At 33.5% G+C, this 143302-nt stretch overlaps 12 protein-coding genes, 3 long non-coding RNA genes, 2 other non-coding genes and 1 pseudogene across 29 annotated transcripts; 9 read left to right on the forward strand and 9 right to left on the reverse strand.

Annotated features, from left to right (window-relative positions):
* Positions 1-853: 853 nt before the first annotated feature.
* On the reverse strand, positions 854-11998 carry LOC146957626 (outer mitochondrial transmembrane helix translocase-like). Of its 5 annotated transcripts, none has more exons than XM_085737703.1 (28): positions 11763-11998; positions 11467-11662; positions 11237-11364; positions 9777-9893; positions 9373-9522; positions 9048-9183; positions 8522-8900; positions 7892-8013; positions 7717-7808; positions 7305-7524; positions 7108-7180; positions 6507-6655; positions 6302-6372; positions 6052-6216; positions 5875-5946; positions 5525-5626; positions 5343-5432; positions 4650-4725; positions 4466-4562; positions 4272-4341; positions 3973-4152; positions 3735-3857; positions 3567-3650; positions 2855-3039; positions 2616-2754; positions 2460-2519; positions 1898-2002; positions 854-1236 (listed from the first exon to the last, which is right to left on the reverse strand). In XM_085737703.1, exons 1-28 carry the CDS (start codon positions 11841-11843, stop codon positions 1123-1125), a joined length of 3576 nt encoding a protein of 1191 aa, XP_085593829.1. In that variant the 5' UTR covers positions 11844-11998; the 3' UTR covers positions 854-1122. The 5 variants fall into 5 exon arrangements, with proteins under 5 accessions (XP_085593829.1, XP_085593822.1, XP_085593815.1 ...); XM_085737696.1 differs by having other exon boundaries at positions 9373-9525; XM_085737689.1 differs by having other exon boundaries at positions 8522-9183.
* Positions 11999-15008: 3010 nt separating this feature from the next.
* On the forward strand, positions 15009-17299 carry LOC146957627 (heat shock factor-binding protein-like). Its single transcript, XM_085737753.1, has 5 exons — positions 15009-15146; positions 15312-15365; positions 15990-16013; positions 16114-16156; positions 16939-17299. Exons 1-5 carry the CDS (start codon positions 15144-15146, stop codon positions 17082-17084), a joined length of 270 nt encoding a protein of 89 aa, XP_085593879.1. The 5' UTR covers positions 15009-15143; the 3' UTR covers positions 17085-17299.
* Positions 17300-31671: 14372 nt separating this feature from the next.
* On the forward strand, positions 31672-34880 carry GH3.9 (putative indole-3-acetic acid-amido synthetase GH3.9). 2 transcript variants are annotated; one of them, XM_085737481.1, is made up of 5 exons: positions 31672-31785; positions 31912-32011; positions 32097-32198; positions 33037-33860; positions 34161-34880. In XM_085737481.1, the coding sequence occupies exons 1-5, from the start codon at positions 31713-31715 to the stop codon at positions 34727-34729; spliced, it is 1668 nt and encodes a 555-aa protein (XP_085593607.1). In that variant the 5' UTR covers positions 31672-31712; the 3' UTR covers positions 34730-34880. The 2 variants fall into 2 exon arrangements, with proteins under 2 accessions (XP_085593607.1, XP_085593600.1); XM_085737474.1 differs by having other exon boundaries at positions 31672-32011.
* A 3706-nt stretch (positions 34881-38586) lies between these two features.
* Positions 38587-40866, forward strand: LOC146957629 (4-hydroxy-tetrahydrodipicolinate synthase, chloroplastic). Its single transcript, XM_085737762.1, has 3 exons — positions 38587-38763; positions 39211-39291; positions 39790-40866. Exons 1-3 carry the CDS (start codon positions 38672-38674, stop codon positions 40715-40717), a joined length of 1101 nt encoding a protein of 366 aa, XP_085593888.1. The 5' UTR covers positions 38587-38671; the 3' UTR covers positions 40718-40866.
* A 4388-nt stretch (positions 40867-45254) lies between these two features.
* Positions 45255-45325, forward strand: TRNAG-CCC (transfer RNA glycine (anticodon CCC)). Its single transcript has one exon. It is a non-coding gene; the product is annotated as a tRNA-Gly (tRNA).
* Positions 45326-45561: 236 nt separating this feature from the next.
* LOC146957631 (glutathione S-transferase-like) lies at positions 45562-47015 on the reverse strand. Its single transcript, XM_085737771.1, has 3 exons — positions 46793-47015; positions 46600-46648; positions 45562-46351 (listed from the first exon to the last, which is right to left on the reverse strand). The coding sequence occupies exons 1-3, from the start codon at positions 46940-46942 to the stop codon at positions 45906-45908; spliced, it is 645 nt and encodes a 214-aa protein (XP_085593897.1). The 5' UTR covers positions 46943-47015; the 3' UTR covers positions 45562-45905.
* Positions 47016-50306: 3291 nt separating this feature from the next.
* Positions 50307-56607, reverse strand: LOC146957632 (glutathione S-transferase PARB-like). Its single transcript, XM_085737781.1, has 4 exons — positions 56390-56607; positions 56226-56274; positions 55816-56046; positions 50307-50637 (listed from the first exon to the last, which is right to left on the reverse strand). Exons 1-4 carry the CDS (start codon positions 56537-56539, stop codon positions 50423-50425), a joined length of 645 nt encoding a protein of 214 aa, XP_085593907.1. The 5' UTR covers positions 56540-56607; the 3' UTR covers positions 50307-50422.
* On the reverse strand, positions 50829-55362 carry LOC146957633 (uncharacterized). 4 transcript variants are annotated; one of them, XR_015023563.1, is made up of 8 exons: positions 55058-55179; positions 54367-54451; positions 54217-54260; positions 53901-53932; positions 53213-53317; positions 51560-51647; positions 51147-51223; positions 50829-51055 (listed from the first exon to the last, which is right to left on the reverse strand). It is a non-coding gene; the product is annotated as an uncharacterized LOC146957633 (long non-coding RNA). The 4 variants fall into 4 exon arrangements; XR_015023559.1 differs by lacking the exons at positions 54367-54451; positions 55058-55179 and having other exon boundaries at positions 54217-54351; XR_015023562.1 differs by lacking the exons at positions 51147-51223; positions 54367-54451; positions 55058-55179 and having other exon boundaries at positions 54217-54351.
* Positions 56608-68013: 11406 nt separating the features above from the next.
* ATGSTF13 (Glutathione S-transferase family protein) lies at positions 68014-69486 on the forward strand. The gene is made up of 3 exons (XM_085726516.1): positions 68014-68445; positions 68521-68569; positions 68905-69486. The coding sequence occupies exons 1-3, from the start codon at positions 68299-68301 to the stop codon at positions 69360-69362; spliced, it is 654 nt and encodes a 217-aa protein (XP_085582642.1). The 5' UTR covers positions 68014-68298; the 3' UTR covers positions 69363-69486.
* A 118-nt stretch (positions 69487-69604) lies between these two features.
* Positions 69605-72211, reverse strand: LOC146957635 (autophagy-related protein 18a-like). Its single transcript, XM_085726608.1, has 4 exons — positions 71558-72211; positions 70486-70702; positions 69996-70122; positions 69605-69824 (listed from the first exon to the last, which is right to left on the reverse strand). Exons 1-4 carry the CDS (start codon positions 72185-72187, stop codon positions 69737-69739), a joined length of 1062 nt encoding a protein of 353 aa, XP_085582734.1. The 5' UTR covers positions 72188-72211; the 3' UTR covers positions 69605-69736.
* Positions 72212-83569: 11358 nt separating this feature from the next.
* LOC146957636 (nuclear transcription factor Y subunit B-4 pseudogene) lies at positions 83570-84478 on the reverse strand (annotated as a pseudogene). Its single transcript, XR_015023568.1, has one exon. The product of XR_015023568.1 is annotated as a nuclear transcription factor Y subunit B-4 pseudogene (transcript).
* A 10021-nt stretch (positions 84479-94499) lies between these two features.
* Positions 94500-101601, reverse strand: LOC146957637 (Cation efflux family protein). The gene is made up of 12 exons (XM_085737807.1): positions 101084-101601; positions 100921-100990; positions 100026-100123; positions 99751-99899; positions 99179-99294; positions 97258-97354; positions 96768-96852; positions 96482-96544; positions 96239-96344; positions 95588-95733; positions 95064-95152; positions 94500-94979 (listed from the first exon to the last, which is right to left on the reverse strand). Exons 1-12 carry the CDS (start codon positions 101432-101434, stop codon positions 94859-94861), a joined length of 1491 nt encoding a protein of 496 aa, XP_085593933.1. The 5' UTR covers positions 101435-101601; the 3' UTR covers positions 94500-94858.
* Positions 101602-104011: 2410 nt separating this feature from the next.
* LOC146957638 (uncharacterized) lies at positions 104012-106717 on the forward strand. Its single transcript, XR_015023578.1, has 2 exons — positions 104012-106215; positions 106298-106717. It is a non-coding gene; the product is annotated as an uncharacterized LOC146957638 (long non-coding RNA).
* A 3834-nt stretch (positions 106718-110551) lies between these two features.
* On the reverse strand, positions 110552-115505 carry LOC146957639 (uncharacterized). The gene is made up of 2 exons (XM_085737824.1): positions 115047-115505; positions 110552-112930 (listed from the first exon to the last, which is right to left on the reverse strand). The coding sequence occupies exon 2, from the start codon at positions 112926-112928 to the stop codon at positions 111516-111518; it is 1413 nt and encodes a 470-aa protein (XP_085593950.1). The 5' UTR covers positions 112929-112930; positions 115047-115505; the 3' UTR covers positions 110552-111515.
* On the forward strand, positions 115291-115921 carry LOC146957640 (uncharacterized). Its single transcript, XR_015023581.1, has 2 exons — positions 115291-115419; positions 115502-115921. It is a non-coding gene; the product is annotated as an uncharacterized LOC146957640 (long non-coding RNA).
* A 1638-nt stretch (positions 115922-117559) lies between these two features.
* LOC146957641 (Zinc finger C-x8-C-x5-C-x3-H type family protein) lies at positions 117560-122463 on the forward strand. Its single transcript, XM_085737843.1, has 7 exons — positions 117560-117877; positions 117986-118137; positions 118552-118614; positions 118723-118842; positions 118937-119230; positions 119343-119654; positions 121740-122463. The coding sequence occupies exons 1-7, from the start codon at positions 117781-117783 to the stop codon at positions 122121-122123; spliced, it is 1422 nt and encodes a 473-aa protein (XP_085593969.1). The 5' UTR covers positions 117560-117780; the 3' UTR covers positions 122124-122463.
* Positions 122464-129470: 7007 nt separating this feature from the next.
* On the forward strand, positions 129471-133966 carry LOC146957642 (BTB/POZ domain-containing protein At1g03010-like). Of its 4 annotated transcripts, none has more exons than XM_085737848.1 (4): positions 129471-129790; positions 131518-131584; positions 131832-133001; positions 133242-133966. In XM_085737848.1, exons 1-4 carry the CDS (start codon positions 129699-129701, stop codon positions 133776-133778), a joined length of 1866 nt encoding a protein of 621 aa, XP_085593974.1. In that variant the 5' UTR covers positions 129471-129698; the 3' UTR covers positions 133779-133966. The 4 variants fall into 4 exon arrangements, with proteins under 4 accessions (XP_085593974.1, XP_085593993.1, XP_085593978.1 ...); XM_085737867.1 differs by lacking the exon at positions 129471-129790 and adding an exon at positions 130885-131188; XM_085737852.1 differs by lacking the exon at positions 129471-129790 and adding an exon at positions 131072-131397.
* A 94-nt stretch (positions 133967-134060) lies between these two features.
* Positions 134061-134133, reverse strand: TRNAR-ACG (transfer RNA arginine (anticodon ACG)). The gene has a single exon. It is a non-coding gene; the product is annotated as a tRNA-Arg (tRNA).
* Between the last annotated feature and the right edge of the window lie 9169 nt (positions 134134-143302).

Here is a 143302-nt window from a genome sequence, read left to right on the forward strand (position 1 = left end):
AAACATAGGGTAAATGTCACCCGTGAATCTACCTTTTTTTTAAATTGCAACCAACCCCGTGAATTTAACTCAATTAGGAGAAACATTGTATAACATACAAGGAGGGTTTTAACACTGACACTAACTAGGCCTTTTACACCTATTTTCTTACAATCAATATATGTTAATATCGGTTGATATTAACTTCGATGCATTTTCATAATCTAAAACACTCACAAAAATATGAATGTTGCTACATTTTATCATATTTCAAGTTTAGCTGCTCGAATATATCATATTTGAGATGTTAACACTTAAACAAGAGGTTAGTTCGCATTTATTCATTTTGTGCTTTTTTGCGCTTCTTCCAAGTTCTAAGGTACTAATAGTTTTTAGATTTTAGAAACTGAAACTTATCAGGGACTATTTTGACAAGGCATTTTAACGTTAGAGACTATTTTGACTAATAAATTGTATAATCAAGAACTGTTTTAGAATTTCACTGCATTGAAGAACTATTGTGGCTACTCATTACACGGGACTAAAAAATGACTATTTTGCCCATACGAAAACGTGTGCAGGCAAAAGGATTATTCCAAATTTCAGACAAATTAAACTCACTGCATATACAATTGAGCCGTTACATGAAAATTGGATTAACTAATCCTAACATCAACAAATTGACTTCACCTATAATAACATTTACCTTCCATTATGGAATTTCCATGCTGGAACGCATCAACAATGATTCAAGTGTTTCCCATATGGCAATAGACATAACGTGCATATATATTATTATGCACACAAAAATTAATGCATGTAGAGGTTGTTACCACAAATCACAAATACAAAGCCATACAATCAATTTATGGAATTAACAGAAACAAAAATGATTTTATTTTTATTGTAAAAAGAACTAGGTATGTACAATCAGAAAATAGTCATTTCTTCTAAGTATGAAAAAAAATATGTAAAGAGAGAATCCAAAGAAGGTGAGGGTTGGAGAAAGAAAAATGGGAAAATTTATGCTATGATACAATAGAGAAAGAACCACTTATGGAATTTCCATGTGGCTGACCTAGTTACACATTTTGAGGTGACAGAAGAATAATAGCCTAAGCAAGAAATGCTCTACAGAAAGCTTTACATGAAGTAGCTTAAAGATTTCATTTTTCTCGATCCGCCTTCTCCATAGAGATCATTCCATTGTTGTAGCTCATTCATATTTGTCGACTCCGACGACACACTTGCACACACCTGCATAACAAAACATTATATGATTATCTTTACATTTCAACGACACATAAAAAGACACTCATGCAACAACTTTAGTCCCTACGATACAAATGCAGCTTATCGTTCCTTGACTTTAGTCTCTTAAATAATGGCCTCAAAACATATAAACTAATCAGGCACATCATTTTGTATATCTTCCCTAGCACCATACTACTCACATCTTACAATTCAATAGTCATTTGATATTACACTTTGATTGGCTAACATCCTGCAAATGTTCCACACATATGAGCCGATCCTGTGACTCATGAAGCAACTCCCCAACATATCTTACCTACGTTACACGCATACGGTTATGTTTAAAGTTCAATTAGCCGATCATGCGACTTATGAAGCAACTCCCCAACACTACTACTTCATAACCTAAAGATCTCACCATACAGCCAAACCACACAAACTTCAATTTCTTGTAAGCTAACAACCTCATAAGCGACCTTAGCATGTTTTTAAACAAATTGGAGGAAAATGTATGTGACACTTTCATGTATACATTCTCAATAGGTTTTTTTAAGCTTTTGTCGACAGAATACAAAGAACAAAGCATTATTTTGGCCAACCCCCCACCCAAACTTTAAGTGAGCACATTCAAAAGAAAAAACGTGGAAAAATCAAATTATCATACCTGCTCATGTGCATATCTAAAATCCTCCATCTTTAAGGGACGAATGTCCGCACTGCTACACAATTCAGGTTCAGGTTTGTTCTCAGCCAATGCTAAGCTTTTCTCCTGAAAGACATTTCATTTCAATGTAAGGAAGCTTTAAACCAAGCCTTGAACAGTTATGCAGGCACATCGCAATAAATAAGATCCTACTTAGCACTGAACAGAAAGAATTTTGTACAAGACTTTCCACCGATACACCAATAAATATATATAAAAAAATTGTCTTCAAAACTTGGTATCCAGCCCAAGGACCGACTAATCCGAGGAGTCCAATCCCTTTTGTGGGGGGGGGGGGGGGGGGGGGGGGGGGGGGGGGGGGGGGGGGGGTTTAAAGCCAGAGCAAAGCTCCGCATGGACTAGCCCACCGAAATCGGCACTGAGGAGAATCGAACCTGAGACCTTGAGAGGAGCACACTCCAAGGTCCCAAGCCAACGCCACTAGGCAAACCCAAGTGGGTTAAATAAATACATAAATATTAATATATGTGTGTGTGTGTGTGTGTAATCAATAGACGCTAACCTTCTTTTCCTTCTCCAAGATCTCCCTTATTGGGCAGTGAGCTGCTGTGACACACAAATTCTGCAATCACGGTAAAAATATTTTACATTGAATCAGATTCACTCTTCTCTACCAACTAACCAAGTTAAAATCTTCAAAGATATATAGAACAACTACCTTTAGGTCACTTCCTGAGTATCCATCTGTCATATTTGCTATTGCTTCCAAGTCAACATCGGCTGCCAAATCTTCTTTCGCTAGAATGACTCTCAAAATTTTTCCTCTATTCGAAGCATCTGGCAAATCAACCATCAATCTGCAATATTTTTTTTTTGCGAAAGACTGAATTAGACTACACCTCATTTGTAAAACATGAAATGAAATAAAAGTTTCCATCAAATATAGAGTATGTTTACCTCCTTGGAAGCCTCCTAATAACAGCCTCATCAAGATCAAAGGGCCGGTTTGTAGCAGCAAGAACAAGTATACGCTCCTTTTCTTTGGTACGCAGACCATCCCAATTGACCATAAACTCATTCTTCATTTTACGCATGGCCTCATGCTCACCAGGGTTTTCACGTCTCCCTAACATACTATCAACCTGCCAAAGATTACCCAAACTGACACTCTTAATTTCCTCTCTAAATGAAATGGCTTGAAAATTTGGACCCAGTGGTGAAACAATCTATTTTGTTTTAACAATAAAGAGTTTTGGTACGACAAAAAAAGTGAAGTGCAAAATTTCATGCTAATGGTACAGCCTTTCCAAAACCACCAGGCATGACAACGTACACTTGTTATTTAACCCAGGCAACAAGCAAAGTTGAATTTATAATCGGTCTATGTACCAAGATATATATTGTAGGACAAACTACCGTTTTTAAAGGCACGATGAAGAAAGCAGACAGGCAACATGTCATGCTAACATGCCACATGCCAGCATGCCATGGTGATAATCGCTAGTTACATAGCAATAAAGCCACCTTTTAAATGATGGAAAGTAGACTGACAGGCAAAAATGAACATCCATATTCAAATAAAATGGTCAAAATGTAAAGGAATTAAAAGGGAAACATTTAAAGCAAAGGAAAAGAAACTACAAAGAAATAAATGATACGTTATGCTAACCTCATCCACAAATATAACACTTGGAGCAATTTTGCTGGCTAGGGAGAAGACTGCTTTGACATATTTTTCTCCTTCACCAAACCACTGCAACAAAAGTATATATTATCATGTGGCTAAAATATACTAGGAAACCGGCAACAGAAAAAATTCAATGTGCAACATCAATACCTTGGAAGTAATGCTGGACATTGAAATGTTGATGAAATTTGCTCCAGCTTCAGTTGCTACAGCCTTTGCAAGCATTGTTTTTCCCGTGCCAGGGGGACCGAAAAGCAATATTCCCTTGCAAGGCTACATCCAAATAAAATACACAATAAGGTGTTAGGTGTACACACATTACATGATTGCATCATTTACTAAATATTGTGTTTCACAAGTCATTGAAAGTAACAAGAATTATTTCTACCTTAGTTAGTTGTCCTTTACAAAACAGTTCAGGCCTTTTAAGAGGAAGCATGACCAATTCCTTCAAGGTATCCTTCACATTTTCTAAAGCTCCAATATCTTCAAATGTGACCCCAATTTCAGTTGGTGGAATAACATCACCAAGCAACTTTTTCTCAAATTCATTCTCAGTAACCACATCCTGGAGAAACGATTAAAAAAATACAGGTATTTATTCCATGGTTCATATCATGACATTGTAAAGAAACCAGAACCGCAGAATGCACTCCACAAAATAAGGTGGGAAAAGGTATTAATTACCTTCAGTGACTTCTTTACGTTCTTGTTCTCATTTTGGATGCTTTGAAAAATGTCAAACCCATACTTAATGCTGCATAGTGAAACGTAAAACAATGTTAAAAATAAAAATGGGAAGTTAGAAAAGTTGGTTTTATTTTTTTGCTCAATCTATTAGGGTTGACATTATGAAAATATCCAAAAATGATGAGAAAAACCTTTCTGCAGATATCGCGGGCTTTCCTTCTTCGGTAGAAGCTTCGTGTGATTGCATAAAATGATAACTTACAGCCCAGCCAATGATCTTCTCCACATCTAGTAAAAGGAGTTGACAAGATATTATCAGTACTATTGCACCAAATATCAATCATACAAATAGATATAATTGCTAAACAAACTTACTTTCAGTAGTTAGGGTTTGATCTTTGATGCAAATTGTCTCAAGGTCAGAGCAATCCCATCCTGTTCTTTTGAGGACCTGAACCATTAGAAATATATCATAAGAAAATTGACAAAAAGCAAGATAAAAAAAATCAATGTAGAATAGACAAGAACTAGAGAGTTGAGACACGCCAAGCGGGGCTCTGCATATTGTTCCAAAAATGAATATCAATGCATACCAAGCAAACAACTGATATGGATGGCTAGGATAGAACTAGAAGAAAGTTCCAATGAACATGTAAAAAGACATTAGGTGTGTTTGATTCGCAAAACAGTAAGTATTAGACAGAACTGTACAAGACAAGACAGGACTGTACTGGAGAGAGAGATGATAAATTTCTGTTTTTGTCCGACCCTTACTCTTATTTTGTCACATTTTTTAAATCAAACAGGGTACAAAAAAAAGTTGTCCAGTCCCCTGTTTTTTAGCAGAACAAACGCACCCCATGGGAAAATTTTCACAAAGCAAATGCATGAGATGCCACATAATTCAAAGACACACACTAACTTATATCAGCCAAGAACAAGCACAAATATTGAAAACACACATAAAATAAGTTCTGCAACAAAGAGCATAGAATAATAGAAGTGAAAGAGTTTTCAAAAAGAAAATAAAAAAATAAATAGAAGTGAAAAGGAACAAAAGAGACTCACCGAACGAAGCAAGACAATATTGGAATGTGCTTTCATAGTTTCAATGTCACGATCTAACTGCTGCTTCCAGTCAGGAAGTAAAGCTTCATCCTAACAAGTTTGAAAGTACAACGCATATATTATGAATTATAATTAGAAACAGTAAATTGCAAAATAAAGTAATCTAACATTATAATTTATACCTGAGGCCCTTGTATTGTCACTTTGTTTGGGAAAAGGCGGTTGAGCTGCTTCATTAATTTGGAGCTTTCTTTGGTTTTATCATGTAGTTTACTAAAGTTATCCTATACAAAAAGACCAAATTGAAGTAGATTGATAGTTAATTCCTGAAGGAACTAGAAACAATCAAAGTACAATGTATATATAATAATGATATTCAGCATTTAAAAATATTCAGAAGTCTCTTAAAAACATAAAAAAGTGAAAGACAACAGAGACAGTCCCTGAAACTTCATTGCTAGAATTCTAGAAATGCATCATGCTACAAATCAAAGCTTCAAGAGAAGTGCAAATGTGGTTAAGATTATAATACCGGAAAAGCAAGATCAAGTAGAGCGGTCTGATTGCTCCCAAACTTTGTAAACAGAAGTCCCCCAGGATGAGTCTGGAAGCATAACGAGACAGTTATCAGATACAGAATACAATCTTATAATCACGAGATCAGAACTGCCAAATGCTAGCATTTTTTTAATGCAAAATAAAATGGTACCTTCTCCTTACGACTGTCCAGCTGAGTATTTGAGCCAATTACCACAATATTCTGTGGCAGGGTTTCAAATTTACTTTTCAAAACATCTGTGTTCCCAGCCATTGCCTTCTCTATATCTTTAATGAACAAAACAAGTGCGCCACTTTTACATTGATTAGAGGCAACCTACGTACACAATGGTAGAAAAGAGTATTAAACATATTGCGTCAGGGATAGAGACAAATTTGGACATGTTTAGAACTGGGACAACCTCAAAGATTTCATTAATTGCAACTTTGTCGTCATCCCCTCCTGCACTCTCTATCCGTTGTAAATGGTTTGCTGCAGTATAAGCCATCAATCAATTAAACATGCCAAAGTTATAGCACACAATATGCTAATATTAAATCAATACCACAAATTATAGCACACAATCATGCTGAGGAAACAGAAATTCAATAAAAATGAGAGAATACCGGAACAAAAGAAACCATGATCATCTTCGATATGGCCTCCAAGATCATTGCCATCTGGAATTGATTTATCAAACCTGACCCCAATTTTTGAAGACTCGTTGTCTTCAAAAGCAAGTACAACTTTGCCCCGGAAGCCATAGCTTGGTCCCCTGCCAGATATTGATAAAAAAATATCTTATATTACCACAGAAGAACAAAAGGTTACACTAAAGGATGTGATATAAAATCTTATGTTCCGGTTTTTATTTAAAAAACTACCACCTTGTTTTTTTGTATCAGGTTTATAAAACTAAACAAGAATGTTGCCTTGGGGGGAACACTGAAAATAGTGTGGTAGTTTTTTATTAGAAGCAAAAAGAGAACTGCTTAAACAGACCAAACACACCCAACCTCTAAAAGATGATAATGATTCAGACACTAAAATTTATTATTCGTCGTAAAAGATTCACAATACTTTTTCAAGACATAATAGAAGAATTTTCATGCATAAGCTTCTCAGCAGGACTAGAAAAACCCTACAAGATCATATCAGTCTTTACTCTCTACTAATAATAAACCTTAAAAATATTGTACACTATAACTCTTCAATACCACAAATTACCTTGAACTTGAAGCATAATTTTGCAGTGACGAAACAGTAGGTGGAAAGTTACCGACAAATTTTACCCGGTCACCTGCAAATTACATGAACATCAGATAATTAAATCATTCAAAATGTCAACTGACATCAATATTAGAACAAACAATGGGAAGTAAACTCGCATATAGATGCTGATATATTAGGACACAACAACATACCTTTTTTAAGGGCAGTGCCTTTTGATGATGCAGTAGAAACCTCTTGTTTCAGCATAGCTTGCGAACTTAATGTAGATCCACCAATAATTTCAGCATCAACACTAGAAGTGGGCTTCTTATGATGTAAAGTAGAAGCCTGCCCACTTCTCTTGGACAAAACAGTTGGCCTTTCGGGCTTTGAACTTTCTTTGGCAGAATCAACTTCCTTTGATGGCGTTCCCTGAAAACAAATTACACATCAACAACAATTATGGGTGTGTAGTAATAAATGATTTCGCAAGAAACCATCTCCACAGAAGTAAGCACGTCACCAGAAAAAGAAAATGAAGCGAAAAAGAGTCATAAATTCTTAAACTAGAAAGATACAATCTTACAAAACTTTTAACAAATGAAGTTTATCTTAGAAACATACCCCGGGAAGCGAAAGTGAATCCACAATCAGTAACCTGGCACCAAAATGCTTTGCAAGTGCCTTGGACAAAGTCTCCTGATATATTTCCGAACCTACGCAAGAACCATATGGAGCTCTATCACTTCTACAGTATAGAAAGGTCCAATAGAAGCATAAATGAGAAAGATCGAATTACCTGAAGGACCAGATAACAATATCCGTGGGCACAATGATGAGAAATCTGAAGCATATTTTCCGATACCATTGCACTTCAAATGAATATATGTAGAAGCAACCAACACATTCTTTGTTGTATCACTGTAATAATGCCACACATCACAACCAAGTACCATAAGTTATATGTTATCTATTCCAAAGCAGTAGCTACGAACCATTAAACCCAACAATGGAGCAACAAGGAATATCAAGGTAGCTCTAACTTTGACCGCGCTAGTGGCACTATAAGTTAAGGTGGCATATACTCTCTCCGGTTCAACTTGTAAAGAAAAAAAAAAAAAGACAAAATGACAGACCATGGAAGCAGATTCCAAGGAACTAGTGGTCACTTTTTTTTTCAAAAATACGCTTAATCCTCGTCAAATGAAACCGACTTGCACAGGGAAGATAGATTTCTAGTAAAATAAATATCACAATAAAATAGGTGTATAAAAGAAATTTCAATTTGTTAGCATACTTGAAAAGGTGTTTTATGTGTTATATTTAGGATTGAAAAGATTAACCTAATTGTCTCTTATAAATAGGACCGGAGGTAGTATAAGAAAACCAAATAAAAGATTAGTCAACAACAAGAAGCAACTTTTCGCACCTCAGGTAATATGGGAAAGTTTCAAAAGAGACATCAATATCATCAGCTTTGAGAATTCTCTGTTCTAAACTGTCCCTAAATGCTTGTCGCCTGTTGGATGCCAAAATTGTTGGTGTATCAAGTTCTCTTAATTCCCTTTGATCTTCTAGTATCTTGTGAATGCTGCCACTTAAATCAAATTCAGTTCCTGAGCCGGTAAGCATGCACAGCAACGGCCTCAATTCGTAATTGGCAGAGGTCATCTTCCCAACATCTGTGTCCGGGTTGGCATCAACATCCATGGTGTCGAGGCTAGGGTTTTCGTTAACAGTGGTAGAGGATGAAGGAACATCTTTACCAGAAGAAAAAACTCCAGCTGATTCATCATTATTGGTGGTATCTTTCATTTCATTGTCCGGAACATTATCCCCATGGCCAGAAGGTAGTGATGAAATATCAGCACTTTGTTTCTTGCATGTTTTAGCTGGAGGTGAAATGAGAGATAAATCTTTGCGAATATTAGATAGAGAGGCCAATATTGATGCACCTGTAACAGCCGAAGGGTCTCCAGATCTAGCTTCAACTTGCATACCATTCAATGCAGCACTCTGGGCTTCTAAAATACTCACAGAAGGAGGTGTACCAGCAGTAGAAACATTGTTACTTTTGAGCAGCTGAAAGATCTGAGTTTCATGCTAAGGAACCCATAAAATATCAATAAAAGAAAATTAAGAACGAAAAGATGCAGCAATTCCTAATGTAAATACATAGAAAACATGACTATCAGTATTCCTTTTAAAACAAATGGCAGATGCATTCAGAGAAAGGAGGAACTAAAAGAGAGAAACGATAAATTCTTATGTGAAGGATACATAAGCATGCTTTCCTGAAGCACCAAATATCACCTCATCGCCTCCATTTAAAATCATCTTGGTAGTCCTTCGGAAAGTCTTGCCGTTGACTTGCACAACACCTTTACCCCCTGTGATTTCCAGAAGGGCAACTGATGAACCTCCCTGTTGCTGCTGCACAGAGCTCAAATGACAGCTTTGGTCAGTTAACTAGGAAAAGAAGAAGTGTAACAGTAATTTTCTACAATTTATCATCTACCATAACAGAACAAAGATTCCTTCTTTTTGATCATGTTTTTCATCAAGCATCCAAAATACATTTATTTGTTGTCTAAGAATGAGTTTTGTCATGATTCATTATGAAGCAGATGGTTTCTTATTGTAATATTGTGTTAAAGTTTCAAAGATAAAAGAGGAAATTTTACCTCTATGTGGCTCAACTTGCACAAAACATTGCCAATGGTAGGATCTTTAAGCACCAAATTACTCTGACGACCTTGTCCAACAGTGAATATTGGATCACTTATGGACAAGTGAGGATTCTGGACAAGCAAGAATAACAAAAAGATTAATTCCAAACCTACAACATTACAATCAGAAATGCAAGAGTTAATGAGAAGACAGAAGCATTAATCAGCTCACTGTTCTCCTTATCTTAAGCTATCATGACAAATAAGAAATTCTTACATGGATGTTTGGATATGTGAATATACTACTGCAATCTACTATCAAAAATTTTTTACAAAAAAGATCAAAGATAATAAGCAACAACAAATGCTCGGAGGCCAGCACATATTTGATGATGCGCCCTATAATATGGTAGTAATTTTTATTTCCGTGATATAGTAATTCCTATTGTTGGAAATGCACGATAAGAAATTCAATTTTGCCCAAGTTACAAAATTTAACCTAAAATAATAGGAGAATATCAAGACTTACTGCTACATTACATATTTCTGTATGTCAGTTCACGCAATATGCTTCTCTCCTACATGGGTTATTATTTTTTAAAAGCAATGAAATATTAATCTAATCCAAACAAATATGACTAACCCAACTAATTAGATCCCATTTTTCTACCCAAAAAAGTAGGAGACCTGAACAATCTCCAAACCTAGGGGGTCTTACATCAACCTCCCCTGAGGCGAATGTCGCACCCAACAAAGCCCTTTATTTAGGATATTAGCCATTTTGTTTAACCTGACAGTCTTCTTTGTTTCGGAAATTAAACCTAACTCTCTTACTTCAAAACAAGGGAGACAAGTGTGATTTTTAAAAGAGGGGTGTCAGTCAATGTAATGTAGTGTGCTAAAGTTCATGCAATTATCTTACACTCTAACAATGCAACAAGAGGATGCATTAAAGAAATTTAAGCCGGCTTGAAGAATTTCAGAGTCCAGGCATAACATATTGAATTTCATTCATATACACTGTCAATGTAAAGGTTTTTACACTGTCATATCATAAAAATCGTTTAACTTTAATCATAATGTAAAAGGTTTTTACACCATCAATTCAATCATAAACATCCTATCATAAAAAATTGTTTGGCTTTAAACATAACTACTTTTAAATTCACATATATGAATGGTTGTGATTCGTTGATAGTGTAAAATGTTTTCACACCGTCAATTCAATCATAATAACCATCTTATCATAAAAAGTCGTTTGACTTTAATCATAACTACTTTTAAAGTCGCACATAGGAATATTTGTGATTTGTTGACAATGTAAAAAGTTTAATTAAACTCTAACTTATCATATATATCCATCGAAATCAAAATCTAATGATCAAACTAGGGGACCATGAGTTCTCTATCACCAAATGTGAAACATATTATTTACTCAAAAACAAACACTACTCAAACACTTGTTAGAACTAAACCTGAGAGCTTTGAGATATAAGCTTTCCCCAAGCAGCAGCAGGCTTAGCTATCAGTTTGGCCACAGAACGTGGTTTTCGCCGAGAAGAAACCACCGGGGCAGCCACTTTTGGTTTCTCAGCAGATTCACCTAATCCAATCAACAAAATTGATAAATCTCAGAAATTAAAAAACACATGCATGCATAAAACAGAGACAAGTACATTAAAAAAAAAAATCATCTTTTAAAAACCTGGACACTGAGGATTAGGTTGGATTGGGTCAGAATGAGATTTATCATTATTAGCACCATCAAGAACGTTCAAAGAAGCAGTTTCTGGTAGATCAGATGGTTGTTGAATATCATCAGGTTTACCAGATTCGTTTCTCTTTGCAGATTCTTTGACCGGAATTGAAGGCAAAGTGGTTGATGAAGCATCTTGAGAAACCTATAATCATAATCAGATAAAATTGATGATCAAGAAGAATTGATAAAGAATTGAAAGGGGTGAATTGAATTTCGAGAGTGAGAGAGAAAGAAACCTTTACCTTGGATCGTTTGGTATTGGAAGGAGGAGAAGAAGATAAAGGGCGTTTGGAGGAAGAAGAACCACGTCTGGTTTCAACCATGGTTGATTGAGAGGTTCTTCTTGGTTGGGTCGGTATTCGGCGAGATTGATGAGAAAGAGAGAAAGAAAACACAACAAAGTTATGTTATATTGTTATGTTATGATGATGACTAGGTAAGGTAGAGAATGATTGAGTTCACGTAAATTAATGTTATCAAGGTTTGTGTTTGTGTGTCTTTGCTCTTTTTATAAGGGGACAATAACCAACCAACGTGACTCAAAATGCAAAATATGTTCATCATATTTTTAATCCTAATCTTCCTCTAAAAAAAAAAACTAATCTTTTATTTTTAATACTAATCTTTATATTAATCGACTATTATATTTATATATGTTACGCATTTATAAGCAAATTCCATTTTCACATTCATTAAATAACTGTTGTATTTGGACTATATTATAGTTCAGGTACATAAACTATTCAATAAATCTGAAAAAAATAAAATTTACTTATAAACGTGGATTTTGTCAAAAAAGATAATTAGACATTGTGAATGTAAATATTTTTATATTATCGATCAATTATAATCGTCAATTCGTTAAAAATATACTTAGTTTTTTCACCAATAACTAGTCGGTCTTAATTTTCTCTCTTTAGATTATCTTTTCGATTTTCTTTATTGATGGTTTGTTTTGGGTCAATTTTTTTTGTCTTAAATCACCCTTTTTCAATTTTTTAACTCAATCTAAATAAGTGATTTTCACGTAGATTTAGGTTTTTTCTTTTCTTTGTGATTTCGTCATCTGAGTGTGACACTGTTTTGTTCGTCGTCTTGTGCAACATTGTTTGATTTCTCGCCTTGTTGCGATGTTTATTTCGTTCCTATTGAAACATCGGTTATTCAATCAATAATTTGAGTGTCAATGTTGCAGATTCAGAGATATGAGTATTCCAGTCACTTTAATTTTATCGTCTTCTTTTGGGAGAAAATTCTTATGTTGTTAATTAATTTGCCTAAATCATATGTCAATAAATATAGTTTGACTAACTTTTTTTTTTTTACAGAATTTGACTAACTTTTTTTTTAAAGAATAATTTGACTAATTTATTTTAGATAAAGAATTTGACCAACTTATAATTATAAAAACATATGAAATTTTAGATAAAGAATTTGACCAACTTATAATTATAAAAACATATGAAGTATGTCGAAATTAAATATATATTTTTTACTAAAAATTTAATTTAATTTTTAGATATATACAAAGTAACATTTATATATATATATATATATAATTATTTTTAACAAGATATATATATATATATATATATATATATATATATATATGTATATGTATATATAGAAAATCTATTTTTTTAAGAAAGAAATATTTTATAAATATTATTTACAATTATATAATAAAAATCCCTTAAAAAAATTATATGATAATGATATGGTTAATTGATATAGAAATTCATAGTTTTCACCATTGAAAACATTGATTAGAGGGATTTTGAATAGTACAATAAACTAAAACATTCTTTTAAAAAAAACATAAATAATTTAAATATGTAAATGATAAATTTAATTTCTTTTGAATCTAAATATTAATTATAATATATTACATCAATTTAAAAAGAGTCAAAATTTCTAATAATTACATATTGTTACCTCCAATATTATTTTCTAATAATTACATATTGTTACCTCCAATATTATTTATATTCATGGTTAGAATATGAAATTCTATAATTTTAAAAACAGCAATACGATTACAAAAAAAAAAAAACTAATTTACTTATCAAGTCTAAATATAAAAAACATAAGTAATTTAAATATATAAATAATAGATTTAATTTCTTTTGAATCTAAATATCAATTATAATATATCACGTCAATTTAAAAAGAGTCAATTTTTTTTTGGTGAACAAGAGTCAAAATTTCTAATAATTACGTATTGTTACTTCCAACATTATTTATATTCATGGTTAGAATATGAAATTCTATAATTTTAAAAACAGCAATACAATTACAAAAAAAAACTTTTTTGTTTATCAAGGTCTAATTTTTTTTTTTTTACGGTGGTCGGGGTTTGAACCCCAGACCTTAAGGCTCTGTTTGGTAAACCCAAAAAAAGAGCTTTTAGCTCTTAGCTTTTAGCTTATAAGCTCATTTGACAAAAAAAGCTCTGTTTGGTAACACTTTAGCTCTGTTTGGTACAACGAGCTTATAGCTTATTTCAGGAGCTTATAAGCTATTTTTCAGAAGCTACTTCAAGTAGCTTTTGAGCTTATAGCTTTTAGCTTCTCATTTTTTCTTCCATATTTACCCTTATTATTCAAAGCAAAAGCTATCAGCTAATTTTACCAAACACTTCAACTAGCTTATCAGCTATCAGCTAATTTTACCAAACAGAGCCATATGTATTATACATTGTCAATATCAACTGAATTAAGGTCACGAGAACTATCAATGTCTAAATATAAAATAATAAGAAGACTAACTTAGTCGAGAAATATATATTAGTAGTAGCATATTTATTTAATAGTGAAAATATAGTTATAAATCTATACATATAATGAATGCATATACGCTTTTTTCTAAGGAAGAATATATATATATATCCCTTAAGCTATTTGTTATAAAATAAAAGTGGGTCTAAGTTAATGCAAGTTAACAAATATGTTTTAATATTTTAAAAAAAATGTTTTGATGAAAATTACTAAAGTAACTCTCAATCTATTTTTTTTTTTGTGGTGGCCGGGGTTTGAACCCCTGACCTTGCATATATTATGCATTAACCTACCAACTAAGCTAAGCTCACGAGGACCTCTAGCTATTTGCAATAAAATAAAAGTCGGTCTAAGTTAGCAAATTTGTGCAAGTTAACAAATATGTTTTAATAAAAAATTACTAAATTAACCCTCAAACTATTTGTAATAAAATAAAAGTGAATATAAGTTAGTAAATTGGTGCAAGTTAACAAATATGTTTTAATGAAAATTACTAAAGTACTTTCAAACTATTAGTTTTAAATAATAAAGATGAAATATATTTTTGTCCAAATGAAAATGTGCACTTTTGCTACCTTCATTTTAAAATGACAAAATCTATTTGAGCAGAAGTGGCGGTGAACGGTAGCCATGCAGATGCTGATCCAAAATTCAAACCAAAAAACGCAATGGCAATATTGTAATTACAATCACATCTCTGATTAAATTAAAAATAAAATAATTTAAAGTTTTTTTTTATAAAGTTTAAAATTTAAACGGTTCTCCTCATTTTCATTTCATTTCTTTTCGAAACGTTGGTGTAAATCTTCATCATATCATCATAATCTTCATCATCATCAAAATCTCATGGTTAGGGTTTTTTCTGCAAATTTATTTACATCTCATCGTTAATTCTTTTTCATTTCACGATTTCATTCAGAAATCTGCGTATTTATGAAATTAGGGTTTTCAAAATTTGGGATCTCGTTCTATTTCCGTTGCATTATCTCATTCTGTTTTCGTCTGTGATTGCAGGATAGCCACGATTCAAACGATCCAAAGCAAAGCCCTGCTGATATGACCGCATTTGTAAGTTTTTCTTCGATTCTGCTATTTACTATTTCAGATCTTCGATGTCTATGGTTATTATAATGTTATGAATCTTGCTATTTTACCCTTCAAAATCTATAATCAGAATAAGTCAAGCATAAAAATGATGTAATTTAAGCGTGTTTGGTTCTGCGTTGAGAAAAAATGATTTTGAATGAATTGATTCTGGCTAGTAATGAATTAAAGGTAAACTGATTTACTTATGTTTGGCACAATAGTGGAAAAGTGAGGCTAAAAATCAATTCTAGAATCTAATAGCTACAAACTCTAGCTCTAGTTAGAATCAATTTTGAAGGCAAAATCAATTTACTAAAGAGTAACCAAACATGTTAAAATCAATTTTACACCTCCATAATCAATTTTGGCTCCTCCAAAAGTGCAACTTTACGTACCCTAAGAAAATTTAAGTGTTCAAATCTAATCGTGTGTCGGTATGTCTTGTCGGTGTTCGATACCAATTACCAGACACTAATTGAAGTGTCTATGCTACATAGACCTGAGTGCAGTATGCAAATTTCCATGTACTTAGTTTCAAGATGATTTTATTAATGTAAATGTCAATCAGTATCTGACTTTTGTCCATGACTCTGTTACGCTTTTCAGGTGCAAAACCTTCTTCAGCAGATGGTGAGTTGTATTGTCTAGAATCTTCGAGTTGCTTAACTAATTTTCAGAATCTGTTTCCCTGCTGCTAACTAGATTTTTTTTTTTTGTTTGTTTTGGCCAGCAAAGTAGGTTCCAGACCATGTCTGACTCCATTGTTACAAAGAATATCCTTTTGGCATTCTTTAATTTAATTAAGCTATTCATAGAAACCAGTTTGCTAAGCAAAATAGCTTTAGAGCAGTGATTAATGCCTTTGAACATTTTTTTTCTTACTCATGCAATAAGATTTGGTTTCAAGAGGGTTGTTTGGTCAGATGATAGTAGGTCTTAACTGGCTTGCATTATGCTAACTTATTCTGGGTTTATACTTAACAATTTTTCTTATGATTACTTATGTTATTTTAGTTAAGAATTTAAATGGAACCTTTGAAGTTGGGTTATTTGATGCCTAAATCATAGTCTATTATGTCTTGGCATCACTTTGCATTGTTTTAATTCTGTCTGTGCTGTTAACTTGTTGGTGATACAAATTTGTTTCTGTTTGTAATTCTAAGCCAAAGTCTACATTACCCACTAAAATTGTGTATGAACCCAAACCAATAATATGATGCATGCATATGAAGATAGTGATTTAATATGCACGTTCAAATGTCTGCATCAGTCACCTGATAGACTATGTTGTTGGGATAGTTATTGACTTAACAACGGGTCAAACGGTAATTTTAATTACTGCTGTGAACTTTTGTATCTTGTCATTTTTTTCTGTAAACCCAATGCAATCACCAATGAAGTTATGCATGATTTATTTATTTATTTCTCCATTTAGGGAAATTTGTATTAGCTAAGTCATGATGGTCAGTGTTACTGATTTTATTATAACATGGGTATTATAGACTTGTCCAACACTCAAACTTTGAAAGTAATGTTTTTCTTGACTCCAATGCACTTGATGATATGGGAAGTCGTATAAATGAGTTGGAGCAGAGCATCAATGACCTGAGAGCTGAGATGGGAGTGGAGAGCTCTCCATCACCAGCGGCCCCAGAGAAGCCAAAGGAAGAAGAGTTGAAAAAAGAAGATGGTTCAGATTAAAGCAACATTTTAATTTCAGTTTCCATTGTTTTTGTCTTGCATTGCGCAATGAATGCTATGGTGCATCAACTATCTTTGTCTATGTAGTGGTTCAGAAAACTGATGTGTTGTGTGGCTGAGTACAGCTGATCATTTGTAGCTAAATCACCTTACTGTTTTTATGATTTAGCCATACTACTACAATTTTATATTACATTCACTTTGTTACTCTCGTATCCTCTATTCCCTAGTATGCTATGTGTCGACGAATGAAAGAGCCTGTGACCCCAACTCCTGGGGCTGCTGTACGAATACCCATTTTTGGTACTCTATTCAATGTTTTATTCTAAGTTTCCAACATCTTTGATAAATGGTTCCATAAATTCAATTAGTTTTCTTTCTTCTTTTCTTTCGAACTTTTTAAAGTGTCGCATATTTCATGAACATGTTAGATTGTGAAGAATGTTGATACCCTATTTTCTTGTATTTAGTTATTATTCCATACATTTTTTTTTAAGGTTATTATTCCATATTTAATGGTCATTCCTATACATACGTTTTGTTTTCTTGCGTGCTTGATGATCCAAAAGTTGTGAACATCCCTGAAACATTTTTCTCTGGAAGACCTTCAATACAAAATCACGGAGAGATTTTTCTTGATGAGTGATGACCTCTTTTGTTTTGAACTCTCAAGTTGTGTTTTTGGTTGGAAATTTTTGATGGGAAGATTTTAATACCATAAAATATTTTCTGATGTTTGATTATGTTTGGCAGATCCAAAGTCCAAACTGACTTCAGTGTCTATAATGGATCCCTTAAGAAATTTTATCAGCCTTGTGCATTGTCAATTGAGTGGGTTTATTACCCAGTACTTTTTCCTCCCAATTGTGAAATATGCAGATAACATTCATATTATTTTTATTTTTTATCTAATCGTGTAAGTAAATCAAGTTGAGCAAACTTAGGCTGTGTGTTTATTTATCTGCTCCCAAAACATTCTTTTCACAAAGCATTTCTAATAAGCCACCAGTTGTTAGCCGGCATATTCTAAAAAAAAAGCTGGTACATTGAATTATGAAATAAATATATGAACAAAAATCATCTATAACTATAATGCAAAGGGTTTAAAACTTATTGAGCATTAGTGAAAAAGTAAAACTTTATACCATATGGTTGTTTTATGGGAAATGTTAACTTGTGCCCTCAAGACACAAGTTAATGATTCAAAATAGAAATATTCTATTGTAATTAATGTATTTGACTTTAACTTTTTTACTTTTCAATAATTGAATGCACAAAATTTAAGAAAATGTTTCCATTTTTGGGTTGCTTAACATGTGCCCTAAGGGCACAAGTTAACATGACCCTTGAACGTAAACGGATGAGCTAAGAGCTCTATAATGCTGGCAAAACAAAAGATGAAATGATAATCAGAGCCTAAGATCATGGCCAGAGCTAAGCTCCAAAATGGTTTTTGTATAGCCAAACTCAGACATCTTGAAAGATAAGGGTATAAAGAGAACCATGTGATAGATGGACGATGTGTATAAAAAATAAATATAATGGTTGAATTAAATATGGACCAAAAGCAAAGTAATTTTGTTCTGGTGCACGGTGGTTGAAATCTGCTTGTGGCATTAGCTATTACATATCATGGTGAGAAGCTGACTGTTGATCGAATCATCTTCTAAAATGGTTTGTTTTATTAAGAGGCTGACAGTGTGGTGTCAATATTTATGGTTCAGTTTGGTAGACTTTTAAACTCCTTCAGGATCACATTGATCTTAATTTTATTATTATAGCTTTCAATGATGAAGCTCTCAGTAAATCAGTAAGAATATCTTTGTTAATTCATACATTTGGTGGCCTTTCTCTACAGAATTATCTAGTTAAGCTTGTTTGTTAACACCTAAGAACATGATCAGGTCATGCTGTGATTAAAGACTTCTAATACCTTAGCATAGAATTGGAGCATGATGCAGCAGGTCCAATCGACCAATCCAAAATAACATTCACAAATTAAGGAAAAATACATTATTGAAATGTAATGTCTGAAACAAATATAACATCCAAGACTGGTCCCAAGGTCGCAAAAGCTAGAGCATTAAACCTCTGTGATTACATTCAATTCTTCCGGTAGATGTTTTCACTAAATTTTAAGCAATACAGAGGCCTATGAAGCAAATCTCAAATACATTTGATCTTAAGTACACTTTTGATCATTGGTGGAACAAAACTTGCATTTGATTTAGCATGTTTTGGATTAATGCTTTCATATTCGGTATGCAAGCAATCAAGATACACACACTTTTGGTCATTGGTGGGACAAAATCTGCATTTGTATTTGGTTTAGCATGTTTTGGATTAATGCTTTCATATTCTGTATGCAAGCAATCAAGATACATCAAATGACTTGGCGATATGTATATGAGCGGGGGAAATACTTACCTTAAAAGTCGGTTTTGTGGAGCTGTGTTTCAACTATAAATTCTAAGATTGAACCATAGTATCCTCAAAGATCTATCTATTAGACCATATGCTATCAGGTTTTCGCAATCAAACCGTCCATCATTTATATCCATGCATATATGTTTATAAGTGAGGGCAATCCTCACCTTCTAAATTGATTTTAAGAATTGTGTTAGACCTAGCCACACATTATAAGAAGATTTAGTGTTTTACTCCCTTTGACACAAAGACGAAGCCAAAAAAATAAATACATGTCTATTAACCCAAATATATATTACTAGGAGCATCCATCACTAGTAACATTATTCTAAAAGACTGTTTAGTCTTTAGCAGGCCTCGACATTTAGTCGTGTGATTCAGATAAATTTTCATTATTTTTTCTATGAATTTTGAGTGAGTTTAACACACATCATAAAAATAATTTGGTTCCCTTCCTTAAAAAATAATAGGTTAAATTACACCATGGGTCCTTTAAGTTTGTGGTTTGTAATAGATTAGTACTTTAAGTTATGTTGGTCACACATAAGTCTTTAAGTTTGAGGTTTGTAACAGATTGGTCCTTTAAGTTATTTTGGTCACACATAAGTCCTTTAAGTTTGTAAACGTTTTTAATTTAGTCCTTCTGACACATCATCATTTTGGTTAACAGAAGGACTAAATTGAAAACGTTTACAAACTTAAAAGACTTATGTGTGACCAAAATAACTTAAAGGACCAATTGTTACAAACCTCAAACTTAAAGGACTTATGTGTGATTAAAATAACTTAAAGGACCAATCTGCTACAAACCTCAAACTTAAAGGACCCCGGGTGTAATTTAGCCAAAATAATAATATTTAGTTCCCTAGAAAGGCCCTATGCGGTTGCACTACACATACACCCTCAAATCTCAATGTCATCCGTGACATCCATACTTTTAACGATTCATATTATAACGATACTTTGACATTGTTATTTATTTAGATCGACTATTTAACGTTATTACCAAGCATGTATTTTTGTTGCAACAACATAAGACATTTAAACGACTAGTAAATATAATTCAAATGGTAAAGTAGTGCAAAGATATTTGATATGTTGGAACGCGAGTTTGAACCGACAATTCTTTGCATTTAGTGTGTGTGAATTTCGCCATTATATCTCATGAAAAACAATATAAACATAAACATATCAAATTACACACATACTCTTAATTCAATACAAATTTAATTATAAGGCTAAAATCATAATATACAATTTAATCATTTTAATATTTAAAAGTTGTGCAAAATATAATAAAAATAGCATCTAGATGAACAACTCCCTATTATTTTCATACTATATCCAAATTCAATGTGTACATCTCATCCAGTTTATCCGGTTTGTGTCTAACAACGGAAGGATAGTTAACTATTGCTAAACACATTTTTTAAATCAGATGAATCAACTTAAAAAGTGTCTCAATCGATCTTATAAGTGACAAACGACAATTAACTATCGTTTGGTGGATGCCTGAAAACAATCACTAAGTGCCTAAAGAGTAATCATCGAAACATTTTAGTTCCAAAAACTGAAATTCGACTTTAACATATAAAGCAATTTGTAAAAAAAAAAAAAAAAAAAAAAAAAACTTTAACAAGTAAAGCAAGAAAAGCTAGATCTAATCGCAGCTTCAAGAGAGTGAGACTTTGTCGATAACAGTCCAAAGCTAAAAGAGACATTCTCTATGACAGTCCAAAGCAAAAATTCCAAATTTTGTGAGATCCTTTTCCCATCTTCCACCACATAATGTAGGATCACCACTTTTTACCACCCTTATTCTGATTTTCGTATGCAATAATGCATGTGTCACAGACAATAGGCAAACTTGATCCACGTCTAAAGCGAATTAAACTTTTGTTTCAGGTTCACTAGCAAAGACTTATTTGCTATTGATATACAACTTTGTCAAATGTGCACATGTAAAATAGTCACTAGAAACAAGTGTGTTTTTAACTATTAGGCCAAAATTAGTCTCATCATATCTCATTTAATTCAACGATGAAAGCTAGCATGTGTATAATGCGAGATTTATCTCACTTATCCAGTATGTAATAAACCTTAATATATATTCGCAAAATGTTTGGTGTGTATAAACCTATAGAGAGCGATGGGGGGTGGGGTGGGGTTGAGTAGGTCAGCTAGTTTGGGGTAAGAGATTAAATGAGTTGAGAGGTTAAAGATCTTATGTTCAAGTCCTAACAAAGATAAATACTAACATAATAATTAATATACTAATATTTTTCATTAAAAAAAAGATAGAGAGAGTGATATGATGAGTATTAACAATAATAAAGATGTCAAATGAATATTGGGGAAAATGAGGTGTCCAAATATCATCGCTAATAAAATAAATATTTTTTTTAACACACACACACACGGAGGGGGGAAACACGACCCCTTCGAAGATGGAGACCCAAATTTCAATCCCAACATGTGCTGAGTGGGGAAACACGACCCCTTCGAAGATGGAGACCCAAATTTCAATCCCAACATGGAATGGGGGCGATGTTGATGTGTCAAGTGTGAGATGAAAGTTTCAAATAGGAAGGAAGAATAAATGTTGACCAAATAAGTTGGAAAACTCATATACTTAATGTCTTAAAGTTTTAGGTAGATGTATTTGTGGTGTAAAAACTCATCTATATGGTAGTCCAATTTGATGATTTACCTAGGGTTTTAGCCTCCTCAGAAGTTCTAATAGTGGCATTAGAGCCTGATTCAATTTGGTGAAGGAGTGTGAATGGTTACTGGTGTTTGATCAAGGATGTAGAGTGTCTCACACTCGTGAGAGAAAATGTTGACGTGTTAATGGCGAGTTATAAGTTCCTCAATGAATGAAAAATTGGATGTTAAAAACTATATATGTGAGAAGATTCATATTATAAATGTCTTAATAGTTTTGGGTGAAGACGTGCCGTCTAAAATCACTTGTGTGGTTGCTCTTAGTCCGTTGTTATGATACATCCTAGTGTTTACGACTCCATCATAAGTTCAAACAGTGGTATCAAAGCCTGTTTGACTTGGCAAGAGCAAAAGTGGTTTCTGGTGTTGGATAAAGAATACGAAGAATCTCACACTTGAGGGAGAGAATGTTGATGTTTACAGTGTGTGTGATCGAGTTAGAAGTCCCACACTAGATAAAAAGTAGATGTCAAGAAAATAAGTGAGAATACCTATATTAGTTCAAACTCACTTCCGTGGTAGCTCTTAGTCCAAATTAATGATGCTCCCGAGATTTTGCCTCCCTTTAAAGTCCAGACACACGGGTACAAGTTTTTTTTACAAGGAATTTGGGGCAGGTGTGGGGGAGGAAAAATCTGCATGTTGCCATACCTATGCTAGACTGAGCTATTTCTTATGTATTTTTTTTTTTTTTGGTTTAACCAGGTTAGCCAAGTATAATATAGATTGGAACAAATCACTAAATTTGTGGCCTAATAAAGTGTGAATCGACTCAACCCGACTTGCTTTTTAGTTGGGTTAAAATAAGATGGATTAATTTCTCAATTCAATATTTTGTGCTTAATGATAAAGTAATGTGTGAATGCCTCGATCAATATGGTTGACATGTATTTGATCGATACAGAAATATAAGAATAATCTGATTATTAATCAACTAGATTGTAACATAGGCTCAATCATTTAAATGTTGTTTGGTTCAGCTTCTGTCCAGCCAAAAGCAATTCTCTACAGTGCCAAAAGCAATTCTAGCCAAAAACAACGTGTTTGGTTTGGCTTTTCAGAATTGCTTTTATCCTCCAAAAGCAATTCTCCATGAAGCTACAAATCCTAGCTTCTAGCTTTTCTAGAATCAATTATAAACAGTAAATATTATATTTTATTATTACAACCTATTATTTTCCTTTATTGCCCTTTATCAATTCTCCTTCTTTATCAATTCTCCTTTAGCTATGTCTATTTTAGTAACTATACATTCAAAAGCAATTCTACATAATTGTATCCAAACATAAATCAGTTTGTTTAATCAATTCTACATAATTGTATCCAAACATAAATCAATTCTCTCAGAATCAATTCTGTCAGAATCAATTCTATCAGAATCAATTCTGTCAGAATCAATTATATTCAAAGTTGAACCAAACACACACTAAGTTTCTGCTTTAGTCTTGGATTTGATAAAAAAAATTATTGCTTTTCGTTTGATTTTTACCATTTGAATATTTAACCTCTAAGATGTTTTAGTGTTGATGTTCCTTGATTTTGATTCTTTGTGATTTGTATTGTAATTTACCTCTTCTTAGCACATCTTGTGTTTTGAATCGATTTTGTTATTATATTCATCTTTTGTTTATATTTTTTTTTTTTTTAAAAAATTGACTGCTCTATTATTTTTTTTACTCATTGACCAAAATAAAATAAAGGGTAAATACAGACTTTGGTTCCTTAACTTATTTTTGCGTTTCATTTTGGTCCCTTAATTTTAAATTGTTTCAATTTGGTCCCATAAATATTCCACCGTTTACCAAAATGGTCTCTTCCGTTAGTTTTTTAAAAAAAAAAACGTTAACTTTGGGCCAGGTCAGCAACATCAACCGAGAAGCAAGAACAATTATCTATCATTCATCACCTAATTGCAACACTTATCCCTAATATATTCCATCAATTTTATTTCTTGTTGCCATCATCATCATCATCATTCATCACCCAATCTCATTCTCTTCTATTCTCTCCCACACAAATAAACACAGATTCCCACCATTTTCTTTTCCCAGAACCATTTTAATACATTAATTTATTTTTAAACACATATGAAAGGGGCTGTCTTTTTGGATCTGCTATATTGGTTTCTGTGGCTCAGCTACCTCTGTTTCTTTGTGCAGGTGTTTTGGTTGGTTAGCCTATAGGATTGGTCTCTGTCCTTTCTGTTTTTTGGATCTTTAACCCTTTTTGTGGTTATTTTTTGCTGCAATATCTCTGTTAGCAGCTGCTCTTTTTTATCAGTTTGCTTGTTTGTATGTTTCTTTGAAGCCACTTTGCACTACTGGTGCGTAGAAAATCCAAACAAATAAATAAAGAGAAAATCCCTCTTTTCACATTCTTCGTTCCTTTCTTCTCAATTTCCATTTGTGCAACCGAAGCTCATTCGCAAAATCAAAGTGATTGGGATTCTGGTGCGAAGACAGTGAGGAGATTGGTGCGAAACGGTGCTGGTGGTGCGCTACCTCTATATGCCGGCGGCGGTGGGATCATTTATGGAAAATGGATTCCCAGGACAATCTTTTCCTTTCCTGATACAAATCTGAATTAAAATTTGGTTAAAAAAAAATTAAAGAGCAGGACACGTGGCGTAGTCGGATGCATGTGATTGATCGGACGGACGGGATTGAGCCCACGTGGAAGCTTACTTGGCCAAAGTTAACGTTTTTTGAAAAAAAACTAACGGAAGGGACCACTTTGGTAAACAGAGAGATATTTATGGGACCAAATTGAGACAGTTAAAAGTTAAGGGACCAAAATGAAACGCAAAAATAAGTTAAGGGACCAAAGTCTGTATTTACCCTTTATATAAAATTCAATTATGCATTTTCACGTGACATCATATTCAAATGATGAGAAGCACTAAATCCATATGTATGCCAGGTAAAGTCTAGTTTCACACACCATGGCAATTCTTATTTTACCAACTTTATATGAGACACATTCATGATGAAGCAAAGAGTGTAAGCATATATATATGTCTATCATCACATTCTAATATAATAAGTAATGGTTCTTCAAAAAAAAAAATATAATAAGTAATGGTATACGTCATATGTACCCAAAATTCACAACAAAATGTGGATAGCTCCTTTTCTCTTTAAAGACCACCACAAATACAATTTCCATTTCGTACATGTTTTCATTTCCTTGCATGATTCTGTCTTAACGTTACATCCACTAAGATAGTTGCGGACAAGAATGCTAATCCATTCATCAATGTACGGTCAGTTTTTGTAATTTTGTATTCAAAGTTGAAACATTGCCAAAGAGAATATTTCTATATGAAGCTTTTGGAGGACTAGTGATGATGCTAAGCATTGTGCTCAATGAGTCATGGAAAACTGACTCCTTTAAACCATATACCACTTTCTCCTACACCATCAATTATATTTCATTGAAATAGAAAAGAAACTCTAGTACCTTATAGTATGATTGTTTGTATTAGATGAGGTGCTCCAATATTGTATATTTTTCGTCCCACTTATCTTGACTTTTTTATATTTTTCATCTCACTTTCTCTAACTGGCATCTTAATATATATATATATTATATATATATATATATATATATATATATATATATATATATATTATATCTGTGATGTAAAAATAATATTTTTCTTCATTGTTTGGCCATAATTTTCATGTGGACAATGATCAAAGCACCTTTTTTCTCTTACTCAATGATCACAAGCACCTATTCACTCATGCACATATATTGTGTCCAAACTATAAAGCATAAAAAACACTAACGAGTAAAGAAAGACTCCGATATGACGTGCAATGAGCGGTACGTTCCTTTTTGCTGATGTCTTGAACGTGACAGATGTGGATAAGGATACAAGGCTTGCATGAGCATCACAATGGGGGATGCTTGATCTCACAACTCACAAGCATCTATACCTAATAGGGATTTTCATTGGAGACAAAATATAACTGATGTTGAATAACAAGAGGTGCTACATAAAACATCCCCTCTCTCTCTCTGGAATTCATTAATTTTTAATATTAAAATAATTATTTGTGGAACCGATTTAGTAATTTTTTTAAAGTGTTAAGTTGAAAAGATTGAATACTTATAATAAATTATTTTAAAAAAAATTATAAATGAGTCATACATATATCATATATACAGTTAAGTATTCGACAACAAAGAGCTCCAGTACTTAACTGGATATACATATATATATCTCAGTGGCTTAGCAAATCCCTTAAAATAAGAGCTGAAGTTTATTGTTTATTTTTATTGAATTGTGTTGATATAGAGTTTCAGAATGCTCAAAAACAAATTATAGAGTTTGAAAAGTGAGAAAGTCTCGGTGATCATAACTGTTTGAGCTTAATATTCGGATACACTTGCATATTTAAGAAAAAAGGTAAACTGATCGTATCTGATCAGAATATGACTACCGATGTAGTTTGATACGGTGGTTGTATGGTGGTTGAAGCCTCACTTGTTGACTGGAACGACGAGGGGTGTGTACATGCAACTCCCACTCCATATAAAAAGTAAAATAAATTAATTTTAATTAAATATCATCATAAGAAGTAAACATTGATGAGAAGTACATAACTTAGAAAAATGCATAACAATGAGAAATCTATAATGACAAGAAGGAAATAATGATATGAAATACATAACAATGATAAGAGCATCTACAATGGTAGCCTATTAATATAGACTCATTTGATGAATCCACATGTACACCTCATTTATTTATAATTTTTTTAAGGACTCAATGACTCTATCCCCGTGAGCTTAGCTCAGTTGGTAGGGATATTGCATATTATATGCAGGGGCCGGGGTTCGAACCCCAGACACTCCACTTCTCCACAATTTAATTGTGTGAGCTCTAGCCACTAGGCTACTTGACAAAAAAAAAACTCCACAATTTAATTGTGTGAGCTCTAGCCACTAGGCTACTTGACAAAAAAAAAAAGGACTTAATGATTCTAATGACAATACACTAATATGGACTCAAATGAATTAATTGTGTGAGCTCTAGCCACTAGGCTACTTGACAAAAAAAAAACTCCACAATTTAATTGTGTGAGCTCTTAATTGTGTGAGCTCTAGCCACTAGGCTACTTGACAAAAAAAAAGGACTTAATGATTCTAATGACAATACACTAATATGGACTCAAATGAAAAATGCTTAAATAGGTCTCGCTAACTTTACATCATTATATAAAAGTAATTTATTTATTAAATTATAAATTACCTTATAAAATATTACTTCTTTTAAAAGTGGGACCAAATTATACATATTTTATTATTTCTTTTAAACGTGAGACTCGTTAGTTGCGTATGAGAGAGTTTTTATATAGTTGCATGTTACTTAATAGATACTCTTTTTTTCTTCCTCCAACAGAGAGTCCTTAACAGAGAGTAGTCCTTGTTAAGTAAGGAACTCCATTAAAGATGCTCTAAATATATAAATTAATTCGTGTTGTTCTCTTGCTTGAAATTTTGCTAAGCATAATGAATTATGCTCCACCAAGTTTGCTTGAAGTTGACAATTTTGTTTTTAATGAATATATACTCTCCTATACATGCATGCTTCTAACAAATATGGAATCTCTCTCCCTCCCTCCCTCGCCCCTTCCTTTCTTCTCTTAAAATCGGAGGCATAAGAGATGCGACAAAATCAGGACTGTTTCTATGAAATTAGATGTTCAACTCTCATAGCAAAAAAATGTTTTTAATGTTCGTTTTATTTTATTTTTTGAGAGAATAATTATAATGTTTGTTGTTATAGAGTTTTGTTATTTTATACGATAAATATGAGTAAAATATCACAAAAAGTGCTTTAAAAAAAAAAAGGTTAAATTATATTTTTATTTGAAAATATTAGTCCAATATGTTAACGAGAGTTGGAGCGAATTGGAGGGAGAAGAGAGACCCTATAACGTTGAAAAAAAATTAGTTAAAGATGAAAAACATAAACCCAAGGTCATGGGAGTTGAATAAATAATTAAATAAATACTTAAATACTTTTATATAATTATAATAAAATTTTATTGTCACTATTAAATAAACAATTTCATTTTTTTTAAAAATTACGAGTACTAAATAATTCTATTATATATGCTAGATAAGCTAAAAAATGGAATTTTATTTATTATATGTAAATGACAAAACTGCCCTTTTAAGAAAATTATATTTAATTTGTTAAAAGTATTAAATTAATATTCATATTTTAGTAATTTTTATAATTATTTTTTAAATATTATCATTTTATTAAGTTATCAGTTTCTTTCGATTATTTAAATTACAACACACTCCAAAGTTCCAAGTCAACATCGTCAGGCCAACCCAAGTAGGTTAAATCATATATATTTTTAAAAACTATTTTTTTAATTTAATATGATTTTTTTATTATATTGGTTCTAACATATCTCTTATTCATAATAAGTTTTTTAACCAAAGAGACATGATTTGATAAGTTTTACAATTAACTTGTATCATCATCAAACATTAGATATGGATACATGATATGATACATTTATCATAATGCGTCTCTTATACATTAACACCAAATGAGCCCTAAAGGTCACAAGAATTTGGATTAAGAGGTGGTCTGCAAGTCTCTTGGTAATCAAATTTCATTTTATTTCGCCAATAGTGAAATAAAAAAGATCTAATTCATATATTTAAGAACTATTGCAAGATATTAGGGTTTTTTTTTTTTTTTTTTTTAGCTTGCAAGCTATCAAGAATAACCTTTTTAATGGAGGCTATGAATGATCGTTTGATGCTATTACAACTTATTTGTTTGATGATATGATTTTTGGACTGGCAGCTACCAGCTAACAACAGGTTTTTTTTTTTTGGACAAAAGCTAGCATCAAGTTATATACAAGCCAAGTTATTGAAAGAAATTCTTAAAAAAGTAATCGAAATAAAAAAAGAAAATTTTAGTGGTTCAATTTGAAAGGCTGAGAACACAAACATATCATTTGAAAGCGTTTTATGTTCTTTTCCCATTTATTCCCATGCTTTAAGAGAGTGCAGACAAGAATATATAGCCGTGGAGAACTAGAACCACAAACATGTAATTGGTATATACATATATTTCACCATCTTTCATGATATTGAAGAATAGACATAATAACTTCCATCTTCTAACCAACCATCTATCCATTACCAAAATCAAATGGGTATAATATACATTTTAGTCTTTCCTTTCCAGGTCTCTAGGTGGTTGGGTTGGGATTTTGTTATCCATATGGGGCTAGCGCAGCAGTTTCTTTCCTTTACAGGTTTAGGTAGGGGGAAGCGTGTTAGAATGAGTTTACTTCTTGTTCGGCATGCTGTTATTTGGACCGTCTGGACGTCCCAGAATGATCTTATTTTTTCTGGTGGCATCCTTAGTGAGGGGCCTGTGGTGGACAGAGCGAAACTCTTAGCTTGAAAGTGGTTCCTGGCTAAGTACCCTGCCAGTCCCTGCTCCTTCTATGAGTGGGAGGTGCATCCCATCCTTTGTTGGCAGCGGTAGGGTGTTTGCGGTGTCTGTGGTCCTGCGGTTGTGTGTGTGTGTGTGTGTGTGGGGTGGGGTGGGGGGGGGGGGGGGGGGGGGGGGGGTTAGGTGTGGGTGCATTGCCTCTACCTTCCCGTCGTGGCTCCCTAGGTTTTTTTCCTTGTGTTTTTTTTCCTTGCAGGGTGCGGCGTCTGTGGTGGTTCTTTTTCGGGGGTGCCTCTTCGGTGTCTCTTCGTTTTCCTTGCTGTTTTGTTTTGTTTTGGTGGTGCTTCTGGGGTTTCTCTCCCTCCCTGCATGTGGGGTTAGACGTTTACCCTAGTGGTGTGTGTTGGGCGTCTTTTGGACGACCTTTTGATGTATTTGTACAGTTGCTGGTATCTTTTATTATATATATATATATATATATATATATATATATATATATATATATATATACACATATATATTTTGCCATTAAAAAAAAAGTCTTTATTTAAATCATATTTGAGCGACTAAAATAAAATATTTTACGTATTACTAGTCTTTATGTTAATCATATTTGAGCGACTAAAATCAAATATTTTACATATTATTAAGATCTATTATTGTTAATTCACAAAAAAAAAATTGAACAAATAACAATGAGAATCAAAACTAAACAGTCCAAACAAAGAAAAATTCAACCTAGAAAGAACCTAGAACCAATGCGTATGAATAATAGAAACAATCAATCCAAAGATAATGATAAAGAGAGTAGAGGATTACCATGTGATTGTCTAAACAGTTTGGCCCAAAAATGACATACATATATTGGAGAGAGCAACTATGCGATTCACTATCAATGAGTCTTTTACAAAAGATAAAAAAAAAAGTTACAAGAAATTAGCTTCAAGAACTCGACAAGACCATACCATAATTTTTACCATTTCCCTTTCACTCAAGAGAGTTACAAAAGTGACTGTGAAATCATCCTCAATTTCTCAACAAGAGCAATCCCTAGTTTCTCTAATTTTCTATCTCAACCCCTCAATGGTTTTCACTCAAGAATTCACTATAGAAATTTGAATCATTCCAGGACTAAATTTTAGAGACAAATTTGCAAACATCCATCAAAACTAATGAGTTGATTGATCTTTAATTTCAGAGACAACTTTGCTATTTTCATAAATTTGAAGGACTAAATTGCTCGAATCTTGCAATTTCGAGGGTCAAAATGATTATTTACAACTTGATCAATTCTACGGTGTTCAAGTGAGACAAGTCTTGTATCACACACAAGCTAGTTTTTTTTTCTTTCTTTGGATCAATAAATTCCACCATTAAATTAAATGAAATATGACATGACTTATTGATCTAATAAAGACATTTATGCATGATGCAAGACTATATTTTACTTGTGAATGTCAGACAAAGCCCTACAATTTACTCAAATTTCGCTATGAGGACTAAAACAAAAGATGATAGTTGAAAAGTTGATGTATTACTTTTCAATTACTATTTTTGCTTATATTTAATTCCGGATGAAGTGTCTTTGATTAGACCAAAACTATATTTAAACTTAGATAATGTTATGTTTTTGTAACAAAAAAAAAGATGATGTTATGTTTTTATTTAAAATCAATAAAAACAATTTACAAGTGAGTGCCATACTGTCATGTGCCCAAATGACTTTAGAAGATGTTATATAGACACCCTTTATTCTCATACACCCTTGTACACCCCATGCATTAATTAGGAAGAGAGAAGAGGAGAAGAAAGAGAAAGTGTGTTTGTGCGGGGTCCACGTAGCCATGTGTCAAATTTTTGTGTGGATGTTAAGGGGTGTATTGACACCTTAGGGTGTCTATGTATCATTACTCAATGACTTTATGTTACAATTCTCCATAATAGCACACATATACCTATCTATATATACACTGCATACACCAGTCTAAAGCTATACAATTCAAGCTTTGGTAGTTCTCTTCTTTTTGGTGGACATGGACGGAAAGAAATTGGAGTACAAAGGTGAAGAAGCACTTAAGGAGATAGAGAGGCTAACAATAAATGCTGGTGAGGTTCAAGATAACCTTTTGAAACAGATCTTAACACAAAATAAGGAAACTGAGTATTTAAATCAGTATATGAAGAGTGAAACATTTAAAACAGATTTAAAAGAGTTTAAGCGTTGTGTTCCAGTTATTAGTTACGAAGGAATCTTTCCATATATTCAGAGAATTGCAAATGGTGAAGACTCTTCTCTCATCACTGGTCAACCAATAACAGAAATGTTATGCAGGTAATTGTTTTGGCACTAGTATATATTAGTGTTAGTATTTAATATGTTTCTTTAACAATCTTAATCATATGGTATGTGCATGCAGTTCAGGAACATCAGCTGGAGAGCCTAAATTGATGCCATCAATTGCTGAAGATCTTGATCGACGTACCTTTGTGTACAATCTTATCATGCCAATCATGAATCAGTTAATATACTTACAACTACACAACTTTCTTATTCTTTTTTTTTTCCATGATTATATGCATGTATTATGTATAGACAACACTATTTTTCATATCCTTTTCCATGCATTTAAATACCATTCAAATTTTCATCATCTACTTAAGATTTCAACATGGTTAAAATCGATTAGTTAAACTCAAATAGTTAATGGGCTTCACCGCTTCAGTTAAGGTTAAATCCACAAATAATATCTAAATAACTTGAACAATCTGACTTTATTGACTCTTGGACCAAACTCCAAATTACTCATAGTACATGTTACTAGGATTTGATGTCGAGAAAAAAAAAATATTCAACACATAAAAATCTTGAAATAAATTAAGAAAAAAAATCTTAAACTGTTTGGTTTAATATAATTAGTCTCCACTCATGATTTTCATCCATCCTAATTAAGTAAATGAGCAAAGAAAAGGATAAGATGAAAAGATACGATTGAAAAAGAGTTGATTAGTGGATGAAGGGCCCCATCACCATGCATTAGTTACGTTTTGTTTGTTATGTATTTGCACTATACAAAAGGATCATAATGCATGCTCACTATAGTAGCTAGCAAGTGCGACTTGACAAGTGCTACATGCATATTGATCACGCATATTCTTACAAACAATTACCAAATCCCTCCACTAAAACTAACCACAATGAATTTCCTCAACTATTTCACTCCAATAGTAATAACAGTAAGATTTAATTTTAACAATGTTTTATTTTTACACCGTGAATCAATCATATTCATCGCATCATTAAAAACGTTTGACTTTAATCATGATTGTTTCTATAACATTTTTTTCATTTTATTTTAGGTATGTTCCGGACCTTGACGAAGGCAAGGCCATGTATCTTTACTTTGTGAAAGCAGAAAAATCCACACCATGTGGATTACCAGCAAGAAGTGTATTAACAAGTTACTACAAAAGCAAACACTTCAAATGCAGAACACACGACCCTTGGAATGATTTCACAAGCCCTGACCAAACCATTCTCTGCAATGACATCAACCAAAGCATGCATTGCCAGCTCCTAGCAGGCCTAATTCACCATCGTCAAATTCTAAGGCTAGGCGCCGTCTTTGCTTCAGCATTTCTAAGAGCAATTTCATTCCTTGAACGTAATTGGAGAAAACTATGTGACGACATAAGAAATGGACATTTAAATTCCTTTATAACAGACCCGTCATGTCGTTCATCGATGTCTACACTACTTTCATCTCCTGATCCATGTCTTGCTGATGAAATCAGTAAAATTTGTAGCCAAAAGTGTTGGAAGGGAATTCTGTGTAAGCTTTGGCCAAAAGCAAAGTATATTGAAGCAGTTGTTACAGGTTCTATGGCTCAATATGTTCCTGCTTTGGAACATTATTGTGAGGGGAAATTGCATTTGGTTTGTACTATGTATGCTTCTTCTGAGTGTTATTTTGGGGTGAATTTGAAACCTTTGAGTGACCCTGGTGATGTTGCATTTACACTGTTGCCTAATATGGGTTACTTTGAATTCATTCCTCTTGGACATAATGGGACACTGTTGATGGATTTTGATGAAAATGAACAAGTCCCTAATGATAAGCTTGTGGATTTAGTGAATGTCAAGATTGGTTGCTTTTATGAGCTTGTCATCACTACCTTTGCTGGTAAGTAAGCTCCTAATTAATTGAGGCATATTTGTGTGTCCGGTCAAGACTGGACGGTCCAAATTGCAATACAAATTTCGATTATTTTTTAAATCTAAAATACCGAGCTTAAAATCTGGACCATCTAATCTTCAGGTATGGTGGAGTGAGTGCAGAGACGACTTGTGACCGCACACAGCCCATATTCTTATATAAATTGAGCTGCATTGGGTTTTGAAATCCAAGTAAAATAACCAATTTGTTTAAATCATTATATTCATTTACTAATATACGTATAATATCATCTCAATTAATTTACAGGGCTGTATAGATACAGAGTTGGTGATGTACTTCAAGTGGTTGCTTTCCACAACAAAGCCCCACAATTTCGATTCATATGTAGAAGAAACGTAGTAATAAGCATTGACAGTGAAAAGACAAATGAAGAGGATTTACATAGAAGTGTGACAATGGCCAAAAAGTTATTAGAGCCCTATGATGCACTCCTAGTGGAATACACTAGCTATGCTGATATTTCTTCAGTACCAGGACACTACGTATTGTACTGGGAAATTCTTCATTATGGTACAAAAGTGGACCAACTTGACCCAAATGTGCTACAAGAATGTTGCATTGCAGTTGAAGAGGAATTGGACTACGTATACAGAAGATGTCGTACCAATGATAAATCTGTTGGACCGTTAGAGATACGTGTGGTGGAGCCAGGAACTTTTGAGGCATTGATGGATTTGTTTATTACTAAAGGGGCTTCAATTAATCAGTACAAAACTCCAAGATGTATTAAGTCTAAGAAAGCACTTAAGTTGCTTAAGTCTAAAGTTTCGGCTTCTTTTTTTAGTCCTAGAGATCCTAAATGGGGTCCTAATTAAAGGACTCTTAAATAATTCACTACTTTTTAATTTGTCATCATGATGACTTTGATGTTTTGTTCAATCATAAAGTTGGTTGTTGTAAAATAATTTGCCTTTCATCAACCAATTTGTACTCATCCTGATTTTAAGATAAAATTTGTTTCATGCAGCATGACCCATTTTTTTTTTTTTGTAAGCTAAAGTAGCAACTTTAATAGCTTGATTGAGTATTGATGCAAATGAAAGGGTAACTACTCAAATCAAGTGTAGAGAGTAAAATGATGAGTGGAAGGATTATTTAGAAGAATGGAATTAGTCGATAACAACAGAAACAATCTCATATAACACATGTGAGTATAAAAAAGGCCCGACCTCGTGAATTTTAGAGCATGATCAACATTATCTTAACTATTTCATGGTGAATTTAGTATGCCACATTAGATAATGATCAACATTATCTTAACTATTTCATGGTGAATTTAGTATGCCAAATTAGATTTAAGAACTCCACTAAGAATTTATTCCAATGATACTATTAAATAGATTTAAATCTCATCCCAAAAGATATAGCTCAAAGAAAAATTCAGAATTTTTTGACAAAACATGAATTTAATATGAATTTTCATATTTTTTACGGTTAAAAATTCATATTTAATTTGTGTTTTGTTAAAAATATCTAATTTTTTTTAGAAATTTTTTTTAGAATACTTTACACATTTCTGCACAATTTCATTAAAAAATACAAAAATTAAATTAAAAATAGGGACCGAAAGTAGCGATTGAAAATTTTATAGGGACTAAAAGTCGATGGAAAATTTTAGAGGGACTAAAACGAAAAGTTGACATATTTATAGGGGCTAAAAGCATATTTAACCCTAATTTTTTTTATGTATATTTCTACATACTAAGAAAAATGTCTAAGTTTCTTTTTATATATATTTCTACATACTAACAAAATTAATTGAATTAATATTTAAATTTGAATAAAATTAAGTGAAATAAAAAAATATAAATTGAAGGGGTCAAGTATAGGTTGCTTATTGGGATCACCATTGGAGTAAAAATGGTTAAAATTGCTTAGAGATTGCTTAGATGCAATGTGGCAGTTTGGACCCACAAAAAATATCATAAGCAATCAAGATAAAGCTCTCCCATTGGAGATGCTCTTATACACTCAACGATCCAAAAACCTGAACAACGTAGGACAAATAACAAACTACAAACAACTTTGAAACCAATTTCAACGGATATAGCCTCCATGAATTCAGAATAAGTCCAGCAAGTAGTATTTCCATCTCTTATTGTTGTTCATTTAGAAGTTTTTAGTGATAAAAACTAGATTCTTGTATAAGAACAATTTTTACTAGTGACATCCACAAACTTTTTTTTTAACAAATATCCACAGCAACTTGGTACAGCTGTAGACTTGACGAAGAAATGATTATTTTCTCTTTGAACCCGATTAAGAACCACCACCCTAGATTCCTAGCAATTTTTTGCCATAACGGGACACTTTACAAATCCATAATTTATTTTTTGAAATATCCCAATACCAAATGTTAATTAAACCATTTTACAAACTTTGTATTTGAACTTTGTTTCATGCGGTTACAAGGCTGAACACCTTTGAAGTACGGATATTGACACGGACATCAGATACGATACAAACACTAATATGCCGACACTGTATAGGTGTCGAACATGACACATGTCTAACACAGGGACCCGTCTAATTCGAGAAGTATCTGTGCTTCATAACTAAACTCTTACCATTTAGCTAACATCTAAATTGAAATTTCATTGGTGTTTGAAACTTCGTAAATTTAACTTTGATACAACAATTATAAAATTTATTCATTTTGAAAATTTATCGAATTTATCATCAAAACATAAAAATTTACATCGAAGAATTTGAATTATTTTAAAATACTACGTTAAGTTAAAAATATTTTTGAGGTTGGATAACTCAACTGGTTTGAACTAAGAGAGTAGATGGGCTGAAAAGTTAAAGATTAAGGGTTCAAATCTTAAAAAAAAAAAAAAAAAGGATCATAACAACTACTCCCTCCGTCCCGGTTTAATTGACCTACTTTGGTTTTTCACACAGATTAAGAAAAGTGTATAAATAAAGGGGAAAGTGGAATATATTGTATTGGGAATGATAAAAGTAGTATTATTTAGTGTTATATTGTATTGGGAATGATGAAAGTTGTATTGAAAATTGAAATGAGTCAGTTATTTTGAGACACTTTTTTTTAGAAAATAGGTCAATTATTCCGGGACGGAGGGAGTAACATGCTAAGATATGTCAACGTTGTAAAAAAAAATCTTCATTCAAACACATGACAAAGGAATCGCTATTTTTTTCGTTGCATAATTCCATGTGATTATATGCGGGCGGGGCAAAATCTATGTTGAAACTTATTGTATTCATCATCTTTTTCATTGTTCAAACTTGATTATGATCATCCTACACAAGTTCTAACATCAGTAACATGTAATGTAATCAGAGAAGAATTCATAAATTTATCAGTCAAGGAATGTCGGGAAACTAATTTTTATTTTTAGAATAAACCGTTTATAAATGCACCCCTGCGTGTGATGGAGCTGGTCGAATTATCTGCTTATATCAACTATCATACAAGTACCAGAAGTACCACTATGCTGTACGCTAATGAGAGCATTAACTCATGCTAGGAGTAGGAGATAGCATGTTCTCAAAATAACATCACTAAACATTGTCCAATATAATCCAAGAGAGAGTGGCGGTCATAACTTTTTCACTAAACATTGATGGATGGATATTGTTTTGTCCTATTAAGTCAGCCACTCACACTCTTTTTGGTCTTTTTTTCATTACTCAACTATCTTTGCATAATGCTAATGCAATGCGTCATACCCACTTTAATTTCCGTACTAAATGAATTACCAAAATAACATGAAACACACTTAGATAAAGAATGCCACACACTGTGGTCGGTAAGGCAATCTAGTCTAGTCACTATAGTGAGGAACATTGCATCTAACATCCCAAAAATGATGCCAAGGGTTTGATTTGATTTAATATAGGCCCAACTCATTTGTTTGATACTTAAGTGGGGATACAACTACCAACAATGACTTGATTGGTAAGGGATTTGAATCAGCTGTTGAGAGATTTGACTTGAATTTCTTTTGTAAAAACTTTGGTTTAAAGGAGATAATCCACCTTATGCGTCTTATTTTTTTGTGTCATGGATTTAAACCTAGTATTTAAAGGTTGAAAAAACGAATTATTAACTACGAAACATCTAAGAAAACCGACCACAAATATAATTTGTTATTAGGTATAAATTATAAGTTACAACCACATGTTTGGAGTAGTATCTAATGTTGTCTAAATTTAGTTAAATTCATATTAATTTTATAGGAAATAAAATCAACACATTTTACCATTAAAATCAACATTATTAATCATGCTAATCAATTTTCTTAATAATCATGTAAAACTCAAATGAGACACTTAATTCGATACGAAGAAAAGTATTTGTTTCAAGGGCAAACATCTATTTTGGTCCTTGGATGTGCACCTCACTGGTAGAGTGGTCTCTGACTCACGGAGAAAAACGCAAAAAAAAACTCTTAACTCTAAAATTTGTTAGCCACTTTGGTCTAAAATAAAGTAGAATTGCTCTTCTCCCAACTAGAATTGCTCATTCCCATAAAAAAGGTGAACCGCGAATGCGAATTAACTCACGTCGTACGGAAAAGAGCAAAAACAAAAGAGAGAATAGCAATCCTCAAAATAAAAAGCCCATGATTTCAGGCCGAGCCCACTATCTTGTTGCCCGGGCCCAATTCATTTCATTTCTATCAGTTAGGTTTCTCAGTAAACCGCGAAGGTTTTTTTTCAGTTAGGCTCTCACATCGCCGCCAACCACCGTCTTCTCCACAGCAGCTCGATTTCAAGTTCACTGAGGTATGGCTACATTGAAGAGCTATACTGGTGTCTGCTTCAGAGGATCCGGTTTTCCGGTTCATCCTTCCGATCTTACTACTAACAAAAACACCAGGTTCAAATTTTCCGTTTTCTTTATTTTGAAATCTGAATGACTGAAATGTATTTATGCATGTTTATTGAATTTATTTTTGAACATTTTTTTTTGTTCTGTTTGATTTGTCTATATGCATGTGGATTGCAGCTGAATTTGATTTTGGAATGAATGAAAAAAATGTGTCATTTGTGAAAATAATGAATTCGATGAAATAAACGGAGTTTCAAATGCATATTTGATATGTATGATTTTAATGATGATGAAGGGTATGCTTTGAGTCTACTATGTCTTTGCATTGAGAGTATAATTTAGCTAAGGTTGATACATATGACCATTCCTGTATCTTAGATTTTGTTAGCATGTATGAGGCCCGTGATTGATATTGATTGTGCTGTTGATAACATTTCAATCTTGTATTATCAATCCAATTTTTTTTATTTAATGTTTGTCTGTATGATTATTCAGGAACTCTTACTGGAGGCCTACACAAGCAGCTGTGAAATCCAATTTCCACCTCCCAATGCGGAGTTTTGAGATGAAAAATAGGTTGGTTGAATAATGAATTTACTGTGCCACATTCATTAGTTTTGATACTACAGCATAAAAAGCCAAGCATTATTCCACTAAGTGGGGTTGGCATTAGTTTTCATACTAAATTATATATTTTCCATTTGTTTTCATCTTTTTATTTTCTGGAAGAGACACAAATATGGTTTTACAATATGATATTGTGATTTATGATGAAACGGGAGATTTAAACAATAGCTTCTTGCTTATTTCCACTAATTTGGATTTGTTTTTCCTCTATCATTCAATTTGAGATTTTGTTTTGACATACAAGGTTGACTAGTTCTTTGATCTGCAAAGTTATTTTACATTGATTTATATTTTTTTTATAAACTGCAACTGTACCGCTGCATGTTCTAAGGAGTATATTTAAAAGGTGGTCTCGCTTGCTTCTGGCTGCCTATTTGTGTTGTTGCTTTTGTTTTAATCATGGAATCACAAATTTTGGACTAATGAAGCTATATATTGTATTTACAGGACTTGTACAGAGGACATTAAGTGTCTGAGATTGATAACTGCCATTAAAACTCCATACCTACCTGATGGTCGATTTGATCTTGAAGCATACGATGCCTTGGTAAATATGCAGATCGAGAGTGGAGTTGAAGGTGTTATTGTTGGTGGCACAACTGGTGAAGGTCAATTAATGAGCTGGGAAGAGCACATAATGCTTATTGCGCACACAGTTAATTGTTTTGGTGGGAAAATCAAGGTTATTGGAAATACTGGAAGTAACTCGACAAGGGAAGCAATTCATGCCACTGAGCAAGGTTTTGCGGTTGGAATGCATGGTGCCCTTCATATAAACCCTTACTATGGCAAAACCTCATTGGATGGTATGGTTGCTCACTTTCAAAGTGTGCTTTCCATGGGACCCACGATCATATATAATGTGCCTTCACGAACTGGTCAAGACATTCCACCGCATGTAATTCAAAACTTAGCTCAAAATACTTGCTTGGCTGGTGTCAAGGAATGTGTGGGAAATGACAGGATCAAAGAGTATACTGATAATAGAATCGTTGTGTGGAGCGGGAACGATGATCAATGCCATGATGCTAGATGGGGTTATGGAGCTACTGGAGTGATATCTGTTGCAAGCAATCTGATTCCTGGTTTAATGCGAGAACTCATGTTTGAGGGCAAAAATCCTACATTGAATTCTAAGCTCTTGCCTTTGATTGACTGGCTTTTCCACATGCCAAATCCCATTGGTTTGAACACGGCTCTTGCTCAACTTGGAGTTGTCAGGCCAGTTTTCAGGTTGCCATTTGTACCTCTCCCATTAGAGAAAAGAATAGAATTTGCCAATTTGGTGAAGGAAATAGGTCGTCAACATTTTGTTGGAACTGAAGACGTTCAGGTTCTTGATGACAACGACTTTTTCTTGGTTAGTCGATATTAATTTAGGTTGTTAGTTATTTATTGAGTTAGGTCACCTTGTAGACTTATTGTATCCTTTCTCCGGTTTTTTTGTGAAACTTCAAAGACAAAATTATGTATGTTGTTGTGCTGGATTAAGTTAACTTGACTACTAAGATCTTGTTTCTTGTACTGGTTACTTTGTTTGGAATTAAAACTACCTGCATATTGTATTAACCGCCAAACACCCATGTTCAAAAACGATCCCATTCATGCAATTTTAGAAGTGAATTTTTTGCTTAAAATGCTGAGAGGTAGACATCAAACCAATGGAACATTATTACAATGAAGATCAAGTCATTGATTATTTTCCCTTACATGTGTGACAATTTGCTTTCCTTCCCCTAAGTTTTCTATTTTAATGTTGTCACTTTTTTCTTTCTTTTCTTCTTTCTATCCCATAAGAATTATGCATATTGGAGATTTGTGTCTTGTCCTGTAATGTTGTATTAGAGAACTGGTTCATCGGGGGGGGGGGGGGGGGGTGGACAAGACAACTTCATTCAAATTTGATTCCTATTTAACCAATAAATTTCATCAGTTTGGTTTCTAATTTTCTTTTTCAGAAATTATGGCTGCAAAATTTGACCTCATTGATAGCATAACAATCAATAATAAGTACAGAGTATGGAGATTCAAGATTAGGATCATTAGAATGTGGAGAATGCCAAACTTTAAAGATAGAGACCAGGTTGATTTAATCGATATGGTTTTCATGGATGAAAAAGTATGCATCGGTTAAATCATATCGATTAAATAAGATATAAGCTGTGTATATGTTAAATAAGATTTGATTATGTTAAATAAGCTGGTGGTATTATTCATCCATGAAAAATAAGCTGTGTAAAAGTTTCATATCGATTAAAGCTGTGTATATGTTAAATAAGATTTGATTCCTAAGGTAATCAACATGAAATATTTTAAAATATGTTTTGAGAATGCCAACTAATTAGATTCCCTACAGTGAAACCAACTTGACAAATATGAAATGCATATAATAGATGTCTCGTTCTGATCGATGGAATCTAAATAAAAGTGCCTATATTCCTTTAGATAAGATGCAAAATGTTATGAAACAAATTATCTGTTGCACTGAAAGAAAAAATAAAATTGAAAGAGCTTATTATTCCACGCACAAAAAGAAACTAGGCCTCTGGTGGAAAAGCAAAAAGTTAATTGAGTGAATATATGCTTTCAAGGCAAAACCACAAGCTGCATAAATAATACTATAAGGCAAATGTTAACTTGTGCCTTCAAGGGCATATGTTAAGAAACTTTTATAGAAGCATACATATCAAAAATCGTGAAGTCAACTTCTTAAAAGTTAAATTATCATGCTTTCCAATGCAAAGTTGCTCATTTTGGATTCCTTAACATGTGCCCTTAGGGCACAAGTTAACATGACCCAATATTATAGTAGAATGGAGCCTAATTCAGTCTCAGATGACAAGCTTCAGAAAGAGGAGAGCAAAGAATAAACTAATTACATTATAACATTACACTATATATACCGTGATATTATTCATAGGTCCAGCCACATTCAGATGAGGATTTTATTTTATAGTTGCTGGTACATATGTGGTTTTTCATAAGAAATTTAATCAGGCTGAGACGAGGAACACATCAAGCTACAATAGACCCTTAATATTTTTACATCACCACACCCTTAATATTTTTACATCACCACAACATGTATTAACAGAATACTAATTACTAACTAACTATTTACACAAGAGACTATAAGAAACTCATTCAATTTTCACCCAATTTTTATATATAATTAATAGGAGTTTTATTATATTTTAACACAGATTAAAGGCAAAAGTCCAATGAATGACTTGTTAGATAGTCATGTGTGATTCCAAGACCCCAAGAACATCAAAGTTCTAATTGGATCTTCGGCACGGTGGCTCCATTTCCGTCTCTCAAATGGTTGATACACCTGAACTCTACCTTGCTTAGAAGCCTCGTAATTGATTGTCATCGCGCCTTCCTCATCAACCAGATGAAGCTTCTCTCCGACAGGTTTTCTGAACTCATTTGCCGGAGAACTTTCACCTGAGACATGGATGTGGGGTTTCATCCTATATATACTCTTAATTTGTGTGTGACACAAATCCACATTTAATGTGTGAGGCTAAGATATTAGAACTTTAGGAAAGGAAGTGAGGCTTTATATAGAAAATGTTTGGAAAAAGAGGATGCTGTGTATATGTTAAATAAGATTTGATTCCTAAGGTAATCAACATGAAATATTTTAAAATATGTTTTGAGAATGCCAACTAATTAGATTCCCTACAGTGAAACCAACTTGACAAATATGAAATGCATATAATAGATGTCTCGTTCTGATCGATGGAATCTAAATAAAAGTGCCTATATTCCTTTAGATAAGATGCAAAATGTTATGAAACAAATTATCTGTTGCACTGAAAGAAAAAATAAAATTGAAAGAGCTTATTATTCCACGCACAAAAAGAAACTAGGCCTCTGGTGGAAAAGCAAAAAGTTAATTGAGTGAATATATGCTTTCAAGGCAAAACCACAAGCTGCATAAATAATACTATAAGGCAAATGTTAACTTGTGCCTTCAAGGGCATATGTTAAGAAACTTTTATAGAAGCATACATATCAAAAATCGTGAAGTCAACTTCTTAAAAGTTAAATTATCATGCTTTCCAATGCAAAGTTGCTCATTTTGGATTCCTTAACATGTGCCCTTAGGGCACAAGTTAACATGACCCAATATTATAGTAGAATGGAGCCTAATTCAGTCTCAGATGACAAGCTTCAGAAAGAGGAGAGCAAAGAATAAACTAATTACATTATAACATTACACTATATATACCGTGATATTATTCATAGGTCCAGCCACATTCAGATGAGGATTTTATTTTATAGTTGCTGGTACATATGTGGTTTTTCATAAGAAATTTAATCAGGCTGAGACGAGGAACACATCAAGCTACAATAGACCCTTAATATTTTTACATCACCACACCCTTAATATTTTTACATCACCACAACATGTATTAACAGAATACTAATTACTAACTAACTATTTACACAAGAGACTATAAGAAACTCATTCAATTTTCACCCAATTTTTATATATAATTAATAGGAGTTTTATTATATTTTAACACAGATTAAAGGCAAAAGTCCAATGAATGACTTGTTAGATAGTCATGTGTGATTCCAAGACCCCAAGAACATCAAAGTTCTAATTGGATCTTCGGCACGGTGGCTCCATTTCCGTCTCTCAAATGGTTGATACACCTGAACTCTACCTTGCTTAGAAGCCTCGTAATTGATTGTCATCGCGCCTTCCTCATCAACCAGATGAAGCTTCTCTCCGACAGGTTTTCTGAACTCATTTGCCGGAGAACTTTCACCTGAGACATGGATGTGGGGTTTCATCCTATATATACTCTTAATTTGTGTGTGACACAAATCCACATTTAATGTGTGAGGCTAAGATATTAGAACTTTAGGAAAGGAAGTGAGGCTTTATATAGAAAATGTTTGGAAAAAGAGGATGCTGTGTATATGTTAAATAAGATTTGATTCCTAAGGTAATCAACATGAAATATTTTAAAATATGTTTTGAGAATGCCAACTAATTAGATTCCCTACAGTGAAACCAACTTGACAAATATGAAATGCATATAATAGATGTCTCGTTCTGATCGATGGAATCTAAATAAAAGTGCCTATATTCCTTTAGATAAGATGCAAAATGTTATGAAACAAATTATCTGTTGCACTGAAAGAAAAAATAAAATTGAAAGAGCTTATTATTCCACGCACAAAAAGAAACTAGGCCTCTGGTGGAAAAGCAAAAAGTTAATTGAGTGAATATATGCTTTGATGGAAAGATATAGCATGGGATACTTCTGCCAACTTTCTTTTCCTTTATTTTCTTCTTGGGATTAATCTAAAAGATTAATGGATATGCTCTCTAGTGTAAATCTCTAAGTTTAAGGAAAGAGGAAGTGAAAGGAATGGAAGGACTTGGGTGGGGAGTGAAGACTTTAGGAAGCTTATTTTATTTTCCATTAGGGCTGAAAATGAGTCGAGTCGAATCGAACTTGTCTGAGCTCGACTCGACTCGTTAAGAATTGGCTCGGTTCGAACCTCGGTTATTTTCAAAGTAAAATTAGTTGTACATTAAAAAAGGAATGGAATAAAGTTAACAAACTAGCTCATCCGCCATTAAAAAAAAAAAAAAAAAGACTAGCTCGTCCTTGATAGTAGAAAATTTTAAAAGTGATAGTAGTATGTATTAAGGAAAGGATGGAGTATAAACTGTGATGGAAAAAGTAATATTTTACCAAAATGGAAAAGTACCATAAATTGTGCTTACAATATAATATTTTGTTTTGATTTGGCGAGGAGCTTGATTTTGAAATTTTCTTTTTTTTTATCTAAAAATATGGAGTAAGATTATTAAATGTGAGTAATTTCTCATTTATTGATATGGAATATATTTAAGACAGTTCGGATACGACATCACAAACGCGCATCTGGTGTAGTGGTATCATAGTACCCTCCCACGGTACTGACCAGGGTTCGATTCCCTGGATGCGCATTTTAGTTTTTCTATTTTCTAAATTCTAAACTTCTAAACTTCTAAACCAGTTTTTCTAAACTTCTAAATTCTAAACCAGTTTCATGCCCCTGGATGTGCATTTTAGTTTTTCTAAACCAGTTTCATGCTTCTTCTTGTTTTTCTTCTTGTTTTTTTTTTTTTTAACTGATTTTCCAACGGTGAAGGTTTGTAATTTGTAAAATTGTATTAGTTATAAGGAATGCAATTGATAGAGCTTTTGCGTACACAAACAAACATGAACAATAGTTATTATTCCTATTTTACAGTACACTTGAAAAATGACAATAGGAAATAAACAAAAAAGAAAACTTCTTGAACTATGAAAGAACACCCAACAAATCAATATTACATTTTTGAAAGGAACCGGACTCAAATCCCTTAACCAATGTCTTTGATTCGAGTTATTTTTATGGAAATGTGTGCTTGGTTGAATGAAGATTCTTCACTGAAGGTGATAGACTCTCACTTCGATTATTTATGGACAAAGTCGATAAATACTTCGTACCAAAAACAGTATTGAAAAACAACGCTGAACAACAACATATATCCAAAAACTGTCTTAATTAGGTATCATGGCAAGGACTTTAGACCAAGCTGGTTTTGCAGTGATATCAGCCACCCAAGCACTAACATGAGATCGTGATTCAAACAATTTCTTGGTCTGTGACTTCATCAAGTAATGAAAAGTAGGTAAATGATGCAAATCCACCAAGGTGAAAGAGTCACCTCCCAAGTATTTGGACTCAGACAATCTTTTCTCATACACATCAAGAATGCTATCCAATTTGGCTTCATTCTCTTCAACAATTTTTGGATCCAAAGGAATTCCAAATAAACTCTTTATCCCCAATTCCCGAACAAGTTTTGATGCTACTTGATCGAAGTGTTGGCTCTCCACTTCAGACCATACCCCCATTATTGCTATCTTCTTGGAGTCATTGCTTGTTAACTTGGTCCCCTTATCAGCATACTCATTGTTAATATATTGTGTTATCGCCCTTGATTCTGCATTTCAATTTTTAATTAGTTTATATCTACATCATATTCTACCAAGCGCTCGCACAAATATTAGAGAAACACGATACATACATTGACATATCGATACATACATTGATAATTTAACATTGGTAAAAAATGTTTTTTTTTTTTGTTTCTTTTCATTTTTTGCGAGGAGTGAAATTAGGAAATACACATAATTAATGTTTAATCTAAAGTGTCATGTGCTACGTAAATCACATTCATATAAATTTTACCAAAGAGCTTTAAATCTCCATCTTCAAAAGCTGGAACTTGACCAAATGGCTGCAACATAAAGAATTAATCAATTAGTTTGATCAATGTGGTTGGAACAAGAAGGAAAATTTCAATTCATAATTGAAGTGAACTAGCAGAACGATATATATATATATATATATATATATATATATATATTTTTATATTGCTTACATTGAGTGATATGAAGGGTTCCTTTTTGTGTTCTCCATTCTTCAAGTTAATGTTAACAAACTCAAACTCAATCTGTTTTTCATACAGAGTTGCAGTAACCCGCATGGTGGCCGTTGAGTAGGGGCTTCCGTGCACTTTTATTGATGCCATGATTTAGCAGATCAATCACAAAGATGTATGTATTACTATGATATATTTCTCTTAATTAAGTATGGTAAGTTGTAGAGTTAAATGATAATAGCTTGATGGTTATATAGTTAGATAGATTGGAAAGTGCGTAAGAGCTGACGTGAAAGAAGATTAGCATTAAACAATTGGAAGCTGGTACCCCAATTCCATAAATGCTGACCAAACAAATTAAAATACTACATTAGTACATTCACTTAGAACCAGGAAATCTTAAAAATCCTACTGACGCATAGAAATACATCAGCAAAAATAAAGTTCTCCCACAGTTGGAGAACAAGCACATGTTTGTGGTGGGGTGTAGATCAATTTTGTGTCGAAAACTATTTAATTCCAAAATAAAATAAAATAATGATTTTTTTTAGTCACACCCTTAAAACATCCGGTTACACCTGAATTTCGATAATATTTTATCACAGTACCAAAATAGTCCTTGATTCCATGATAATTTTATAATCCCTGTATTTTTATCTCTCAATCTTACTTAATTTTCACCTCTTTCTCACACAAACATCAATTATTGAAATGAAGACGGATGTTTCTTCAAAAAAAATTATTGAAGACGGACGAAGGAACATTATGTAAGGTTACTAATTCGAGTATAAATTTTTTCATCGATATTCAATTGAATAAGTAATTAAAAGAAGGCTTAAATATGGTATTGGTCCCTGCAAAATAGGCAAGTTTTGGTTTTAGTCCCTGCAATTTTTTTTTATAGTTTTTGGTCCCTGCAAAAATAGGCCAGTTTTGGTTTTAGTCCCTGCAAATTTTTTTTATAGTTTTTGGTCCCTGCAAAAATTTTTATTTTTGAAAATAGTCCCTGACCCCATTTATGTGATGATTTGTCACTTTTATAAATTAAAAAATAATTATTGTATCTGTTTTATTATTATTTTTTAATTAAAAAATAATTATTGTTATATAAATTATAAAAAATAATATTCTTTTTATTAAGTAAGCACATATGCCACATATGCACAAAAGTGACAAATCATCACATAATTGGGGTCAGGTACTATTTTCAAAAACAAAAATTTTTGCAGGGACCAAAAGCTATTAAAATTTTTTTTGCAGAGACTAAAACCAAAACTGGCCTATTTTTGCAGTGACCAAAAACTATAAAAAAAATTTGCAGGGAGTAAAACCAAAACTGACCTATTTTTGCAGGGACCAAAAACCATAAAAAATTTTGCAGGGACTAAAACCAAAACTGACCTATTTTGCAGGGACCAATACCATATTTTAGCCTTAAAAGAATAAAAGTGAATTTTTGAGTGATTTTCTGTGTTTTTCTTGTCATCAATATTCAATTGAATAATTAATTAAAAGACACTACAGTGAATTTTACATGGATTTATTTGTTAAATCAAAGCTTCTCCATTCACGTACGGCATCTTATGAGTGTTGAAATATGTGTTTCGATTCACGTATGACATACCAATTGCCATTTTACGTTGTTAATTTGCCATTGAACATGTTTCGTAAAATCAAAATATGAAAAATCCATGAATATGTATTTGAGCTTAACTATAAATCCAATCAGATGCGTGCCATTTGATCATGTTATAAATTAATCAACTTGTCATGGTAGACTTTAATTGATATAGGATTTTATTTTAGGTCAAATACTACGTTTGGTCTTTTAGTTTGACAGAATTCTCAAGTCAGTGATTTAAGTTTCAAAAGTTTCAAATAGATCCTTTTTGACAAAATTCCCAAGTTATCCTTTATATTTCAAAAGTTTCAAATAGGTTTAAACTATTTCACCGTTACCCCTGCCGTTAAGATGTTGACTTGGATCAAAATGGTGTCTTTTAAAAGCTCTAGGGTGTCAAAACATTACATTTAATGGTTCATTATAGCACTATAAATGATTATTTGTGACCATTAAATGTAGCGTTTTGACATCCTAGAGCTTTTAAAAGGCATCGTTTTAATTCAAGTCAACAATTTAACGGCTACATCAGCATCAGTTAAACGGAGACTGACAACAGGGGTAACGGTGAATTAGTTTATCAACTAAAAGGACCTATTTGAAACTTTTGAAACTTAAAGGACTAACTTAAGAATTCTGTCAAACTAAAAGGACCTAATTGAAGCTTTCGAAACTTAAAGGACTAACTTAGAAATTCTATCAAACTAAAAGGACCAAAATTGGTATTTCGCCTTTATTTTAATACTGTCAAGAAGAGAGATAGATTCTAAACCCAAACTTTGCATCACATTTGATACAAACTCTCTTTGTAACTGGGTAAAGATCCTCTCCATTTAGCTTGAAAAGTGGACACCTTAAAGGATTAGCTTGAAAAGCGATTTGAGAAGATAGAGAAAAAATGTCGGTAAGAGTTTTGTAGAAGATTCAATGGGTTTGTTGAAACCAGAGTTGATGAGTAGCAAATGACTTGCCTAAGGTAGATATTTGCGGTCGAAATCTTGACAGAGTTTGTGGGATAAGAGATATCACATTCATTGTAAATTGGGTTATTATAGTGTTTTAAGTCCTTATCAAGGGGAATGTAAGATCACTATGTTAGGGGTGGATTTATTTTTTTTAAGGAATGTTAGGGGTGGAATTGATGGGCTATCCTTGGATAGTGAACCAATATAAACATAATGTGTCATTTCTCTTCCCTTATCCTCTTTAATTTACTTGAACTAATTAAGTCTTTCAACTGGAGTTAAATGATTTGATACATGATTTATTTGTTTAAAAATATACTCAAACCATTCAAAAATAAATAAATAGTTTTTTGTGGTATCCAACGACCAAAGCTACCGCATTCTTATAAGAGCCACTTCTCCTGCCCAAGTTTTGTTGGGATTCAAATGGTAGTTTCACATCGATTATGAATGAACTAAAGAATATATATGTATATGAGAGGTAATTAACCCATATACTCATTCTCTTATAGTTTTGGATGGAGAGTCGTGTTGAAGTCTCTCGATGGTCCTGATCATTTGTAGCTCCCAAAACTCATCTATATACTTGAAAATTTTGATTCGACTTGATGGGGAGCAGAGTGTGGATCTTGGTGTAATGGATCATTGTATCGAAAGTCTTCCTTATAGTGAAGTTAAAAGGTAGTATTTGAGGGTAAGACCATTAGGATCTAAGTGTGAGTGATAGTCTCGTATCAATTAAGTATAAGATAAAAGAAATTATTGATATTCAAGTGTGAGTGAGTGGGCATTTTCCAACATTTTTACTTTCATTTTACTTCTACACACTGTTGTAGGTTGTAATAATTTCAGAAATAAAATCCTATAATAAATTGGGTTTGCCATATATTAAAACAAACAAAAACAATAGTTATTATTTCCACCATGAGAAAAAAGTTATTATTTCCATTGCAACATACATGAAAAATGAAAAATTAGGAGATAGCACACAAAAAAAAAGTTACTTAAACCATAAAACAACACCCAAATATCCCAAAAATGATCTTAATTAGGTATCATGGCAAGTACTTTAGACCAAGCTGGTCTTGCAGTGATATCATCAACCCAAGCATTAACATAAGGTCTTGATTCAAACAATTTCTTGCTCTGTGACTTCATCAAGTAGTGAAGAGAAGGTAAATGATGCAAATCCACCAAGGTGAAACACTCACCTCCCATGTATTTAGATTCAGACAATCTTTTCTCATACATATCAAGAACTAGGATTTCCACCCGTGCAACGCACGGGGAAATAGCTCTATAGCGACATTACAAAAATAAGGTGTTTTCATCATATAATGCACTATTATGCTAAATAAGGTGTTTTCATCATCAAAATTTGTATTTCATCATCTGACATATGTTTAGAAAATAAGACTAAAATTACGACCAAAATAAACACATATTGGACTTCTTAGACAAATAACATGTTGTCATAACCAAAATAAATATTCCAACATTTGACAAATAGTTCGATTTAATTTAAAGAGATTACATAACCCTGAACAATAATGTTCAAATAACTAAATAAATCAAAAGTAACACCAAACTCTTTTCAACTGTTGGAAACACCAATTAACTCGCAAAAAACTTTTATCCCACAACGGTGCATCGATGGTATACCACTCCAAAAGTAAACTACAACAACAAACAAAGGTTTTTTCATTTTATTAATGTGTGTTGTATAATAAAAAATAAACATGAAACTTAATTCTAAAAATATTCATACCTGATATGCTAATTCCTACAAATTATCAAAAACCTCCGGAAAAACAACATTGATTGTAGAGGTACATGGATTGCCATCTTCATCCAAAATAGATTGAAGGTTTTAGCAAATCAGTTATGAATTAGCAATGCGTAGTATAACAAAACAAAAGTTTACTCTGAAATTATCACAAAATTAAAAATATATAATGCAATTCTTAGACAAATCAAATGCTATTGTCATCATAAAAATAAAGATGTCAACCAACGACATATAGTTCATTTAATTTAAAGCAATTACATAACTTTGGCCAATATATTAAATACAAATGTTAATAAAAATATGATTATACCTTCATTATAAATAGAAACATAAATTAAATATTTGTAGCCCCATGTTTGAGGAATATAAAGCTTTGACGTTAAATCAAATACCTATAGCCTCCCGTGTTCGAATCATAGTGTTTGAATCAAATACCTATTTCTTTTTGTGGCTATGGATATATTTTCAAGCCTTTATATCCTGTCATTGAAATGGTAAAATCATAACTAATAGTGGTAATATTTATTCAGTCATATGTTGCATATGAAATTGATCCCAAAGAAATAGTACTTAAATATACTAATATGCTTTATTATAAAAAATACTTTGAACCCTAAAAGTAACTTCATAGTGCTTATAAGAAGCTGATTTTTCCCTTGGCGCACTTCACAAAAGAAGCTAATCGGGTGAGAAAACTCATCCTTTGCCAAAGAGAGAAATATAAGGACCAAAAAGAAAATGACAAAATCTAGTCTCAAAGATAATTGACTTCATTGACCAAAAAGAAAATGACAAAATCTAGTCTCAAAGATAATTGACTTCATTGACCAAAAAGAAATTGACAAATCTAGTCTTATAATCTAATATATAATTGATAAAATATTGGCATACTTCTCAAAGCCTTGTAAGGATTAAGGTGAGAGTATTTCAGATTCAACCAATTCCACTAATTCAACTAATGAACAACATATTGAAACACATTCAAAGTATAATCCATCATAAATAACTTAAAACTAATCATCAAAACAATCATAGCCCAGAACTGCACCCACGTATTATCCATGGAAAAAGAAGCAATAAATTTAGTAATTCACTATAATTTATCATTCTTATCTTCCAACAAAGAACAAATCCAACAAAAAGTATAATAACTACCAATTTTAGAAACTATACCCGGTGAAAACTACATGTGAAGTAAAACAACAAAGTTGTGAGCGATTCTTGAGAAAAGATTTTCTCCTAATAAAATGTTTCTTAATTTTCAATTGTTTTCAATGTTGAAACTTAAGTGAGGAAATTCAAATTACAAATTCAACGCCTATGCTAGACAATATTATCACAAATTCAAAATAAAAAACTATTATTAAAGAAAAAGCATACATACATAGAGATGGGGAAAAAAGGATCTAACTATTAGGAAAAACTCAAATGCAAAGAGATCCAAGCGACTTGAATTATGAATGCTTACTTCAAAGGGATTAGCGCATATCACAACCAAGCTACATAAATACCTTTCACACACCCATCAGTCATCTAGCTATGTCCGAATTCTTACTGAATCAATTTTAAATGAAGATCCTAAGATAAGGGTGATAATGAGATTGAGGTATTTGTCCCAAAACACTATTACATAATTTTTAATTTTAATTTTGATAATGAGAAGTCATCTACATCACCAAAATTGATTTTTTTGCAAACATAAAGGAAAAAGAAAAACATAACGGAATGTAATTAAGAATGATCCTGTTTTCCATCGAATCTATTGTAAAAATGTAGGAAGCAATCAGTAGTCAAAGGTTAATTACTTGTCTAATGCCTCTAATTAAGATTGATGCCTCTAATTACTTGTTAATGCCTCTAATCAGTACTCAAAGGTTAATTAAGATTGATGCCTCTAATTACTTGTTTTGTGTATCTAGCATTATATTCATGAAGAGAAACCCAAAAAACCAGGAACAAATGAACTGAACAGAAATGGTTTTATTAATCAAAAGGTTAATTCTGAAATAAAATGAAAAAATGAAAATTGAGACATGGAACACTACCTGTTGCAAAATGCAATTTCTCAAACTCATGTGATCTTCTCGAGACATGAATCAACATCCAAGGTGTAAATTGTCTCGCATGTTCTTGTTCACTCATCTTAATCTCTACACAAACAAAAAAACATCAATAGTTATGTAGGAGCCCAACCAAGTAAACTTATAGAAATGAAGTAAAATTATATAGGAGCTTTATTACTCAATCTTTTGAATTAGTAGTATTAAAACTACTATGCATAGATCTGTCAGATGTCAAACAAAACCTAGCAGCTATAGTAGTATTAAAACTAAAAAAAAAAAAGCATTTTCAATTACAAAAAATTACACACTAATAATATTTTGTAATGTCAAATATATGCTTCATAGCTTCGTGCACCAGTCTATCTTAAACACATTAAACACAATTTGACAATGTGGCGCTTAAGTAAACAAATATTTGAGCATGTAACAAAGAGAAAAAAAAATACATGGAGTACCATTTTTCAAATAAAGTACTTTGACATGAAATCCCTTTTCAACCTCAAATCAAGTTGTAGAGATGAAGCAACTAATAAATATGATACTTGGTAATGAAATAGTAGTAAGGATACAATAGAAACAATAAAACAAATTTAGAAAAGCCAACTTAGCAAAATTCAGAACACAATTCAATCTTAATTTACACACAGTAGCAACATATAAAATATATTACCTTTCCATTACAAATGAAAAGAAGTAATGAACCTGTAACTAAAAAAAAATCAACATAGTGTTAGATCATTGTTATGAAAAATCAAAATGCAAATTCGGGCACATTCAAAAAAATAAAGAAAGAAGTAACCCTCAAAAAGAGACTTACGTTTTCAAAAAGTGACTGCATTATAATTTTGTTAAAATTTTAGATTACATTGTCATCCCCTGAATTTGAAGTCCCATAAAAAATAAACAATTTCAAACAAAAACATTATAAAATGTAGGCTCCAAAAAGTTTTGATCTAAAACAAATTTCTAGCCATGATTACACTTACAGTTTGATTGCCTAGCCAATATCATTTATTTGAACTCTTTCAACCTCGATGCATAAAACATGTCACCGGAAAAAAAAAATAGAGATTAAAATTTATTTCGTCAAATACCATCAAATGGTAAACTGAATCTGAAACTATTAAATGCCATACCTATATCCTCAAACTAATCAACAACAATTTATGATGCAAAGAACTGCTCCAACTCTTGATATATTCAAAATTTGTTCATCTTTTACTGCAAAAAAAAAAAATACAACAAAAATTGTTCTATATCAATATCAAAACTAACATTATCATCAATTTTCTTATTGAGACATTTTCTCAAACATTTTGTGAGTGCTCAAAATAAGACAAATTGAATAAAACATAAATACTCTTGTTAATCTAAACACAAAATTAAGACAAATTCATAACCAATTCAACAATTTATGAAAAGCATAAAAATAATCTTGTTAACAACAATCTTGCTTGAATAAACTCTAACAATATCATTGGTTTTCTTATTTGAGACATTTCCCCAAACACCTAGTGAGTTCTCAATTTCACAATAAAAAACATCAAGTCAAATAAAAAAAATCAAATGAAATGCAAACAATTTTGTTTATCTAAACACAAAAATAAGATAAATTCAACACAAAAGGACCAAAACAGCAAAATTTGCATTTCATCAAAATTTGATAAAATCAACAAAATACTAATTACAACAATTTCATCAATTCATGATTTAGAGCATACAATAAAAAGGTTGCATTTCAAATTTATAATCAAGAATCAATATCTAGGGTGTATTGATTTATTGATATAAAAAAAGCTTACTGAAGTGTATCTAGTAGGAGAGAACCTGGTTATACTCCGGAAAGTAGGAGAGCGAATTCCGACGCGGTGGTCTCAAATTCCGATGCGGTCGTCTCAAAATTAAACTTGGTAGAATGGATAAATGAATGAGGTGGTTTTGTAGAGGATGAAGAGATGAAGATGATGATGACTTACTTTTAGCGGGATGAGGCCGAAATTGAACGGAAATGAAGAAAGAAGGTAGAGGAAAAAATGGGTTGTGTTTTTCTTTCTTTCTGTTTTACGTGTGAGAGAGAGAGAGTGTGAGGGAAGAGGGAGTGGCTGGTGGTAGGTTTGAGTGTCAGATAAAAAATGAGGAGAAAAGGGAAAGAAGTTTGAAATTAATGAGAGAGAAAGAAAATAGAAAATGGTGTTGATTAAGATGTGAGAAAAAGTAGGAGGAAAATGAAGATTTGAATTTTGAATTGAAGAGGGAAAATAAGATAAATGATATTTTAATGTTTGGATTGTGTGAATGTTTAAAATGGCAAAAGATAAAGAAGAGTAGAAAGTGATGTTGGTTGAGATAAAGATAAAAAGTAGGAGGTGGGAAATAAAGATTCCAAAAATTTTGAAATTTGAATTTTGAATTGAAGAGGGAAACTGTGAGATTATTATATTTTATTGTTTGTAGTGTGTGAATGCTTAAAATGGCAAAAATAAAATTAGTTTTTAATGATGATGTGGCATTAAGGGGTTGAGAGGTTGACACATTGGATTGGTGGTCTATAACATGCTTCATGTTTGTATATTATTAAGATAAGATGCTATCCAACTTGGCTTCATTCTCTTCCACAACTTTTGAATCCAAAGGAATTCCAAATAAAGTCTTAATCCCTAGTTCCCAAACAAGTATTGATGCTACTTTATCGTAGTGTAGGCTTTCCACTTCCGACCACACACTCATTATTGCCATCTTCTTGGAGTCACTGCTTGTTAAATTGGTCCCCTTATCAGCATACTCATGATCAATATATTGTGTTATCGCCCTTGACTCTGCATTTCAATTTTTAATTAGTTTATATATACAACAAATTCTATGAAGCACTCGCACAAATACTAGACATCAAATAAAAATAATTGAATATAACCACGTGTGTTTGATATCGTGTCAGACATCAAATACGTTTTTAATCTAAAGTGTCATGTGCTACATATATCATATTAAATTTTACCAAAGAGCTTTAAATCTCCATCTTCAAAAGCTGGAACTTGACCAAATGGCTGCAACATAAAGAATTAATCAATTAGTTTGATCAATGTGGTTGGAACAAGAAGGAAAATTTCAATTCATAATTAAAATAAACTAGCAGAATGATATTTTTGTTATGTTGCTTACATTGATTGATATGAAGGGTTCCTTTTTGTGTTCACCATTCCTCATGTTAATGCTTACAAACTCAAATTCAAGCTCTTTCTCATACAGAGTTGCAGTAACCCGCATGGTGGCCGTTGAGATAGGGCTTCCGTGCACTTTTATTGTTGCCATGATTTGCAGATATGTATGTAGTACTATGGTGTATATCTCTTAATTAACTATGGTATTTTGTAGAATTAAATGACAATAGCTAGATGCTTATATAGCATGTAGAGGGTGGTTAAATTGAAAAGAAAGCGTAAGAGCTGACGTGAAAGATATGTTAAAGAATGGAAGCTGGTAGTCCCATTCCATGCCACAAATAATGCTCTTTGACCAAGGTTGACAAATCAATTTAACCTTGAGTGATATCAAAATGAGAAATTTCAAAAGCATAATTTCATTAAGCATAGAAATACATCAGCAAAAAAAAAAAAAAACTTATGCCAACTATTATACCATGAGTGATACATCAAAAAGAGAAATTTGTCACAAAATAAATGAAAAATTCAAATATTAATGTAATGAAAAAATATATTAAACTCTAGAATTCAAAATAAATGTTATACCATGGGTATGATTTATTTTTTTCTTTTTAATATTACATTCATCGTTCTAAATTCATATATTCAACTCTTCTTTTGTGAGGATGTATTGAACTTTGTATTAATAGCTTTTAATATTACATTCATCGCTCTAAATTCATATATTCAACTCTTCTTTTGTGAGGATGTATTCAACTTGGTATTAATAGCAATAATGAATATATCAACAGAATAATTTTGTAGGGTCCTGCTAAAATGAGTAAAATGGTTAAATACATTATTCATTGTGGAATGGAGGAAGTACCTCACACCCTTAGAAAAAGTAGTTAATCTCATTTAGTTTTCTCAAAGTAATCACAAAATGTGCATTTTCTAAAATGTCTTTTATCGTTTTTTTTTCTTACGACGATATGTCATGACCACATTTCATTTGATCGACATTTCAGGGCAATTTCCCTTGGCTTCGTCTAGCTTTCTCTTCGGCCCTTTAAGGAGAACTCTATTTTCGAATCCAGTTTGTTCAATTTATTATTCATTTATATGATATATTGACATACAAATAAGAGTTTAGTGAGATCCATTAAATAAATTCTTATACCCTTTATAAGAATTTAAGTAAATGTTTTTCTTATACCCTTTATATGATATTTATAAGAAAAACATTTACTTTTTCGTTTTATTTGAATAGTTATTGTATTTAGTACATATTAATATATATATATATATATATATATATATATATATATATTACTTATTCAAAAAATATGAAAAGTGGATGGATTATGTTTGTGATAGTGACGGAAGGGAGTAATTTCCATTAATCTATTTTGTGTTTATAGTTTTAGGGGTGGCAAAATGGATGGTTGGATGAATATGGATTGGAGTGGATCTAAACAATCCATTAGTCCATTAAAATTCACTATTTTTTTTTTTTTGAAAAAAATCATTGAATCCATATGTTAAGTATTATTTTCATCCAATCCATTATTATATTTTTTAATGAATATTTAAGAATAATACACTTTGCTCCTTTTATGTAGACATACAATTTAGTCCCTTAAAATCCATTAGTCCATAAAAGTGGATTTTTTTAATTCAGTTTTGTTCTATCTACCTTGTGATAGTGACAGAATGGATAAACTTTATATCTTCATAAAAGGAGCAAAGTAAATAGATCAAAACTGAATTCGTACTAAAAAAATATAAAATAATAACTACTAAATATAAATGTAATTATTGTTTCATTTCTATTGTTAAGAAAAAGTGACTTGCAGGGTCGGTCTAAGGGGCTGCCACTCAAGCAAGGGCCTGAATTTTTTAGGCCCCGTATAAGACCTCATATTTTTATCTTTGACAATATTTTCATACGTTAAATTTTGTAAACATATTCACTTAAAGTTCAAGTGGTAAGCAAATGAAGAGTCATAGTTCATGTGGTAAGTTCAATTTCATTGCTAGGTATTTTATTGGTTATTTGAACATTAAATTCTTTTTGCCTTCAGATTCCTATCAATCGAATTCGATGTCGGTTGTTTTAAATATACTAAAACAAGTAGTGCGTAATTAAAATTTGTAAAAGTAATAAATTAATTTATATTTGTATCATTTCAATATTATTTTGTTATTTTATGATCTTTAACAATTGGTAAATAATGTCTATATTAAATAGTATTATTTTCAACACACACGCGCGCGTGCATGCACGATATATATTAAAAAGGTCGTCCACTAACGGAGTTGATTATAGCGAAAGAGGATATCCTCACACAATGTAACAAACCAAATTTTGATTTCTAGTTGACAAAATACTCATATTTATTTAGTGTCTAACATATATCATATATAATTACTTTCGATTTAGAGTTATGAATGTTTTTTGTTAATTTTGGCTTATACTCTCTAAACGCACTTAAAAGACTTCTATTTAAATTTCGCTTTAGGCCTAAAAATACATTGGGTTGGCCCTGGTGACTTGTATAACTTAGTTCAACATTACCATGCTCACATGATCTTACAATTTAGTCTTATTTATTTAGTTCTTTAGGATATGCCTACAAACGCTTTTCCATCTTTTCCACCACATCAAGTCAAAAATATTAAAATCCAAACTACTATCATGATCTGTTCATTTTATCTTCCACAATCAGAATCACAACCTTTAGAAAATGAGGGCAAGAACGCATAAAAATTAAAAACTACCAGATCTGTAATGTTCTGTAGTGGAATCACAACCTTCAGACGATGAGAACGAACGGGGACTGAGGTTAACTTTGACGATTGGAAAAGGAAGGGTGAAATTCCACTATCATGTGTTCTATGTTTTTAGTCAAAAAATTGAAAAAACTAGATCTCAGCCGTTAACTAAATCTGATGACTGAGATTAACTTGACTGCATGACTGCAGGATTTAATTGACTGCTGAGAATCTGTTCCAAAAAACATAAGCAAATCAACGATTTGACATAGGACATAGGCAATGAATTTAATAACGCATGTGTTAGTTGTACGTGTTAGTATTAGTATCTAAGAAGAACTGGTGAAGGAACTTGGCAATATGGATCAGACGTGAACCTCGAGTTTATTTTCGTCTTTTTATTTAGTTAATTTCTAAGAAGAACTGGTGCATTATTTTATGCAGTATCGAGAACGTATTATCTTCATTGGACTTGGACAAGAGATAGATGAAGAATTTAGCAATCAAATTAAAACGCATTAAAAGTATCGAGAACGTATTAAAATAGACCATAAAGTACATTATTTTATGCAATACGCATTGCATATTTAATATTTAAAGTATCGAGAACGTATTACAATAGACCATAAAGTACATATACATCAATCATCACGTCTAAATAGGCCTTTATTAAAATATTATCTTCATTACTTATTGAGAATCAATATCATCAAACCCATCTAAATAGGTCTTTAACGATATTGCAGTGAAAAAAAATACAAATGCCATCAATTACATAAGAAAAATTAACAGCACCACTCCCTTTGGCAAACCGTGACATCATTAAAAAATAAATTGTAAAACAAAACATTAAACAAGCATAAATATAAAATAAACCACACAACCAGTAATAAGCTGCTTTGAGTGCATATTTCTTATTCTGTATGATTGCATTCCTAGGCAAGTGACCCCAAATTATGTATCCACAAAATTAATATTGACAATAACACTACCCTCATATCCTATTTATTTCCATTCCTCAAGTTTTGATGAATTATGAAAATTAACCAAAGATAGGGTTAGACGGACTTAGAGAACATTGACAATAACACTAGACTCTTTATTTATTGGACATTGAGTTCCAAATGCAATCATCCCATTTTGTTCTTTCATTTAATTAATATTGTCCAAAGTTTCTCATTCATTTTATGAATGTGTTTGTTTCATTAATGTGACAGAGTGATGCATATCATGCAACTGGGTACTATAATCTACTTGTGTGTGTGTGTGCATGTGTGCGTGCATCTCTGTGTGCATGCGTGCATGCATCTGTGTGTTGAATTACATGTATTGGTTTTAATGTGATTTTTTGTACTATTGTTTTTGGTTCTTTGTAGTTTTCTATGTGTTTAGTTTTTATATTTATTTACATATTAATGCATGTGTAAACTTTATATGTGTTTATCCTTTAAGCTATATATACTTGTGATAGCTTTTATTATTAGGTTTTTTTTATAATGGACAAAATTGTACATGTTAAGAAGTTTAAAATAGTAAGATTATATTTAAACTTGTGCATTTTATATTAAATATATAGCTTTTTAATAAATAATTATTTTTATTCAAAGAAAAAGTTGCTACCTTTAGTTCATTTAACATGTGCAATATTACACATGTTAGACAACCCCTTAATGAAATATTTTCCTTGACGGGAGTCATGATCTTCTTCTTCTTTTTTTATATTATTATTAAAAAAAAAGACAATGTTACTAAAACTAGAAACTTTTGACGATAAAAATCCGCGGGTTGCCTCCCATATTTTCCAGAGGTCTTCATCTTTATCTGTCTTTGTCTCCAGATCTACACAAGGTACCTGTACAAATACTTGAAAGACAATTTGATATTCACAAAGATGGACAAAGTATTTGTTAAGATGTGCGAGGAACGACCTGTTAATTGATTCCCATTGGTATGTTTGCTTTGATCTCTCATATTTTATATTCAAGTATATAGTAGTATAGTACTGTCTAAAAAAATAGTAGTATAGTATAATACAGCTAAGGACAATTTATTGTAAAAAAAAGTATTTTTAAGTATAAAGTTTGTATTAGATTAATCTCTTTAATTTTTTTAGTTTTAAGTTGATTTTATGTTAGTAAAAATGTGTATCTTGTTCTTTAAAATATAAAATATATGTCAATGTTTATTTTCCATCAAACTCGGTTAAAAAGATTTTATTTGGATGAGTGTTTTAAAAAAAGATTTTATTTGAATGTTTATTGCTAAGTTGATAGATTAGAATTCATTTCAACATTAGAATTCATATTAATTTCAATAATGTTAATTAACCTCATATTTAATTTAAAATTATCAAGATTTAATTTTCAACATTGTCAATTTCAGCAATGTCAAAACTTTCTTTAAAAAAATCCAATTTAATTTAAAATTGTATTGAAAAACTATTCAAATCATATAATACATGTATTGAAGGCAAATTACATAGAGAGCAGAGAACTGCAAATTACAAGATGCACATGAACTGCAAATTACAATAATCACCATATCACTAATTCACCACCCCTCTGAATAAACTTTAACGTTGATGGCGGTGATGATACACAATATTGTACAAATTATATAAGAAACTACACTAGAATTAGGTGTGCCCCTAGCATGAATAAAATAAAATAAAGTGGCACTATACATGAATGATGAGAATACGTATCCTATGCCACATGAAATGTAGAATATCATCTGAGTGCAATACCTATATTTGCGTTCGATTGATGCATGTGCCAGCCAATCTAATATTCCCGTAACAACAAACCCAAAGACTGAGTAGAAAGCAGCTTCAACCACGGAGTCAATATTTGCTTCAAATTTGTGTAAGCTCTTCTTAAAAGGAAGGCTGGTTGCACCACAAATTACTGCTAGTGTGGTAATGAAGCCAGCTATCCATTTCAAGATGTATTTGAGGCTTTGAATTTTCTTAGTATCATTCATACTTGAAGTGAAAAAAGAAGGCAAGAAAAAAAGAGAAGAAGGAAAAGGACTTGAGAGTGAAAGAGGAGAGGCGGGTATTTTAATACGAGAGGGAGTCTAAATTTAGACATTACGTGTGAAGGGAAGCAGTTTACCAAGCCATTAAGCAAATTACAATTATAGCATATGTGTACAAAGCATAATGGAACAAAACAACTTATTTTACTGCATTCTATTTACTTTCTTCACTTTTAATAAAATCAAAGAACATTACTTTTTTTAAATTCTATGTAGCGTGTTATTCTATTTTTAATATGGTAAATTCTTAAATACCCTAAGATTTAGTTTGATACATGAAACTTGTAGTTAAAATTTATTCAAAATTTGATTTTTTAAATAATTTAATACAAAAATATGACTTATCGATGAATAAGTAAATAATTGATACATATTCAATAAAATTTCATGTATACTAATGTGTTCACACCATCTACTTAGAAAGAACAGAATTAGAAGGAACAAAGAAGTTTGGGTCCACACCATATGCTATGCATATTACACACGCCATGTTCAAGTTATTGTACTAATTATAAACACCATTAATTTCCAAAATTGGTTAAATAGATGCATAAAAGTGAAAACTATCCTTCACCATATAGTGACGGTGAGGTGACAACCCTTATCGAATTCTTAGGCTTTAAAGCATGTGCTAAAGTTTCCAAATTTCAATGTTTCACAATCACACGCTTTGGCATGTTTTATTATGAAAAGAAATCATTCTTATTGATTTAATTAATATTGTCCAAAGTTTATCATTCATTTTATGAATGTGTTTGTTTCATTAATGTGACAGAGTGATGAATATCATGCAACTAGGTGCTATAATCTACTTGTGTGTGTGCATGCGTGCATGCATCTGTGTGTGCGTGCGTGCATGCATCTGTGTGTTGAATTACATGTATTGGTTTTAATGTGATTTTTTGTACTATTGTTTTTGGTTCTTTGTAGTTTTCTATGTGTTTAGTTTTTATATTTATTTACATATTAATGCATGTGTAAACTTTATATGTGTTTATCCTTTAAGCTATATATACTTGTGATAGCTTTTATTATTAGGTTTTTTTTTTTTTTTATAATGGACAAATTTGTACATGTTAAGAAGTTTAAAATAGTAAGATTATATTTAAACTTGTGCATTTTATATTAAATATATAGCTTTTTAATAAATAATTATTTTTATTCAAAGAAAAGGTTGCTACCTTTAGTTCATTTAACATGTGCAATATTACACATGTTAGACAAACCCTTAATTCAATATTTTCCTTTTTAAAATAAAAATAAAAAGGTCAAAGTTTTTTTTTTTTTTTTACCTTTTTGATAAATAAAATTATATTTTCGAGTAAACGAACTGAACGTAATGAGCCAAATATAATTTAGTTGCTCGTAAAGTTTAAACGAGTTAAACTTGAGCTAAAGAAAAGGTTTGTTTCCTACTCGAGTCAAGTTTCGAATTGAATCATTTCTAATCGAGTCGAGTCGAACTCATACGAGTTTAACTCGACTCATTTCCAGCCCTAATAGAGACAAAGAAGGAACTAGATAATCTATAAGAGAAATTTTTAAATATATCTAAAGATTAATGAATTGGATAGAAATATGATATATCATAGAACATTATGACGAGAGAAAAACATATGTTCTAAAATATGGTTTTGAAGAAAGCAGGCTATGTGGGATTTGTCAACTTTTATTTTTTCACACTGTCAATTGTATGTTGCAATTTCAAGAGTTACTTCAAGAGAAATGTGTTGAATATTTGATAACTATTGAAGAAGGCGAAAATACTACTATAACTTCAAATATGATATATAGAAAAGTATTTCGTAATTTATGTTATCTACTAGTAATATTCTTTGTCGTTTTTCAAACTTGTTTTCATATTTATTGTTTTACAATTTTTTTATACATTTTTTTAAGGTTAATACAACTTATTGAACATCATATTTTTCCTATGACACGGTATTGTTAGACATTCTTTCTGCACAAGACATACAAGAACTAAGTGACATTAACTATAAAAGACAAACACCGTATATAGACGAAACATCTAAAAGAAAATCATAACAACACCAATACATACCACATAAATTGAGGGCTATAACCATAAATCTAACCACCAAATACCAAAGTGAACACTTAAATCAAAGTCAAACTCCCGCACTTCTCGCTAGTGATCATATAAACAAAATCCAATCACCTATCTACTGCTATTCTCCATAACCCCTAAAAAAAATCAAAGTATTTTGTAAGGGTAGTATGACAAGTTCACATATATTCAAACTCAATGTCATGTCTTAATTAGGAACTACTAAAATGATTGAGATTGTCTTGTGATTGGGTTATATCCAATGAATGAAGGGCACCGATGCCACCAATCCCCTTTCATCTTGGGGGCAACTCTATGACTTCCCAGCTTGCTCGACCAAAGCCGGTCAATAAGACAGATCCGGATCCTAGTGCTTTCGAGATCTTTATCTGGCATTCTCACTCTAACAATTAACAATCATAATCCTTTTATTTTATCAGGGTGCACTTCACATTCATTCGCCATGACACGGTAGTAGGGAAACCGGTCCTTGTAAGCAGCACTAGAGAGGGGATAGAGACTCGAAACTTCAAACTAATGTCCTTCTTCCTCTAAGCCAGGTTCCTTGTAGAGTCTATCTACAGTCAGTGCCATAGGATAGGAAGGAACTTTCTACGGTCAATGCGAATAGAAGTTGACTGTAGTCGGTGCACAGTGTCAGATTTTATATTCCAGGAAGTCACTATTCTTTCCTTTCTCCTGGCTCCTGAAGCTTTTGCATTTTTCAAAGGCCTTCACTCGATCTTCATTCTACTATAAGAACTCGAACCTGAGTCCATTGGGTTAGCCATTTTCGTTATAACTTTCCGAGTCCGAGGGACTATTGCTGTAGAATTTATTAATAGCATTCAAGGTTAAACATGACTCCTAGAGAATTACCAAAATACGAAGTTATCTTTTCTCCTTTCGTTCTCTTTTTTTTTTTTTACTTAAGGATAAAATCTTCAATGGTTATTTTTTTTTCCTCAACATATTTGTATTTAGTCTCAAAATTAAACTTCCAAATTTTTAGTGGTGGTGAATCTGTAGTCCCGTAAATTTTAAGAAATGATATATGATGAGAGGGAGGTCTTGGGAGTGGATCCTCTCCAGTGGAGATCCCTCCTGCAGTGCCCCACTATTAGGGGTGGAAATGGGCTAGGCCGGGCCGGGCTTTGTAAGGCCTAAGCCTGACCTACTTCAAAAATGCTAGGCCTGAGCCTGACCTATTACCCGTCATAGGCTCATTTTCGAGGCCTGACCTGGCCTTTTTAAAGACCTGATGAAGTCTGAAAGCCTATTTAAAAGCCTATTTTATGCTAAGGCCTAACAACACATGTAAGCCTACTCCTATATAGGGCAAAACTTATTAAGGCGTAAAGCACACAAATATGTTTGCTACTAAATAATGAATTCTTACGAAGGTCTAATCACACCAATATATCAGCTACTAAATAACCAATCATATGAAGGCTTGTGTTTATGAAAAAAAACTTCAAAAATATCAATAATGGAAGATATATTATATATGAAAAGCTTAATAGGCCGGCCCGATGGGCTTAATAGGCTTTTTCGCAAGCCTTAGCCTGGCCTGTTTAATTAAATAGGCCTTATAAAAAGCTTGAGCCTGACCTTGTTAATAAACGAGCTGGGCCGAGTTAGGCCTTAAATAGGCTAGGCCGTAGGCCCCTGTCGAACGGCCTGGCCTATTCCCACCCCTACCCACTATCCACCTTTAATTACACTCTCTCTCCTTTTTTGATATTACAAACACATTATCTCACATATTTAATGGAGTCTCTTTTTCTTTTGAAATAAAACAATTGAGTGAAATTAAGATCCAATTTCAAAGGAGAGTTTATGCTCTGAAAGTTGTGTTTGACTGGACCACATCGGTGATAGTTTATTGGATTTCCTCTCTGTATTCTGCTTTGTCATGTGAATCTATAATTTTATTTGATCTATACATTTATAAAATCATGACTTTATTTTTCCAATGCCATAATAATCCAACTACTAGTATATAGTGTACACTAATTTTAACTTTTCGATGCAAGGTTGGAGCTGGATATAGGTTTGGTTGGAAGAGCAATGCTATGGTCACTCACTCAAACACTCTCCCACAAACACTCTCCATGTGTATGGTGCCACGTTTCCAAATTTTTCAGTTCTGACCTGTTTACCGGTTTTTAAAGTAAAGTAAGGGAATTTATTTTTATTTATTTTTATAATTACCATTACCATCTGAAAAGTCATTTCCTCGCAAGCGGTTGCAATCCGACGCCGCCATGTACAATCTCAATGGCTTTTTGTTTATGGAAAAAGGATTACACAACATGTACAAATCTCACTTCCGTAACTTCATCCTTTTTGATTTTGTCAATATAAAAAGCATGTACTGTCATTTTATTACCATTTGCTTCACTTAAATCAGACTTGTCATCTTCAATTTGTAAAAACAATTATAAAAACCAAAGCAACTATATTGTTAACAAAAAAATGCCATAATCACACTTAAATCTTCCATCAATTTTGTTTTGGAATATCAGCATCACTCCAATTTTTTCTTGGGCTGTAATGGTGAGAGGATGAGATCTACTGTTGCGTCAACCAGGCTCCGCCGCACATAAAGAATTTCGCCGGCGGAGGAGGCCATTAAAGTAGATCGAGAACCACAACAATGGAGAAAGATGTTCACTTGTCTTCCATTAATCCTACTCCAACTTCATCCCATCGTCTTCGTTGCCGTCTTCATTTTCCATGACTGCCCAGTCGTCTTCCTCCACTGCTCCATCGACAACAGCTTCCTCCTCTCTGTATTCCCCTCCCTCCCCCCTTCAGTCTTGTCTTCTCCGGTGTATTGGTCTTTGGAGCCGCCGGGCTGTTTAGATGAAGTGTCAGAAGAGGAGGACGAAAACATGTAAAAAAATAGAGAATAAAAAAATGTTGAAAAAAAAAAGTTGAAAGAATCTCAACCTGCTGAACCGGTTAGCAGGTAAGAAAATGAAAAAGAGGGAGACGTGGCACCATACAATGGGAGAGTGTTTAAGAGAGAGTGTGTGAGCAAGTGTTCCTAGCATTGCTCACAATCCAACTGACATCATAACACGTTGCCCATTTTCTAAAATGTTCTCGATAGCTTAGTTCAGCTGGTATGAACAAGATATATACTCCTTCCGGTCACTATTATAAGCAAAACTTCACTTTTTAGAAATATTGAATAATTAATGTATCTAGTATATAATACAGACTAGATACATGAATTATTCAATATATCTAAAAAGTGAAATTTTAGTTATAATAGTGACCGGAGGGAGTATAATATAAAAAAAGAATGATAGCTTAGTTCAGTTGGTATGAACAAAAAACTGTTTATTACATGAGATAACATCTGCATGGGGTGTATGTATAGTATAATCCTACGGTATAAACATCGTAACTTAGTATAGGTTAACTGCACTTGGATTTCTAATTTTATTTATCAATGATTGAAGTGATTTATTTTACTCTTTAAAATGATAGTTCACTTTAAGACATAAAATCAATTCATATTTATAAAGAAAAAATAAATAACTTTTTCCCCCCCTTCATTTTTTTTTTTTTTTTACCAATATTACATAACATAAATTTTACATTTACAATCACAGCTGTCACGCATATACATTAATTCACAGGTTTGTTAGTTTATTTTTCTTGTAAAAGCTTTCAACATATTTACATTAGGAGTCTCACATGATAAGTGAGACCTATAACTATAATAAGTCTAAAACCCTCAAATCTTTGTGACTATAAAATGTATATGCATGTACTATTTTATTGCAGTGGCAGGGGAAGCAAACTTGGGGGGACCGCATGTGACAATAACAAGTTCAAATGTGAGACTCAGTTTTCACCTTGATTTCATGCAAACAATATAGTATAGGTGAAAATTTTGGCATGGCATAGATATACGACAAATTCAAGTCTACACACAGTCAAATTTCAGGTTTGGTGTCCAAGATCTCTTCATAAATGCTAGCTTCACTCACTCTCTTACACACAGCTTGTAGTAGAAAACTAATATCATCATGGCACTCAAGATTTATGGTCTGCCCATGTCCACAAACACCACTCGTGCCATGATATGTCTACATGAAAAAGAAGTAGATTTTGAGCTTATTCCAGTCAATGTGTTTGCTTCTGAGCATAAACAGCCTCCTTTTCTCAACAAGAACGTAAGTAAAAAAAGCACTTCTAGCTAGCTTATATATCTTTTCTTAATCACATACTAATTTTCTTTGTTCATGCAGCCCTTTGGTTTGATTCCAGTACTTGAAGATGATGATCTCACCCTCTTTGGTATGCTTTCTTTTTTTCTTTTTCAGTTGTTACATTTTATTCACTCTGCACCACCCTTTAAGTTTATTCGAAAAATATACTTTGATGCTCGCTTTCATATTTATAATCAAGCAAAAATACTACTAGGAAAAAAAAAATTATGTAATTTCAGCGCGAGAAGTGACTCTGAAATTTGAGAATTTTTGTCCTCTAATTTTTGTTACTAATTCAACATTTTCCAATCTAGACCACTAATCATGCATGCATGTCAGATAATTTGATATTGTTTTGTTCCATTTTTTGAACCTGTAATGATATGTAACCTTTTTTATGTGACTATGGACTATACAAAAAAGAGTCAAGAGCCATAACCTCATATGTAGCTGAAAAATATAAGGAAATTGGACCTGATTTGATTAGGCACAATGACACAAAAGAAGCTTCATTGGTCAAAATGTGGACAGAGGTAGAGTCTCACTACTATGACCCTGCAGTCACACCAATTATCTATGAATACTTTGTGGCTCCATTTCAAGGCCAAGAACCAAACAAGTCAGTGATTGAAAGTAACATTGAGAAGCTGAAGATTGTGCTTGATGTGTATGAGACCAAGCTAAGCACAACAAAGTACCTTGCAGGGGATTTTTATAGTCTTAGCCATATATCTTCAACTCACTATTTTATGCAGACCCCTTGTGCTTCAATGATCAATGAACGGATTCATGTTAAGGCTTGGTGGGAAGATATATCTTCTAGGTCTGCTTTCCAAAAAGTTGTGGGAGGTATGACCTTTGGTCAGAGTGATCAAAAATGAAAATGTTGTGAGATTTAATTCAATTGTAGTATCTAGCTAGTACTATAATCCTTGCTGTATTGGATGTTCTTGAAATTTGTTTCATTTCAATTACTAGTATAAGGAAATCATGTCAATCGTTAAATGTTCTCTTGCAACCAAGCCCTTTACATTTTCACCCATTTTTGGAGTGCTAATTAATCATTAAAACTCCAACTCCATAAAGTTGTTTAACCCTCTTAATAAGCTATTCTTTCCATCTTTCTATCAAGGACCAAGGTGCTTGCACCTCTAACATTAATAATGAGCTCAATAACAATATCAGCTCTGCCAACATCTATAAAATAATGTTTCTACTTACATTCTTATAAAGATTCATCTAACATAGTGTCTCACTAGGCTACTTCAAGTTTTAGAAAGTTATGAGATTCAAGTTGAGTCATCTGTCCACCATGCACCGGGTCAAACTCACATCGATAGAAGCTGCACAGAACAATCAACTCCGGATTATTAGCGTGAACATTTTGAATATGAAGGCATACAAAAAAAGCGTGTGTACATAACGATTCATTGATCATAGCAGATAAGATAAATAAAATAGCCGTAATTTACACCTATCAGAAAATTACATTAAGGATTTTTCGAAAATATTACCTTCCATCCATACCAAGAATTGTGAGTGTATTCTTTTGGTCACCAAATGCAACAGTGTAACGACGGTGTTCGTGTAAGCGAAACTGAGCAAATGACCACTCTGAATTGAAATACTTTGGCAACATTCCTGCAAGGGAGAAATCAACATATGATTAAGGCAAAACAAAACATGAATTATTCACTTTGTGACAAAGCTAAATATCATGAAATAAATACATATATCGTTAAATTGAAACCATAAAATACTTCACAGACCTTCAACATTGAGTCTGGAACAATTAAACCAAGAAACTGCGGAGAAACTCAAACACATTGTAAAAGAAATATAATGAGCTGCATAGGTGGCTCCCAAGATTAATTGCATTAAATTACACGAAAGTAGGTTTGTGTAATACAGACAAGCAAATTACGCCATAGTTTTCTATCATAAACCATATTTCGATTCAACACATTAATCTCAGTGAAAATTTTGAACATTAAGAGAAATCACCTTTAAATTTAATGAATGGGAGAGATGAGCTGAATGATGTAATGGAAGCAACAGAAGAATCCGATGAACTCTGTGAGTTATCATTATCCGTGTTGCTAATATTAACCTTAAGGCAGAAAACATGAACGGTACCCTTGTCACTAGAGACTGCTAACCACTTAGCCGTAGATGAGAACGCCAAACTGTAAATCTCTGCTGCATTTGCACCCCTTCTTACCTAAATTTCATTCCAAGAAACTATAATCAGTTAAGAAAAATAATGAGGCTTGAATTATCCATGAGACAAAATTATAGTGCTAATAAACAAAATTATAAATAAAAACTAGCATATTCCATATATTTAAAGTCTCTCCCACCCAAAACTACTACATTTTGGATTCGGATGTGGATACTTGAGAGCATACCATTTACTAAGTAGCACAGACTCGTAAATCATAACCTGCTAAATATCCATTAAAATCAGTAATTGTCATACACACATTCTGATTCCCATATAAGACTACCAGTTTATCATATAAGGGCTTATAGCATAAGTACTAAGTCATGCAAGTGTGTTTATATATATATATATATATATATATATATATATATATACTATTTCTATAACAAAAGATAGAATAAAGTCAAACTGCTTTCATATAAGCTGTATGAGTATGATGTTTTCATAAGTTATAATGAAGAGCTTAAGGAAATAAGCTAAAAGCATCTTATGGACATGTCATAAATTGTTTTTTATAAGCTCGTATAAATAGTGTCACCACAACTGTCAATAGATAAGTATAAATAATCAATCCAAACAGACCCTATAAAACATTATGCATTTTAAATCATCCAGCCAATCAACACTATCGATCACTTGTCAATTTTATTTCCCTCAACCATTGTCCTCATTATACTAAAACTAAATAAATTCTAAGTTGCTACCTTTTTTATGCCAAACAACACATACTTTGAACCTAAAACCTGCTTAGCTTTTGAGCCATTGATTTCTTGACTCTCAAGTAATTGGTCTTAAACCAAAAACATTGCACATAACTCATTAAACAATAATCTTATAAGGAACAGAACATACCTCCTGAAGCATAGAACCGTTCGCTGTATTAAAAACTCGAACGAGTGTTCCCCTCGTGCTTGCAGTGGCAAGAAACTTTCCATCAAAGGTGAGAGCAAAGCACGCCAAACTCGAATGATGAGCCATAACATAATTTATCTTCTTCTTTGCATAGTGTTCCACACGTACCTCACCCTTGTGCAATCCAGGGCACGCAAGCACCATTGAATCAGCGAGCTGAGAAACCGCGCAGAGCCCCATAGGGTTCGCATAAGTCTCCACCTTATGAAGAAGCTTCAAGTCCTTGAAATTGTAGACGTAAATATGAAACTCCAATGCCACTACGATCCTATCTCTCCGAAGACGGACACCACGGATGGCACTTGGGAAGGACAACAAGCCAAAGGACTTGCCGCGGTAGTCGTCCCATAGTATGAGCTTGTTAAGAGGGAAGTGAGGGTGTGATCCATTCCCGACTAGGGCGAGTATGTTAGACTGGAAAAGCATCTCGAGATGGCTTAAACCGTTACCGGGGAATATTCGGCGGAAGAGGTGGCGGAGAGGGTCGCAGCTGAAGACACGGAAGCCTGTAGGTGTTGAGGCGGAGAAGCAGGTTTGGTCCTGGTTGAAAGAGAGTGTGATGGGAAGCATTGTCGTTAAGGGTTTGGGATCGGAGAGAAGTGGATTAGGGTTGGAATAGAGTTGCCATTTGAAATTACAAATATAGTAAGCGATTAGGTTTTCAGTTGGAAAAGATTTCCAGTTCTAGTTCTATTTTTGAGTTTCAAGTAACTAACTTTTTTTTTTTTGAGGAAAGTAACTAACTTTTATCTCGTACGTCTTTCTAGAATATGTTTCTAATAAAGTTGTTAAATAATTAAACATAGTGGTATCCTTCAAAAAAAAAATTAAACATAGTGGTAGATTATTAGTTGAAGAATATCTTATATGGACCAAAGAGAGCCATTTGCCATGGTTTGAAAAATTCATAAAGGCATCTGTGTGCTTCGGCTATAAACAAAGTGGAGGAGAGATCACACTTTCTTTCTCAAACATTCACAAAAAGGAAAATTGATTGTACTTCTAGTTTATTTTTGATGATATTAATATATTATTGTTACAGGAGATGATTTCACTGAGTGACAACTGTTTAGAGACAAATTATTAGTAGAGTATGAGATGAAAGACCTTGAGCAACTCAAGTATTTCTTGGGAATTGAGGTAGCCCACTTGAAGCAAGACATTTTTATCTCTCAGAGGAAGCATGGGCTTCTCGGAAGGTCGTATACTTCAAAATGGATGACGTACCGGTATCCGATAAGTATCTTGCACCGATACCTGCTTGATACGCCCCGATACGTATCGAGAGAGTATCCGGAGATTAAATTTTCTTTTTTAAAAAAACAATTGTTCGATGCTTTTAAGATACATCGGGGATACGTTAAGGATAGACAGTGGAAAATCGATACGCGCAGATACGCGATGTTTCTATTATTTTTTGGATGGAAAATGCTACTTCTCAAGAAAAATAGCTTCAAGAATTTTTCAAGAAATAGTTGGCAATTTTAATTGGATGATTTATTTGTCCACTTCCTATTTTTCAGCCACACCTCCTTGAATTGTGGCAAATAGTGCATTGTGATTGGCTATTCTTTATTCTTGAAGAATTCTTGATGTTATTTTTCTAGAGATATATCATTGCTCTTTTTGGATATATGTAATTGACTAAGTAATGATGTTCTCTTTTGGAATATATCATATATGTAATTGACTAATTGTCACTTTCTTTATTATTAATATTACTTATATTTATATTTCTGTTGTTGCCCGCCATCTGTTTTGTGTCTTTTTGTTTGTTTGAGAATGTTGCTATTGTTGATTGTCGTGGGAATACAATTTTATTGTTGTGTCTTATCGTTGTTCTATGTATGTTTAGTCTAGGTTTTGCGCTTATTTTTTTTTCTTTTGAGTTTTTGTCCATAGATTGTATTTTGAGTTTTAATTTGTAGTTTAAATTTAACTCTTTTTATTAAAGTATCACGACTGCATCGTATCTTGAATTTAAAAAAAAAAATCGTATTGATGTATATGTGTTGTATCGTACCCGTATTGTAATAGGTATCTGAGCTTTCACTGATGTGCTTGATCTTTTGCAGGAAACAAGAAAACTTAGATGTAAACTGCAAGTGTCCCGTTGAGCAAAATCACATGATAAGTTTGAGGAGGAAAGTGCCAAAGTTAACAAGGGTTAATATCAAAGATTAGTGGAAAGTTGATTTATTTGGCACACACCAGGCAAAATTTGGCATATGCAATAAGTGTGGGGAACCAATTCATCTGAGGTTGAGACACATGCAAGTTGTAGACCGTGTTCTACAATATCTCAAAGCCACTCTAGCAAGTAGCAGGCGGATCCACTAACATGAAATTGTGGGCAACTGCCCTCACTAATGTTTTGTTATATTTGTTGAAGTATTTGATATTTTAATTACTGCCCTCTATTAAAATAATAGGTTGCCCAATGAACTGGAAATTTATGCCATGAGAAGAGTTTCTCTTATAAATTTTACAAAATCAAATGTACAAGTGCATTTGAGATGAAATTTTGAATAATTTTCACACATACATAGAGATAGATTTTTTTTTTTTGTTTAAGGATTGATAGTGTTGAAAATGAGCAAAATTATACAAAACTTTTTTAAAACTAAAGACACATAAAGAACAATTTTAATTAGTAGATGTTAAGAAATCTTTAATTTTTTTAAATATAATATCGTAATATTTTTTTTTGACAAATAATAGTGTACAATTTTTAATCTCAAATATTTTTCTCAATGATAACGATGTTATTATTTTATCATTTACACGTTAAAAATTTTGTATAAATATTTCCTATATAAAATTTTACCCTCTTCGCCACCATCGTTGTACTCCGCCGCGTATGCCACCATCTTTGTGTCTTCATCATCCTCTCCTTACCCTTCTTCTACTTCCCTCTCTCCCAACTCACTCCTCCGCTTTCGCTTTCTTTGTCGTACCTCTCTCTCAAAATCGCCGTCGTCGCAGCCTCCTATAATCCTGACCGTGAAGTAGTGGAAGCAGCTCCAACTCTCTTCTCACTATTTTTGTTAGTTGCTCTATGGAGAAGTTCATGTGCGAGTTGTTGTTGGACTCAAGCCAGCCAATCTCCGAACGCTTCAGAGCACTCTTCTCTCTTTGCAACCTCAAAGGCCGCGCTCCTCGCACCATCCTTATTATCGATTAGATAAATACTTTTCCTTTTCTCTTCAATTTTTGAGTCACAAAATGGTTGAAGCAATAAAAGGATAAAGTAAAAATATAATATGAATATGAGATAGAAAGTTGTCACAAAATGGTTGTACAAATATCACTTCTCTTTATATTTATTGTATTTTGGCATTCAAAAATAAATAGTCGATCGGAATTTTTTAAACAAAAAATATACCGAATTTGATAGAAAATTGTCGCATCAATTTAATCATGGCTTAATAGCAGTTTTCGCCCCCTAACTTTCACGAAGTTGCGATTTTGGCCCCCTAAGAAAAAAACTACAAAACCGCTCCCTAAGTTTTGCAACTGTGGCAGTTTTGGCCCCACAAGGCCAATTTTTGGTAAAAAAAAAAAAAAAATAACACGTGGCACCTCACTTAGGGTGCCACGTCAGCGTACATAGACCGAGTCAAAATTGGCCTTGGGGGCCAAAACTGCCACATATGCAAAACTTAGGGGGCGGTTTTGTAGTTTTTTTTTAGGGGGCTAAAATCGCAACTTTGAAAAAGTTAAGGGGTTAAAACTGCTATTAAACCTTTAATCAAATGTGTGTCATTGTTCACATGACTCCCTGTTTTCCGTTAAAAAAAAAAAAAACCACGACTCTTTTGTGTTAGTCACATCATTTAACTTGAATGGAAGAAAATATTCGAGGCCAAAAATCTTGAATTACAAGAAGATGATCGTTTTATTTTACTTTTTGCAAAACTAGATTCCGAAAGTATTCATATTATAGTCAAATATTTTGGAGGTTCAAGAAAAGGTTGAGTTTGGTCATTGATGAACAAGCATAATCAAAGTTGATCTAGTAGTTCGTGCTCTTGGGTGCTTTAGTTGGAAGTTAAGGAAATTAACAAAGACAAAACTTAGATGTATTTTTTTAAGTGTATTTTGTATGCTTGTTTACATAAAATTTATTTTTTGTAGTTATAAATAAACTTTAAACAAATTGTGGACTTTCTTCAACAAAAAAAAAATTGTGGACTTAAGAAATTATTAATAGTTTTGCATAATTTATGCGAAGAATCATAATAAAAAACATTGAAAATGGACCTAACTTTTGTAAAAAAAAAAAAAATTGAAAATGGACCTAACTCTTGTCAAATTCGGCGTATGTATTGTTGGTTGTATTGTAAAGTAACGTTTTTTTTTTCTTTTTTTTGAAATGTAAAGTAACGTTTCTTTAGTACCTTACATTAACTAATTGATAATTATTCACTTGATAATTATTCACCAAAAAAGGAAAGTTATGACTTATCGGTAACACTCCACAGAATAAGAACCCAAGTTTCGAGTTTTGAGCCTGGTTGATGGATCTGGTCTGGGGGTGACAAAAATTGGCTTGTTCAGTTTGAGAAACAAATTTTTTATTTATTAATAATAGTAGTAATATACACCTATGTGGCTATGTATTTTTTTTTTTTTTTAACAAGCCAAAATGGAATATATTATATCACCAAGAGTGTTTCATCTCGCACAAGGCGTGCAAAAGAGAAACACCCCAAAAATGTATAATACAGTCACTAAAATCTCATGCTGAGCGAGCAGCTCGAAATTACAAGGAAAACAGACAAAAATTACAGCATTAGACCCATACAAGATAAAGGAGACCTCCACCAGTCATGATAGCTGAACACGAAATTAATGAGATTCGCCTTCAACCACTAGAAAGATATCATTTTTACCTTATCTGTTAATTGAGCTGGAGTCAATGCCTTGTTATTAAAAACTCTGTTATTCCTTTCCTTCCAAATGATCCAGACACACGCAAGCCCTATCAACTTGAGAAAATGATAAGTAGATTGCGGTAACCCGGAAAAATGACTAAATTGATGAAAATGTTCGCCAAGCACTTCAGGAGCCACGAAATTAATGCCTAACCAATGAAGAAGATGATACCAGACGCTTCCAAAAGTTGTGCAACCAAGAAACCAGTGACCTGCAATCTCCTCGCTACCGCACCCTCCAACACAACTGATATCATCATGCTGAAGGACACCGCGACTCAAGAGATTATCTTTTGTCGGAAGACGGTTACGGAGAAGTCGCCAAGCAAAAATTGAAACCTTTAATGGGACGTTTTTATGCCAAACGTCATTGAACAATCCCCTTGCAATAGATTCATCACCTGTTGTTAGAAAGTTATATGTTCCCTTAACGGAATAACCATTAACAGGATCAAGAAGCCACCTCCACCTATCTGACAAATGATCCTGCAAGACAATATCATGTAACAAGACAGAACATTCCCTAACACACTCCTCCTCCCAAGCAAACAGGCGCCTCCTCCACACCCAGGCACCCCCCATCCTCCCAACCTCGCCTCGCCATATCCTCTACAGTTGCCCATTTGTCAATGGTTAAATCAAAAAGGCGAGGAAATCGTACCCGCAAAGGCACACCTCCCACCCAGTTATCCGTCCAAAAGAAAGTGGTACCTCCCCCGCCAACCACACGACGAACATTATCTTCAAACCAACTTCCATCCCCCCACCCTACACCACCACGAATGCGTGACTGCATCCGCCACCATAAGGAACTGTCGCGCGCCCCCTCCTTCAGGCGACCACCTTCCTCCCCGTACCTAGCCTTCAAGACTCGGTACCACAACCCCTCCTTATGAACCAACATCCTCCAACTCCACTTCCCTAGTAATGCTAAATTAAATTCATACAACTTCCGCACACCTCCCACCTAGTAATGCTAAATTATTCAAAAGTTGTCCAAAAACAATTATATACATATGTGGCTATGTATCTTATACGAATATATAAAGAGAAATCATATGTATATAATTGTTTTTGAATAATTATCACTTATATTATTATTTTGTTGTTATTTTCTCTTTCCTTTTCTCGTTCTAATGCTTTTTATCAATAAAAATAGAGAAAATTAAGATTGTTTTAAAAGTTGTCGTAAAATGGTTGTATAAATATCATTATTCATATATAAATGAAATATTTGCATAAAAATATAATATGAATGAGATATATTATTTTGGTGTGACTCTTTTTTCTTCTAATTTACTCTTTATTTATATTATTTATTTATACTTTTGTTCTTCTTTACCCAATCAAATAACTGAATTTTTTAAATAACTTTTTGACAAACTAAATTCAAGTTTTTTTTGGGTACAAACTAAATTCTAGTACTTATCACTTTAAACTTGGAATAGGAATTGCATGCTAGTATCAGATAATGTTTTTCATGTCATTGTTGTTTTTTCATATATATTGAAAAGAAACGTAGAAAACAACATAAAAAAAATTCTATACAGAATAAATGTTTATTATCATTAATCCTCTTTTGCTCCATATTTTTGACCCCCCATAATCTAGTATACTGGAATAAGATAAAAGATGGTATACATAATACGTATTTATTTAAATATCTTATATTAAAAAGCTGGTGCTCCTCCGAGTTTCCAGAAAAAGAGGAAAAAAAAACTATTGTATCTTGCTTTAGCGTACGTGACCATTTTTATATAAAAAAAAAATGACATTTTTTTTGTCCATGTTCCGGTTTATTTAAGTATACCAGCTATGAGAAAACAAAATAATAGAGCAGTTACTTGCTTCTTTTCCTTGTATTTGTCCTGTGTATAAAAAATAAAAAATGTCAATATAATTGGATAGTTTTTTTTTGAAGGAAATGTAATTGGATAGTGTCATCCACACTTGTTCGAACTTCGAAGGATGCTCCAAAGTACTTTTAATTAAATATATTAAACGTGTCGAGTTCAAAGAAGTTCAGCAATTATTGGATTTGAAATGCAATATACGACAAATCATGTGTGGCAGTGGGAGTGGGAGTGGGACTGGGAGGTTGAGCCAGAAATAAATCAATATGTGGTCCTAAAAATTTCGTAGGACCTTGAATTTCATCCACATATGAATACAATACACCCTTAATACTGGCTGGCTATATGAGTATAACTGTATAAGGAGGTGGCGTTTAAGGTGGGAAAGGGAAGTATTTTCAACGTGGACACACTTGAGCCAGGTGGACACACATGTTTGTCTTTTGAAGCAATGTTTGATATTCTTAATTACCCATTAAATATAGTTAATGTTGTCAAGTGTGAATTATATGTCCCACATCGGATAGAAAAGTAAAGGTTGTACACCTTATAAATAGAAGGACTCATAAATTCATTATCTTAAGGTTTTGGGTAAGGTTTTGGGTAAGAGTGTGGTGTCTCTCTTGTTTGTGTGGTTGCTTTAGCCTCTCGATGTGGGCGGTCCCCCTAGCTCCCCTCATGACCCAACAGTAGTATCGAGCCCCGGTTCGACGAAGGGTAGTTTAGCCTCGATGTGGACGGTCCCCCGAGCTCTCGACGAAGGGTAGTTTAGCCTCGATGTGGACGGTCCCCCGAGCTCCCCTCAGTGACCCCACAGATGTGGGCGGTCCCCCTAGCTCCCCTCATGACCCAACAGTAGTATCAGAGCCCCGGTTCAACGAAGGGTAGTTTAGCCTCGATGTGGTGGGCGGTCCCCCTAGCTCCCCTCATGACCCAACAGTAGTATCAGAGCCTCGATTCGACGAAGGGTAGTTTAGCCTCGATGTGGACGGTCCCCCGAGCTCCCCTCAGTGACCCCATCAGAGCCCCGGTTCGACGAAGGGTAGTTTAGCCTCGATGTGGACGGTCCCCCAAGCTCCCCTCAGTGACCCCACAGATGTGGGCGGTCCCCCTAGCTCCCCTCATGTGGACGGGAGCTCCCCTCAGTGACCCCATCAGAGCCCCGGTTCGACGAAGGGTAGTTTAGCCTCAATGTGGACGGTCCCCCGAGCTCCCCTCAGTGACCCCACAAATGTGGGCAGTCCCCCTAGCTCCCCTCATGACCCAGAGCCCCGGTTCGACGAAGGGTAGTTTAGCCTCGATGTGGACGGTCCCCTGAGCTCCCCTCAGTGACCCCACAGATGTGGGCGGTCCCCCTAGCTCCCCTCATGACCCAACAGTAGTATCAGAGCCCCGGTTCGACGAAGGGTAGTTTAGCCTCGATGTGGTGGGCGGTCCCCCTAGCTCCCCTCATGACCCAACAGTAGTATCAGAGCCCCGATTCGACGAAGGGTAGTTTAGCCTCGATGTGGACGGTCCCCCGAGCTCCCCTCAGTGACCCCATAATTAAAAGTTACTTATGTGAGTTGACTTAAATTAGTATTATTTATGTTATTGTATAAATAGAGAGATAAGTGGATGGTTTTAATTGGAGCAAACTAAGATGGATACCTCAATTAAAAGTTACTTATGTGAGTTGACACAAATTAGCATTATTTATGTTATTGTATAAATAGATAGATAAGTGGATGGTTGTAATTGGAGCAAACTAAGATGGATACCTCTAGTCACTTTTTTGGTTAAAAAATAAAAATCTCTACTCACTTTTTATTAAGAGCACGACTATTTATCTAGATGGAAATTGTCTCGATCAGATTGCAAATAGCAATTATCCAAATTATCTCTTTGTTTGGCCATAAAACAAAGAAGGTGGTGCTATAATTTAGGGGAAAATATTGATTAAATACACAGTCGTGAAACTTTCGTGTGAAATTTTTTAGTGATAAGTAACATTTTTTATTATTAATAGGTAATGTAATTGTCACTTTTAAACAAATGCTAACAAAAAACAAGTGGTGCCTTCTAGGGTAGGCAAGTGATACATGTCTCCTACGGTATAGAAGAGTAAATTTCATAGATCTAGTTGAATCATATTCCTTTCTCAATTCTCTTTTTTTTTTTTTTTTGCAAAAAACCTTACTCTACGCTTCTCTCCTCTCGTATATGCATCAATATTTTTCTCTACCAACCAGATATGAGTGAATAGGCAAAAATCTCCCGAAATTATAACATTTAAGAAACTTAAAAAAAAAAAACTTTGAAATCACCAAACGTTAGTCAATTACCTCTCTCCGTTTGTTTTGGCTGTTAAACTCTGTGATGTGGCTCCTCCACATGGGCTGCCTTATGCCACGTCACAGGGGTATAAATGGCTTTTTTTATCTTTCTGTTTTCTTCATCTTCTTCCCTCCACTTGTTCATCATCTTCAACATCACTTTTATCAATATTCATAAAAACCAAACGGAGGGGGGTATTTTTACAGCACAAGAGAATTCAATATTTAGATGTTAAATCTCGAAGATTATTCTTTATACCGGAGAAGATCATAGATAATATTAGTTGGAATTAAAAGTTTGTGTAATTTTTCTTTTCATCATCATTCATCAAATAACAATCGTCAAATGTAATTTTAATCTATAGATTTATTAACGGTAACCCCTTATTACTCTTAGAAAATTGATATTTTTTGAAGAATTTTTATCTCCAAATTGCTACTTGTGAGAAAGGTCGCATCTGAGTTGAAAGAAATTGTATATTTTATTTGTGTTTTTCTTCTTGTTAAAGTTACACTCACTCGATCACCATAGCCTAAGCCTAAAAACACTTCCCTTTTTTATACTTGTTTTTAATAAAGTTATTTGTACACATAAATAAATTAAAGGAAATGTTAACTGGTGTTCTTTAGGACACTAGTTAAGAAATCAATTACAATAATATTACACTGAAAGTTGTGCAGTCAATTCTATAACAGTTTAAGAAGTACAATAATATCATTTTAAACTTAAAACTTTCTTTTAATTTCCTTAATCAGTGTGTCCCGGAATATAGGTCAGCATGTGCATGACCCATAAATAAAATAACAATATAATGTCTAAATCTCTTGCGATGCTAATCCACCCCATATTCGTCTCAAACCTCTATTGGTAAACGCAATCATAGAACATGGCGGAAAGAGTACTCTTTGAATTTTGAAGTATGTCCTCATTTCGGTGAATTTTCGGAGTCCATCTCAATTAAAATTTTATGCTATAAATAATGTAGATAAAAAAGTTCATAAGTGAGAAATGAATAGAGAAAAATTATAAGTGTGTCTATTATAAATAATGTAGATAAAAAAGTTCATAAGTGAGAAATGAATAGAGAAAAATTATAAGTGTGTGTAGACACACACATTACATATATAGTCTATTATTAAAGAAGATTACCCAATGATATCAGTTGCTCAAACACACAAGTAAAGCCTAATTAACCGAAAAATGTTATTTTATAATACAGTTACGATTTAGTTAGTGCATTCGACAATAGATTATAACAATTAGCTAGAAAATAGGTACATATTAACAAGACACAAATCATAAAAAACGGGTGACGTAATTTGTTGACAATGATCAGCTGTTGCATTTGACTCTCCAGCTCTCTATAGTTCAGTCACAAGCATAGGCGATATGGTGAGTGCCTACAATGAACACAGTGCCTTAATGATCAAGGGACATAAATTTCCAACTTTGAAGCCATGATGATGGGGGGAGAGAACAAAGGATGCAACATTTGCTACCACATTAGAAAAACACAATGCGACTAAGTTTAAGCACATTATAATAGATTAATGTACCAGTTTCAAATTTCAATACACCAAGTGGGACATCCTTCTCTCCCTACAAATAAACCAACCTGAAGTTGTGTGTGTGTATATATAAATATATGAGCGAAAATATCCACATAGTCTATGCTCCACTGGAAAACAAAATTAGGTTTCGTTTACTTATTGAAAACATTTTAGTTTTTTTTTATTATAAAATTTATGTGATCGGGAATATGGTACATGGATTCAGGGGTTTGCTGGAAATATTGGTTTCTCCAACATCCTTCATGCAGAATTATTGGGTGTGTATTACGGTTTGGTCATGGCTTGGGAGGTTGGTTGTTCGGAATTGTGGTGCTATTCCGACTCAAAACTAGCAATAAAGTTAATTTCTAAACCAGTTAACACTTGGCATCATTATGCAGCTACCTCCATAATATTCAGGAGTTTTTAGCTAGGGACTGGCAAGTCCATTTATTGCATACTCTTCAGGAGGGCAACGCGTGTGCTGACTACCTTGCTAAGATGGGAGCTCGCAATCTCGAGACTTTCCACCAGTTGGAATTAGTCTCCTCCTACTAGCTGACGCTAGTGGGGTTTCTTTTACTAGATAATTCTTTGTTTGTTTTCTTTTTTTCTTTCTTTCTCTCCATGTACCAAAAAAAAACTAGGAAGAATGAATTTTCAAAAATAATGAAAACAATATTTTGGCATTTTGAAAATGGTAGATCTGTTTTAAAATATTGTAAAAGAAAATGATGAAAAAATATCGTTCAAAATAAAAAGAGGAAACTTGAGAATTAAACATGCCCTAACTATGTTTCTCAACAATCATATACTCCAAACCACGGATTAGGATCCCATCAAGTGTAAAAAACATGAAGAGATGATGTGGGAATATAGCCCATTGAAATACAAAGAGGGGATAATATTAAAATTTGAAAGAAAAAAAAAAGACAAAAAGGAGAAAACATGGGTGAACGACTAAGATGTGAAGTTTGAAAAAAAAAATGTGAAGGAAAAAAATGAGAGGATCCAATTCTCCCCAAACCACACTCTGTCAAATTTAAGCTCTAACCTTTTTTTCACTTCCTTAAATCACCAAAATTCAAACCGCTAATTCGATGGTACTAAAATTCAATCATTAATAAGAGCAATCTTTAAACAAATTTTACTTATCTTTTGTTTGATGTCTGAAAAATCCAAATCCAGAAACCCTCTTAAATTTAGACCTTCAAATTCTCAATTTATACAAGTCATGTGATGCATTCATGAAAATGATGAAAGCTTATTATTTTTTTTTTGAAAGAAGATGAAAGCTTATTATTGAACACCCAAAAATTAGCTATAAATAACTCCTAATATGCTAGCTTCTCAAGCTACTATACATGTTGCATCTATTATCAAACCCAATTATTTAGAACCTGAACAAAAGATCAACACTAAATTAAATTAAAACACATAACATGGGTATACATATATTCCTCACATCTCATAAGGATATATAGATCACTCAACCCAAAAAGAAAAAAAAAAAAAAAATATTAGGATAGATCTCAAAAGTTAGAAGAAAACTATGAAAATCAACAACTAGTAGCTAGGTAGATTCAAAATCCCCTTGACTGAAGGTCACTGTTCCTATTATTGAACATAGAAGAGGAAGCAACATTCACTTTCCTTGGAGTTTGTGACTTACCATCTTCATAATCATATGTTTCATTAATATTGTTTTCAATTTCATCACTGTTGTTGTTGTTGATGTTGTTACCCTTATTTTGGTTCCCTCTTTCCGCATCCAATTCCCTATACTTATACAAATACCTTTTGAGTGGCTCAGCGTAATCATCAAACCCTAGTGTCCCCAAAGCCCAACAAACATCATCACCATTCACTGTCTTGCGCTTCTCCTTGTGACACTTGTCAGATGCTTCACCAGTTACAAAACTAACAAACTCTGAGACACACTCTTGCATGGTTTCTTTAGCATCTTTAGAGATTTTTGCATTTGGTGGCAAGATTTGTTTCATGATCCGACCAACATTAGCTATTGGAAGCAAACGATCTTGCTCTTTGATTACTTCATGATCTTGCTCATGAGATGTGAGATTTGTGTTGTACTTAAAGACTTCTCTATCTGAGACTAGTTTCCCTTTGTTGTTATCACCCATGTTTTAGGGAAAAAAATAAGGGTTAACTACTTTAAACCTCTTAAACACAGACACGTTGCTCTCACCTGTGGTCAAGTAGCCTATTTATATTAGATTTGGATGTAATCTATATATTTTTATATTGCGACTAAACACACTACTCTTAGATTTGGAGAATCACCACTAACTATAACTAGCATTAAAACAATGGAAATGGAAATGTTAACTTGTGTTCTTAGGGCATAAGTTAGGAAATCAAATGAAGAAGTGATATTTTGAAAATTATGCATTCAATGTCTTAAAAATTTAAAAAGTTATATTTTCAATATAAAAATTATTTTTTAGTTCTATTTTAAGCTCCTTAACTTGTGCCGTAATGGCACAGGTTAGCATGACCCTGAAAACAAACCCTAATATTTCTGTCTCTCTGGTTTTTATTGATAATAAAAATAGAAAAAATTGTACCTTATAATTTAAAATTAAAGTTTTTTTGATTTTATTTTTTTGAGGAGGAAGGCAAGTGAATAAAGTTTTTTAATTGTTAAGGAATGATAAAATTGTAAAAAAAATAATTAAGATGATAGAATTAGATAAAAAAAATGTTATATTAAAATTTGTTATCTTTTCATATAAATATATAGATATTTAAAAAAAATTGATTATATAATTAAATAAAGAAGAATTGAATTGTAAATAAATAATTTATATAAAGGATGAGATTTAAAAGAAAAAAGTCACACCAAATATTTGTATCTCATTTATATATATGTATAGATGTATAGGTTAATTGCCAATGAAGGTTGGCTCAGTTGGTATAAGAAGTTGATTCAACTGTAAGATCGTGAATTCAACTTCTGTTGTCAACGTGAAAACTTTTTTGTTTCACGTAAACTTTTTCTATCAACTGTAAGATCGTGAATTCAACTTCTGTTGTCAACGTGAAAACTTTTTTGTTTCAAGTAAACTTTTTTCTATCAAAAAAAAGTATAGATTAATGGGTTTAAATAAGGGTTTAGTTTGGTTTGTATTGATTTTGAGGTAAATAAAAATAAAAAATCATTAAAGATTAAATGTAGGTCAGTACAAGTTGTATCACTTCTAAAAGATTATATCCAATATTATTCGATAAAGTAAAATTTGGATTGGTTCATTTCATTCAGTTTTAAGGAACACATAATTACATATGGTTTTTATGTCAAATAACATACTATACACTAAATTCGGTCCAAAAAAAACATACAATACACTAAGTCCAAAAAAAACATACAATACACTAAATAACATCAATAAATATTTTTTTTCTTTTAAAAAGTTGGTGAAGGGAGAACTTTTTAGTAATTTAAGTGATACTAATGAATATTTTACAATCCTATCCAAGGAGATTTGGAGTTCTTCCGTTGATATTATAAGACCAAGTTCTCACTACAGAGCTGATACCTCTTGGACAAACTTTAACCTTTGTGTGATTTGCGGTTTTTATTTTAATCGATTTGGATATAAAAAGTCTAAGTTTGATTAATCACAGTCACATAATGTGTGTGTTTTGTAGATTATAGTGATGCCTTGTGTGTGTTTTGTGGTTCTCCGGTGGAGTCGGTTAGTCATTTATTTGTCATTTGTGAGTTTGTTACTCATCTATGGTATGGTATTTTTAATTATTAGGTGGGTGTTCGTGATACCTCTGAATTTGACTTGTCTTCTGCTTCCTTCTGGAAATTGGGTGTGGTGCTAGGTATAGGTTAGGTTTGACTTTGGTTTGTCATTCGGTTGTATGAGTCGTCTTTAAGAGTCGGAATGAATCTATCTTTTCTGAAAAGTCACTCACAATAGAGCAATTGGTGCACATGTAAAATTCTCCGGTGAAAATGATTTTTTCCAAGAAGAAATTTTGTCATTCCTATAACTTTTACTAGTGAAAAGTGAAACTTGTTCTTTGTCAGGGCAGCCATTGACTTAGACCACTTACAATGGGATATTGAATCCCAAATTCAACATATTGAAGCCATTGCACCAGCCTATTGAATATCAGTTGGAGGAAAGAGAGGATGAAAAAATTCAATATGCTGAATTCATGTCCGAACTGCCACGTGGCCGCGCAAGATTGGCCAGAAATGGCGCGTGTAAGCCACGCGCGGACAAGAGAGAGTGGGCAACAGTGTACGCGGAAAGAGAAAGGGAAGGGATAAAGATATTGCCACGTGGCTTGCTACGATTGGCTGCTTGGATTTTTATCTTCTTAATAATTTGGACTCAATTATTTCATTGCAAATAATTTTTTTTTTTTTACCAAAATTCGTGATTTTTTTTTCTCTATAAATAGAGACTTGGATCATTTCATTTGGACACAGAAAAAAAATCAAGTTTTTCACTCTCTTAATCTCATTATTAGTCTTTCTTTTAAAGTTTTAGTCTTTGATTAGTGAAATGGATCTCAATAACAATCAATTCAACACCCAAAATTCTTCTGATTACCCATTTAGCTACCAAAATCCCAACAATTATCAACACCCAAATCAATTTCTCAACCAACATCCTCAAAACCCAAATCAATTTCCCAACCAATATCCTCAAAACCCAAATCAATTTCTCAACCAAAATCCTCAAAACATATGCCTAATTTTGGTTTTGCCTCAAATTTCAATCACCCATCCTATGTTTCAAACAACTTTCGTCCATATTCTAGATCTATGATGGGATATCCATCTCAAACACCCCCATCCAAATGTTCATCACGAATTGCAAGCAGATCTCGTGAAGCACATATGGACAAAGTTTGGAATGTTTCGTGATTGAAGATGATTTGTATCAGACCAAATAAATTATTTGTGTTTTGTGTGCTTGTTTGTTGTCTTGCATTTTAAGCTATTTGTGTGTCGCGTGCTTAGTTTGTTGTATTGCATTTTAAGTTAAGAAAAAAAATTATTTAAATAAATATTGTTTTTAAAAAAAATTAATTGTTTTATTTTAATTTAATATAAATCGATAATTATAATTTTATGTAATTATAAAAACAAAAATTAAATAAGAATAAGAAATAAAAAGTGGTGGGGTAGGGTGTTGAATGTTTACCATTGGAGTGGTAAAAATTGAATGGGTGTTGAATTAAGAGAGAGAAAATGATGTGGAGTGTTGGGAATTGAAAAAGTGGGTGTTGAAGGGTATTGAATTTTTTTTCCCATTGTATATGGTCTTATGGGAGAGGCCAGACTAGTTTTCTCGAGCTTGGTTGTTCATGAGAGAGAAAGAGAGTTATCATAAAAGTTGTCATAAAATAATTGTACAAATATAATTTGTTTTAAATTATTTACAAACACACATAAATTAAAAAAAAAACATAAAGGAAAAGTATCAATTTTATTATTGTTGTTGTTGAAAATAATCAAATAATACGTATTTTTGTGTATATTATAAAGATGTACTATAACATAAAAATACTACAACTTACAAATGTGCTACAACTTAAAAATATTATAATTGTCCCTTCAAAAAAAAATATATATTATAATTGTACTATTTGATCTTTTAAACAACGGTCATGATTTCTTCATTTATATGTCTTATAAATAAACAACACCCTTCACTAGAGTAGAGCTTCTTTATAATGTCAAAATTCGTTAGAGTAGGGCTGAATTTTGTAGACAAATATATAGTAGAGTTTTTTTTTTCTTTTGACTAAAAATATATAGTAGAGTTGAATCCATATAATCGAATTATATGCTTATGCTTATCCTTATGCTTATGCAATATATTCCCATCTACAATGCGTAGTTATCTGCATTAATGACATGAGTTGAATCCATATATTCGAATTATATGCTTATGCTTATGCTTATGCAATATATTCCCATCTACAATGCGTAGTTATCTGCATTAATGACATGGCACCTTATGAATAGAGCCACACCTGTTTTATAAGGGACAGAGTGGCAGGCAATTTTCCTTTGTTGTTTTGAGTTAGGTTTGTATCTTCTGTGATGTGACATTATGACCTTATGTTATGTGTGTTGAATGTTGAATGTTGATTTAGGGGAAATAGTCACTTTAGTCCCTGAATGGGAAGCGATTCGTCAATTTAGTCCCTGAATGCAGAGAAACTTTAAAATAGTCCCTGAATGTAAACTCTGTTAGTCAATTTCGTCCCTGACGTTAAATAGGTCTGTTAACGATGACGTGGCTGATGTGGCAATATGATAACTGCCACGTAAGATTGGGGAATTAGTCACTTTAGTCCCTGAATCGGAAGAGATTCGTCACTTTAGTCCCTGAATGCAGATAAATTGCAAAATAGTCCCTGAATGTAGACTTTGTTAGTCAATTTAATCCCTGAATGCAAACTTCGTTAGTCAATTTAGTCCCTGAATGTAGACTCCGTTAGTCACTTTAGTCCCTGAAATTGATCATGTAGGGACTGTTTTACAATTTATCTGCATTCAGGGACTAAAGTGACGACTCTCTTCCGATTCAGGGACTAAAGTGACTAATTCCCCATTTTTTAGTATTGATCCTAAGATTGATAATGTATGCAACAATACTTGTGAGGGGTTTAACTCAAGTATTTTGAAATACCGAGCGAAACCGATTGTGACTTTATTATAGGAGATAAGGTCATACATAATGAGAACTATGACATCAAACCGATTGAAGTTGGCCAACATAAGTGGACCTCTATGTCCAATGCAACAATCTAAGTTGGAAAAGCTGAAGATTCAAAGCTACAAATGGGGAATTAGTCACTTTAGTCCCTGAATGGGAGAGGAATCGTCACTTTAGTCCATGAATGAAGAGTAATTGCAAAACAGTCACTGCATGGTCAATTTCAGGGACTAAAGTGACTAACAAAGTCTACATTCAGGGACTAAATTGACTAATGAAGTTTGCATTCAGGGACTAAATTGACTAACAAAGTCTACATTCAAGGACTATTTTGCAATTTATCTGCATTCAGGGACTAAAGTGACGAATATCTTCCGATTCAGGGACTAAAGTGACTATGTTTTGCCACGTGTTTACGTTTTGCCAAGTCACAATCTTACGTGGCAGTTATCATATTGCCACATCAGCCACCACGTCATCGTTAACAGACCTATTTAACGTCAGGGACGAAATTGACTAACAGAGTTTACATTCAGGGACTATTTTGAAGTTTCTCTGCATTCAGGGACTAAATTGACGAATCGCTTCCCATTCAGGGACTAAAGTGACTATTTCCCCGTTGATTTAAAAAGGCAAAATTACATAATTAGTCCCTTAACTTAATTTTAGGTAACACTTTCGTTCTTTATCTTTTTTTTGTCACGATTTCGTCCCTTATATTATAAAATAACAACATAGTTATCCTTTTTTATGGAAAAAAATAATCAAAAACTCAAAAAAAAAAATCATCAAACTCATGGACAAACGCAAATCTTCATCATACAAGTCTAGAAAATCAAATTTCGTTGAAAAAATCTCATAAAAAATGATAAGATATTGTCATTTTATAACATAAAGGACTAAATCGTGACAAATAAAAGATAAAGGATGAAAGTGTTACCTAAAATTAAGTTAAGGGACTAATTGCGTAATTTTGCCATCTAAAAATCTCAAACTCTCAAAGGGCTCGTGGAGCAATCAACTTCCCGATATCCTTAAGTAGTGGTCCCCTACCCTATCCTAACCTACCCTTCCCTTTCCTTTTAATAATTCTTAAACTAATGCTGTGTATAATTTCGAACTAAGTTAATGGTGAGTAAATTTGAATCTGAACTTGTGAACAATATGTGTGCACTTTGTTGTTTTGTTGTACACACGCAAACAAGATCTATAATATCTAAAAATAAAAATGCACCCAATATTAAGCATATAAGCTGAACTTGCTGGCGTCTGAGTATATGAGGATGTTTATATCAACCATCACCGTCTTTCCATCAAACACGGTTAAAAAAAGTGTTTATGAGGATGTTTATTGTCAAGTTGAAATATTGTCTAAAATAAAATCTTTCAAAAATAAGATTCACATGAGTATTATTCAATCTTTGTTTGAAACAAAAATCATTCGATCACTTGATTTATAATAATGTTAATGAAATATTTATCTCTAAAATTAAGATTAAATCGACAAACAATATACGGTATGTATAAGTACTGCAGTACGTAGTCACATTCATTACTGACATTAGCATATTATATTGAAATTAATTAGAATTTACCTTATAGACAGATCTCACGATTATTTTCTCCAGGAATTCATATAAGTTTACACGCTAAAAAAGCTTGATTTAGCATCAAGACTTCAAATAGTAAATAGAATATGAGAGTGAAACTGACAATAAAGTTTCTAAATTAGGGTATCAATAAGTTGTTTAGGTCAGCTGAGACCTCCTATAGGTTAGTTAGGCTCAAGATTTGACAGATAACCTTAAATATTGAAATTTTAGGAAGCTTCCCCAATACTACGGAAGAAAATGATAAAGGGAACAAATTTCATTTTATAGTTGAAAACCAAAGCCTAGTGCCTACGCATAAATTATTTGAATTTGGCTTCTCTAAATTAAACATAGCAATATTAATTGTCAATTAACAATTAAAGGAAAATATTGTAGGTAGTACATAGTAAGAAATCATAAGTTTGTTATAATAACTACCATTGATTTTTCCTTCAAAAGAAAACTACCATTGATTTTGTCACTTTAGATTTTACTCACTTTAGATGATTTTTAACCAGTCTATTTATATCGAGGATGCATAATTTTTGGGTCGCCTTTTTATTTTCAATTTTACTTTTTATATTTAAATTATGGGAAATGCTAACAAGTGCCCTTGTTAAGAAGCTTAAAAAAAATTGTATTGAGATTGATGCATTCAACACATTGAAACTTGAAAAGGTAATTTTTTTTTACATAAAACTTACCAATTATTTCTAATTTAGAATCCTTAACTAGTGTCTTAAGGGCATTTTGAAACTTGAAAAGGTAATTTTTTTTTACATAAAACTTACCAATTATTTCTAATTTAGAATCCTTAACTAGTGTCTTAAGGGCATTTGTTAGCAAGACCCTTAATTTATTACATGGAGCAGAATATACATATTATGAAGCAACACTTTTCATAGAGTATAAACATATTATGAAGCAGTATATACAATACTCTATTTATAGATTTGAATTTTCTACTGCCATGCATGCAGCTACAAATCTCGCCTGTCCGATCATTAATTAATAGCCAAGATCATTTAACATTCATTTACTGACTGTGTAATCTAAATCAGCTGGTCATAATCAAAATCGATATCGATTTCATACTTTTATCCCATAGCTTTTTTTTTTTTTTTTATGTGAAATATCCATTCATTAATTTTCTCTTTTTGCTCTCTAGAATTAAAAACTATCTTTTGACTTCCTGTATTTAAGAAATAATGTAAGATTCGCAGTTTATGTCAAACATTATACAATTAGCAATATATGTGGAACATTTGAACGGATGAATTAGTATGTGGAACACAATTTTGATAAAATTAAATAAAGTGAAAGCATATGTAGTTTGATTATCGATACATATATAAGTGTACTTATGATATTTAAAATTCTGTCACAAAGAAGTTTCATTGCTTGTGGAATATTACACCCCTATCTAGTACATTTACTATAATTATTATTAGGGCTAACACACAAAATATCCCTCTAACTGTGCGTGAAATCACTGTTGAGGAACATGGTTTGTCGTCCCGTTATTGGGCCTTGATATATATCTTTCAATTAACAATTGAAAAGTTGAGATTACGTGCAACGATGAAAGTTTATACTATTGAGAGATGGACAATTACGTAAAAAAACATCATTATGAGGTATGGCCCTCACTTGTTAGGATCTTCAAGAATTCAATTAATTATATCTTAGTTGTATATTGACAAGTTGAAGGTTCTGTTAGATATTTTGTCCAAAAAAAGAGTTCAAGGTTTTGTTGGTTCAACTAGGTATCTTATGTAGAACTCTTGTAGATATATATTAGCAATTTGTTCCTTTACTATATCTTTGATTTGGTAATAGCAAGAACTTTGTTGATGTAATTTTTCCTTCTAACCTTTATTTTAAGAATTTCGATGTTCTGATAGTAAATTGGTTGCGTTCATGCAATCACAGAGAATTAGGTCACCAACAAAGTATGTATATTTTCCTTAAAAAAAAAAAAACAAAGTATGTATATTTGTGTTGCTTATAAAAAAAATTAGGTCATCAATTTTATACTTCGCATATAACGTTTAAAATCTAAGAGACGATCTTGATCACATTATTGCATATATGGATCACTACACATCTGACAATTAAAATTACGTGACTATAATAAAAATAAAATTAGTAACAACAATTAGTGATGAGTGAAGTGGGATTTTACATTTTTCTTCTCTAACTTTCTCTTGCTAATATGTCAAAGCAAAAAAGAAAATATTTTCTTGTTAATTTAACTTATTCTAGCAAGAAACTCAAATATGGACATTTGTGAACAAAAAAACACAGGTTTCCCCATTTTTTTAAAAATAAAAATAAAAATAAAAATAAAGTTCTATGCCTATGGCCTGCAACTAAATACTAATTGTTAAATGGGCTAATAAGTAATTAAGGAAATAAAAAACAGGCCAATAATGAATGAGTTTGACTACGATTTGGTCGGGGATTCTTTGTCACAACTTGGGACAATAAACAAATATATAGACCTTGAAAGTGGGTGTAGGCACAGCATGAGTCATGCATGACGGGGAAATATAATTTTTGTTTAGGGTACAAGAACTTAGGACAGAGATTGAGACAAATACCCAAAAGGGTTATTAAAGATCTCTATGATGGACTTAAGGAATTCATACATTCCAACTTTAGGTTAGGATTCTTGGTCCTTGATAATAGACATCTAAATTACTAGTTCCCACTAAATTATAGTGGGCATATTTGCTAATCAGATCTTAATAAAGTTCTTTTTTATTCTGCCACAACGGCCAGTCCTTGCCGTTGAATGTGACAAGTTATTATCAATATTTTTTGGGGGGAATTTTTCTATCTTAGATTATAAAAAGTCATGTATTTTTTCGGACTGTATATTTTGTTTAGAAATGTACATTCAAATGCAATGAAAACTCTTGTATTCTTTTTGGATATGTAGAGCCAAAGCCCAAATTGGACGTGGAGAAAGCTTCTCCTATATTTTATTAAAAATATAATATATGGTCAAAAAAACATAATTTACAACAGTTTAATTTACAACAGCTAAAAAGAATTGTTTAAAAGTTTGACTTTTTTATTGGCTAGTGGGCAAGACCACACGGGTGGAGGTGGAGTGTATGTCAATTCAAGGGTAAGGTCAAGAGGGCAGGTCAAGACAATTGCCTTAAGACTCAAAAAATATTATCAAAAAATTTACTTGATAAAAAAGTCTCATATTTTACTATTGATGCAATGTTGCTTGATAAAAATGTCTCATATTATACTAAAATAAATAAAATATTTTTTTTATTTAATAAAAAATATATTAATATGAGCTTTAAAAGAACCTCATCGTAGAATTTGCTTTAGGCTTCAATATGTGTTTAGCTGACTTTAAAAGAACCTCATCGTAGAATTTGCATTATACTTCTTGTTATTAATATAATGCACAACATGAACTATTTTAAAATTTTGATACATTGAAGGATTATTGTGACTACTCATTACACATTCAAAAACCAAAGTGACTATTATCCCTTTAAAATATATTTCTCAGATTGTCTATACTATAGACCCTATAGTTCATAAAATGTGGTGCTTCAATAAGTCTGTCTTTTTGGATCCCTTTTATTTTTAACAAATCTGTTTGGATCCTTCTTAATAGGTACAAAAAAAAAATTATTATTTTTAATAGAATATTATGGCGTCATTTGATTCATGTAGTCGATTCCACTTAGTGGAATAAGGTTTAGTTGTTGTATTTTTTTTTTTAAGGGAGTTGTTGTTGTATGTTATGAACCAAAAAAGAATTATCCTAACATGGGAATGAATAGGAAGCAAAATTATCTAATGCTAATCAACGTGACAGGGGAAACATGTTTGGGTTCGATGAAACTTTTAACTAGAAAGTTGCAAACAAAGACATAATAAATATGCTGTTATAAAGGATCAATTTCCAGAACTTCATTATTTGACCATATATTCAGTAATTTCAGAGTTCCAAGGGAACTAAGCTGAGTACTCTACTGTCTGTTATAGTAAATAATTGTCATGACATACAAACAAAACACGTCCAATGGGCGCAAATAAATTATTTAAAGTTTTTAACAGTTCTCGTGGACCTATCGCCTCTATTGAACTCTAAGATGCTGAAGTGATTGGTATTGAATTGTATCAGACCAGGTATGAGTTGTAGCAGAGCAATGTTGCTACATTAATCAATATAACTTCAACCATACAAAAAGAATGTAAAGAGCTGAAAGAATATCTGCTTTCCAACTTGTTGGATGGCTCTAATCGTGACTAGTATATGGAAATGGTCGTCCCAAACGTAGCTGGATACCAACATGAATTATATTTGAAGTTGCCTTCAAAATCTCTCTTTCAGCTTTCTCTGCCATCTCCATTGCATGTCTGTCGGTAAATAAACATGCTGCAAATGAGAGACTGGCCCATTTCAAAAGTAACTCACTAAGGCTAGACAAATTATTTCTTTACCGAATTGGGATATCAGGAGGCATGGAGACCTCAATTTGAAGAACAATCTTGCTTTGAAACATGTGACGTGTTATGCGCTCAACTGACATCTGAAAACCAGCTAAAGACAATTAAAAATTTGTAATACAAATAATTGAAAACGAACTTTAAAATACAAATATACTTCCACTGACAACGGAATCCTCTTGCTTTCAGCTACCTTCAGTCAGCATTTAAATAGGGCGGAATATAGGAGTGGACCACCAATAGCGGTGGTCCGTTCCTTTAAACAGATAAACTCTCTGATACCGATAAGGCCCAAAATTTTATGGCTTGAACTAGAATAATTCCAAGATAGTTTGTTCACTTCTAACCAATACTTACAACAAACAAACCGCCACTAGATGAAAGTCTAAAAATTGTGACTGATTTAATTCAAATTGAGCATGTCATATTCCAGTAGTCCACCTATCATGCCCACACACATCAAATTCCAAACTTAAGATTATTTTGACAATCTTTTGGTTCTCACATAAATACGTTACCTGCGGAAAGTTAGCTGAGATGGTATCAGAAACAATTCCTTCAATATTACTATCTCCAGCTGGAGCTATGCTATTCTGGTCCATATCTCCACTCCAACTATCTTCTTGATCTTCTGTGCTGGGAGATACATGTGACATAGCAGGATCTACAAGAGAAATAAGACTTATCAATAGCGAAAAAGTTAAAGGGTACACACAAGCTATCAGAGCTCGTGACATTTTTGGGAAAGTCTCATCATTATATGATCATTAGAAACAAGTGAGTGAATATTTGATGTCATAAAGGATGCAAAATTTTAAAGTAAAAGGAGTGTGACTATAATTAATTGTACATCTATGCAATACGCTACCTCTAGTCTGTGCTATTCTGTGACATAAGATAGACAGAGAGACTGACCTAAATGGAAACAGATTTAAATCTTCCTTTTGACACTCATAACAGGCTTAGCATTTTCTCTACATAAGCAGTGGTTCAAAAGTTATTTAAAAATAACTCACTAGCATGGACAATATAAATTCAAAAGACTCAGTTATATACTAGAGACATAAATTTTCAGGAACGTCCATCCTATATTGGGGGTGGGGACTGATAACAAATAACTAAGATTCTGTTTCAATCAGATACGAAACTTATGAAACCATCCAACAGACCTATGTGTATAAACATTTCAGTCACAGTAGGGTGGGACTTGCGAATTTGACGCCGGACATTTTCACCAATGTCATGTGCAGAACTAACACTAGAAAAGGGATCAACCTGCAAGGAAAAACTAACAAGTAAATGCCTATCCAAAAAAAAAAAAATGACAAGTAAATCCTGGAGACTTAGTCAAATCATGAGTTCATGACGCATTCTGCATGTAGCAAAACGCATATGAGCTTCAGGAGAACCACCTCAATATTTACATCGAGATACAGAGTTGAACCAGCTCTCCTTCCTCTTAAACGATGGCATCCCTGCATACAAATATTTATAAAATGAATTGATAATAATATAAACTAAGTTCATATAGTCATATGCAAAACATAAGTAATTAGCATCTGGTTAAAGTGCATGCCAAAAATTGGAAGCATGAATTGACACATTTTTCAAGTAAAGGGGTGACATTAGAAAAAGAAGCCACATGTGAAGTCCAAGAATAACAAAATAGTGCTTTAAAATTAATATGCAGACAAATACCTCGACACCATCAACTTGCAATATTGTTTGTTTAATAGGATCCAAATGTTGTGACGGGATTGCAGCATCCACCAGCTCCAAGATACTGGTAGTTGATACAAAAACAAGCTAATTAGAAATCCGGATATAGTCAAAATAGCCGATAGATACTTCTGGATGTGAATAAACATTTTAAGTCACATTCCCCCAATACATATTCTCTACTATCCCATATTCAATATATTAATGTATTTACGCTTTCATTTACAAGATAAGCATAACCTAATGTATACGCTGTATAGGTTCTCCAGCACATTTCTGTATCCAGAACACGTGTGTTCAATATTCTGTTCTATCCTCGTACGAGTGTCACACCAAGTGGCAAGTTCCTATAAGTTTAACTTAGGTTCCAGAATGTGGTTGACATGGAAACGCCCTTTACGAAATATTGTGGCAAGTTGCAAGCAATAATGATAAACTGAAGAGAAACGGGTGACACAAAATTAGGTACCTTTGGTAACCAGCCTCAGCTCCTGCTTTTAAAATCATGACCGAGACAAGAAGTCCAGCAAGGGGATCTAAAAACTTCACTCCAAGAATAGAACCTCCTAACATGGATAGGAACATCTACGAGTCAAGTGAATGCTAGCAAGACGCAAATCATAAATGGGTCAATTACCCAGAAACAAGACTTGTGCAGTGCAAAATGTACACACATATTTTGAGGCACAGATAGCATCTTAAAGCTTGCAGTCATTATTGAAGAACAAAAAATAGTACACCTTTTAATCCCTAAAAGAAACATTTGTTATCAATTAAGTCCCTATGAAATTAATTTTATTTATATAGTCGCTTAACCTTCAAAACCGTAATAATCAATGTTTTTTTTTTTTGAACAAGCCATGATAATCAATGTTATCAAAGGCGGACCGCGGTTAGCCAAAAATCCAGCATATATATATATATATATATATATATATATATATATATTAAACATGGTTTGAAGCCTATGGTGGAAACATGGCAACTATAATAAATGTTGCCGCCTATAGTTGGAGGACACAAAATCCTTCATGCCATAACGCTATGGAGGAAATTTTGACAACACTGTTAATTACTTTGTCCCTCCATCCATTTCAGCATAACGCTTTTAGCACAGTTGGCGTTCCAGATTCAAATACCAGCCAATAATATTCAAGTATTATGAAAACATTGATAAACTGAAATGGATAGAGAAACTAAAATACAAAGGATTTGAAAATTGACAGATCAAATTTATAAAATCAAAAGGACTAAATTGATATTGGATGTATCTTCCAGGGACTAAAATTGAGTTTTAAATATGGTGAAATTTTTTAGCACAGTTGGCGTTCCAGATTCAAATACTAGCCAATAATATTCAAGTATTATGGAAACATTGATAAACTGAAATGGATAGAGAAACTAAAATACAGGGGATTTGAAAATTGACAGATCAAATTTATAAAATCAAAAGGACTAAATTGATATTGGATGTATCTTCCAGGGACTAAAATTGAGTTTTAAATATATGGTGAAATTTTTTAGCACAGTTGGCGTTCCAGATTCAAATACCAGCCAATAATATTCAAGTATTATGGAAACATTGATAAACTGAAATGGATAGAGAAACTAAAATACAGGGGATTTGAAAATTGACAGATCAAATTTATAAAATCAAAAGGACTAAATTGATATTGGATGTATCTTCCAGAGACTAAAATTGAGTTTTAAATATGGTGAAATTTTTAACAATGAAGATACTTTGATAATCTTGTGGAAAAGGACAAACTCAAAATGAGTAAATTAAATAACTAAAACATTAATGATTTGATTTTAGACAGCAAGCAGATCATTTGATCTATGTTAATTTTTTAAAGTATCTTCCAATCTTACACAAAAACTGTAGCATCTGTTTAATCAACTAAATCAAATGTGTTAACTATTTGACTATATGGAAGAAAAAAAACTAGAGCTCAGAGCCACTGTAATCATGCTTGTCAGTTAAGGAAGCAGCAAGTCAACAACAACACGTAATAGTAATTGTGATATTAGTAACAACTTCAGTATCAAAAAATACATTGGTAGTGTACCAATAGACCGATGAACAAAAACAACACATAGTTCATCAATCTAGACACGCAATAGAGTTGGTCAGATATCAATTATACCATTGGTGTTAAGATGTACAGATACTCATCTTCTGTTTAAAAAAAAAAAAAACATGAAAAAATTAACAGCTCGTGTGATTTGAATTGATCGTTGTTCATAACCTAGAAACACCCCTATTAATGCCCTGTCAGCAAGTAAACCTGATTGGTGAAACAACTTGTACTAGAAGCCAGTATCATAGCAATAGCATAGTATACTGAATACACTGGCCTAGAGACCTTTCAAATATTCAAATTCCTTACCAACTCCAACAAGAGCAACAACTGATGAAATTGCATCTGCACGATGATGCCATGCATTTGCTTTCATCAACCCACTGCCTTGCCTTTCACCAGCTTGTTTTGTTATCCAGTAAAGTCTGCATGTTTAGAAAGAAAATATAAATATTGATGTCCTGGAGAAGAAACAATAATAAAACACAAAATCTGGTATTCAGCATAGAGGTCAAAAAGACAGGATGAAGGATTGGAAGCCAAAGAGCCAAGGCCATGGCGACACATTCCCTGGAAAGTTAAGTGTTTGGGCTAACATAACTACAAACACGGCTTAGTAAAAAAATTCAGGGATTTATTTAATTAAACTTTATTGTCTATAGTCTTCAGATTTTTAATTTGGTGATTGTCCTTTTGTATCTATAGTCTACTTCTATTCATTTGTATCTTATGCTCAAGTTGGAAAGAATCAAATACCACCTAGTTAGAGTTCAGTAAAACTCAGCATGCATAGAATAGTAGCATAGGTTGATAGAATAAACGTCAGAGAATACTAGGACAACTTCACCCTGTCTTATTACAATACTCAGTAATGGCATTACCCTTCTTTAACACCTATTGACACAAGAGTCATATTCAAGGCAAGTATAGGATGATCCATGTCAATTCCATGGTGGTGTCCGCCTTGTCCGTGGCTATGCACATGTGCCATTGCTTGGTTAACCATTTCAGGGCCAGCTGAGGAAAATCCCTGCATGTGTATATCAGCATTATTTCATACCTTGTCTAACAAAATGCTCGAATGAATTTTTTAAAAATTTCATTTTTCATGGGAACGGGTGAAATGACAAAGATATTGAAGTTTGAATTTACATACCATCAAAATATCTACAGCATGCCATGCAATGCCACCCCCGGTAGCCAAAAGCATACAAGAGATTCCAAGAGCTCCTAAAGTCTCAAATTTACCATGTCCTGAGATACAATGAAAGAGAAATATAATCATAAAAGACAGAAACCTTTTAAAGACATGCAGACCGTATTTGACAAATCACATGAATGGTAAGAATTATACTAAAGCGTAAAACGGTAAAAGGGCAGCCTGATGCACTAAAGTCCGGGAAGAGATTCCACCATTTGGTGTATTGTACACAGCCTTACCCTGTTTTTTACACAGGAGGCTGTTTCCATGACTTCAACCCATGACCTTTCCGTCACGTGACAAAGATCATTATACATAAACAAATGTTCTGTTTGGAATGACTTATTTGAGTTTATTTGTTGACATTATTATAATTTATGCTAGGTACATAGACAAAATCTTTGAGCTCTATTCTCAACTTCTTAGTATTGATTTTCTGATGTTTACACAGAGTGCAATAGTCTATTTATAGACTGCTCTAGACTCCTAAGAGTGTCTTGGTGGATGGCTAACCTCACTGATAACTACACCGCGAGCTTATAGAAACAATTTATGCCCTACTCATAAGTTGTTACTGCTTATTTCTATAAAATCTCTAGGATAGTATTATGAAAACAACTTATAGCCTATACAATTTGACTTTATTTTATATTTTGTTGTAGAAATAAGTTATACATTTGTGCTTATCAGCATCCAATTAAATTGTTTATCCAAACATAAACTTAAACTCCTAGCTTGACATGTAATGATGAATGAATTGTTAGCATACATAATATCATATAATAAAACAGTAACTTAGTGCTTATTATAAGAGATTAAAGAAGTAACGTGTAGATACAAATCAAGTGACCATATGGGTGTTCTTTATCTCTTGGAGCCTTTGCAACTTTAAAAGACAACAAAGCTATGCCACTAAGAACCTGCAACACAAAACAAAACAATGAAAATTACTTCCACTAAAAACTACAATCAATAAGAGACAGTGAGTGTTGTACAATTGTGTTACCACATACCACATCGGATATGGAATGGGCAGCATCGGCGATAATCGCGGTACTACCGGAAAGGTAACCGGTAAATGCTTTTCCGGTGGCTAAAGCAATATCGGCGGCGAGACCGAGCTTGAAAATATTCTCTCCTTCTTTAAGATGCTTTGGGGGATGATGATGATGATCATGATCGTGAGAATGACCGAAATGCCATCGGTGAGGAATTTTGAATGCTGGGTTTTGGGGGGAAATGAAAGAAGCTTCTGATTGAAAGAAACACGGTGGCTCCGGCGGTGGAAGGAGGTGTTTTGAAGAGGAAAGGCGTGTGATGCATGTTCGGTAAATGGGATTCAGATTGTTGAATCTAAATCCCATCGTCTTTCTTCTTCTTCTTCTTCTTCTTCTTCAAATTGTTGTCTAGGGTTTCGTGGGTTTTGATTTGTTGAAATTGAAACTGAAACTACGCTGAATCGTATCAGATTCGAAAGTTTGCTACCTGAACGCGTTGTTGCCATGCTCGTGTAAAGGGAACTGTGTGGAACACGACATGTGTCATGCCTTCACAAAATAAAAATAAAAAAACACTACACATGCATTTGCAAAAACAAAAAAAATTACACGTGCAAATTGTACATTGAACAAATAAGATAGTGTTGTATCATTGTTTACGATAATGTTTGATAAGTGTGTTTTCGAGAGTTTGAATGAGTTAAGTTTAATTTGAATTGGATTTAGATTTTTAGGTTGAAATTTGCTAAGAAAAATGATAAGTTTAATTTCTTGTCAAACTAAATAACTTAATTGAAATGACGATTAAATGTATAAACCTTGAATGTGAAAAGGCTTGAATTTAAAAGACCGGGAAAAAAGGGTAAATGACTTGAAAGTTAAGTCGTTTGATAGAAATGACTTAAAAATAAACTTTGCGAGAAAGTAAATGAAAAGATAATACTCTAAATTGAAAAATAGAGTACATTGAATTGAAGTTACAAGAATTTTAAAGAAATTCAAAAGACAGCGGAAGTTATGCATAAAGTTTTAAAAAACTGGAGTTTGATTTTTATTAGGGTTAGATTCAAAATTTAAGTAGTTGATCATTTGTTCTTTGTGATAACTCTTATTTATAGAGAAAGGAAACCGAGTAGTTGCCACTTTAGTGACATACCAAAGTCATGTTAGTTACCTTGTTGAGCTATTATCAACTGATCGTGCATTATGAGTCCATACATGCTTCACCTTTTCTCTTCGTCGACTGGTATTCTATTGAGTTGAGATTTTGATATTCTAAATGGTCATATTTTGTCAACCTTATTCTTTGTCGATCCATCATTTGTTGTCAAAACCTTTTGTGTTTTTTCATAATATGTTGACCTACAGTCCTCCTCGACGAAAAAAAACGCCAATAATTGATGCCCCTCGAGTTTCGGTAATTTGACAAATGACCAAAACTTGTGTTGCTTGACAGCTTGGCACGTTTAAAGGTTACATGTCTAGTGTGAACTAATGTGTTTTTTCTTGCATATATCACACATCATGAGTCTAATCAAGAGTTGTGTCTTTTAAATTTTGCGTTTGAGAAGGGTGATGAGTACTTTACACCCTTTCAAGTGGTGTGTTATAAAAGGTCAGTTCATGAACCCATATTTCTCTACGCCTTTTATTTATGTAATTTGAGCCTAAACCTTATGTAATATGCCTTTAAATTCTCAGGGTTTTTCTCTTGCAACATTCATCAATGTCTTCTTACAAAACTTTCAAATATTCTTCTTCGTCAAGCACAACGACATACACTAACGATATGCCTTATAGTGCCAATTTATGGGCTCGGGTAATGATTCTTACGCCTCTTGATTTTTATCAACTAAACTTATTTTAAGAATTTCGTCCTCACAAGCCATGTGCTTAGGAAGATCTATACAATCATTTTTTTTTTTTATGATATCAGCTTATGTTGTATGGTTCAGCATCCAACCCAAACTGATACCGCCATAGACTTTTAGTTTCTTCTGATCCACTCTTCTACTATATCCGCTCACTATGATTATAATCCACAAAATTGAATCGCTCACCGGCACATAACCTCGCATATAACACCTTGTTAAACCCTCTCTAACTAAAAAAGTCTATCTCATTCACACAAACACCCAGTCTAGCCTTAAGTATGGGTGTTCATGGGTTGGGTCAACCCATAAAACCCGGTCAAACCCACCCAAAAAACCCAAATAAAAAATGGGTATGGTTTCTAAAAAATGGAAAACCCGTAAAAATAAATGGGTTTCGGGTAAAACCAGACCCAAACCCAAAAAACCCACTTACCCAATAATGTTAATATTTTTTATCTTTATTTTCAAAGGGTAGAAGAAAGTTATATTTCCAAAACATACACATTGTACTCTATATATTGAAAATCAAAACATACTAGAGTTACAAATTAATATGTTGCACTTTTTGGTTATTTTGATACTAATGCAATTTTATGTCATGCAACTCTAGTTTGTTGCAAGTATTTTATGATGGAGTTTATTATTTGATATTCTATGATGCATAAAATTATAGTAAAATAAGTTAAACATTTTTTTTAAGAAAATTAAAATGTAAAGTACTATTTTTAAAACAAAATTACGAGGACTTGTCAATTAGTCTTTAATATTAAAAAAATAGAAAAATAAGTTGGGTAACCCATTACCCAATCCAACCCAACCCAAAAATTAGTGGGTTTGCACAAACCCACCCAATAGTATAACGGGTGGTTATTTTACCTCACCCAAACCGGAATACCCTATTTGATTTGGTTTTGGGTTTGACCAAACCCAACCCAAACCCACCCACGAACACCCCTAGCCTTAAGAACAACATAATGATGTCTTTAATATTTTATGGTGGAACAATTATCTTTGTAATATGTTCGCAATTGACAAGTATTATTACATTGTGCTATGAGTATAACAAAAATGTTATGTTAACACAAAATATAGACACAAATATATACACATTGTATTGCACTATTTAAAAAAAAAAAAAAACTAGGTATTGTGATATACACATGAGTTTTCTTTCTTATTCTACATTCCCTTTTTCTCGTATTGAGTTAATACAATCATTTTCATTCCTCTTTATCGTTTCTTCACATAAGCAAAAGAAAATCTCTCCAAAAATCAAAAGTCATGACATTAATAATATTTTAAGAAAGATAAGATCTGACTCGTAACACAACAAGAAAATAAGTTTTCACTTTTCTTCCAACACCTAACAAGACAACAAAAAATAAATCCTCAACATTATGACGTGAGATATAATCTCTTTGTAAGGTGGGTGTTTTGTTAACTTACTTGTCGCGTCATTTTTCGGAGATCAATGCTATTTGATTAGCTTATTGACTCACTTTTATTTCACGACTGAACATTTAATTTTTAATAAAAAGGGGAAAAAGTTCAAACACCCCATATTTTGAAAAGATTTAGGGTTCGGGGGTTAGTTACATAAAGGGAAGGTATTAGCACCCTTTATGTCCGTAGTACTCTACGGGAACCTCTTGGTTTTATTTAAATAATGTGCTATAACTTACTTGCTTTTTTTGGAAAAAAAGGATTTGAAATGATAAAAAGAAAGAAGACCTAGTTATCTACATTTTATCGATTTGGAAGGACAAAGTCCTCTGCCTACGTACCCGTGAGGGATCAAAACCTCGTAGTTCGGGGTTAAAAAACTGACGTTTGATTGGTTGTGTGTTTTTTATTAGTTTTGAAAAAAGGTTTTAAAATGAAAAAGCCAAATGGCAAAATGAATTTGTTTGTATTTTTTATATTAAAGAAAAATAACTTAAAATATAATTAAATTGATTGAAGTTTGATTAAGGAAAGAAAATGAAAAAAACGTCACTTGATTTAGGATCAAGGTTTATTTAAAAAAATATTTTTGTGTTTTTTTTTTGTAATATTTGCATGTTTTTGTTGTTTTTAAATAATTGGAATAAAAATTAAACTAACGGAGCAGAAAAATAAGAGCGTAGGTACCCTATGGTGGCGTTGGACTACCACGAGGACCTTTTACCTAAACTACAAAGCATGAAAGTAAACATACACGCACACACACACACACACATGCACCTAAGCTATTACAAAAAAATCCTATTAATACATTCTAGGGTCTGCGAATAAGAATAAATTACACAATGCCTAATTTGTACATTCTAAAATATGCGAAAAAATAAACATGCATGAATCATTTACATTGAGCCTATATATACATTCTAATAATTTAAAAATGCTTGACGATAAAGTAAAATATGCAAATGCAAACTAAAATGATATAAGATGCAGCAGAATAAAATGTAGTTAGAAATAAAAAATGCATGCAAGACTTGAAATAAAAATGGGGTTCAATCACAAGGTGGGGGTGCATCTGTTAACAGGAAACAATTTGGGTCGTTGATTTAATCAACGACCCTGATTGGATTAGGAATCAAGGCGCTATTGACCAAAGGATTGAAAATCAAAGGCTTGGGAGGTGTGGGTGCATGGTAAGACCATGCACCCTTGCACACATGATTCAGGGGTCTATGTATATATGCCTAATCCCCCATTTCCTTCACTTTCACGTTCTTTTTCACCTACCCTCTTCTCTCTCTCACGCTCCCCTGTTTCCTTCCTCACTTCTTCTTCTTTCTAGTGTTTCGGTTACTTATCCTATTATCTCTCTTCTATCTATTTTTGAAATCAAAGCACAAAAACCTAATAATTAAGCCTAGATCAATAATCGGTAATAGAAAAAGACAAAAGAATACCCTTCTGTGTTTGTGAGGTTCGGCCGGTTCTGGTGGTGGCGGACGGTTCTGTTTCGTGGAAGCCGGTGCCGATTGTTGTCGTGTTGGTCTTGCAGGTTCCTTTGTGATGTTTTTGTACGCCTTGGATGTGTGTGCTTCGATTGTTTTGTGTCGCCGTCGGTTTGGATTAGGTTTCTGTTGCTGTCAGTTTGAATGGTTCCTTTGATGGCTGCTTGTATTGGTTATAAGTTTGGTTTGATGGTTGTACGGGTCAGTTTGGATTTTGCGTGACTGGATTCGGCAGGTTCGCGAACGTGAAACGCTTCTGAATTTGGTATTTGATTGTGTTGCGTGTTAGCGTTGATGTTGATGATGGTTTGCGATGGTTTTGTATGTATGTTTGGTTCCTGAGTTTTGAATGCCAGTTTGTGCGTTTGTGTGTTGAATTCGGCTTATGTGTTCATGAAATTGTGCAGGTTGTGATGTCTATCGAAAATTGCAGGTTTCAAGGAATTGGTGTTGGGTGCGATGAAAAAATGTTCGGTCCCCTCCTTCTTGTTGTGCAGCTGCAGGTTTAATTTATAGTGCAGATTGAGACTAGGGTTGGTTGCTAAAGAGCATGAATCCTGTGGCTTGGAGAGGAGGAAATGTGTATTTCTGTTCCTGTAAACTCGTAGCAGATGGGAGTGAACTGGATTGGGATGGCTGTGTGAGGCGCGTGATAGCTGTATTCGGATCAGGACCATTTTTTGGACGGTATTTGGACAAAACAAAAGACTAAAAAAAAGAAATAATTAAAAGAAAATGTTCAAAATAAAATAATAAACAAAAGAGATAAAGACTAAAGAGAAGTAATTAATTAAAAGAAAATGAAAAGAAATAATGACTAATAAAAAGTTAAAATTGAAATTAGTTAAATAAAAAATAAAAAATAAAATAAATAAAAGATGGAATTAAAGATAAAAATAAAATAAATAGTGAAGAGGGTTCGACTCGGAACAAAAATGAGGTATTTTAAAATGTCTCCCCGCCGAATTTTTCCGCAAAGTCAAAGACTTAATTAGGGTCAAAGGACACGTGTCTGTGTATGAATGTAGGGTCCTTAGGTCAAAAATTGGGGTATGACAGATGCCCCTATTTAAGTTTCTTCGTCCGAAGATTTGAAGATGAAATCTTTGATTCGATGGGACGAAGAGACTTAAATACAAAAGTACACCAATTTTGGACCTAAGATGCTATGAATGCTCGTGATGCAAGTATGAATGCAGGACGGCAAATATGACTTGACTGAGACGAGAAACAACGGGATACCCAAATTCGTTGGAGAATGGGATCCGACTCCGCTAGGGGGAATGTCGTTTCACTGGGGAAAATGACCGTCTACTATCGTATTGATTGATAGCGGTAACTTTGATGAAGAAGAAACCTTTTTAGTGACAACTCTTGACCAGACGCACTGGGGATGACACTGGAGGAAACAAAATGTGATTTCAAACTGAAACATGACGAAAGGTAGACTCAAGCTGTCCGTTGTTTAGGACTTGCCACTTGAAACAAGATAAAGGTAGACTCAAGCTGTCCGTTGTTTAGGACTTGCCACTTGAAACAGGATAAATGTAGACTCAAGCTGTCCGTTGCTTAGGACTTGCCACTTGAAACAGGATAAATGTAGACTCAAGCTGTCCGTTGTTTAGGACTTGCCACTTGAAACAGGATAAATGTAGACTCAAGCTGTCCGTTGTTTAGGACTCGCCACTTGAAATAAGATAAAGGTAGACTCAAGCTGTCCGTTGTTTAGGACTTGCCACTTGAAACAAGATAAATGTAGACCCAAGCTGTCCGTTGTTTAGGACTCGCCACTTGAAACAAGGTAAAGGTAGACTCAAGCTGTCCGTTGTTTATAGACTCAAGCTGTCCGTTGTTTAGGACTTGCCACTTGAAACAAGATAAAGATAGACTCAAGCTGTCCCTTGTCTAGGACTTGCCACTTGAAACAAGATAAAGATAGACTCAAGCTGTCCGTTGTTTATAGACTCAAGCTGTCCGTTGTTTAGGACTTGCCACTTGAAACAAGATAAAGATAGACTCAAGCTGTCCCTTGTCTAGGACTTGCCACTTGAAACAAGATAAAGATAGACTCAAGCTGTCCGTTGTTTAGGACTTGCCACTTGAAAAAAGATAGACTCAAGCTGTCCATCGTTTAGGACTTGCCACTTGAAACAAGATAAAGATAGACTCAAGCTGTCAGTTGTTTAGGACTTGCCACTTGACAATGGATAAAAATAGACTCAAGCTGTCCGTTGTTTTAGGACTTGCCACTTGAAACATGATAAAAATAGACTCAAGCTGTCCGTTTTTTAGGACTTGCCACTTGACACTGGATAAAAATAGACTCAAGCTGTCCGTTGTTTAGGACTTGCCACTTGAAACATGATAAAAATAGACTCAAGCTGTCCGTTGTTTAGGACTTGCCACTTCACACTGGATAAAAATAGACTCAAGCTATCCGTTGTTTAGGACTTGCCACTTGAAACTGACGAGTGACATCTCTTGACCAGACACACTGGGGATGACACTTTTGATGATGAGAAGGTAAATGTCAGATGTTTATGTGTAGAAACTTGTTGATTGACGCAATGATAAGTGAAGATCGAACTGAAGAGACACAACCGAAACAAGATTTTGGTGACTAATGCAATCATGTATGAATTGATGTTGTGTATATGTTGTGTAGGCATGAGAGTATGAATGTGTGAAAGTATTACTGTATGAATGTACGATTGTATAAATGGATGTATGAATGTATGGATGTAACTTGTACGACTGTATATGACAGATGACTTGATGAAACAAGACAAGACATGTAAGATGGGAGTTGGACTGACATCGCAGTACAAACACTCGGCAAACTTCCTTGGAGATGATGTTATTGTGAACAAATCAAGCCGTTGACGGTGTAAAACCCGGCACAAGGTTGCAATTGATGCCTCTTGGGGAGAAAGCCCATTGTTTAACCAAAAACATAGAAGAAGTCGTCATTTGTGAATAGGCGCACAATGTTTTTCCTTTGGTATGCTTCAACATCCATTTTTTGTATATTTTTGTTTTTTTGAAAATCCCTAACTTTTGTTTGGACCGCCCTTTCGGGTTTTCAATCCACCGGGAGTATATTCTTTTTTTTATGCCCCTAATTTTTGCCTGGACCGCCCTTTTGGGTTTTCAGTCCACCGGGACGCTCTCTATTGCCTAAGCCGCCCTTTCGGGTTTTCAACTTAGCGAGCTTTTATTTTTGTATATATTTTTTGTATTTTTGGACTGTGACAGCATTTTGCTCAAAGCATAGGTCCTCTCCATTGTGCTTAGCCATGTTTCTCTTCCGGAATGTAACCGTTCTCGAGGCGGATGCTGATGTACGCTTCAACTACTCATGAGTTCAAAGAGAGTGTGTTTGTTGTTCACACTTTTCAAAAGAAAAAAAAAAAAAAGTTTTGAATTTTTTTGAAAATTTTTGCTCAAGTATTGCCATCAAAAATAGAAGAAATTTTGCAAATAGAATAAATGAGAATTCCAAATGAATGGGCATAGGCTCAAATTTGATGAATTGAGTGGCGACCAGCCAATGGCATGGCTCCACAGATCTTTGAAATTTTTTTTGGAAAATGGTAAATATATGGGAATGTACATTGAACACAATAACCGTTATACTTCCTAACAACTTTGAATGCCCCTAGTTCCGAGTCTTTGATCTGCAGATGCTTCGAATCGGAGGTTCTTTTGACGACTGGATGCCCCAAGTGGACTGTGCTGACTGATGCAGTTACCTGTCACGATCCTTAACTTTTGCATAGATTGCCCTTTTGGGTTTCAATCTATCAGGATAATCATTTTTGTCATGTCTCTAATTTTTGCCTGGACCGCCCTTTCGGGTTTTCAGTCCACCGAGACGCTCATTTTTGCCTAGGCCACTTTTTTAAGATTTGCGACCTATCGAGCTGTTATTTTTGACAGAGTATTTCTTGACTGCACCGACATTCTTAGAACATGTGAGTTTGTCACCATCCATGATTGTAAGAGTCATTACTCACAAGTCTTCATAATTAGGCATCCACTTGCCCCTGGAGTCTGGTTGGAAAGTAGTACAAAGTTAGGCACAAAGTCTCTTTCTTGAATTCACGGGGACGAACCTTTTTGTTAGAAGCTTGTTTCAAGCCTCTTTGGATATATTTGTGCAGGGTCGTCATGCGTTTAAATTCGATCAAGCTTGGACTTTAGCAGAACTCCTATTGACGGAACTTCGACCTTCACGGAAAGCACGACCTCCATGTTGCATATTGGGGAAGGAGGGGGGCTGCCCCTGTTGAAATGTGTACTGAAGTACGATATTTGAGCAAAGCGAATGGTAGCACGCCGAGCCAGTCTTTGTAATTGAATGTCATCTTCTGGACAATCTCCTTGATATTTTGTTTGCAGCTTCAATGGCTAAGATGCCCCAATATGTGAGAGATCTTGTCGGGAGTCTCTTCATTTTCCTTCTTCAGCTTCGGACACAGGGAACTCAAAGTTGGAAGAGAGTACATGGTTAACGTGTTCAACGGGTTTATTAATGCATGATTTGATTATTGATTTTGACAAGTGTAAGTTATGATTATGCAGATATTTGAGAATGATTATATTTTTTGGTTTTTTGTATTACCATTTTTCCAGAACAAAGCACAAAATAAAAAACAAAGTCGGGATCAAAACGACCTTTTTATTAATGATGAAAATGCTTAAAGCAAAAAAGCCCTACACCAGTTCACTTTCGTCTCGGGCAGAACGAAAGGGTTTTTTTTGAAAAGCAGCAAACAACAAACCAACACATTATTTGAACAGATGAGTAGTAGAAGGAACATAAAAAACGACCCAAATGTGGCTTGCAAGTCCGAATTCAATCTTCGAAGAGCAATATATTGGCTTCAATCAGCTTCTGGACTTCAATCTTCAAAGAGAGACAGTGCTCAATGTCATGGTCGGGTGCTCCTTGATGAAAGGCACAGGAGAGGTCAGGTTGATACCCAACCGGCAACTCGTCGGGCACTCGGGGAGGCTTTCTAGTTTGAACAAGGTTCTTCATTAGCAAGATGGGAAGCAGCTCCGCATACGTCATTGGGATTGGGTCAAACTGCATCTTTGGAGCCTGTTGTCGAGGCTGTTGTTGATGTTGGCGTTCGGGCCCTTGCTGGAACTGCGGCTGATTTTGCGAAGCTACCAGTGAAACCACCAGCGTGCTCAGTCTCTCTGAATCGGCCTGGAGTGTTGTGATCTCTTGTTCAGACTGATATGTTCACTCTTTTTGTTTGCACGAGTGTTGTAGGTGCGAGTTGGCTTTGGACGAGGACAGTCGGACCACTTTGTGAAACGGGTTGACCCTTTTATGGAAAAGAAATCTTGTGAGACTCGGAATCGAGACTATGATATGCAAAATGATGCATGATGCTTATGCAAAAATAGACACCTTTTTTTTTATCGAAGGACTTATAAAAGCAAATTTGTAAACATCATAATTGAAAAATTCATTGAGCAATTAAAGTATTATAAGATAATTCCCTTCTAACAAAACTGAGCCAAGGGATAGACTCCAAAGTTCAACACAAAAGCTAGAAAATAACATAAAGTGGTGAAACATCTGGGAAACTCTTGAGTTCTTGTAGTAGACTACTCCTCGAAATCTTGGTGCGTCCCTGCGAAGAAATCCATGCACTCCTTCTTGCTGATAAATTGTGCAAGTCTCGCACTTTGAGCTTGGATCTGAGCGTTTTTCTCGATCAATTGTCGCTCTTTGTTGAGGAGCTCATGCTTGAGTTGCAGTATTTCCACATCTTTATCCCCTACTTCAGACATAGCTTCCTCGTACTTCCTTTTCCAAGTGGTACACACACGGTTTAAGTCAGCCATTTTCTCTTGGTACTTTTCTTGGGTACTAAGGGGTAGGGGTAAAGGTATTGTTGGAGTGGTTGAGGACAAGTACCTCGGTATAGAGTACGGCATCATATACTCAGCAGCTCTATCGATTACCCATTGGGTATAGGTTTCATAAGTGAGGTTTGACTTGTCCCCTAATTGATTGCTGTTTTTCCTGCGGATGGTACGCCAAGCTTTCACGAACTGGTCTCTCATACCTTTGCTATCGGTGAGGTTAAGATAGAATGTGCCCTCTAGTGCGATGTTGCAAGGCTTTTCTTTCATAGAATACCCGAACTGTCGTCTAGCTAGGATAGGGTTGTAGCTGATTCCCCCATGAATACCGAGGAGAGGCACATTACCGAAGTCTCCACATGAGTCAATGATGGTTCCGGTGTCGTAAGCTGGGTTGTACCAAACTACATCGGCTGGAGCAAGGGACATGATTTTCTCTGAGTATATAGCTTTGTCTTTGGAGAGGTAGAATTGAGGTAGGTGTGAGATGTACCACCTATAGAGTAAAGGTGCACAGCAAAGAATGGTTCCGCCCTGCTTATCCGTTCTATGGTGGATGGAGTGGTAAGTATCAGCAAGGAGAGTAGGGACAGGGTTTTTGGTGAGGAAAATTTGGATGGCATTAGCATCGACAAAACCATTAACGTTGGGGAAAAGCACAAGGCCATATATGAGCAAGGCCAGGATGGACTCGAAAGCAACGGTATTCTTTGATGCAGCAAAAATGTTGGCTTTACTGATTAGGAATTTGGAAGTTAGCCCCTGGATTTTCTCTTTCCCTTTGGTAGTGAGGTTATTAGTTATGTCGGATATCTTGAGGTGAAGGGCTTTTGCAATATCTGATGCCTTAGGGGGCCCCTCGAGACCACTGAAAGGTATTTTGTCAAGTACTGGTAAGCCGACCAAGTAGGAATACTCTTCAAGTGTGGGGACAAGCTGGTAGTCCGGGAAGGTGAAGCAGTGGAGGAGAGGATCATAGAATTGGACCAAAGTCTTGAGGATCCCTTCGTCGAACTTTGTGTTGAGAATCTTGAGCAACTTCCCATGGTGAGACTGAAAACCTGCTGGATTAGTGATGACATCTCCTAAACTCCTCAAGCTTCCCAGATCTTGGCTTTGGAAGCTATACTTCTTAATACTCCTAGTAGCCATATCTACAATGTTTACAACAAAAACTTGTTTAAGTCCTTCGATATTTTTTTTTTTTTTAATGAGAAAAATAATTTGTTTTATGAATGAATGCATGATTATGCTAACACAAATGGTGAAATTATGGTGAGGTTAAGTCACATGTTGGAGTCAAGGGTAACAACGCCATTAGGTAAGGACTATGGTTTCATTTGTAATTGTAACAAAGGTTCTACCAAGTTCCCAAATTGCAACTACCCTTATGAATATATCGGTGTATAGGAATGCTCCTAGTCCAATATAATCCACAAGGAAGTCTAGTTTGAGTGTAGTATCGCGTGACAACTAAAGTCAAGAATGCTCTTGGTTTAGCCACCGCACTACGTCCTAAAAAGGCCAAGATGGGTTAAGGGTTACTAAGGTCCACGGCTTCGACGGACACTCACATTGAAAGTAATAACGTCGACATGAATGCTCATGACAACAAGAGTACTACCTTCCGCGAGGCCTCCACCGAGTAGGGTTATCACATGTGCACATGGTCCAAGAATGCTCTTGGTATGACACTATGATTATACCCTGTCCTATCTTATATTTCTCTCAAGTCCGGGTTAGGACTTATCTCACCACTCACGTTTAAAGAAAGAAGAAAGAAGAAGGAGAGAACATATATACACGTATTTCCATCTTTTATTTTTTTGATTTTTTTAAGCAAGTTATAGCACAAAAAATTTAGGTAAAACCAAGTTAGGCTCAACCCTCTTAGGGGATATCCCCAGTGAAGTCGCCATTTCTGTCGCGTCATTTTTCGGAGATCAATGCTATTTGATTAGCTTATTGACTCACTTTTATTTCACGACTGAACATTTAATTTTTAATAAAAAGGGGAAAAAGTTCAAACACCCCATATTTTGAAAAGATTTAGGGTTCGGGGGTTAGTTACATAAAGGGAAGGTATTAGCACCCTTTATGTCCGTAGTACTCTACGGGAACCTCTTGGTTTTATTTAAATAATGTGCTATAACTTACTTGCTTTGAAAAAACCTCGTAGTTCGGGGTTAAAAAACTGACGTTTGATTGGTTGTGTGTTTTTTATTAGTTTTGAAAAAAGGTTTTAAAATGAAAAAGCCAAATGGCAAAATGAATTTGTTTGTATTTTTTATATTAAAGAAAAATAACTTAAAATATAATTAAATTGATTGAAGTTTGATTAAGGAAAGAAAATGAAAAAAACGTCACTTGATTTAGGATCAAGGTTTATTTAAAAAAATATTTTTGTGTTTTTTTTTGTAATATTTGCATGTTTTTGTTGTTTTTAAATAATTGGAATAAAAATTAAACTAACGGAGCAGAAAAATAAGAGCGTAGGTACCCTATGGTGGCGTTGGACTACCACGAGGACCTTTTACCTAAACTACAAAGCATGAAAGTAAACATACACGCGCACACACACACACACATGCACCTAAGCTATTACAAAAAAATCCTATTAATACATTCTAGGGTCTGCGAATAAGAATAAATTACACAATGCCTAATTTGTACATTCTAAAATATGCGAAAAAATAAACATGCATGAATCATTTACATTGAGCCTATATATACATTCTAATAATTTAAAAATGCTTGACGATAAAGTAAAATATGCAAATGCAAACTAAAATGATATAAGATGCAGCAGAATAAAATGTAGTTAGAAATAAAAAATGCATGCAAGACTTGAAATAAAAATGGGGTTCAATCACAAGGTGGGGGTGCATCTGTTAACAGGAAACAATTTGGGTCGTTGATTTAATCAACGACCCTGATTGGATTAGGAATCAAGGCGCTATTGACCAAAGGATTGAAAATCAAAGGCTTGGGAGGTGTGGGTGCATGGTAAGACCATGCACCCTTGCACACATGATTCAGGGGTCTATGTATATATGCCTAATCCCCCATTTCCTTCACTTTCACGTTCTTTTTCACCTACCCTCTTCTCTCTCTCACGCTCCCCTGTTTCCTTCCTCACTTCTTCTTCTTTCTAGTGTTTCGGTTACTTATCCTATTATCTCTCTTCTATCTATTTTTGAAATCAAAGCACAAAAACCTAATAATTAAGCCTAGATCAATAATCGGTAATAGAAAAAGACAAAAGAATACCCTTCTGTGTTTGTGAGGTTCGGCCGGTTCTGGTGGTGGCGGACGGTTCTGTTTCGTGGAAGCCGGTGCCGATTGTTGTCGTGTTGGTCTTGCAGGTTCCTTTGTGATGTTTTTGTACGCCTTGGATGTGTGTGCTTCGATTGTTTTGTGTCGCCGTCGGTTTGGATTAGGTTTCTGTTGCTGTCAGTTTGAATGGTTCCTTTGATGGCTGCTTGTATTGGTTATAAGTTTGGTTTGATGGTTGTACGGGTCAGTTTGGATTTTGCGTGACTGGATTCGGCAGGTTCGCGAACGTGAAACGCTTCTGAATTTGGTATTTGATTGTGTTGCGTGTTAGCGTTGATGTTGATGATGGTTTGCGATGGTTTTGTATGTATGTTTGGTTCCTGAGTTTTGAATGCCAGTTTGTGCGTTTGTGTGTTGAATTCGGCTTATGTGTTCATGAAATTGTGCAGGTTGTGATGTCTATCGAAAATTGCAGGTTTCAAGGAATTGGTGTTGGGTGCGATGAAAAAATGTTCGGTCCCCTCCTTCTTGTTGTGCAGCTGCAGGTTTAATTTATAGTGCAGATTGAGACTAGGGTTGGTTGCTAAAGAGCATGAATCCTGTGGCTTGGAGAGGAGGAAATGTGTATTTCTGTTCCTGTAAACTCGTAGCAGATGGGAGTGAACTGGATTGGGATGGCTGTGTGAGGCGCGTGATAGCTGTATTCGGATCAGGACCATTTTTTGGACGGTATTTGGACAAAACAAAAGACTAAAAAAAAGAAATAATTAAAAGAAAATGTTCAAAATAAAATAATAAACAAAAGAGATAAAGACTAAAGAGAAGTAATTAATTAAAAGAAAATGAAAAGAAATAATGACTAATAAAAAGTTAAAATTGAAATTAGTTAAATAAAAAATAAAAAATAAAATAAATAAAAGATGGAATTAAAGATAAAAATAAAATAAATAGTGAAGAGGGTTCGACTCGGAACAAAAATGAGGTATTTTAAAATGTCTCCCCGCCGAATTTTTCCGCAAAGTCAAAGACTTAATTAGGGTCAAAGGACACGTGTCTGTGTATGAATGTAGGGTCCTTAGGTCAAAAATTGGGGTATGACATTACTCTTCCCTCATTTCTTCATATATTTGAGATTCAAATATTGTTTATTCATACATAGGTTTGGGGGCAAATAAAGATGAAGTCATTTGAAAAACCGTTTATTATCCTCAAACTATTCATTATGATGGTGACATATCATACATCCATGTCTATGTCGATGGTTGAAAATAACAAGCTATATCTTTGTGTTCGTTTAAACTGCGATTGCCTAAATTGTCATTAGAGATTTGGGGTAATTATTATGCATTGTTGTTTAATATTTTATCAAAAATTCATAATGTTGGACTTTTGTGGAATTTCAATCATCTGTATACTGTTAATGTAATGTCGAATTGGCGTAATGTTATTGAATTACTATGAATGATTATGCGATGGTGTTAGTCATGTTGGACTATTGTTGGTGAATTGGTGCTTGTACTACTCTTGGAAGTGTGGTTATGAGTTACATGGGAAATAATAATCAAAAACCGAACCGAACTATTTAAGTGGTTCGCAAACCGAACCAATAATTTAATAACGGTTATTGAACCATAAGCGAACCATTTTGAACTGAACCAAACGGTTTTCGAACCGTGAAACGATTTGGTTCGGTTCAATTAAGTTTTTTTCCAACACCGAATTATGTTCACTCCTAGTTACAAGTGTTGAGACATACCGATCTGTGTACTAGTAATTGAAATGTAATAAATACTGTGTCTGAATATTAATACGCAATAGCAGTTGACAATCGTTGAATGACATTAGTTGAAAGTATTTATGTCATTTTGAAGTGTGGAAATGACATTAGTTGTAGTTAACCGTAGTTGACTTGAGAATATTTATGTCATTTTGAAATGTGGAAAAACAGTTTTTGAAGTGTAAAGAGCAATTGCCTAACTTGCCCATTTTAATTTGCACCGGTTTGACGTGAACCCTTCTAAGAGTGTAGTACTTACTCTATTATAGTAGTCAATTTATTATTGGTATATCATTAACCCCAACCAACCAAACAAAACAAAAGAAGTTGGACGGTGAAGGACAGTCGCGTCTTTTTTCAAAGGATGGGTGTCGGTCACTACTTTACATGAAATGAGTTTCAGCCAAAAAAAATGTAATAATGCTACATTATTTTTATTTTATTCATTTTTTAACGAAATAGTCGGTACAGGTATGAATGTCACATTAAAAATTCGATCGAAGTAATCATAAAATATTGTACAACATTTATAATAATAACATTTTTCCGTTATGAACTAAGAGTAAGATGAATGAATTTATTCCGCGAAAATACAAGATTTCCGCTATTTGGCGGGCAAATATTAGAAAATAAAAAGAAAATTAAATAAAGACGAACGAATCAGTGACCGTACAGTTTCCAGAGAGAGAGAGAGAGAAAAAGAAAAAGAGTGAAACACAACACTAACACTAACAACAGCAACACACACGAACGAGAGAACACAAGGAACGTGTGAAAACAAAAACCCATTTTCTTTCTGTCTCTCTCGACTCGACGAGGAAGTTAGGAAGAAAGACGAGCTAAGCTCGCCGATCTTCCAGAACATTCTAGATCATTCTACTACACAAACTCTGTTCCATTTTCCTTTCTCGTAAACACTGTACAGGAACCTAAAAAAAAACCCAAACAAAAATGGACTTGTACGGTCGGAGCCCCACTAGAAACGGATCCAACCCGCTTAATCAACATGAATGGCGTTCACCTGCTGCTGATGCTACTGCTCTTGGAGGTTAGTGTTTTCTTATTCTTGAAGTTAAAGTTAATGTTATGTTATGTTATGTTAGGGATTTTGTAATTTATTAATTAGGGTTTTGATTTTGGTGGTGTTTATGTTCAGAGTCGATGTGGCATTTATCACTTGGTGGTGGTGGTGGTGTTGAATCTTACCCGGAGAGACATGGTGTACCGAATTGTGCTTATTATATGAGAACCGGGTTTTGTGGATATGGTGGAAGGTGCCGTTTCAATCACCCGCGTGATCGTGCTGCGGTAATGCTTTTTCGTCGTTTTTAGTTATCTGCATTTTGCTAGAATTTCATGCAAGTATTTTATAGTTGTTAGTTTCTGTAGTAGATGCTATTTTTGCCTGGATGGTTAATTTTATTCCTAAATTGTTAAATTCAATTAAAGGTTAATGATTGTGCTATGTAGCATTGACACTTCAATTAATTCATTTTTTTCAATTTTTTATCGGTGTTGACATGTCAGTGATATACATTTGCTAAGGGAATACATAAATGAACTGAGTCTAATTTTTATATTGTAATGTTATATTGATCATGCATAAACCTATATTAGTAAGGAAAAAAGGATTAGAAGAATGCAATGTTACATTGTAACTTTGTAAGTGATGTACATTTGCTAAGGGACATACATAAATGAACTGACTCAAATATTGTTCAGGTTGCTGCTGCAGTAAGAGCTACAGGGGACTACCCGGAGAGGCTTGGCGAACCTCCATGTCAGGTATAATTTTGTTTTATAAACGCTGTTGTTACTATATGATTCAGATGTTCTTATATTTACTATTTAATAAAAGGGTTATACTAATTACGGGTTTCTTTCGATGAACAGTATTATTTAAAAACTGGAACCTGTAAATTTGGCGCGTCTTGTAAATTCCACCATCCCAAAAATGGAGGCGGATATTTAAGCCAAGCTCCACTAAATATTTATGGATACCCATTACGACCGGTTCGACTCTTCTTTTTCTTTTCTTCTTCTTTATGTAATTTACAGAGAATTTTTCATATGGTTAAACTTAAACCATGGATTTTGTTTAACACAGGGCGAGAGTGAGTGCTCCTATTATTTGAAAACGGGGCAGTGCAAATTTGGCGTAACTTGTAAATTCCACCATCCTCAACCTGCTGGCACTTCATTGCCAGCATCTGCACCTCAATTTTATCAACAGGTGCAGTCTCCAACGGTTCCTCCTCTGCCGGAACAGTTTGGAGGAGCTTCTGCAAGTGTGAGAGTGGCTAGACCTCCTGTGTTACCCGGTTCATATGTACAAGGGGCTTATGGTCCCGTGCTTCTTTCCCCAGGGGTTGTTCCATTTCCTGGATGGAGTCCTTATTCGGTAAGAGACACATATTTGTGTATATATGTGATCTGAAATATGGCGGAAACTCTTATTTTTTGTTCTTGTGATTTAGTAGTTACAATATTGTGATGATTTTAAATTAGTGCAGGCACCTGTAAGCCCTGTGTTATCTCCTGGCGCGCAACCTGCTGTTGGGGCTACTTCTCTTTACGGAGTAACTCAGTTGTCGTCATCAACATCAGCTTTTGCTAGACCTTATACTCCTCTGCCCTCTTCTCCTGGCCCTGGAGGAAACACACTTCAGGAAAAAGTATTTCCTGAAAGACCCGGTGAACCGGTCTGCCAATACTATATGAGAACTGGGGACTGTAAATTTGGATTAGCCTGTCGATATCATCATCCACGGGACCAGGTTGCTGCACGACCACTTCTTAGTCCCTTTGGTCTTCCTCTACGCCCGGTATGAATGGTATCTCAATTTGGTTATATGTTGAGTTGATTGTTTAGCTTTCTTTCATTTGTTTTAAATTTATGCTGTTTGAACTTATGATTTTTGATGTCATCCATATAAATGTGTAAATAATATGTATTCTATTCAGGAGTCAGGACATGCCATCAGTACTTCTTATAGTTTAGGAACCAAATCTCCTTTTAAAAAAAGGGAACCAAATCTGTTGTTAGTCTAAACAAGCTATTCTTTTATTTGCTTAAGACCAATGTCCCTGCCTGGTGTCTAACTTGTTGCCTGCGCTGGCTTTAGTTGCATTGGGGTCAAAGTAGACAGCTGTAGTCCTTAACATTCATTTTATTTTTTTTGCAAAACTGCAGAGTTGGCCCTTGATAACATGGTTTTTAAGATTGTGATATTCCTCATAGGATTACTCGTGCGTACATGTATTATGTGTGGCAGATTTGTTCCCAACTATTAATGTGTTTATTTGGTAAGCCAAGTATACACACTAACCTGGTTTGGTGAGATTGCTGTAGGCTTTGTGCCTAATAGATTTCCACTGAAATGGCGGAAAACTTTTCTATTTTAGAAAAAGTTACTTGCCTAGTCTCATAAATTGAAGAACCCCATCCTTATGGCTGTTTCCCCATATCTATTCCGCTTTCATTTGATATTCTGAGTTGTTATTAAGCTCCCCTCCAATCTTTTTCTTAGCTCCATCATGTCGGTGGTGCTGCAACCGAGTGGTGCTAAAACTCTGCATTGGAGTTCCCCTTTGTGGGTGTTTCATCTTGTGACTTTGTTTTAAGATGGATGAACTCAACACTGTATCTTTGGTCAAGACCCATAAGGACTACCTGTTTCTCACTGTTGGGAACTTGGTAGAGAACCCACACTGTTTTCTTTGCTTTGTTTTTATTTTTGTTTTGCTTTTTTTTTTTTTTTTTTTTTTTGTATTGTAGAAAACATTCCATGTCTTTCATGAATTACAACTTCAAGATAAGTTTTGAATGTCATATATCTCTTTAACTAGAGTTAGTTAAATCTTAGCGGTATTTTAAGTTTATCATTATTTGTATATTTTTTATGGATCATGATATGATCACACAATTAAATTTTTTCTCTTCCCAATTGATCCTAGGAAGGATCTCAATTTTGACAACCTTGCTTGATTCCTTGATGGAACATGATTGGCTTTCTGTATCTATCCTGCTCCCTCAAACAAAAGCTTGGGTCTGAGACATAGTATTTGTCTGTTTATTCTGAAAAATGGGGGATACATGGATCAAACTTATGGTTACTTGGTCATTGAATTTGAAGCCATGATACCATGTCAAGGACCAACTCTCCTAAGCTCAAGTTATTGGATGAATGCACATGATTGGAATGATATATATGTAACAGTCTTAATGTAAAACCTGCTATTCAATCTATTTCCTTTTTAATGAACGTGATATTACGTATTGCATTCTAAGTGTCTGTAAAACAAGGTGTATTAAAAATAAAAGTTACTAGCTTGTGAGTATCTTATGTGGGAATAATTTTTGAATGCTTCTTTATCTCAGGAAACCCAAGGTTAGCAAAACCTAATTCAGAATTGATAGTTAAGCCTTTTCAGTTTACAACTCCAAATTTCAATGTAGTGATGTACATTGTACATAATGTTAAAGTTGCCGTATCGTAGTTTCCATTCTTTCTTAAGTTGTGCTTTGCTTGGTTGGTGTCATAGCATGGTTGAGGGGATATGAAACATGGCTACAACAAAAGCGATGTGGATTCATTACTTCGTAAGTAAATTTTGGTTGCGGTGATCGTTTTTGCCCCTCTTACAGGGGACTTTTGATGGAACAAGCTATGCAGCTGTAACTTCAACATTTGTACATATAATAAAGTTATCTGCATTATTATGTAGACTATAATGAGTTATCCATATTAAGTAGCTTTAGATTAAATTTTGCATAACATATGCATGTTTTTCCTTTCATTTATGATGCGTATTAGAGTTAACTAGCCGATTAAAATAAATGTCTGAATCTTAATTTGTGTGCATTCTTTTGGGAATTTTTCGTAATTAATTTATTTTCTAGAAAACAGGGTGTACAGCCTTGTTCATTTTATATACAAAATGGGCACTGCAAGTTTGGCTCGACATGCAAGTTTGATCATCCTGCGGGGTCAATGAGATACAGTCCATCAGCATCTTCTCTTATTGATGTTCCAGTTGCTCCATACCCAGTTGGGTCTTTACTATCTAACCTGGTTCCTTCAACATCTTCAGAATTTCGGCCTGAACTGAAGTCAGGGTCCAATTCCTTTTCAGCCAGAATGCATTCATCTGGAAATGGTTCTGGTACCTCTGTTGGTTTAATTTTTTCACAAGGTGGGTCTGTCTCACTGTCTGGTGCGCAACTCTCAAGCCAGAGTTCTGCTTCTTTGAACGGTAGCAGAAGCAGCAGACAGAGTGGTGAGATACATTGATCAGTCTAGTTCAAAATTCACATATCTATTGAATGTGATTTCACAAGCCACCATTGCTTCTGTTCATGCTCCTCTCAGTATTTAATGGCAACTGTTCAAAGTTTCTTTTCGCCATTGAAAAATTTGTCACCCAATCGTGATTCTTGTGTGCTATACACCAGGTCATTCTCTTTTATGCTTATTTCATCTGATCATATTATTACTATTACTATAGTATCATATAAGCTTCATACTATTATGCTTTGTGGACTTATGCTGGTTGTAAGATGATTATGTTTAGACAGGGAGCTTTCTTCCTGCTCTGTACAAAGGTAAAGAGAGTTAGCGATTTAGAGGGCCCGAATGTCAGTTTTGCACTGCAACCACAACTTGCTCATTTTTTTTTCTTCTTCCACCATGCATGTTATGATAAAAGTTGACATAGTTAATCTCTAGGTGATTTATCATTTGAAAATTGAAATAACTAATAATAGAAATTAAGTATCAAATTTTTATCATAGCCCTATGTGAAATTATACTCTGATTTAGAGGGTGTTTGGTTCCACGCCAATTCAAGAAAAACGCATGTCCACAGCCTTTCTAATGTGAAAAATAAGAAGCTACAAAGTGTAGCTTAGCGTGTAATACTGATGGTTCCTTTTTATTGGGAAAATGCCAGAGTTAATATGACAATTTTATGTTATATAGTATATAAATGAGATACCAAGTTTTTGATGTTTTTATCTTCTGATTTTGCACTACATTTAAACTATCATTTGTACAATATTTTTTTTTTTATCCAATCAACTAGTTGATATTTGAAATAATCTGTATCTAGTTGTAGAGGATACAAAGTTTTTGTACAACCTTTTTTTCTTCAAACTTTACCTTCATTTACATAATTTAATTTTAAATTTATTCTTCTTTATCGAACAACGCAATTGTTTTAAATAATTGTAATCTTTGTATATTCTATTATTTTAACATAATTGTAAATGTTTTTAACCATAAAGAAAAGACTCCAAATGTTAGTTGGCTGGACCGGCCAAGGTTAAACCAAATATGGTGTTGTATCATTCATGGTACCAGACACAAATGGAAATAAAAGACGCAGTTGTTGTCAGCACACCTAAGCATTATTAGCAGATGTCAAGGATGCAACAGAACCTGTTTGGTTTTATATCGCCATTAGACGAAGCTCAACTATTATGTTAAACTGTAATTTACTTCGAAGAGCTAATAGTATGTTTGGTGCCGCGTTTATATTCCAAATTTTCACATCTAAACGACTATTCCACCACAATTTTTAAGAAGCGACAAATTGTAGCTCTACCATCGATGTGAGGTGGCTGCGTGTTGAATGTGAAACCAAAAACTCGCTAAGTAAGCGACTTCTGGCTAAATTTACTTGTACGAACTAAACCTCTAGTTCTAGAAGTCAGTGGTGTCTATAGTGCAACTTGCAATTAGTGTGTTCTAGTGAAAAACTTTCGAGAACCATTGATCAAAGTAGTTTTATTGGATTCCATTGAACAAAGCCTCAATTCTCTCCATTGATCTAACTCGTTTCAAAAGTTTTTCACCTGTCCCCATAAAAAATGTGATATTTACCCCAGGAATATAAAGCCATCTGATAGTTGATTCCTTTACTTAAATGATGGACGTCGATGCAGAAATAAAATATTCAAACAGATAAAGAAGAGTACATGTAACTTTGATATAGTATTGATTATTAAAGTACTTAAGAAAGTACTTTACACAGAAGAAAATTACACACTCAAATTACGGGACAAAGGAAGAAACAACAAGTGGTTTATGCCTTTATGATGTGATGATTAATATTTCTTACATGATTAATTATATGCAAATCGTTGTTAAAAGTTGATGAAGAGAACCAGTTGATAATTCAAATACAAATACCTGTGTAATAATGGTAACAAAGGCAATCATATCATCCATGTGTTATCTTACCACGTAAGGCAATAACTAATAACTAATAACTAATGGGTTACAAAGCCATCAAATCAATATTGAACAATGAACATAGTCTTGCTAGCAAGTGCACGCTTGCCTTGCTGTAGAGGAGGCAATCAAGTGAAACCCATCAATGCTTGCATCGATCTCCTTTGGAAGATTTAATCTTTTCTTTTATGAACACGTGGAAAATTTATTTATTTAGATAGACGAAATGGTATCAGCCATGCAAAACTCACACACATAATCACTACCAAAAAAAAAGATATACACCACCAAAAACAAACTCACACACATAAATGAAAAAGAGGGACTTTAAATGCCAATCACGATTTCTGATCTAACAATTTTGTAGCAGTGTTTAATAGCGCTTGGTTTTGTTACAGAGAATTCTCCATAAGACTGATTATGAAATATAGAAATTTCCATCATTACCAAAACATTGGTCGCCAAATAAAACTATATATTTTAAACTTGAACAACTTGCCCGAATCGGTTATCCTCTATACGTAATTGTAGACACTAGTCCTTATAACCGGATAAAACTGCAATAGATAACAAGGTTCTCCCTCAAAAGATTTAAACGTTTAGAAATTATTCTTCTTATACAATATTTTTATATTTTCGTTTCTTTAATTGATTCGCTTGCACACTTGATAGTGACTCCGACCCATAACATGCAATTTAAACTTGAATTGAATTGAGTACAGTTAGGTGCATAAATGTAAAGCCCTTAGCTTGGACTTGAAGTATAGACCTCTTCCATACAATTAATGGTAAATCATCATCATTTTGGATCATGAAATCGTCAGCAGCTATAGTAATTTGAGATTCAAAGTTTATAAAATATAAAATTGCTTCTCCAAATTGTTAAATGCATATCAAAATATTTTCTTCGTCAAATAAGGAGTTGATGTGTCGCGTTAGATAATACCGTGACTTATCCAAGTCGATGCCATGTCACATAAAACCTTACACTCATACTAGTCTAAAACTTAAATTTATACACGACTCCTCATCCGTTCTAATTTATTGTAGGTTTCCGATGACGGAAGTCCAATAAGCTAAAAATTTTATGTTTTTACAAATGAAACTTGCGTTTAGAGTTTCTGACATGACATCAAAGTGAATAAACTGCAGTGTCACTTAACATTACACATCATCATCTTTAATAGAGCTAGTTGATCGACGTAACAATTTACCTAACGTTAAACAATTTTGAAGAGCAGTTTAATATTTTATATATTTTTAGTCCCAAATTATCTTACATTCATCATTCCATGACTCAAAGGTTACGACTGTTTCTTTTCTCACCCTACCGATTTCTTGCACGTCCCACACATTTTATATTATATCATCTAAAAAAACACTTCTCAAAATCCTCCAAAACACATTAAAATAACCTCCAAGAGATACTATTTTTTCGGATTTAAAATCGGAACATTGGAGGGTTGATATGAAATTTTCAAACGTTACTGGTAGTTACTCAATTGTAGTTTGTACTCACAGTCCACACAAGTCTTGAACATATGGGGTCAAGTGTTTTCTGCACACCATGATTGTAGCCACAATCTTTCCGCCCTTTACACTAATTATATTCATAGTTACTTTTATTCCGTCCCTACGTGTATATGTGAGAAAAGGAGAAAAACCTCTTCTGCTAAGGCCCTCTCAATCATAATATCTCAATTTAGGCGCTACTTTCTTTGCCTTATTTCGCTATGACAATTCACATGAATTCATATGTACATAATTAATTAACATTTTGTGCGGACAATGATTGATTTCAAATGATTAATTTTTTTTTCCTTCTAAAAGCGAATCATTGATACTTAGATAGAATAATTATCAGTCAGACTTTACTTATGATTAACTATCAACTGATAATAACCACTATGTACTAACTTATCTATCTTAAACAATATTCAACTAATTTTAACAAATTTAACTCTAACAACTTATAGCTGCAAGGCCCATAATTGATTCTTCACACTTGATACATATAACTTTAAGATAATTCTTTTTTAATGACAGAGTTATAAACTATAGCCCTACTAGTTTTATTTACTGTAGGTTGCATAACAAAAAGCTACTTTTCAAATTTTCTTTTCCTTGAAAAAGTTAACATGTTTACTTAGACATTATGTGTTAATGGAATGCATACTGTGGAAATGGTTGCATATGTTGGTGATTTCCAAAATAATGTAATCACTTTAGATCAAGAGTTGTAAATCTTCATGAGAAGCTTTCATATACATTAGAACCTTTGGCAAAGGGGTGCTTAATGAACCTTAGCATTGGTTCAAGTATGAATGATCATAACCTTTGGCAAAATGGTGCTTAATGAACCATAACATTGATTCAAGTCAAAGGGGTGCTTTCTCTCATGTGAAGGGTCATATAATGCACTATAAATACTTGGCATTTGGGCATTAATTTGACACACAATTTTGGACAGAATTTTGTTGCACTAACAACATAATTCTTCATCATTCTCTTACTCTAAATCATCCATCAATTCTCTAATGCATGAGTGAATTGCTGGAACCATAAATCTGTAAAATACTGTTAGGAGATACGCTTGGTGTGGTTGTGCAATACACGTCAAAGAACTCATAGTATCCTGAAGGGGATTCGCCGGTCATTCCTTATTGCATCCAATTATAGTTATTGGTGGGGGCGAATCGAACCTAAAGGTTAGTGTGGCAACCCCATACGCTTTGAGTTTTACATGCATAATCATTAAACATTTCAGGTTTCAAGTGCAGCAGCCTCTTCCCAACAAACAAGATTTATAACAGCATATCATTTAATTTCTTGTTTTTAATTAAAATAAACAGGAAATGTTAATCATTATTTTATTTCTGTCTCCAGATAATCAAACATGCCTTAACCTGAAAATCAATTATCAAACAAGAAAGTGATGAATGAAAAACATTATAGCTCGAAGAAATATAAAAACACTAGCAGTTGGGTTTTACACCACAAAAAAAGGAAAAGAAAAAACAATCTAACCAAACTAAAATACAGTATTGCTTTGGGATCTTAAGTTTGAGCTTTGTCACACTTGGTCCACTTTGAAGTCAGTCTGCCTATAACAAGGGAGCACAATTGGCAACAAGGAGAAAAGAATAAAAAGTTTATACAAATTTAATACTAATCTTTTATTATGCTACTTGGTGGTATACTAGTTCTCTGGTGTTAGAAAGGAATAATTTTCAGAGTAACATAGGACCTTCTCACCTGCCAATTAATGTACATATTTCTATAGAAAGAGAAGCTGTAAAGCCTGTTACTTTGGTTCAGATGATCAATTGCTCCTTTTTACAGGAAAAAATTACTACTAGTCTCAAAGTTATAGTACTAGAATGAAATGAAGGAGACAGCCAATTAAATTGTATTCAATTGCTCATTACCTACCACCCTACTCAAATCATACAACAAAACAATTTGATGGCCTCATTATGACCACCACATCTAGGGGTGTTCAAAACCGAACCAACCCATTAGAAAAACCGCAAACCAAACCAATCCAAACCGAAACCGCAAAAAACCGCACTTGGTTCGGATGAATTCGGATGACTTTTGCACTGAACCGCGCGGTTCGGTTCGGTTTGCGGTTTGCATCTCAGCAACCGAACCAAACCAAACCAAACCGCAAGAATAATGAATATTACTTAAATATGTACTGGCCCAATTACATAGCTCAAGAATGATCTCTTTTGATTCGATTTTTCCATCGTTGCACCATCAGGTTCAATTATAATTCATTTCCATCTCTTTCAATTCATTTCCAGTGATGAATTTGTTTTCTTTACTTCCCAATAATTTGTCTCATGTTTATGTTTCTTCTTAATTTTACCTATTTTGATATAAGTTTTACCTAATATTTTATCATATAAACATCAAAATAAAATGTCCTATGTTTATTTTGTAACAAGTTGGCAATACTAGAGTTAATGTAATATTTTTTTATCTCGCGATAAACCGCACAAACCGAACCAATCCAAACCGCATTGGTTTGGTTTGGATGGCTTTTTAAAAATCAACCGAACCAAACCAAACCGCATGCTTTTTTATTTCGCGGTTTGGATGACTTTTTTGCTCAAAACCGAACCAAACCGCACCGCGAACACCCCTAACCACATCAATGCAATCTAAGGTCATGATTGTCCCAACGGCTGTCACATGAGTAGTTTTGATGCACATTTGTGTCTATATCATGAGCTGATATTTATTTAATTCTTATCATCATATGATATGTATTAAATCAAATAATTGATCTCAAGTGATCAACGAACTTTAATTAAGGTCAAATTGATTGGATGTATTCGAGTTCTATCTCTAACTGAAATAATCATTAGTTAGACTTTATTTACCGCCTAAATAATCTTCGGATCACAACGGTTAAGGTAAAGAAAAATTGCACTTTACTTAGCCTCCTTTTCTGACTTGCTCAAGTTATAGTCAGTGGCGGATCTTGAGATATTTTCTTGGGGGTGCCAAATATTGTTATAATATATATAAATCAGTTTCAAAACATTTCCAGAATTATGTGTTGTTGTGGTGGTTTACTTGCTTGAGTGTTACTTGTATAACCTCGGTTCAACTCCCGCCAGGGATATATTTTTTTGAATAAAAAACATTAAAAATACAATTGAAATATAAAAAAAAGAGAGTATGAGAGTGTCGAACACACGCCATGAAAACATCTGGGGTGTGTCTGACAACTACAACAACCATGAAGGATGTGAAATATTATGATTAGTATGGTATTTATAGAGAAGTTGGGGGGTGCAGTGGCACCTGGGGGTCTCAAAGGAGATCCGCCCCTGGTTATAGTTTTCTTTGCCAAAGGCCAAGATAGTCTTCTCCAACTTGTAAAAAATATTTTCGTGCATGTTTGGTATTATAGTGAGTTTGTCGAGCTATGATTTTGCAAAATCTAGAGAGTGTAGCTTTTACAAAATCACGTTGACTCATTGTGATTTCGACAAATTCACCGTGATACATATCATTTTATTCAATAACTTCTAGTGGGATTGGAGTACCATGGTTCTCACTTCTTCTCATTATGTCATGTAATGTAAATCATCATTTAATTTCCACTTTTGTGACTTTACACATAATAGGAGTTAATTAGTACATGCTAATACTACTAATTATATTATGTGAGTACTTTAAGTTTAACAAGCTATTATTACAACTCCCAAAAGCACTGCAAGCTGCAACCCTTCCTGATTCCTGCAATATCTTAAGACAAAAAACATGTAAAAGAAAAAGTCCACTCACTCACCACTTTTCACCGAAAAGTAAAAAGCACACACACACACACCTGTGTTTTCCTTGACTTTCGATTAATTTATAGACACTCATAAAGTATGTTTCAGAATCACCTCAAATTCTATAGAACTGCATAAACTCATGTGGTTTTGGATTCTCCACAACTTTCCATAGGTAGAAAAGAAAGAAGTGGTTCTCAACAAAAAGAATATCTACCAAGATAATGGCACCATAGTTTTGTTTTGGAATGAGTTGTTAACATAGTGACTTCAGTCAAAGAGTGACATTACTTGAATTAGTGGGGTGCAAAGGTATCAAAATTTGCCAGATTTTGTGGAAATGGGAGTTGTCACTGTAGGTGAATTTAAGCCTAGTGTTTCAGGGAAGAGGAGCTTTCGTCCAAGCTCAAGCATAAGGCATGCCACTGAATGGTAATATTCTGTTTCTTGTGCGTGTTTTTACTATTCAATTTTGGTTTTATGGAAATGTTTGGACCGATGGTGAGTTTGTAGAATCATGTCAGTGTCATCGTAATTTCGTCAAACTCACCGGATACATTAGGGTGATTTTTCTTTTTCTAAAGTGAAGAGAATACATGCAACGAGGACTTAATGAATAGAAATTAGGCAGAAAGACAAAAACTGATCTAATGAGTAATGACCCACTATAATATAAACTTTAAGAACAAATCTTAATTTTTTTCCCTCTGTATTGTCATTATCACATGCCTAGAAGTAGATTTTGGTCTAATAATTGGATTCAAATTCTCTAAGGTTAATACTTCGCGGTTTCATTTTTGTGGGTCTATATTCTACAATTAATACAACTGTCCTTTTCCCATTTGATTCTGAAGGTACCAGCTGGGAAACTTTTTCTTTTGTCTTGTAGTGTTGCTCATGTGTGTGTTAGTTCATCTCTTGTGTGCTTATTTTAATTTCCATCCCTCCACGTACTCTAATCTTATGAAACATTCACTTAGACAAATAGACATGACACTGACACGTTGATATGTCAAAATTTGTAATAATTTATGTAAATTAATTAAATGTAATAACATATGTCATTATTTAATGTACATGACATCAAACACGTCTTCGATCAGAAATGTCGGTTGCATAGAGTTTCTCATATAATTTGTTAACATATTTATAACCTATGCAAAGTTATGGTATTTTTTTTTTTTGAGAGGATGCAAAGTTATGGTAGGAAAAGTAACACGTTCAGTTTGAGCCATCATGGTACCGTTTAAACATTGAAACTGGTAGATAAATTTAGCTTAACACGTGACATTGACTTTGATGTAATTGTGTACACTCTAGACAGAACCATACTATGGTGCTGCAGCGTGGTGAATGTCAAAATCCCACGTGTCTTTTATGAAAATTCCAATTAACATTTGTCTGCAATTATTCACGTATGTTTATTATCTTTAGGTAGCCTCTATAAGGCTATGTTAGTAGAGTTTGTCTAATAAGATGTCACCGACTATAAGAAAACATTTTGGCTTTACATAGCCTTAAACATCAATATGACAATACTTGTGTGGCACAAATGCTTTCCCTTTCTTATCAGTGAATTTTACTCATCAATGATTTAGATTAATGGGTTCCAGTGTTTCACTACAGTGCCATAATAACATATTCTACAATATTTTAATTATACTTGAACTCGTGTAACCATATAAGTCTCTGAAGGTGTGACCCAGTGATATGAGTTGAGACGCTGAAGGAGTTTAAGAAGGAGGTATAGGGTTCGATCCAGTTAACAATTTTTTTTCTCCCTTTAACTAACTAACCGCTAACATTTCCCTATAAAAAATAGTGTCTATGGTAATGTTAAAGACTTAAAGAAGTCCCACTCAAATTCTGTATTTATTGAATTGGGACCATTCTCGTCTACGTACTTGATCTTGCAAGATTACTTTGTTTTTCTGTTTGTGGTTAACAAAACACATACATTGAACTTCACCTTGTACATTAAATTGCATATACTATATACCTAATATCATATACATGCTGCAGCATAAGACTATTCTAAGGTCTCTAATATAATTGCACTTTGGTAATATGTATATATAGCTGCTTCAGTTGCTACTACTTTATATTGAATTTTCCATGTCTACCATATGCAATTATTCAGCTAGGTTTGTGTATTACAGGCCTATATCTGATGTCTCTAGTGATCTTAGCATCGAAATAGGAGCTTCATGCTTTGCACTTCACAAGGTAAAAAGAAAAGCTTCCTTTCTTTTATGTAATTGCATATTCAAATTTCAGCATAGTGTTCTTTGAAAAATAAAACTCTTAGGTACAAATATATAAATGACATTTTTTCTGTCTAGAATATGCCAACATGCATGAGTATTACCTTAATGATAAAATTATGAAAATATTGCTTCATGTTTTCTTTAAAAATGGAAAGAGAGACAATATTGAAGTACTACTAAGTTGTTTGCAACTGTTTTTTCTACAGTTTCCTCTAGTTTCTAGGAGTGGAAGAATTAGGAAACTATTGTTAGAATCAAAAGATTCTAAAGTTTCGCGCATAAGTTTCCCTAGTGTACCAGGTGGTGTGGAGGCATTTGAGCTAGCTGCAAAATTCTGTTATGGAATTAGCATTGAGTTTACTCTCTCCAATGTTGCTATGCTAAGATGCATAGCCCATTTTCTAGAAATGACAGAAGAATTTGCCGAGAAAAACTTGTTGACGCGAGCCGAATCATATCTAAAAGAGACGGTGCTTTCAAACACAGCAAACTCAATATCCGTTCTTCACCGTTGTGAAACTCTCCTACCAATTTCTGAAGAGATTAGCCTTGTTAACAGATTAATCAATGCAATTTCAAGTAATGTATGCAAAGAGCAACTTACTTCTGGTTTGCAAAAACTAGACCATAATTTTCCTTCTAAAATCATTGAACCTGAAACACCTTCAGAATGGTGGGGAAAATCACTTACTGTTCTTAATCTTGATTTCTTCAAAAGGGTTTTATTTGCAATGAAATCAAAGGGACTTAAACAAGATATTATCAGCAAAATTTTGATAAACTATGCACATAATTCTCTTCAAGTAGTCAAAGGAAATTTACTTGATTTAGAATTTTTGAAGAAACAAAGGGTCCTTGTTGAAACAATAACTAGTTTACTACCAACTCAATCAAGGAAAAGTCAGGTTCCAATAGCTTTTCTCTCAAGTTTGTTGAAATCTGCAATAGCAGCATCAGTATCTACTTCTTGTAGGTCTGATTTGGAGAGAAGGATTGGTCTACAACTTGACCAAGCAATTCTTGAAGACATTCTGATTCCAACAAGTTTATATCAAAATAATAACCATAGCAGTACTATCTATGATACAGACTCAATTGTGAGGATTTTTTCCATTTTTCTTAACTTGGATGAGGAGGATGAGGACGATAGCCGAATGAGAGATGAAACTGAAATGGTTTATGATTTTGATAGCCCAGGATCTCCAAAACAAAGCTCAATTCTTAAGGTATCCAAATTGCTTGACAATTATCTTGCTGAAGTAGCTTTAGACCCAAACTTGTTTCCATCAAAGTTCATTTCACTTGCTGAGTTACTTCCTGATCATGCGCGAATTGTAAGCGATGGACTCTATAGATCAGTTGATATCTTCCTTAAGGTAAGCAATCTTCACTTTATGATTGTCTGGCCCTCAAATTATCAGAACCGGACAATTTGATATCTAAAAGCGATGAAATTGAAAATTCTCGATCACATTAGTCTCTGTGGGACTATTTTATATACCTAGTTAACAGACTCACAAGGACTAAATGGTCGAGAATTTTTCAAATTCAATGACTATACTATTCTGAAATATTAACAATTTCACGATAAACTGATTTTGTACTTCTTGTCATAGGTTCATCCAAACATAAAGGAGTCAGAGCGATACCGGCTATGCAAAACCATAGATTGCCAAAAACTATCACAAGAAGCATGCAGCCATGCAGCACAAAATGAGAGACTACCAGTTCAAATGGCAGTACAAGTTCTATACTTTGAACAAATCCGTCTTCGCAACGCCATGAACGGAGGAGGACACAATCAACTACTCTTTGGTGGACTAAACGGTCAATTCCCTCAACGTTCAGGCAGTGGTGCAGGAAGTGGAGCAATGTCGCCAAGAGATAATTATGCATCAGTTAGAAGAGAAAACCGTGAGCTGAAACTCGAAGTAACAAGAATGAGAATGAGACTCACTGATTTGGAAAAAGATCATGTTTCTATGAAACAAGAGCTTGTTAAGTCTCATCCTGCTAATAAGCTCTTTAAATCATTCACCAAGAAATTAAGTAAGCTTAATGCATTGTTTCGGATGAATGGTATTAAGGCGAATGGCGTTGGTTCGGAGAGTCGGTTTCCTTTTCCAAAGAGAAGGCGTCATTCAGTTGCTTGACTACAAAAAATGTTTAACATGAAATGAGATTATGTATAGTTTATATGATATGATGCATAGTGATTGTGTTTATTTTTAAGTTTTCCATAGTTTTTTTTCCTTGTTCTTGGATTTGCTTTGTTTGGTTAATGGTACTATTAGATTATAATCTGATTAAGAATTATAACACCGCTAATATAGTCATTGTAGGCTCTAACCACGAACGATTGCAACCTAGCAAATGATATTGCCATGTCAAAACATAGTGATAGGTAGTAACACGGAAAAAAAATATTAAAATATCGACTTCACTGGGGATCGAACCCAGAATCTCTGGTTCCGTAGACCAGCGCCTTATCCATTGGGCCATGAAGTCATTTGTGATAACTGATCGATACACAAGATACAAATACAAATGCAATATCCACTATTTCATCTAAACATAATTTTGTTTTGGTGGTGTCCAAACATTATATATTGTATTTTTTTATTAGATTAGATTTGAAATTGGTAGAAAAAAAACATTTATAAAATAATGTACATCTATTATTTGAACGAAGGAGAGAAGTTTCAGATATATATGATATGATGTGAAAAATGTGTTTATCAGTGGTAAATTTTGCAATTGTAAAAAAAGCAGTAAATTTTGTAAGTGTGGCTGATTCAAGATCTAATGAGCCATATGTTATTAAGTCATTTGTGACACGTTTTAGATGTTCAATCCTCACCTTATAAACTAATTTTAGAAGGTCAAGTCTGATCATATTAAAATTATAAAATTATCAGAATAGTTTGTTGGACTTAAAACATTCTTCAATGTAGGAGGAACATATTTTTTCAAAATAGATATATTTGGAGAAATACCTTTGTTATAAAGAGAAAGAAGGGCAATAAAAGGGAACAATAAAATTGCAAGACTTTCTCAAACCATTTTATACAAATATGAGAAGGAAATCATAGGAGCGTGCTCCTTTCAAAGTTTCAAATTCGATTCTTTCTGATGTTAATTTCGGTGGTCTAATTTAACTTCTTAAAAAAAGCATCTAAGAAGAAACCGATTTAGTCTCTCTTCTCTATTTCTTTGATGTTCTAAACAAGAGAACCGTAATATTTTGTTTGTCTTTCTCTCACTTGTATTTCTCACAAACAAATCACATCGTTAAGACTTTAGTCTACTTATTAATTTTGTTGTCTTTCTGTCAGTAATGAATTCTTGTGCATTTAGATGAACTTTAAAGGTTTTAAAATGAGAAAATTTTAGAGGACTAAATTCATATATTTAAGTGTATATATATATATTTTTAAAAGAATAACATAATGCATGATCATATAACATTGGAAGCACACATAACTTGCTTATGTAAACATTTTATAACTTCTTTAATTAAAAATAGAAAAATAAGTCTCGTCTCCCCTTTCCTCATTGTTAAAAACCATAGAACAAAGTCAAAACAAATTATTTAAATTTTTTCCTAAAAAAAAAAAAATACTTAAATGAAGTTCAGTTATATTGTTGGTGCTTCTAGTTAGTATTCTTATCCAAACTGTTACAAATTAGAAATGCAAAACGATAAAAAAATCGAAAATCACACAAAATCAATTTTTTTTTCTTGAAGAAGTTAAATTAACCCACCCAAATTGGAACTAGAGAGAATCAAATCTGAGACCTCGAGGAGGAGCACACTCCCAGATCCCAAGCCAAAATCAAATATTATTAGATGTACTTGGATGTTCTTTCGTGAAAACCACTCAAATAAAATATTATTTCAAATTCATCTTTCAAAATTGAATCAAACCACATACATAAATTGAATACATTTTTATTAGCATGATATATTGCATTTTAATATATTATTATTGATTTTAAATTATTTTAATAATATATACTAGTTCAATTTATTCTATTTTAATTACTTTATCATATATTTCAATCATAATCAATCATTGTCACTTGATAATTTTAATTGTTAGTATATTATGTAATTTTACATTAAACATATTATTTTACTGTGTCATTCATTTTATAATATTAAAAGAAATTTTTGCAATTGCAATTTGAATATTACATCAACAATTATATACTAAACCAAATTTAACTGGACCAAATTGGATCAAATTTTTTTAAACGCAGAACTGAACTAAATTGCGTATAATTTTATCGTTGAATCAATTTTTTTTTTTTTTTTTACTAAAAATCAATTCAAATTGCATGGCAAACCCCTTACTTTCAATATGCAAAACTCAAAGTGAAAAGTACCTAGAGTTATGGTTCCTTTCAATGTAGTCGATCATTTGTTGCATTCACGTATTCAGCTTGTTGGGTTAAGATCAAACGTTCCATATTTTAAGCTCCGTATTTTTTATTATCATAAAATAAAGTAAAAATTGTATTGAAATGTTGACGGTCTGATCTTAATCCAACAACTAGGGATGTACCGAATAATTGTGGCAAACGCTTCACTGTTTAGAATCTGATTTCATGTGTTTCGTTCCAAATTTGTAAGTGGTGATCGAAAACTGTTAGAACATGTGTGGAAATTGAGTAAAAAGACTAAACACAAATTCCCATGTTGGGTAGAACTAGTGTTGTGTGAATTGAAAAAAGTGGAAGTCCCACCTCGGATGGAACACACACATTAGTAGTGTTTATATAGTGGGGGTGTACCTCTAATTAATGGGGGTGCATAAGCACTAGAGAAAAATATATATATTTTATTATTTGGAAATGATAAATTAAATAATCAATTTAATCATTATTAGAAAGTGTTTTCTTAGTCCCCAAGTTTTGCTAAAATATTTTGGAACGCAATCTAGAATATTATGGAACACAATCTGAAATATATTGTGGTACATAATATAATATATTTTTGTACTAAATATAATATATTTTGGTACTCAATTGATATATTTTTGTACTAGATCTAATATGTGAATTACTTAATGACAAAGTAATGTATTATTTGTTCCCAAAGTTTCTCACTTATTAGTTGAATTTTCCCTATAAATAGAGAACTCACATAGTGCATTCCACACACCAAAGAATTTCATTGAGTTGTCGGGAACTCTTTCTCTCTTCTCCCTTTCTTGACTTGTGTTGACGAGTCTTTCCTCTCTTCTCCCTCCTTCGACTTGTGTTAACAAGTCCTTCTCCTTTTTCTACTCCTTTCTGTCCCTTCGTAATTAAGAGTGTTCTTAAGACCATAGTCCATTTTCGGTTTAATGTCCCTTCGGAATTAAGAATGGTCTTAAGTTCATAGTCCCTTCGATAATATATGTCCCTTCGGAATAAAGAGTACTTTTAAGATCATAGTCCCTATTTGGAATAAACAATGTCCCGTCGGAATTAAGAATGATCTTAACGTTATATAAAAATTATTCAATATTTTCATTTGAGGAGAAATGGTGGAAACACCATATTTCAGTGGTCTCAGCACCATAATAGAATGGTAATAATAGCATATTAAAGTGGTTTCAGTATTAAAGAGTGGTCTTAGTACCATATTTGAGGGTGTAATTCTCGAACGATTTTCTACAGTGCAGTAGTTAATCGAACAGTTGTAGCTGGGCTTGTTTTATCCTGGAGGCGGCGTGGTTGATAGTCTACCTTGCACAACTTTGGGTAGTGCCATGAAACGTCTTAAAGAGAGCGACCTGGTCGTGACTCAACCTAGTAACAACTTCGGTAGATAATAGAATTTGGAAATCCAAATACAACAGTTTGTAAATCCAAAAAACAACTATTTTAAGACGTTTCTTTATGTTATGTCTACCGAAGAAGTTACTTATTGAGATTAAATTGTCCCTAAATAAATTATGGATAAATCAAGCTATAAGAATTACATATTTCGACTGAAACGATGAAGTGTTTGTTGTTGTTATAACAACAACACTAAAAAGTTTAAGATTATCATTGATAATCACAAAACAGACAAGTTTGTTACAAAACTTAAGAAAAGATTTGAACGAAAAAATAACGTGAAGTTGTTATTGATGAACTCCATTTTTTTTGGATGAAACTTACTGACACGGTTACGTATTGTTTTTATTCAATAACAAATGGAAAAAAAAGGACGCTACGGTTCTAAGCATTGTGTGCCTACTCTACCAAAAAATTGCCTCTGTACAGAACATGAACTAATTTACTTTTGGTAAATTAAAGCAATAATATATATTTAATAAGTTATTGATTATAACTATTATTGGAGCACCAATATTTGGTAGACGGATATAAATTCGAGCACTCAATTATTTTTGGATTTTGATCCTATAAGAACAGGTCTAGTGACTTGTACATCATGCATTCTTTGGTAAAAGATTGTACCTTTAATGGTAGGTTTAAAATTAAAATTATACTTCTATTTTATTAGTTGTGTGATTTTAATATTTGACATGTGAACAAGCGTTTAATATTAAAACTTGAGTAACTTGGACTTAATTCCAACGTTATATGATCAGACAATTTTATTTATTGCAGTCAAGATATATAAACCAAAAGTTTATATAAATCAGAATTTAGAGAATATGAATCTCTAAACATAATAAATTATGATATGTGTGAATTTGATGACACATAAATTAGAAATGATAAAATGATGTTTTTATCATATTTATTGATGACTGTGAATTTTGGAAAATAAAATTGATATGCTTGAATGTTCAATTTTTATAACGAAAATTGAAATTTATAAAGGACCCAAGTCTAAGAACAAAAATTCTAATTAAGAAATTTTTGAAGAAAAGACAATCCAACTTGTCTTATTTATCCAATTGTCTTATTTTTGAACTTGGGATTGTCTGACATAAGTTCGGATCTTGAGCCCAAGAGAGATAAACTCACTAGTAGAGCCTATGAATGTGTATTCATTAGGTATGTTATAAATAACGAAGCATATAGGTTTTATGACCTAAGTGTTAAAGTGATCATAGAATTAAAAGATGTTGATTTCTATGAAGTAAGTACCCCTGTAAATTAAAGAATAGTGGGGGCACTAGTGGGAGTAAATAAATTCCCCTTGTATATTAAGAACTAGTGGGGGCACTATATCTGATCATATGTCAGTAATCAGAAATAGTTATGAGAACATCGTACGGGATGTTATAGAACCTCAAAGAGGTAAGAAAGCAAGAATTGCTAAAGAGTATGGACCTTATAGTTTATACATTGGAAGAAGATCCATTAAGCTTTAAAGAAGCTATATCCTTATTGGATGTTCAATTATGGCAAGAAGCAATAAACGATGAAATGAATTTTCTAGAGTCTAACAAAACATGACACTTGGTTGACTTGTCTCATAGTTGCAAAACCAATCGGTTGTATTTGGATTTTGAAAAAAGGAACTAAAACCTGATGGTACGGTTGATGAATACAAGGCTTTCCTTGTAGTCAAAGGTTTTAGACAAAGAGAAAAATATAGATTTCTTCGACATTCATTCACCAGTCACGATAATCATATCCATAAGAGTACTAGTCCCTTTAGCCGCCGTTCATAACTCGATAGTACTCCAAATGGATGTGAAAGTTGCCTTTTTTTATGGTGAATTAGAAGAAGAAATCTATATGAAACAACCTGAACATTTTGCGATTCATGGACAAGAAAACAAAGTCTGTAAGTTAGATAATTCTTTGTGAGGTCTAAAATAAACTCTTAAGGAATGACATGAAAAATTTGGCATTCTAATGCTATCGAATGAGTATAAAGTGAATGAAAGTGACAAATAATATTTGCACGATCATATGTCTCTATAAAGACGACTTGCTCATATTTGATTTAAAGATTCATGTTATGAATTATGTGAAATCATTGTTTATCAACAACATTGATAAGAAAGACCTAGACAAAATTGAAGTAATTCTTGGTTTCAGGATTACTAGATCAGAAAAGATAACTTTTTTGATAAATCTCACAAAGTTGAGAAGATCTTAAGAAAATGTTATTATTTGAGTGTAAACTTGCAAGCATATATTATGATCCAAGTGTAAGAAAACTTGAGATGAAGTTAAACAAATAGAATATGTGAGCATCATTGGCAGTCCTTAGGTTAGCCACTGAATGTATTAGATCCGACATTGCCGATGTCGTGAAACTCTTGTGCAAGTTTACTAGTAGACGGATGAGAAGCATTGCCATGCTATAGAAAGAGTCATGAGGTGCCTTAAGAAGACTATGACTCTAAGATTACTTCACTAGGAGTAACCTAATGTACTTAAATGGTACAAGATATAAAATAGAGCATCTTTCAGATGAATATTTAACGACTAGTGTTTGCACATTGAGCATCACTAGAGGAGTTGTTTGTTAAAACAAATGATATTGACTCAGTCCATTATGGAATGAATCTGAGATGAGAACACTAGAGAAAACTAGTGAAGAAGCAAGTTGATAAGATGCTTGCTAGTTGAGATCCCTTAGTGGATAAAACCGTTTCCAGAAGTGTTAATATGTTGTGATAGTCTGCAGCTATTACAAAATTGAGAATCGTTACCACAATGGTAAGAGACGATTATTAAGTCACGAACACATAAAGTATTGGAGAGCTAGCTACTCTCAAAAGGAACGGTTAAACTAGATCATGTACGTACTGATAAAGAATTAGTCAATCCTTTGACGAAAGGAATTACTAAAAAGAAAGTCCTAAACACATCCAATAGGATGGGACTAATGCCCAAAGGTCACAAGTGATGGTAACCCGACCTACATGACTGGAGATCCCAAGAAATAGGTTCAATGGGTAATAACAAGTCACAAGTGATAGAACATGCTATGATAAAGGTAAGAAAGCATGATTCCTGCAGCGATAGAAGGATGAGATAATAGAAACTCTTAATGAGATCTATACTCTATTTGGAGTGGAGTACATAGCTACATGAGTACTCTTGATAGACTCACCTATACGAATGTGGAACCAAGGGCCGGTTCCTATGGGATTCTGGGCAGAATACCTAGAGCGTTCGTTAAACCGGGATACACGTGCAAGGCCATTAACGCACGAGCTTTTAGAATACACCTTAAGAAAAGGTTTGTGTGTGGGTTCTATGTCTGAGATAGAGTTCAATGCTGTAAGCAACTCTTGTTAATCAGAATTTTACTCGCTATGCAAAGATTCAAGTTGTAGGCGACACCTTTGTTTACTAGCAAATCTTATGGAGACGTCTTTGACGTTATTTCTGAAACCATTTTTTAAATTCAAGTGGGGGATTGTTGGAACATGTTTGGAAATTGAGTAAAAAGACTAAACACAAATTCCCATGTTGGGTAGAACTAGTGTTGTGTGAATTGAAAAAAGTGGAAGTACCTGATGACATGCTGTCATTACGTAATTTTTAGGACTTATTGTGACATTTTGATAGAGTTCTCATGCAATTTATACTGTTCTGGAGTGCAAAAAGCTTAAATATTGAAGTCTGTTCGAAGGAAATCGTGCCACGCCAATTTCAAGCCGTGCTGCGATTTTTGAAGCAAAATTACATCCTCCCTGTTTGAGGGAAATCGCGGCACGCCTATATACATGGCGTGGCGCGATTTTGATGGGTCAGGCCCATGACTTCTATAAATACGGCACTCAATCTGAAGAACAAGGGGTGACGATTTTGGAGAGCAAAGTACGATTTTGAGACATCAGAGACGGCTAGAAGGGCGATTTCTTCAACCTTTTACCAATTCATGTATGTTTTATTTCAATCATTGATTATGCTATTTGTAAACTCGATTATGAGTAGCTAAATCTCTTAGAGATTAGATCCGAGATGAATCTTTGTAACCCTAATTGACACATGTTGCTGTGAAACTCTATTTGTTTATGAATTCAATTCTAGTTTATTCAATTCAATTGTTCTTAATGCTTTTTATATCTTGATCACATATAACTTGATTTTGTGAGAACGAATGACCACTAACCATGGCTTTCGACTTAGACCTAATTGAATTGTTCTAATAAACAGGGTTAGTATAGGAATAGATAATCGTTTGTTAGTGATAATAGGTTAACGTTCGGAAAACCTTCAAGAATTATTAGACCACCTAAGGAATTAGGGGTTGTAGTTTAAGAAGAGGGTCCTAACTCAAGGGATTGATTAGGGCTATTTTGTTAATCATTGTAAATTAGAAGAGGATTCATAACAAATAGGTGCAGTAGACCAATTAGGGGAACTTAGAGGATTCGACGGATTTGATCTCATCTCTCTCCATATTTTCTTAACCAAATCTATTTTCTTGTATTTGATTTCATAAAATCAAACCAAATCTTCTGCCTAGTGGCAAACTAAAAATAAACTTTACACATCGTATTTTTATAACGCAATTGAATTATTGAAGTTAAAAACAGTCCTCGTGGGATCGATATTTTTACTACTTCGATAGTATTTGGTGCACTTGCCAAACGTCTATCAAGTTTTTGGCGCCGTTGCCGGGGACTGTTGATTGATTTCAACAAGGCAATTACGTTATAATCTAGGGTTTTTGCAATTTAATTTTTTGTTTTTTTATTTTTATTTTTCTGTTTCAGTATTCATTTGATTACTCTTTATCGTGCAGCGCTACTAAGGTATTTTGCTGTTTATGCGAGGTAAACAGAGCTCTGACGACTTAGAGTACGATCCGGAAATTGAAAGAACTGCTAGAGCACTTCGGAAAGCTGTACGGTCGCAAAGGTTAGCTCAGTCCGTTCCACCGGGTGTTCGAGAACAAATACCGGAGCCACTCTCAACTGAATCTGAAACATCTGCTTCTCCTAAATCTGCAACTATGGAAGGTGAAGGAGTTGTACCACCAAGACCTAAGCTAGGAGATTACGGGTTAGCCACTCATCGCGGTCAACTGACCCATACTTTTCAACCAGCTAACCCCGTAGCGTTCGACATCAAGGCAACTGTCCTCAACGGTTTGAGGGACAAGCAATTCGACGGGACTGAAGCTATGAGTCCTCATGAACACTTGAGCCGCTTTGCTGAAACTTGCGAGTTTTGTGTGCAACCAGCCACCGTGACTGAAGCACAAAAGAAACTAAGGCTATTTCCTTTCACCTTGATGGGAAGAGCAAAAGATTGGTTGCTAACAATACCAAACGGGACTGTCTTAACATGGGAAGAGTTAGAGCTGAAGTTCTTGGAGAAATATTTCCCTATCTCTAAATATTGGGAAAAGAAGATGGAAATCTCTAACTTCAAGCAAGGAGAAGGTGAGTCATTATATGATGCTTGGGAGCGATTCAATTTGCTTCTTAAGAGATGCCCTAATCATGAGTTCACCGAGAAACAATACCTCCAAATCTTCACTGAGGGGGTAACACCAAACACTAGAATGTTCTTAGATGCTTCCGCGGGAGGTAGTCTCAAGAGCAAAACTGATCATGAAGTCCAAGCTTTAATCGAAAACATGGCTGGAAATGAGTATCGTGCTGAAGCTAAGAAGAAGGAAAGAGGAGTGTTTGGGGTGAGTGAACAAACTGCTATCCTTGCTAATCAAACAGCTATGAACAAACAAATCGAGGCTCTAACTAAGGAGTTTCAAGGCTTCACTTTGGCTCACAAGCAACAACAAGTGGCTGCA

This window comes from Medicago sativa, chromosome 1 (genome assembly GCF_051527215.1).
Source record: "Medicago sativa cultivar Bolivia chromosome 1, Bolivia_mono, whole genome shotgun sequence".
Classification (NCBI taxonomy): domain Eukaryota; kingdom Viridiplantae; phylum Streptophyta; class Magnoliopsida; order Fabales; family Fabaceae; genus Medicago; species Medicago sativa.

Coding starts and splice junctions, on each gene's coding strand:
- LOC146957626 (XM_085737683.1), bottom strand. CDS start 11,843: ATGGTTGAAACCAGACGTGGTTCTTCTTCCTCCAAACGCCCTTTATCT. Junction 7,809..7,891: donor ATTGTTATCTGGTCCTTCAG/GTAATTCGATCT, acceptor GTTCTTGCGTAG/GTTCGGAAATATATCAGGAG. Junction 6,217..6,301: donor CAATTAATGAAATCTTTGAG/GTTGTCCCAGTT, acceptor TTGTGTACGTAG/GTTGCCTCTAATCAATGTAA.
- LOC146957637 (XM_085737807.1), bottom strand. CDS start 101,434: ATGGGATTTAGATTCAACAATCTGAATCCCATTTACCGAACATGCATC. Junction 99,295..99,750: donor TCAATAGGTGTTAAAGAAGG/GTAATGCCATTA, acceptor CTAAACATGCAG/ACTTTACTGGATAACAAAAC. Junction 95,153..95,587: donor TCTCAGCTAACTTTCCGCAG/GTAACGTATTTA, acceptor GCTGGTTTTCAG/ATGTCAGTTGAGCGCATAAC.
- GH3.9 (XM_085737474.1), top strand. CDS start 31,713: ATGGACGGAAAGAAATTGGAGTACAAAGGTGAAGAAGCACTTAAGGAG. Junction 32,012..32,096: donor ATAACAGAAATGTTATGCAG/GTAATTGTTTTG, acceptor ATGTGCATGCAG/TTCAGGAACATCAGCTGGAG. Junction 32,199..33,036: donor ATCATGCCAATCATGAATCA/GTTAATATACTT, acceptor ATTTTATTTTAG/GTATGTTCCGGACCTTGACG.
- LOC146957627 (XM_085737753.1), top strand. Junction 15,366..15,989: donor CTGCTGATATGACCGCATTT/GTAAGTTTTTCT, acceptor TACGCTTTTCAG/GTGCAAAACCTTCTTCAGCA. Junction 16,014..16,113: donor AAAACCTTCTTCAGCAGATG/GTGAGTTGTATT, acceptor TGTTTTGGCCAG/CAAAGTAGGTTCCAGACCAT.
- LOC146957631 (XM_085737771.1), bottom strand. CDS start 46,942: ATGGCATCAATAAAAGTGCACGGAAGCCCCTACTCAACGGCCACCATG. Junction 46,649..46,792: donor AACCCTTCATATCACTCAAT/GTAAGCAATATA, acceptor TTTATGTTGCAG/CCATTTGGTCAAGTTCCAGC. Junction 46,352..46,599: donor TGGAGATTTAAAGCTCTTTG/GTAAAATTTATA, acceptor ATTGAAATGCAG/AATCAAGGGCGATAACACAA.
- LOC146957635 (XM_085726608.1), bottom strand. CDS start 72,187: ATGCTTCCCATCACACTCTCTTTCAACCAGGACCAAACCTGCTTCTCC. Junction 70,123..70,485: donor CCCATTCATTAAATTTAAAG/GTGATTTCTCTT, acceptor TCTCCCTTGCAG/GAATGTTGCCAAAGTATTTC. Junction 69,825..69,995: donor ATTCTTGGTATGGATGGAAG/GTAATATTTTCG, acceptor TGTTCTGTGCAG/CTTCTATCGATGTGAGTTTG.
- LOC146957641 (XM_085737843.1), top strand. CDS start 117,781: ATGGACTTGTACGGTCGGAGCCCCACTAGAAACGGATCCAACCCGCTT. Junction 117,878..117,985: donor TGATGCTACTGCTCTTGGAG/GTTAGTGTTTTC, acceptor GTTTATGTTCAG/AGTCGATGTGGCATTTATCA. Junction 119,655..121,739: donor TTGGTCTTCCTCTACGCCCG/GTATGAATGGTA, acceptor TCTAGAAAACAG/GGTGTACAGCCTTGTTCATT.
- LOC146957629 (XM_085737762.1), top strand. CDS start 38,672: ATGGCTACATTGAAGAGCTATACTGGTGTCTGCTTCAGAGGATCCGGT. Junction 38,764..39,210: donor ACTACTAACAAAAACACCAG/GTTCAAATTTTC, acceptor ATGATTATTCAG/GAACTCTTACTGGAGGCCTA. Junction 39,292..39,789: donor AGTTTTGAGATGAAAAATAG/GTTGGTTGAATA, acceptor TTGTATTTACAG/GACTTGTACAGAGGACATTA.
- LOC146957642 (XM_085737848.1), top strand. CDS start 129,699: ATGGGAGTTGTCACTGTAGGTGAATTTAAGCCTAGTGTTTCAGGGAAG. Junction 131,585..131,831: donor CATGCTTTGCACTTCACAAG/GTAAAAAGAAAA, acceptor TTTTTTCTACAG/TTTCCTCTAGTTTCTAGGAG. Junction 133,002..133,241: donor CAGTTGATATCTTCCTTAAG/GTAAGCAATCTT, acceptor TTCTTGTCATAG/GTTCATCCAAACATAAAGGA.
- ATGSTF13 (XM_085726516.1), top strand. CDS start 68,299: ATGGCACTCAAGATTTATGGTCTGCCCATGTCCACAAACACCACTCGT. Junction 68,446..68,520: donor CTCCTTTTCTCAACAAGAAC/GTAAGTAAAAAA, acceptor TTGTTCATGCAG/CCCTTTGGTTTGATTCCAGT. Junction 68,570..68,904: donor TGATGATCTCACCCTCTTTG/GTATGCTTTCTT, acceptor TATACAAAAAAG/AGTCAAGAGCCATAACCTCA.
- LOC146957632 (XM_085737781.1), bottom strand. CDS start 56,539: ATGGCAACAATAAAAGTGCACGGAAGCCCTATCTCAACGGCCACCATG. Junction 56,275..56,389: donor AACCCTTCATATCAATCAAT/GTAAGCAACATA, acceptor TTTATGTTGCAG/CCATTTGGTCAAGTTCCAGC. Junction 56,047..56,225: donor TGGAGATTTAAAGCTCTTTG/GTAAAATTTAAT, acceptor ATTGAAATGCAG/AGTCAAGGGCGATAACACAA.
- LOC146957639 (XM_085737824.1), bottom strand. CDS start 112,928: ATGGCTACTAGGAGTATTAAGAAGTATAGCTTCCAAAGCCAAGATCTG.